This window comes from Nyctibius grandis, chromosome 2 (assembly GCF_013368605.1).
Source record: "Nyctibius grandis isolate bNycGra1 chromosome 2, bNycGra1.pri, whole genome shotgun sequence".
NCBI classification, from domain to species: Eukaryota; Metazoa; Chordata; class Aves; order Nyctibiiformes; family Nyctibiidae; genus Nyctibius; species Nyctibius grandis.
In genome coordinates, this window is record NC_090659.1 from 24,115,638 (window position 1) to 24,243,987 (window position 128,350).

At 43.6% G+C, this 128,350-nt stretch overlaps 2 protein-coding genes across 8 annotated transcripts; both read right to left on the reverse strand.

The window, feature by feature from the left end:
* Positions 1–22,483: 22,483 nt before the first annotated feature.
* Positions 22,484–69,814, reverse strand: PRDM15 (PR/SET domain 15). 5 transcript variants are annotated; one of them, XM_068425357.1, is made up of 25 exons: positions 69,750–69,814; positions 60,163–60,208; positions 56,669–56,762; positions 52,679–52,832; positions 51,589–51,841; positions 50,281–50,403; positions 46,765–46,863; positions 45,751–45,975; positions 44,932–45,067; positions 43,671–43,795; positions 42,923–43,017; positions 41,895–41,982; positions 40,294–40,461; positions 38,969–39,063; positions 37,720–37,851; positions 36,625–36,759; positions 34,661–34,824; positions 34,121–34,200; positions 33,400–33,519; positions 32,542–32,673; positions 31,950–32,033; positions 31,578–31,753; positions 30,315–30,395; positions 27,268–27,480; positions 22,484–26,761 (listed from the first exon to the last, which is right to left on the reverse strand). In XM_068425357.1, exons 2-25 carry the CDS (start codon positions 60,197–60,199, stop codon positions 26,282–26,284), a joined length of 3,489 nt encoding a protein of 1,162 aa, XP_068281458.1. In that variant the 5' UTR covers positions 60,200–60,208; positions 69,750–69,814; the 3' UTR covers positions 22,484–26,281. The 5 variants fall into 5 exon arrangements, with proteins under 5 accessions (XP_068281458.1, XP_068281456.1, XP_068281457.1 ...); XM_068425355.1 differs by having other exon boundaries at positions 43,671–43,849; XM_068425356.1 differs by having other exon boundaries at positions 31,578–31,750; positions 43,671–43,852.
* A 2,724-nt stretch (positions 69,815–72,538) lies between these two features.
* On the reverse strand, positions 72,539–117,389 carry C2CD2 (C2 calcium dependent domain containing 2). Of its 3 annotated transcripts, XM_068395241.1 has the most exons (15): positions 117,081–117,389; positions 114,810–114,908; positions 103,975–104,094; positions 103,456–103,557; positions 99,453–99,575; positions 99,033–99,153; positions 95,835–95,943; positions 92,665–92,726; positions 90,153–90,292; positions 89,693–89,864; positions 88,781–88,894; positions 84,107–84,234; positions 82,654–82,966; positions 80,824–80,860; positions 77,248–77,307 (listed from the first exon to the last, which is right to left on the reverse strand). In XM_068395241.1, the coding sequence occupies exons 1-14, from the start codon at positions 117,360–117,362 to the stop codon at positions 80,835–80,837; spliced, it is 1,911 nt and encodes a 636-aa protein (XP_068251342.1). In that variant the 5' UTR covers positions 117,363–117,389; the 3' UTR covers positions 77,248–77,307; positions 80,824–80,834. The 3 variants fall into 3 exon arrangements, with proteins under 3 accessions (XP_068251341.1, XP_068251340.1, XP_068251342.1); XM_068395240.1 differs by lacking the exon at positions 80,824–80,860 and having other exon boundaries at positions 72,539–77,307; positions 82,654–82,951; XM_068395239.1 differs by lacking the exon at positions 80,824–80,860 and having other exon boundaries at positions 72,539–77,307.
* Positions 117,390–128,350: the final 10,961 nt, after the last annotated feature.

Sequence of the window (128,350 nt, forward strand, 5' to 3'; positions counted from 1 at the left end):
TCCTTGGTTTAAGCATCTTTATGCTAGGTTTTTCATCATGATAGTGAAACCTAAGTAGTAAATTGTTTCACACTTGGAATGTTTAAAACTGAACCAAACTTAAGATAGCCTTTAATTAAATATCTGGATTTCTTAAACAAAACATTAAAAAAAGAACTTTACTATCTGAACAAGAATCAACTGGTAACATACCTGAAACGAGAATGACTGTGGAGTTTATGAGCTTTTCGAAGATGTAGGGTCAATGTGTAACTCCAGGAGAAACATTTCTGACAGATGTGGCATTTGTATTTCCGAATGCCATTACACTTGGAAAGACAGACTGTTAGACTCATTGAAGGCTTGGTGTATATATGACAAAAAATAATCCTTTGTTGAAAAAGGGGAAAACCACACTAACTAGCTGAAAACTGTCTTGACGTTAACTTCCTAAAATGTTAAAAATTTGTGGATTTTAGAACTTGTGTGATTAAGGAACCCCAGTGGACATGGAAATTCTCTGCATTGGCCATCAGTACTGCAGATACCTCCAATAGCAGTGTGACACATACCTTCCACTAAAATGTGTTCATTTTACAACACAGCAGTGATCCTAACTCAGAAAGTTGAAGAAACAGGCAACAAGGGTGCATAAACTACAGCAGCCAAAACTGTATTTTAATGTTGTGGACAGACTCATCCGATTAAAAGTGGTGTAAGCTTTACATACTTTATAGTTTCTCTATTTTCAGGTAACATATTAGTTCACGTACCAACATGAGGAGAAAGGTGACATTGACTTTTAATCCCTGAAACATTTTGCTGTTGAGATTAGGATTGGCATGTTCTTTTTTTTTTTTAAAAAAAAGGGGGGAGGGTGTTGGCCAGAGTTCAAGATTGTCACTATGCAACTGCATGCAACCTAAGGTAAGCACGCAAAATCTATAGGGAAGGATGAGTCAGGTATTTGCATAATATGTGCAAGAGTCCCAGAAATGTGTGCAAATAAATACTTGATGCAAAAATGAAACATTTCATTAATTCGCCAGAAACGAAACGCATGTAAATTTGAAACTTTAGTCTCATTTATAGCGTTATATTTTATTCTGCTATTTAATATACTCACCACATGCACTCTCTTGTAATGCTGTCTCAAGTTTGTAAAGTCCGTGAAGTAAAACCACATCCTTCAACATCACAGCTGTAGGCATCTGAATCATTGTGTGTTTCAACATGTTTATGCAGATCATACACGTTCTTAAAACTGAAAACAAGGTAAAACAAATAACAGATATAATAGTACAGAGGAGTAGTCTTGTGGTTAATGTTTAGGATTGGAAGGTAGTATTTTTTGGCTCTGACAATGACAAGTGAAAGCGGAATATGTGTAAATTGCTTCTGTACCTCATTTTTTCCACCTGTGAAAAGGCGATAGTACAGACATCTCTTTGATGTGCTCTGGATTTCATTTTCCATTCCCTCTTTCTTCTCACACATCCACACCATGCCCAAATCTGTGTAGTTTTTCCAGAACTGTGTTGCAAGGCATCACCTTCTCTTTCTGTTCACATAGAGAAAATTCTTGTCCAATATTGATTATTTCCTTCTGTCCACCCACAGTGTGAACACAAAAGTACTTAAATATTTGTTCACTTTATCCCAGTTCCGGCATACAAAGGCTAGACCTCTCATCTTCTCTAGCAAAATTACTTGTAATTTGCCAATGCTTTTATATGCAACTCAGTCTATCACATCACAATGCCACTTTTTTTTTTTTTTTTTTTTAATTTCACGGCTGTGTGGCATCATATGGTGAAAGCAGAAAAATGAGAGTGCAAGACAGCAGAAGGTATAGTAAGCCTGTGGCAGAAAAAACACTCAAAGGAGAAGACTGTGACTCTCCCAACAAACAGCCAGCAATAGTTTAGAATGGCAAACCCCACAGTTCAAGGCACTACTGCTACACATCTCAACTTGTCGTGATGACCATTTTGTAGTACACATAATCTTGCCAAGAAAATTCACCTTCTAACACATCAGTCCTGCTTGCACCAGAAGTTCATGAACTACAATGTCTCAGCAGCTGAAGGCAGATGAAGAGCAGATTAATCTATTAGATTTCTTCATTGAACAGTCAATTATTTTTGCCATTGAAAACTTTTCTTTCTTTACTAACTCCTATGTAAAACACCAACTTGGTTCTACAGTTCTGCTCACATAGCTACGAGCACCAAGTTTTCTCACCCGCTGTCACAGACGTGACAATGGAAAGGACGTTCATCACGGTGCCGGAATCTGATGTGTGCTTTCAGTGAGGAGACACTTGTGCATACCATATCACAAAGGGCACATGTAACATGATGAACTAGACAGGACAGTAGAAAGATAGATACTTTCAGTTCTGTATGACAACTCCATTGTCTGCTATGACATATTACAAGAAAAGTATTAAAATATCATATTAAAACTAACAGATTATAATACATTTGGGAATAAAATATACAGAGAAAAAAAGATAAAAGTGAAATGCAGATATGGTAAATAGAGAAGTAATGGTCAATCTTACAATGTTTCAAGTCACTTTCGAAAAATAGATGGTAAGGGAAAAGGATGTAGAGGATCATGTTTCACTCTCTAGGCTTTACAAAAAGGATGATTATCATCTTGCCCTTGGCACTTTGGGAGGATTTCTAAAAGGTGGATGTTGTCTGGAGGCCTTCTGACAGACAAGCCCTGGCAAATCTACTTTTAGTGTTTAAGGTATTACCACTCTTAAAAAGGTGGCAGAAAGAGTATGTGTCTGTCCTCCGCCTCCCCATTTCACATTCGGATTTTTTTGCTTAAGGCGTAATAATGCTAGGTGCTTGCTAAGCTGCCAGACTACGAACTGCAATGGGTGAGACACAGGTTTGTTCTGCCAACTCTGGAGCTGGGGAGAACCTCTGGCATGTTGGCAGGCAGGACTGTAACATCTTAAGCTGAACAAATGCTTGCTTTGCTGCATATGAATCAGCAACCTGATGAATCCGGTAGGAAGAGTCTCAGTAAAGAAGTTTTGGATTTAGACAAAATCTGTTATATTTACGACTTTGAAACAACGCATTATCTTATGATCAGTCCAGTGCTTTACAGGTGGCCACAGAAAAACATGCAGTTGAAGTGCTCATGTTTTCTCAAAAAACGAAGTAAATATAATGTACTATATTCTGGAATCACTCCCTGCATAGGCACTTTTCCTCATAGTTTGTCTTAAATGAGGAAAAACCAATTTTTTTTTCCCTCACTAAAATAAATAGCTGAATGTGGAAAACTAGTCTGGAATAACTTTATCTGCAAAACTGCATCAGTAAAGTTCAGCAGTCTCTAGAAATGGCAGTATCCAACAGTCTACTTAGTTGTCCGGCATGTGAGTGCATCCGTATAGGGAGCGATTTCAGAATACCTACAGCATTTGTTTTCACATCACAGCTTATTTCAGAATGATTTCTTATAGGTAGGCAAGCTCTTTAAAAGAAAATTTCAATATTTATCTATACAAGCAAGCTATTATGAAATCGCTGGGGTAAGAATCTGAAAATGTCATGTCTGCACTGGCAGTCTGCACTAACATGCAGACATGTATGCTGTCAGAATTTTTAAAGACAGCTGGATCACGAGCCAGGGAAATAACTGGCTCTAATATCTGAAAGGATTTAGGTTGTGCCTAAACAGTTGGACGCAGGAATGCCTCCCAGCTCCCTCAGCCAAGTTCACATTGCAGCTGGTTCGCTGTGGCTTACTGGGACGTGACACAAGTTCACGTCATCCTTGTTCCTAGGTCCAGCCACCTTGTGATTTTCCCTGGCTGTGCAAAGAGAACACAGTCTGAATTACCAGGGGACAAGGACAGCCAGGCACACTGTACAATTCACAAAGGTTTAAGTGCAGCCAGAGTGACCAAAAACAAATAGTTCAGTTAGCCGTTTGCTTTATTTAATATAGCAGATCTATCTTAATGTGTGTTATGCTTTAATTTTAAAAAAACAACAGCGTATTTAAACTGCTTCATTAGCTAATAAAAACAAAACCAAAAAAATATTAATCTGTGTTTATTTCCAATTTCTATCCAAAACCACCTCGAGAAAACGGAATAAAACTAATCTAGTAAACAAAAAAAAAAAATTCTCTATTTTCTAATATAAAATATAAAACTTAAGATAATTTAGTCAGATGCAGGTCAACTATAAAACCATTTAAATATGAACATGGTCAGTCCTGGTAACTCACAGTAAGCACCAAATCAAACGCATAGTTGTTAAGCATCAATGTGTTGACTGGCAGACAGTGAAAAAATCATGTTTCCTTAAGAATGCAACTAGAAAGTAGAATCTACCCTGACTGAGCAAGTCAGCACAAAGCTACTTATATGTTTATACAACCTAAATGACTGGTGCCCAGGTCTGGCTATATGGTTCAAATATTCCTATTCCCAAAGCAAAGACCCACCCACCTCTCAGCTTCTGCATTTCCTGTATGTCCAACAGCAATATCGCATGTTCCCTTGTGCTTAGATGCTGTAGGATTCTTTCCCAGCAAGTCATAGCTGTTGTAGTGTAACTTGTGGGAATAATTTGGGGACCTCAGGGAGATTGTGGTTAGGTCAGCGAAGGACTGCACCATTTGTGTGAGGCCGATTATGCTCTGCAAGGTGAGCAGAGTTGCAGCCCAAGCTGAAGCATAGCTTTGGCTTTAACCATGCTCCTAGTCACGAGAGCAAGTAAACAGAGATGCAAGAGAAGACTAAGCATCTGCATGGGAGCTACTGTAAAATAGAAAAGCCCCTTAAACTTTTTGATCAGAAGGCATGAAGAAGGGAATTGCCGTGCATCAGAGGGACTGGCAATGAAATTCCTACTTGCCAGCATTTGTGGCACAGGTGCCCTAGTTCCATACATTAATTTTCTTAGCTGATACAATGATACTTATAATAACTCTGTAGTTTATCAAAAGTGTTCTGTACAAGGTGACCTTGAGAAAAGTTTAGTTTATTTGAAAAAGCTCTGACTTACCATGTCCCCTCATGTGATCTCGTAGCAGCCTTTCATTGGCAAAATGTTTCTGACAGTTCTGGCAAACAAATACTTGTTCTGGATTTAAATAGAAATTATTTAGTGGCAATACAAATAACTTATGAAAGATTTATTAATTAATAACCTATAGGTGCCAGTTTCATGAATAAACTAACACAGCATTGAAACAGCTTCAATATTCTTTTTCATTACCAATACTCTTCAGAAGAAAATTTAGTTTAGGCTTAATGAAAAGGATTGTTTATCAGCAACTTAATTGTATCCTAAACAGAATAACAATCTGTTCAAAACACTAACAGTTTGAAATTTGAGCTCTTCTGACAGTAGAATCCACCTACCTATCCGTCACTAGAACATCCACAATTCAGAGAATCATATTCATTTCATAGAATGTAATTCCTAAATATATTCCAAGCACTTAAAAACAGAAAAAAAAAAAACCCTTCTCCTTACCTCTTTAATATGCAGGAAAGCATGCCAACTAATACATAGTTGGCTGAGGTAGGGTGTGTTCTAGTGAAGAAAATATTTACTGGAAAAGCAAAACTGAAGAGAAAAAAATTGCCTTTTGACCTGAAAGTAGTTAAATGGTCCTTGGGATTACTTGCAGAGATTTTGTAATCCAAGCCTGGCTCTTGTGGAGGTTCTCTCTTTGATAATCAGAAGTCTTTCCCATTCACAGGCAGTTTCCCAGTGTCAGTGGAACGTCCTGCTGTGCCACGGGCACCAATGGAAGAGCAGCAGTGTGATGCCACAGCTGCCAAGCGAACAGCTTTTCTGCTGAAACACAGATCTAAGGGTGTTCTGTTGCTCACTTTCATTACCCTAATTCATCAGACACGCAAAGTCAAGAGAACTTCTATGCTTTATGAAAACAACTGCCTTCCTGGTGTAGACCTGCTTACATACAATTGACTTATATGAAAAATAGAAATGTTTATGAAATGACACATGCACATTATCACAAAGCACTTTAAATGAAAATCTCTTAGACATATAAACAGAAGTAAGAGCATATCCACTTACTATCTTCTGAAAGTTGTCTCTTTGTATGATCAAAAAACTTAGTGTTATTAGAGAACATTCCTCCACAAGTAGGACATGTTACAACTATTTCTTGCGTGTGGGTTCTTAAATGATCCCATATCTTATACTTTCCTTTAAATACACCTAAACAATCTAAAACAAACAAACAGGAAAAAAAGCTGCACATGAGTACTGTACTCTTTCTTATGTAGAAACAGAATAGGCTATTACATACTTATGTCTTTGTCATATTTTTAGAAACACACAAAAAAACCTTATTCTAGGAAAAAAAATCAGACTGGTACTATTACAAACATCACATGACATTTAACCCTGCAAATACCCATGCCAAAGCCAGATTATTTGTCAGTAATCAGAATTCTTCAAGACATGTTTGGCACATGTCCCTCTTATGAAAATTTCAGTTTTGAATCAGCAGAGCATGCTGCTACACTTTCCACCCTCATGTGTCAAAGTTTTTGACTCCACCTGTATGCTGATACAGTAGAATAGAGCTAACATTCATTATTATTTCTGTTGCCCCCTCCCCATGACAGAATTCCAGCAATCTTCATGGTCTCTGGAGAACGAGGAGAACAAGATGGGGTAGTGAATACATGTCAATTGTACATCTCCAAGAACTCTGCTTACTGACCTCCTTTTTTTTTTATCTTCACATTTTCTATCTTTACATACACATTCACATAGTGGTTAACCGCAAGCAATCAGCTATCCCCCAAACAATCTGTGCATATAAATAGCTATGATGTCCTCAGATCTCTTGAGCTCAGGAACAGCCTGGTACTGCGGACACAGTGCAAGTTTTAACAGCACAACTAGAAAGCTCTGGCTATTGACATGTGACACACAAGGGGAAAAGCCCTAGTAGGTTAACATATTGGTGTAAATGGAGCTAGAGAACTACTTTCAGGAGAAAACTTCAGACAGATGTGAAGGAGTAGCCTACGCTATCACATAAGGAGAAGCAGCCACGAGTCTCTCTCATCTACCTAGCAAAGATAACAGCTATGCAAAAAGCTACCTTTTGAAAAAGGTGAAATAATAGCCTGGACCCAATCAAACACTCTTAAGAATCAAGAGGACTAAATTCAAGAGCAAGAGGTAGGGAAAGATAAAATATTCTTTTGTGGATGATGCGTGATAAGAGTAATCCAGTGAATCAAACTCAATGACAGGTTGGATACCTTTAGGTCTCAGAAATTAATACATAAATTTCATTTAACAAAAAGGATTTGCCTTCTTCATTTAACCAAGTAGGTGCATTGTGAGTTCCATTTCTACTATTCATTGGGACATTCTCTCAAGTAGAACAAGAATGTAGTAGCCTTGATAACAACCCATATCCACTCCAACAGGTAGAATATAGGCAACGTCCTGGAAAGGAGTTCTGAGCTCCAGATTAACATACTTAGTAAAGGGACAGAATCTAGACTCCTTATTAAAAGACAAAGGAAATCGTAAAACCTCACCTTGCCTACTGTGAAGAAACAGGATCATCAGTGTCTCTTTCATCTCTACTGTGTACAGGATACTTCTGATCAGGAGGGGCCATAAAGGACAAGCTCCCACATCTAGATCAGAAGCTGGAGGATCTACTGTTCTTCTAGTGCAACATGAAGATTTCTGTCCCTGTTTAACCCCAGATTCAAAATGTGATATACAGGACATCAGATTGAATCTCCCTCTTACATCCTTCCTCTGTGAACTCTGCCAGGGCCCTGAGTATACCAACAGCCTCTGGTTGCCCTGACCAGCCTGTAGCCATCTTTCTCTGTAACCCTCCTCTGCAGCCAATTCCACCCCACACATCGAAGAGATTAGTTGCCTGTGTTTGAGGTCTGCTCTAATATGGTGATGCTGTTCAAGCTTCAACCACACTTCTGTAAAAACAACTAAGTTGTGAGAAAGAGCAGGAGGAAGCCTCATCTGGGGCCTCCACTCACACACCCTGTGCTCCCTGGCTTGGGAGCTGCAGTTACGTACCCCGTAAGTAGGTATGCTGTGCAGTGCTTTGCACCTCACTGGCCCTGCCTCTGACTTGCTATCTGGACTTCCTGGCTTGACCTCAGACCTGTCTTGTCACAGTGGACTTGGCTGGTCGTCATTGGGCTGTGGCTGACCTTGGCTAGCACCACCAGACCTGCTCTGTTGTTCTTGTTCAGGTTTTGTGAGACTGCTCCCTGTCAGTGAGGTCCCTGCCTGCTTAACTGTCACCCTTACCTTCCCATTTGCCACCCCTTGCAGAGAAGCCCACTCTTGCTGTACCCTCACAACTTCAAACCAGTGCAGACCACCAGCTAGTACACTGAGGGTCCCTGGAAAAGACTGATCACTTCCTATCTGTTGTCCCAGTTCCATGACAACTGCTTCCTCACAGAGATGAGACCTTAGCGGCCTGTGCTTGCTTGTTAAGTTCGGGGATGTGAATGAAAAGTTGTCTTTCACTGCCTGGACTTTATGATTCTGCACGTCACTTTCAAATGTATACCATCACCCTGAATGTCAAGATCACAGACTACAACAGACCCTGTAAAACCCAGGACCTATTCTTTTGTTCCGAGGCAGGATCAATTATTAAGAGGGAAATGGAACAAAATGATGTTGCCTTGCATCCACTGATGAGATTTTTGTCATCATTGCAGTGAATAGCTAACCCAAAAAGTAACTTTAAGCCATAAATTGAAAAGACACATATCTGGGGGGTTCACCAAGAGGATTCCAATTAAACCTGGACTTCATTGACACATTGTACAAGACATAGCCAAATTGACAGGTTTGAAACAAGCACAGAATGATCTGCTCCAGGACCAGAGTCCCACAAATTGCCTCATTATTCTTCAGCAGAAAGCCTTTTCTTCTGGAGAGGTTCTGCTCATATGCTTTGTAGGTCTGAAGCTGAATGGCATGCACATCAAATGGCAGTCCATAGTTTAGCCCTTACTCAAACAATCAAGGCATCTGCTATGAAAGACCATCAATGGAATGTAGCTTCCCCAACAGAGCCAAGGGCAGAACATCAGCTTTGAAGCCATGACAGGAATCTTAACACAAGAGGTAGCCAGCAATACAGAGAATGCATTAAAAATGCTCTTTCTCACCACAGAGCTGAGAAAAAACTAGGATGGCAATAGGTGTGCTTCCCTTAATTTGAAGGGAACAGACAAGGGAAAGTAAAGAGTAAGCTCACCATGAAAGATTATTGTGAGGGAGACATCCTGATCCTGAGTGGCAGAATATAAGTGAAAATTCTGTTTGAATGGTATATGAACTATCAATCACAGGCAGAATTATGAGGAAACCCAACCCTGTTCTGTACTGGCAATTCTCAACTTAAACTTACTGGGAGTTGAGGGTGTTCAACCCCATGGATGATAGGAACTATTCTACTTAAATCATGGTGCCTATAAAATAGAAATGTTTCTGCAACTATTTAAGATAGATGAAAAAATATCTGAAGATCTCTCACAAGTTCATATGCAATATGTAGCACTAAGTGAATTTTATAAGAAACACTGCAGTGAAATATTTTCTGAAATAATTTTTTTTTTTATATGAACTACCTTTCCAGAGACAATAAACAGCTTTCTTCTGATCTGCTACAGTTTCTTCCTCAGTAGCATAGGCATGAATAGCAACATGTTGATAAAACCACACTGGGTTATTGAAGGTAACCTAAAAAAAAAATACAAGCATGGAGAAGACAAGATAGATTTGACAGGAAATCAACTGACAGGAACATAGAATTAAGTGTTTTTAGAAACCAAACAGACAACAGTAAATACTGCAGTAACATTTAATTAACTCACACAATCACATCCACTAGAAAAATGTAGAACATTCTGCAGTATCCACCACCCAAACCAGGTCCTGAATTTTCACCTACCATCTAGTAGCTGAGAAGTCTGTCTAGACTAATTGAGTGAATGCTACCCATTCTTTGGGGCAGGGATGTGTCTGTTAATGTATTTCTGTTTATTTATTTCTTTGGTATATTTTTACCTTCTCCCTTCCACCTGCCTCTACCCATGAGGAGACTATGAGGGCTGTGCAGGTAATTCCACCAGAAACGGGAAGGCTGAACAATGATTAAACTGAATTAGGTGTTATGGACACAGCACTCCATGAGTCAGTACTTATATGACAAGGGGGAACTAAACCTTAATTAGCCTCTGCCTCACTCCACAAAAATCCACACCTGAAGAGTGAAAGTAGACTGCGTATCGCATCTTCTTCAAGTAACACAGTGTGTCAATCAACTGCATACTGTCATCAGTTGCAATTCAAAGTATTCCTCTCAGTTCCCAATAATTTAACCCTTTAACCTCTCTCGTGTGCTAGCACAATTTTGTAAGGCTGCACATCGAACTGGAACAAGGAATTGCTTTGGGTTTCAGCCAAATTAAAACACTGAGGAGAGGAAATGGGAAACAAGTGAAACTCCTTAGGCTTATATTGCCACTGCAGATAATGTACGGTTGATTCAAATTTAAACAGCATTTCTTTTTAAAGAAAAATATATAGAAATGAAAGAAACTATTTATTATTATCTGGTTTTAATCATCCTAATCTTAGTAGGGTGGATTAAACTAAGCTGCTAGGCATTCTTTGTGCAGAACAGAGCATTCACACAAGGAGTTAATGCAGGCAAACTGCTGCATTTTGAATTCATACTCCAATGTATTTCACAACAGCTCCCTCGGGGAGACAAGCCCTTATTTCCTCTGAAGGGCTTGAAACATGATCTGAGAAATCCAGGGTCTTGTGTATATGAAAACATATAGGCATATGAAGGTGAATCAACTAGAAGTATTGAGCTAGACAGTGATCGAAAACCTCTTCACTTCTTAATCAGAGTAACCATATGGGGGTTAAACCCATTTTAATTTGTTGGCACCATCTCTTTAAGTGTTTAGCCAGAGCTCTCTTGAATATTCTTTATATGTAAATAGGAGAGGAGAGAAGTTTTTGGGGCTGTTGCCCGAGTCAGAAGCTTTACCTTTGAGGAAACTGAATCTGACACAGTAGGAGGCACCACAAGAGTCAGGGGAAGCTGTATGGGTGATTTTCAAAGGGAATTATATTCATAACTGTGGGAACATACTTGCAGGAGGGTGGGAAAAGTAAGCAGTTTTCCCTGCCCTCAAAGTTCTCCTCTTTCGCAGTGTGCCCTACCCCACCTCCTGGGTCTAGTCTAGCCTGCCTACTAAGTTGGGAAACATTCTTTTAATTAATAAAATTCACAACATAGTTTGAACTTGAAAAAACATGTATAAAAAGATTTAGCAAAATGCTACGGACTAAAGGATTCCATGAGCCAAAACTGCCCACTTACATAAATGAAAAATGGAACATGAAATCAATTAACGGGAAGATTTTCTCCTGTTTTTTAAGCATGCTTTTCAAGAGAGTGTGTGTCCTGGTTTGGCCTAAACCAGGCCAATTTTCCTTTCAATGATTTTTACTTTCGGCTAAGTCTCTTCTAAGTAACTGCACTTTCTGAAACTAACTGCACGTTTTGCAGACAGTGTCTGCTTCCAGGACTGATAACGCTCAAAGTCTGTAGTTATCACTGAGGCACCGGTAGGGATGTTATGCAGAAAGGCTCTTGCTGTACTTAGTCTCAGAGAAAGCAAGGTCACTGCTAAATTCCTCACCGCTTACGAGTGAAGAGCCGAAGGGGGGTCGCACCTGCAGGGACGAGCGGACAGGGCAGGTGACCCAAAATTGACCAACGAAGGTATTCCATCCCATACACGTCATTCTCAGTATAAAGCGGGGGGATCACGAGGGTCTGGCCCCTTCTTCTCCCCCTTCCGCCTGCTGGTTTTGGGTGCTGCTGCTGCTTCGGGCTGCTTCTGCGGCTTGAACCTTTGGCCAGTGTCCAAGAAGGACTCTGTCCTTTTTCCTGCTGCCCCTGATCCTAATCCGTGCATCCCTGAATCCAGCTCTCGACCGTCGCTGGGCCCAGCCTGGGCCTTCCCGGAGCCTGCCCTGCAGTGCCGGTGGTGACGTGGCCGACATCGGGGGAGCTCGATCTTGGTTTTGTATATATTTGTATATATTTGATTATTTCTATTGTTACTATTATACTCTTTTTGATTATTATAGTTTATTAAAACTGTTTTAACTTTCCAACCCATAAGTCTCTCTCCCTTTTCCCTTTCCCTTTGGGTGGGGGGGAGGGTTAACAGAGAGCGTCTGCCACAGGTTTAATAGCTGGCCCAGCTTTAAACCGTGACAGTGTGCTTACTGACAGATGCAGCAAAATCATATTCTGAGGGCTTTGGAGTTTTTCTGAACCTCTTAATTTTTAAAATAAATAGACCAATCACAGCAGTATGCGTGTAAAGACTGATTGGTATGTAGTAAAAAGCACTAATAACAAAAACTACTGTAAGAAATGGGATTCCTATAAGCTATGAGACATAATAGCAATAAGATTTGTTTGGAACAATAGTTTGTAATTAAACCATACAAACAATCCAAAAGTTGTAATAAACAATCCTCTGTATTACATGTTTAGCCTTGTAGCTTTAAAAAGAAGAGAATGGGGTACTTCCATGCTTAGTTCACGGGTAAATAAAAGCCTTTATTCCTTTATTTACAGAGATATAGTTTCTCACAGATTGATTCAACAACAGAATTACCTCTCTCTCTAAACTTCACTCTCAGATTTTTATGTCATTCCTTATTTCATGTAAAGAAAAACTGATGAAAAGAGAGGTACCAAAGCATTATACGAGTATAGATATTCTAAATTCAGAGCCAAAAGAGCCAAATGGATATTTCTAGACATTCTGTCCAGTAATAACATACAGATGAGGAGGCACTCACCTTTTATGTATGCTATGGCACAGTCTGTAAGCTGAAATGTTAAGAGGAGACTGGAAATAACTTTAGGCCTTATAAGGAGAAGGTTAACAAAGCAAAGCATGGGCTATAACCACCATCAGAAAACAAAAGTAATTTCACTCCATCACTGCAGTATATTTACTCAAACATCACACTTATTCTAATTCAACAATGTGATACATGTGAAGGATACAATAGCTATGTAAAGCACTACCAGTCTGACATTCCCTTGCACGGAAATGTTTTCATTCTCATTAGTGTTTGTTTATAACACCAAAAAGCATAGTTTACGTCATAAATTAATTTTATCACAACTTTGATATGAAAAAGTCATAGATAATAGAGAAGTAGGATTTAAGGATGATAATCCATGAATCACTGAAAGGCCTAGAGAGACATAACGAAAAAAGGATCAAAAGTCTTTGAAAAACATAAAAGTTTTTGTTTTGGTTTGTAGTTCAACATTACTGAATGTAGTAAACCTACATCAGATTTGCCCATATGAGGACTGCAAAATTGTTTAGTTTTACAGTTTTTCTGGTTTCCACAGTACAACTCATTTCAGTTGTTTCTTCTTCACCAATATTTTTTTTCAGTTATATCACTTAAATTAAACAAAAAACTCATACAACATGAAAAAATTAATGTAGACCAGATCAACAATTTTCCTGCACTACTTCTTTCTCGAAAAACTATCTTGCTCAATGGTTACACAAAGGAGATGGTAAGAAAATGTCATCTGCAAGGCATCACGCTTGTGGATGCAAAGGTAATGCTCACATAAATAACAGCTGAGGTTCAGAGGCCAATGGTGGTAGAGAAAGTGCTTCCTGATAATGTCTTATCAATATGGAGCCACTTTTTATCAGGAATGAACAGCTCCAAGAAGCAGAAAAAAAAATGTATATAGGCAGCGCTATTTATGTTCACATTGTCAAAAAAAGATAGCAACTGCTAATCATCTTGGTTTACTTGATACAGAAATAGCACAGTTGAAACTGAATGGATAATGATTTTATTTAATAGAGGACACCAAAAAGTGGTCAAGATACAAACCATTTTTAGTTGAAAGCAATCTTGGTCACCTTTGAACACCAGACTTATATGAACAGCCTCTTGCAAGTTCCAACAAAAAAAAATCCACAAGATTTCCAACTGACCAAGGAAACATCAGATAGTCTGTCACCTTTCTTCAAACAAGCAATAAACACTCTGAACTTCTCTACAAACTACCAAGTTCATTAATTTATCATTAAACTGGGTATATTAAAGTTTTACATATATGCTCTTAAAACACAAGAGAAGTTGCATCTTTGTCAAAAAGATCGTTTTAGACACCACAAAGAGAAAGAAAATCTTAATTTCAGGTCGCAGATGTTATGCAAATATGTTGTTTACATTTTTGTGAATGCTACCATAATAATTATCAAGTATTACTTACAAAGATAGTGGGAAACATTGTTCGGAGGTAAGATTGGGCAAAAATTCCCAACAGTGAGTCAAATCCAAAGAATGCTAAGGTAAAGTTAGGAAAGGAAAAACAAATGGCAGTATCTCAACATATTTCACTTACATCACAATTCTCCCAATGGCAAACAAACTCCTCCAAAGTCTCTGGTAACTGATGCCAGCTACGGCTGCTCTGCAAACACGCTGGCAAATTGTGGTGCAATGCCCATAGCTGAGAGCCTATGAATTTCAGCTTGGTGTGGTAACTGTGAAAATTGACATGTGTTATCAGCTCTCTGGGATCTTTCGCCCCAAATTCGCAATTTCGCCACCAACACCGGTACTGCTCTAAACACAAGAAAGAAGTCACATTTTACAGAACACGGCATGAACTGTACAGCCATGTGCCACAACAGTAAGAATGCCAACAGTACTTACATTTGTAACAACTTCATGATCTGTAAGTAACCTTAGCAGAGAAGCTGGTAATTGCTATCTGCCGACAACACAGTAGATAAAACTTGCAAATCTCCGTGGCAAACAGATTTTCCACTGTCTCACAACTGCAGCAATACTAGAGTGCTTTGTATCTTAAAACACAACTTTTTGCAGAAAGGCACTTCGTAGATTCAATAGGAAAATTTTGTAAAAGTAAGTATTTTCTTAGGTATATACTATGGCACTCTTCAGCTTAGGTCACAGAGACATTGTTAAGGTTGGTCCAATTCTACTTTTTTCACCTTTAATTAAAACTCATTCACCTTTAATTAAAATGTCTACACCTGTAATTACACTTGATTACAGTGTAAAGAATAAAGAGCAGGATACACAAGAGCCAAAATAGCTATATTAAAAAGTCTAGTATATTATAGCTATGACATCCAGAGGGACTGCCTATAATTTTCTGCAGAATTGGATTTTTCTGTTTTCCTTTTAAGTACATTTAATACTATTAAAAAGAGGTAAAATACAATACTCATCATAACACCAGTGAATGTATTCAAATAAGGCATATACCATACAAACAAGAGAAGTTTCCATTTTTCTATAAAGATTCATACAAGTGCTACTTTAAACTTATAATTCTTAAACACCAGGCAAGTTCCCTGAAAGGGCAGACCTTTACCATTCAAAAACAATTTGCTAAAATCTGTTTTAGACAATTGCACCTGCTGAAGCCCTAACCTTAGAAAAAAAAAATCCTCAGCAGTTGTTCTCATGACATCACATCTCCCATCTCTTTCCATTTTAGCAAAAGCTATCAATACAAACAAAAATCCAGGACAATCAGATACAAAGCAAAAAGCAGGTATAAGCCCTTATCTAAGGGCTTCATGCAGCGGGGCCTTAGAAAAGCTATGAGTATCTGTGGTACAGGTAAACTGAAGTCAGTAGTATTTTCTAGGCTAGGAATAATCCTCCACACTGCAAAGTAATCTGTGTGACAGACGGGACATAAATGACCTGCTGTTTCCAGGAAGTGCTGTAGGTACTCTTCCAGGTGTTCTGCAATATGATTACAGAATTCCTCCATGCATTTCCCTACAAAGGAGCATTCTTTCCATTCACATGGTAACATCAATTCAGCATTCTTAAATTTGCTTCCAGGGGCCATTGCCTAAAATTTTTAGAAGTACAGAGAAGTTTTAGTTGTCACACTACATTTCTGTAAATTTCTCTTGTAAAAATGGCAGTTAAGATTACATGCTCCTAGATAACATGAATTTTTTTTCTCCCTTTTTTTTTTTTTTTAATTACTGGATATGTTATTTTAAGAATCTAAGGCCATATTTTGCAAACATTTACACCTTGCCAGAAGCCACAAGTTGTAACATTTTCATTACAGCCATGCAGTAAGAGTCCTATGATCACCATACCAAACATCTGCTGAGGATGCCTTCATCGTAATTTAACTCCACGGCAGTACAAAGCCCCTTTCCACATAGAAAGCCAAAGTAACCATTACCGAGAGTGCAATTCCACAGTCACTTTAGCCTGACATCAGTGTGGGCTCCTGCTGAACAGGCCTGGTTCCATCTGCCCCTTCTTGTTCTTCTCAAAATCCAGCTCTGGAATTGGCACAGCCAGCCACTGAACTGATGAGAAAGCTAATTCTTGGGAGAAATGATAGGCAGATAGCTAAATCAGTTTTCTGCTCAACTGGATGCATGTTTGTATCAGTATAAAGAAAGCAACAGGAATATAAACCAAGCGAAACAGTTCCACTCTTTTTTCATGACTCTGAAGAGACATAACAATAGTAAACTTCATTAGAAACTACAGGCCTGTTCTCAGTGGTTTTCCCACCCCTCTACTCTTCCCTGTGTTACTACCTTCAAAGATCTGCCAGTTCAGCTGCTCAGAGGACCACTCCCTAACTTGCATTATTCCCAACAATCTGGATTAGTTTTAAGAGTCTAAATAGCCTCCAAGCAGATCAGCTGATGGATCTCAGTCAGCAGCAAACTTCGCAAGGAGGATGGTAACAAGCAGCTGGGAGGAGGTTCTTCATTTTCTCACCAACATGTACAGATCCTGAAGACAAACTCTGGCCAGTAGCCTGAAGCATCAGTATAAAAGTCTGACTGTGTCTTCCCTGATGCTCTTACTGATTCTATTGATTAAAAAAGTCAGGCACTGACATAATGCTGGGTTAAAAAAATAGCGTGCAAGTGGAAAAGTGTGCAGGAATCAGTACGCCAACTCAATGATGTTAAGCAGACACCATCAACATAACTAGCAGTACCTTTGTACTTCCCACTACTAAAAATACCAGTTTGGAAGCATTCCCTCACCAGCAAGTTAATTACCAGAAAGCTTCTGAGAGAACTGATCATCTTAGGTTGTAAGTGGGACTCTTCTCACATTGTAACAGTTTAATCTAACCTGCTACAACCAAGCCTTTTATTTCACCAATGCTCCATCTTGTCGACCTGCAGCAGGAGATGCTGGTGTCCCTAAAGCCACTCTGAAAGGTAGGAAGACTACGACTTATGCTACACATTAAATAATCCATTGTCAAGTACTTTATTGAAGTTATTCCAGACACAGTATTAATACTACTGGAACAAAATATTTCAGTTATAATTATTCTAATTGACCAATGCCGGTATCCACAACATCCCAACGAGCAGACTAGACTGGAGGCAAAAAACAACCAATGGGAAAACTCTGGGAGCGACCTTGAAATCCTCCCGTCCGTTAGGACACGGACCCTCAGCGCCTCCCCCCCCCGCTGCCCCTACACCCCACCTCAGCCGCGGGCGGCCGGGCAGGGGGCTCCCCCCACGCCTGACCAACGGCACTAACCGACCCCGGGGGCGCTGCAGGGCGAGACAGGGAAGAGCGCGCACCTGCGTCAGGCGCAGGGTGCGCATGCGCAGAAGCCGCACGCAACTGGGGGAGCGAGCGGGGCTCCCCCGTCCCGGCGAGGAGGGAGCGGGCGCGCTCGGGTCGCCGCCACCCTTCTCCTCCGAGCGAAGGTGGTGCGGTGGCCGAGCCGGGCCTTCGGCGCCTCTCGGCCTCCTTGCCGAGCGCCGCCCTTCCTTTCCGCGGGTGGAGCCGTGAGCTGCCCCGCGGTGCTAAAGCCCGTGTTTTCACCTGAGGCCGGAGTCAGCGCGCACGTGTGCGGCCCGCCGGGCGCTAAGGACCGCTGCGCCGTGCGGGGGCAGCCCCAGAGCTCTGCTTCCCTGTTTTTAGACTCTCCTCTGTTGAGATGTTCCCCAACCCCGAGGGGTGTCCGGTGCGGGGGGGTGGTGCGGGCGGCTGCACGTGCAGGTGTGTAGGTGTGGGTGGTGGGGCTGCACCTTCGCTGGACTCGATCCATTCCGCTTCGTTGGCGGTGCAGGCTAACGAGGGCTCACAGCTCACGGAGCACCCCCCGTTCCAGAGGGCCTCAGCGGTGAGAAGTGGCTTGTCTCGCAGGACCCCGGGGAGAGCCGTCAGGCTGCATCTGTGGTGCAGGCCCCCATTTCTCGGGCTAGAGCTGAGACTGAACTGCCAGCCCAAGAGCAGGACTGGGGGAGCTGCGGGTGGGAGGCGAACATCCAGAGAAGGGAAGCGGGCAATGGGCTGCAAAGGCGTCTAGTGTGGTTAAAACACAGCTTCCTATGACTGCTGTTGTAGCTACCACTGAACACCACTGCCTGCCCTCTAATTTTTCCATTTATAGTGCTGTTTTATTTTAAAAACCAACCATTTTCAATACCCTTCACATCAAACACAGGCACCTTTAAAGGTAAGACTGTATTAGCTGGCAATGCATGCTGCTGAGAGCTAGAAGTCTTTGCAGCCAAGTGTAGGAGACCACACACCTTCAGTTACTGCTTCCAGACTTCGATAAGTGTCCTGTGCAACCAGAATTTGTGATTTCTTGCAAGCATTAATTGATTACAGCAAGTTCTTGCTCTACTTGAATTACTTCTTGAACAACTCTTCATTTTGGTAAGATGCTTGCACTTCATTTCTAGACATTTTTTAAAGTAGGTAGGCTCAGAAATACTGGCTATACTGTGAGAAGACAAAGTAAAGTAAGAAGGAAATGTGTATGTAGTATAATTAGAATGACAGCTATCCCCTTACTAACTAGAAATGCTCTGAGGGGCGACTGGATTACTTTAAAACAACAGCAGTAAATAGAGCACTCTTTTCCAAGACTTTTCTGCCAGGAACACCTCGTATCTCTATTCAACCCACTTCTTAAATAACCACAGAAGTATATCATGCCTGGAGGAGAACTTTGTGCATGTTAGGATTTGCATGTATTTCATGGGAAAAAAAAGTAGTGGAAAAGGGAGGAGAGTGAATGAGAAGTAGGTGCATTTGCCTTCAGGATAAAGTTTCTCTTTTTTTCTCTTTGATTATGCAATCTAAGCTTTTCTCTTTTGCATCTTTAAAAACAGCGCTTTGTCACTGATTCCACTGCCTCTTCAGCAAAAATCTTCTGTTTGCATCAGTATGGACTTCACAAGGGTGCAATAAAGCAACTATTCTTTACTTGTTAAGACACACACACCCCCAATAATTACCTGCTCCTGCCCAAATACCCCCAAACTATGTACCCATATTGACTTTGAAAACCAATTGTGAATTCTGTATGACAACTAGGGCGCTTGGGCACAAATGCCATCTGTACCTCAGTCAGACAAAGGTATTTATTCCTTTGAAAGCTCAGACTAGGGTCTTAACACAGGCGTGGGTGTGGAGAGCACGGAAGGGGAGCTCACCCACGCAGTTTATTTTTTTTTTTTTACCTACCCACAACACAGCCAGTGTAACAGATTGGGAGACATTCTTTTTTATCTCCCCCTCCTTGGCACAGCATGGAGCTAGGGTTAGAGCTTCCCCACTCTTTCCTTTGATGAGCTGATTTAATTTTTTTTTGGTTTGGTTTTTGATTGTGAAACCCCCCTCTTTATTCCAGTGGCATCCCCTCGATGGCACTCCTGTGTCCAACTTGCATGCAGATATCACGTAGACAACCCAGCAGGTCTGTTCTGTGCGTGAGAAAGGACAGTCACTCTTGAGAAAACGCTGCCCACAGCCTCGCTTTCGCTCTTCCCAAAAGTGATGAAATGTGGATCTGCTTCATTCTCTTTATCATCTGGGCATCTAACCCTTTGGTTTCTGCATGTTGCTGCATATAACACACTGAGCATGTTTTACGTGTGAATTTAATTTATGGTAAACTGAACACACGCTAACACTTTCCCCAACACAAGTAACAGAATATAGATTCTGCTAGGAAAAAAGCATCTAAATGCAATAACTACTAATATTACTCAACAGCACTGCATCCACCACAACTTACCATACGGTTTGGTACAGCAGGCTAAGTATGTGCTCTCCCACATAGATTTTAGGTGTAGTTCCAATGTATTTCATTGCCTCTCAGCTCTCTCTTTCTCCCCAGTTTTGAATCTGTTTCTTGAAGTTCACTACACATGAGAGGTGCAAGTCTCAGAGACTCGTTCCTGTGAGCTCTGTGAAAACAGCCAGCTGTGTTGGGAAGAGATACTGAAACGAGCCTGTGGCTTGAGGAGAAGGCTGGCAGAACTTGGTTGGTATCTGCTCTCATTAACAGAACCTGGCGCATCAAGCCCTACACGAGTAGTTCTGGCAAACGAGCCAGAGCATGTGCCATCTCCTTCCTTGAGCTAGTGACACAGCTCAGACTCACATGGGTAGGAGAAGGGCGGAAATCTGTAGAAAATTATCATTAGTTTCTTCTAATTTTAACTCTTCATTCTGCCATTACTACATTTTTTTTTGTAGCCATTTAAATTTTTGGTACATTTACTGAACACTTCAAAAACTTTTTAGCATCAAAATCTGTAAGTAAACAGAAAAATAAAGCACTCAACTGACAACAAAAAGGCATTAGTACTTTAAAACTTTGCTTTAGATGAAATCTATCCCAAACTCAGTAATTTTAATTGCTTTTGACATCAGCTGCTCTAAGAGCCATTGCAACTAATAACCAGCTTTTCAAGAGTGTTAGCAACTGACCAGGCACTGTAAAGGGTCAGAACAGCCCATGGCTAAGGCAGACAGAGAACAGCATTACACAACAAATGGGGATGAAATCCTGACTCTAGGGGCGAGACAGAAGTCTCCCAGACAAGTCTCACCTTCCCTGCCACACTCAAAGGATACCCTCTCTGCCTCTTTCAGCTCAGCTGATGGGAATTTAAGTTTAGCAACAGTGAGCTTGGACTCTAGAAAAGCGATCCAATGTGTCAGCCGTCGGTAGCCGTACTGCAGGGGCTCGGTGTGCCGAATCCCAGTCTGAACTGAACAGTGCGCTTTGTAGCTGGCAGCAGTACACATGGGGAACAGCACTTCAGCACCCAGGAGGGAAAATAAATCCAGGACAGCTTTCTCAAAGCATTTCAGGGCAAGAAACAGATTTTCCAACCACGGTTATGCTGTATGGTGAAGTACCTGTGCCTTTCTACGGTGTTCCAACATTTTTAATGAAGAAAACGTAACAGCTTCTTGCCATATACAGTGCAAATATCACAGTAGCATCTCAGTACTGAAGAAGAGTTGATGACAAACATGACAGAAACACTTTTTTCCTTTCTCCTGCTGCCAACATGACACTTTGGATTTACTATAGGGCAAGAGCTTTTACGTGAATCCAAACTTTGGTAAATAATGTCACAGATTCAAGTCACTTGGCTGCACAGTCTGCCTCCAAAACTACTCCAAGCAGAGCTTTGCTGTGCATCGTGGTGTGGATCAGCAGCATCCTCCTCCAGTATGTTTCCTTCTCCCTTTACACCAGATGAGGCCAACACAGAACCACCATGAAAAGGCATGCCAAAATTACAAAGGGTTAAAGATTTTCCAACCAGTATGCCTGTATCAATAATAAATGTAAGGCCAAAAGGTAATTAGGAGGAGTGACATTATTATTACTTTAAATAGCACCGAGGAAATCTCATTACTGAACAAGAATTCACAAAGCAACACTAACAAAGCTATCCATTTTCATGTAGTACCTATAGTTTTTATATGATTGTCATTTGGATGTATGGTATTTTTTTCCGTTCCTAGTTTTCAAGGTGAGAAACTGCAGAACACTAGTAAATCACTCTGACAAAGTGTCAGAAAATTAATTTCTAGAAATAAATTCAACTGTTACCTGGCTGTTAACTTCAAACAATTTCTGGAACAGTAAAAAGGTACAGAAATGTAGCTGGTTAGACTGATAGGAGACTGACTGGTAGGTTTCTGCAAAAATACTCACTTTTTATACTGACACATCTAAAAAGAAAATTTCAATTTTAGAGAGTGTAATAGCACTTAATACTGTAGGTTTTCCTGATAGACTCATCACAGACCATAGCCAAGAAGGATTCAATCTCCTCTGCTTTCTGTTATTGCCCAGTAACAAGCTATAGAATAAATATTTTAGAATGCTACCCCATGTTTCTGTATATTGTGGGATGTACAAAGTTCTATGAGATAACGATTAAGCTTACTGCTTTTGAAGCAAGTCTATGTGATTTGAAGAAAAAAAATGTTTGATGCATTAATTAAGAAACAGAAAAGAATAACACTGGTAGAGCAAGGGTTCTGTACCTTGAAGCTCCTTTACTTCAGAGCCCATGTGCCACAGACAGCATTCAATTAAATAATAGTCTTAGCAATCAACAGTGACAATACACAGAACACTACACAACATCACTCCTTTGGCTCAAAGTAATTCCAGTTTGTTACTGAACAGTTGTTATGCAAAGTCTCCAACACACGGCTGAAAACGACAACCTTCACACTCTACAGCTGAAAAGGCGAGTAACAAATTGGCAAAGGGAATTTAGATTGCACATCCCTTACACAGTTTTATTTCTTGTGCAGTTTGAAACAGCATCAGTATAACTTTGGTATTCATCTGAAAAAGGCATAGTTGGGAGAGCAGCTGGCAGTCACTATTTGTCCAAGGTAAGCTCTGTTTGAAAGGCATCAATTTCCAACATCTCGAAACAAAACACTTTGTTTGAAACAAAACCAAACACAATAATTTGTTTTGAAATTTTTCATGTTGCAGCACACCCAAGATACAGTTGTGTTCTCATAGGGATGTTAATAACAGTAGTAATAATAAAATGACACTCAGAGATGATGAGGTACCATAGCAACGGTTGCAGGGAAAAGTCACGATCATTTCTAAAAGGGGTGCTCTGCGAAGATTAGCTTTTAGAGAACTTCCTATTGCCTGGCCTAGTCAAAGCCCTTCCAGTGGTTATATTTCTCCCTCCTCAAGCAGAATATTATGTAAGATAATTTTTACAGTAAGAATAATCATCCACTGGAACAACCTCCCCGGGACATGGTGGACTCCTTGTCACTAGAGGTTTTAAAAATGCAGTTGGACAGGGTGCTAGATAGATCCTATGAAAGGTGGGATCAGATGATCTTTTGAGGCCCCTTCCAACCTGGGCTGTTTCACGATTCTGATTTTGGGGATACTGAGAGACTGAAGAGAGACATTGCTTTTCTACGTGACCACCAACATGCAAGCATTTACGGTGTGATCATTCCTTTTTAAATGAGCTAGAATCAATCATTATCAGAAAGGTAAGATGCTATCTTGCCTGGATGAGATTTTGCAGGCTAGTTAGCACAGGAGGGATGCTAGGCAGCGTAAAAGTGCAGAATACCAGAGGATCACATTAGGATAAAGAGGTTTTGCGAAGTCAGAGAGGTCTCTGTAATGGCTGATTACCTCCATATGCAATTCTTATCAAATAGGCAATTACATGTTAAAATCACTCAGGTTGATTCAATGCATCATGAATGCTACTATCAGTAGTATTAACATTGAGCAAATGTACTCACTCTGCAGCTAAGGCAAAAAACCTTCCCCACTTAAAAGCTTAATCACCATTTACATATGTCTAAACAAACCCCTGATCTTCTAGAAACTCTACATACAGCACTATAACCCTCCATGTGTGTGTGTATACATATGTATTTTTTTAGATGTTAGCCATTGTTTTATTTACCATAACAACTTGACCTAGGACCTCTACTTTTGCTTTCCTTCCCCCCCCTTTTTTTTTCCTCCAAAGTACCCTGCCAAAAGATAATGTGCCTTTACCAATTAGTCACAGAAAAACACAGGAAAAAAAAAGTTTCAAGTACATAAACAACATATTTCATAAATAAAACCTAGCTTCCTCTTGACTAGGGGGTTTGGTGTGAAGGGGCAGCATTTGTGGACAGGACAGCTGAGAAGAAACTTAACTGGCTCAAGCCAGTGGTGAAATAATCCAAGTGCTAGAGGGGCATAAAACTGTACTTGGGATATTGGGAGGCTAATAAAATTTACAGGATCTCATGGTATCGTGTGAAAAGGATCTGAGGAAGACAGAAGGAGCTAGGGAATGACAATTTCTCTTTCCCACACCGGTAAAAGATATTTTCTCTTTCTGATATGTGTCCTTGTCCCTCCTATGCAAACATTTTATAGGCTTGTTGATATTTACAGAAAAGTAGTTCTGCTCCTCTGACACACAAAATCTGTCACCAAAAACCCGCTTCCTATACATGTCCTGTTGCAACTGAGCTTTACACAGAGCCTAGCACAGCAAGTCTCTGGGCTCTTCTATGGCACCAAGAAAACCACTGGAGGTTAACTTTAATATCCAGACATTTATACTTTGTAAGAATTTGTTGTAGCGATTATAAGGCATCCTGTAGGGGTCAAATAGTCCATGTTAATGCAGCTGTCAAGGCTGAAGTCATTCCTACTCCTATTTTTGCTCATACATAGAACATTTTCATAAATACGATAGGCACAGACAAGATTTTTACAACCATTAATCTATCTTCACTGTCAAACACAGCAGTTGCTTTATCCTCAGCAAAAACCTTTAGCATGGTTCTGTGGCTCAGTCTGCTGCCCCAAAGGACCTTGTTCTTCAGCCATAGCTGGAAGGACAGATTCGCCTTTCAGGATTCCAGGCAGCAACATTTCCTTTTTTTAGTTTATTCCTTTTTGATATCAGCTGCTTTTTCTCTGTGGGAAAGATACAATCTTGACATGCAAAAGTCCAGACTGCACATCGATGTGTGGAAAATGGAATGCAAGTGTAGTAACAGAGATGATGAATTTGACCCAACCCACTATTTATAGCCCCAACAGCCATGCAAATCTTGCCCATTATCCACTAGGGCACACTGCCTCCCTGTGACAGGTTATGCTTCAGACATTCTTTTTTTCTTGCATTTCACACAGTCTCAAGAGTGTGGCTATGAATTTTGGAAATACTTTTGGAAAGAGAAGGAATAGAATCTATACATTATTTTGATGGGAAAGGGCAATATGGGGATGAAAAAATTAATGAATCGTATTGATAACAGTGTTTTTCACACATGTACTCACCAGGAACACACAGTAAAGTACAAAGGCTATATATATCTCTCTCTCTATATATATGTATAAAAAGAAGGCTTTCTCAAATGTTTATTACACCATGAAAGAAGATTAATTGAAAAAAATTCACATCCTGAAGTTGATCAAAGGGGACTGATTGCTCTTCAGACCTGTTAGCTAAAAGCAAGATTGAAAGAGCAGTTTTGAAAAATTACATAAAACTGTATCACATTCTTTTTTTCAGTTCATAACTGGTTTGATTCAAACTTGACTAGAAGACCAAAGAAGTTGCTTTAGCATTAGACCAGCTATCTGACTCAAGTAGCACTAACACTGTGTTATGGGTACAGGGTTTTTCCCATGACTAAAATGGAAATAATTCGTGAAATTGTTATATTTTCTTCCACTCCACACTCATCCCCACCCCAAAGCCCCAACCTCCACCTACTTTACCAATGTTGTTAGATACAAGACCCAAAGAAGATAAAACCCAACACAATTACTGTTTTGCCCATTTGTGTCTTTACATTTCAGTCTCTACCAGCTGACCACAAGTGCATTCCACCTCACTGTGAACAAGGTCTTCATGTGTAATTTCCAGACTGGAAAGAAGTGACATGGTATGGCTGAAAAGGTTTTGTACATCACCAGTGCTGTCGTATTTAGGATTTCCCTGCTTTGGTTAAGATGTATTATGATGCTCCTGTCAAATCGCAATTTTACTGCACAAAATACACAGTGCAAGGGGGTGCTAAATTTATGGTGAGATTTCTTTCGTTTTTCCTTTTTTTTTAAGACAGTGCAAGGTCTAAAGACAGCGTGAGAATCTCAAGATTAGGGTGTTGCAGGGTGCTATTCCAATTTTAGCTTACATTTCATTGTATAAACATTTTCCTATCCCTGTTTGGTATCCAGCAAACAATCCTATTAGAAATTTTCCAAAAGTCTGTGTGTTTTTGTCTCTAAGTACTGTCCATTTCAAAACTTTTCAAAGTATAAATTAGTAGCTATACATTTGTTGTTGTTGTTGCTCTGTTTGAACCTGTTGCTGTCCTGACTGCTGTTGCGTTGGCTGTGCCTGGGGCTGCAAGACATCAGTCTGAGGCACTGACCTCCACGTCAGAGGATGCTGTTCTGGTATCTGGTTCCCTAGAGGAGCAATGGAGTTCACTAAGGTGGTCAGGTTTATAAAATGGGCCACAGACTGAGGATTGGCTGCCTCTGGCTGCGGCTGGATCTGAATGTCATTTTGGCGGTTGTGCAGCATGGCAGAACCGCTGACGGTGTCAAATGTCACGGTGAGAATTGAGTTGTCCAGCTGTAACTGGCGTTCAGGTGCGGTCAGGTGGCCCACAGCCACTGGCTGGAGGTTTGTGAATTGGGTTCCAGCTGCTGTCATAATGGGGGTAACAGTGATATTTGTCAGCCCGACAGAACTGGAAGGGGCTGTGACATTTGGGTCACCAAGAGTCACCACCACCTAAGGAAAAACAGAAAGGTAACCTCAACCTTTTATCTTGCAGCTGACTACCAAATATCAAATATTAAGAAAGATCACCTGAGTGCTGAAGGGCTCACATGTTGCTACTGTCAGCAAGAGAAGTCATACTCACAGAAGGGAACATAGAAAGCTTGGAATATAACAACTTCCGAGCATAGAAATAAGAAGGTAATGGGAGGGAGGCATAAGCAACATTCAAAACAAGCAGCCAAATTAACTTTCACACTTGTAGTCACAACTTCAGGCAGTTAGCAGTATCTGCCAAACAAGGAGATGGTAACACCCAAGGAAGTGAAAACAAACACGAGGAGCTTATTGGTCCAACTCCTTGTTTTTTTAAAGTCTTTATTCATCTTTGTATTACCACAATTTATCAAATTAGCCCTAAACGTTCCAATCACTCTTTTGTGTTTGGTATTAGGAAAAAAGAAGGGTTATCCCTCTAAGCAATGCCTGCTGCCCATCACCCTGCTACTGGAGCTCACCTGCTGGATGCTCTGTACAGCCGAATTAGTCTCATCTCCAACGTTCCCTGTGAATTCACGTTCCTTCTCTGTGTATTCATTGAAGGTGGGGTGCTCAGGCACTTGAGCTTCCTCCTCCTCACCTGACTTTTGTTTTCGTTTCTGGCCACGTTTAGGAGCTTTCATATGCTGTTTCCCTTCTGGTAATTCTCCCTGTTCCAAGGCTAATTCTGGCTGGAGCAACACATTTCCAAACAAGAAATCAAGTCATTTTGCTTAGTGAAGTTCCAAGTAAGAGACTATCACCTGAAGTTGGTTTACTGTCGATTCTCAAGTGAAGAAACAAACTTTAGCAAAAACCTGATTTCAGGGAATGAGACCTCACCCTGTAATTACCTCTGTTTTACCAGCACCCATAGAATCATAGAATGGCTTGAGTTGGAAGGGACCTTAAAGATCATCTAGTTCTCATCCCCTTGCCATGGGCAGGGACACATTCCACTAGACCAGGCTGCTCAAAGCCCCATCCAACCTGGCCTTGAACACTGCCAGGGAGGGGGCAGCCACAGCTTCTCTGGGCAACCTGTTCTAGTGTCTCACCACCCTCACAGGAAAGAATTTCTTCCTAAGATCTAATCTAAATCTACCCTCTTTCAGTTTAAAACCATTCCCCCTCGTCCTATCACTACATGTCCTTGTAAAAAGTCCCTCTCCAGCTTTCCTGTAGGCCCCCTTCAGGTACTAGAAGGCTGTTAGAAGGTCTCCCCAGAGCCTTCTCTTCTTCAGGCTGAAGAGCCCCAACTCTCTGAGCCTGTCTTCATAGGAGAGGTGCTCCAGCCCTCTGATCATCTTTGTGGCCCTCCTCTGGACTCGCTCCAACAGCTCCATGTCCTTCTTATGTTAGGGGCCCCAGAGCTGGATGCAGTACTGCAGGTGGGGTCTCACGAGAGCAGAGTAGAGGGGGAAAATAACCTCCCTCGACCTGCTGGCCACACTGCTTTTGATGCAGCCCGGGATACGCTTGGCTTCCTGGGCTGCAAGCGCACATTGCCGGCTCATGTTGAGCTTCTCATCAACCATCACCCCCAAGTCCTTCTCCTCAGGGCTGCTCTCAATCCATTCTCCACCCAGCCTGTATTGATGCTTGAGATTGCCCTGACCCACATGCAAGACCTTACACTTGGCCTTGCTGAACTTCGTGCAGTGCGCATGGGCCCATCTCTCAAGCCTGTCAAGGTCCCTCTGGATGGCATCCCTTCCCTCCAGCGTGTCGACCACACCACACAGCTTGGTGTCGTTGGCAAACTGGCTGAGGGTGCACTCAATCCCACTGTCCACGTCGCTGACAAAGATCTTAAACAGGACCGGTCCCAATACCGACCCCTGAGGAACGCCACTTGTCACTGGTCTCTACTTGGACATCGAGCTGTTGACCACAACTCTTTGAGTGTGACCACCCAGCCAATTCCTTATCTACCGAGTGGTCCATCCATCAAGTCCGTGCCTCTCCAATTTAGAGACAAGGATGTCGTGCAGGACAGTGTCAAATGCTTTGCACAAGTCCAGGTAGGTGACATCAGTCACTCTTACCCTATGCACCAAGGCTGTAACCCTGTCATAGAAGGCCACCAAATTCGTCAGGCACAATTTGCCCTTAGTGAAGCCATGTTGGCTGTCACCAATCACCTCACTGTTTTCCATGTGCCTTAGCATAGTTTCCAGGAGGATCTGCTCCATGATCTTGCCGGGCACAGAGGTGAGACTGACTGGCCTGGAGTTCCCTGGGACTTCCTTTTTTCCCTTTTTAAAAATGGGGGTTATATTTCCCCTTTTCCAGTCAGTGGGAACTTCACCAGACTGCCACAACTTCTCAAAAATGATGGATAGCAGCTTAGCAACTTCATCTGCCAGTTCCCTCACAACCCGCGGGTGCACCTCATCCGGTCCCATGGACTTGTGTACCTTCAGGTTCCATAGATGGTCTTGAACCTGATCTCCTACAGTGGGTGGTTCTTCATTCTCCCAGTCCCTGCCTTTGCCTTCTGCTACTTGGGTGGTGAGGCTTGAGCACTTGCCGGTGAAGACTGAGGCAAAAAAGTCATTGCGTACCTCAGCCTTCTCCATATCCTGGGTAACCAGGTCTCTCGTTTCCTTCCAGAGAGGGCCCACATTTTCCCTAGTCTTCCTTTTATCACCGATGTATCTATAGAAGCTTTTCTTGTTGTCCTTGACATCCCTGGCCAGATTCAATTTTATCAGGGCTTTAGCTTTCCTAACCTGATCCCTGTCTGCTCGGACAATTTCTCTGTATTCCTCCCAGGCTACCTGCCCTTGCTTCCACCCTCTGTAGGCTTCCTCCTTCTGTCTGAGTTTGCCCATGAGCCCCTTGTTCATCCATGTGGGCCTCCTGGCGTTTTTGCCTGCCTTCCTCTTTGTCGGGATGCATCGCTCCTGAGCTTGGAGGAGGTGATCCTTGAATAATTAACCAGCTTTCTTGGTTCCTCTTCCCTCCAGGGCTTTATCCCATGGCACTCTACCAAGGAGGTCCCTGAAGAGGCCAAAGTCTGCTCTCCTGAAGTCCAGGGTAGTGAGCTTGCTGTGTGTCCTCGTCACTGACCTAAAGATCTTGAACTCCACCATTTCATGGTCACAGCAGCCAAGGCTGCCCTTGAGCGTCACATTCCCCACCAGCCCCTCCTTGTCGGTGAGAACGATGTCCAGCATAGCACCTCCCCTAGTTGGCTCCTCTATCACTTGCAGAAGGAAGTTATCATCAATGCATTCCAGGAACTTCCTGGATTGCTTATGCCCTGCTGTGTTGTCCCTCCAACAGGTATCAGGGTGACTGAAGTCCCCCATGAGGACCAGGGCTTGTGAACATGAACACAGATCAACAGCTTGGATCTGCTTATACATGTTAATCTGTGACTGACTCTCTAAAAAAGCACATTCCTTGCCCATCAGCCTACGCCCAGCTATGACAAGTACCAAAAAAGTCATGTCCCCACCTCACCCTCCAGTAGGCCTGGAACCTAGCTGCCACCAGAATTCTGCAATGGCAAATTTACCTGAACAATCCCAATTGAGGAGGCATCAATGGTAGTCGTCTCTGGCAGCTGCTCTAAATCACCAATCCTCACGGAAAGAATCTGTGGACAAAGAGGTATCAGCTGGTGAACTGCAACAGTGCATACCACAGCCAAACAATACAGCATTGCCCTAATAAATCCTGTCACAAAGCAGAAATGATGTAATCTAACGTTTTACACGTATCATTTAATACAAGGGATTTAACCATGGCTTTTTTTTTTTAAATAACCTTTTGGCATATAATCTTTTCCTTCTTGCTGAAAACCAGCAAAGTTTAAAGACAACAATAGAAGAATATGTTTATTTTCACATTCTAGACAGAACACAAGCCACTGGGAAGTGAGGAATTCTACAGAAAACAAACAATGTGTTTGAAAAAAAAATTATTATTTTAGCTTTTCTATTTTAAACCTATCAACTGTGTCCTACTCCATTATTTTCAGCTGAATCTATACATCTCAGCTTATCAAACAACAGAGACATATTGCCCTCTGGATTGCAGATATGTAGCTGCATTTTTAATCCAAAAATCAATAAACAAAGCTTTTTGTTGACTTCTTTCCCAGTCATCATGATAAAAAAAATGTTCACGGCAAAGTAATACTAATGGTAAATTGGTAGTAGGGAAAAAAAAAGCCTCAAAGAGAACAGACAAGCCTTAATCAACCTAAACAAGAAAAGCTGAGGGAAACACAATAGCTATTCAGAAATTTAGACCACAGAAAAAGCCCCGTTGGGGTCAGACAAAACATCCCTCTAATCCAGATTCTCTGCAGTCAGCATTCACCTTTAATACTAAGAAATTTTGTATCATCAGCAGATGCTGCCATCACCTCTCTATTCACCACTTCTTTCAGATCACTTCTGAATAGAGAACACAATGGGGAAAAAAAGTCAATTATACTCACTAATGGATGAAGACAAAACATGAAAAAAATATACATTTAAGCTTAGGCAGAAAATGAAGAGAGATTTAAATAATCAGAAGAACTTCATTTTTAGCAGACTGACAATCAGATGTGTTTACTACTGAAACATAACATAATGAAAGGGCTGATTCAGTTAAGTGGATGCTTAACAGACACTACCTAAAACTGGCCCCAAAAGAACAAAGAGAGAGAAAAAAAGAAGTAATTCCTTTCAAGTCACTGAAGGCCATAAATTTTCTTTAAAAAAAAAAAAAGTAAAAAGTAAAAAACCCCACCAAACCACCCCACAACGTACCTGCCAAACTCACTCACCTCTGGATGTTTACGTCTCATATGTCGACTCATGGATGCTCTGGTAGAAACCTTTGTCCCACACAGGTGACAGCTCTGGGCTTCTACCTTATCATGAGTGAGCTGGATGTGCTTCTGTAGCATGTAATCAGTGACATACTTCTTATCACAGACTGAACATGTCCACTGTTTTCCTACTGGTGGCAGAGGGAAGGAAACGCTGTTAACAACAGCCCCCAGAGATGAGTATCATATTGTCAGCATCTCAACAAAAGGAACAATTTTATTTTGGTAACAGGATGTGTAACACTAGTTCCAAGACTGGCAAGTCTAAAGCAAGCCTAGAACAAAATTAAGATATTGTCTTTGGATACTGTTTTTCAGAGGATTTACCTGTATGAATCAACTTATGAGTCTCCATTGTATTTCTCTCACTAAACGTCTTGCCACAGAGCTCACACATGAAATCTTTGATTCCTGCATGAAGAGCACATTTAGCATCAGACTGAAAACAGTCTAAGGTATCTGGGACAATTCCGAGTCTCGTATTACTAAAAAAAAATAAATAAATCACAGCCAAACAAGTAGAAGCAGCCCAGCTTCACCAGCTGTTTTTATCTAAGCCATGCCACTATACCTGGCAGAAAATGGAACCAAGAGAAATTGATGTGGGAGGTAAAATTCTGTTTGGGGAAATGAGAACCTGAAGACTGACTTAAAACAAAACAAACACTCCAGACCTACACTAGACCAAAACAACCTCCCTTAAAAAAAGCAAAACATGAAACCAACTAAACTATATATCTTAATTGTCTAACAGGTGGTCTTGGCTGACCCGAGGACAAAACCTCACTTTTCAAAAAGCACAATATGCATATTTTTTTTATTAGTGATCCTCATACTCTGTGACTGTTCTAGATAAGAGTTCTCTCAGGAAGCATTTAACAGATTCAGTGCAACTTTTGTACATCTTTAGAGACCTCACCCGTGTGTCTTTTGTAATGCTTCAGCATGTTGACTTTCTGTGCAAATTTTCGGTGACATTCCTTGCATTCATATTCCTTAATCCCTTTGTGAAGTTTCATGTGGTGACGAAGTGCATGTTTTGTCTTCATTCCTGTGAGACAAAAGGTACAGCATGACAATTAGTCCATTGCTCCCACCTTCAGAGGAGAACTCAGGATGATCATGTGGTTAGCCAAGAGCTCTAAGATTCTATTTGCTGTGTGTCCACAATTGCATATTTTTAATTGTTTAGGTAGCAGTGCACATTGTCATTATTATTTTAATTCCAGGCAAAAGCTCTGGAAAACATCTGAGTAACCACTGAGGAAGAAGCAAAATAGCAGGGACAAGCAAAGACAAAACACCATTAAAGATGTCAGACTGGCTTACTGCCTCCCACTAAAATACCAGTTCAGATTTGTTCAAGTTGTAACGTGAACAAAAGTCAAAGCAACTTTGACTCGTAAGGCTCTTACAGACAGGAATTATTCTATTTCTTAAGCCTGAAAATAGCCTAGAATGAAAAAATTAATTTGTATTCACTTTTGTGCTGCAAATGCATTGGAACTCAGTCAGGTAAGAACACCTCATCCTGACAGAAGCAAATTTTATTAAAATCACTTTTGTCTTACAGGCCATGAAACTCAATTGTATAAAATTAGAGGTAGTTTATGTATCCATAAGGCTCCTGATTAATACAGTTTCTACCTCTCAAAAATGCAGGATTTATAGCACCCTGAGGACCTTCCCAATATTCTAAGAACGGAAGTAGTTTTAAATCAGATATTCACCTGCTATTCAGTATCACAATTAATGGAAAACAAGGCATTAGACATACCTTTGCCACATTCTGCACACAAGTATTCTCGGATATTATCATGGACTCGCATATGTTCTTTTAACATGTCTTTTCTAGCAAATGATTTGCCACATTGCTCACAAGCATGACTTTTTACACCTTAAAAATAAATTTAAAAGACAACATGAACAAAAAAAAATGTTAATGAAAAATGTGCATCTCCTAAAAACTGACTAAACTGGTGAATTAGATGGCAACAGTCCACCTGTGTTGTCAATCACATCTTTCATGCCTATTGTAGCCCAAACTAAATTAGAAGACTTTGGAGAGAGAGAAAACCTGGCTTTTTGTGTGAGATCTGAAAAAAAAAGGTAAAGCCTAAGGTAGGAAAATAGTGAATAGCATGAAATAATAATGAGCTGTTAAAAATGATTTTGCAATAGCAGTTTTCAGCCTGTGTAATGGTGAGAAGGTGGCATGGATAAGAATTTGGGGAAGAACAGGATACAGCATTAGGATTTTTAGCAGGTGAATCCTGCATCATATTAACTAGGAATCCGGATTGTGTGCCAAGATCAAACATCTTCATTAATACTACCTGCTTTAGAAAACTGGTCTACCTTAAAAGCATAAATATAACATTTATCTTATTGTAACTTACAGTAAAAACCTATAACTTATTTCCTCCTGAAAAAAATAAGGCAGGCACTGGCAACAGAAATTTCTTTTTCATATTGATAAAGAAACACAACATTTTTACCTGTATGTATAAGCTTATGTCTTTCCAGATTTCCTATACTGTTAAAAATCCTTCCACAGATTTCACATGGATGGATGTATCTGAAACCAGAGACCAAAAACCTTCATTCTTTTCTTGAGGGAGAGGTGGTTTTCAGGCATCTCTGTCAGTAACTGTATTTCATTTGGTAATACCAATTACTATAAAAGCTCCTTGAAACATAAATGCATTTTTAAAATGAGCCTTAAGAAACCTGTAAGTTCACTGCAAGCTTGGAGCAGTCTGGCATTGCTATATCCTCAAATCATAGTTTTTAAAAAAATATTTACCAAAATCATAGATTTATACTTTACAAAGCCCAAACTGGGAGGCTGTTGACTAATCATCTATATGAGGTGAATCATTAGGGATCTATATTTCAAGCTTTTAATAAACATTTTAACACCCATTATACAGTTTCAGATGTTTTAGTACAGCCCAATTCTCTGAAAGCATCAGGTGGCAAAGCCACTGTAACTTCAAAAAGATAGCTCCTCTTATCGGTCCAACACGTCATCTTACTTCTGCACGTTAGGATCAGGCAGGTTCTCCCGATGAATGACCATATGTGCATGGTAAGTTGCCTTCAAGGCAAAACGTCGGTTACAAATGCTACAGCCATAGCCTTTCTCCTTGTGCACGTCCATTATATGCTTCAGGTACTCCTTCCCTCTGCCGAAAGACAACTGTGGAATGAACCAATAGTGAATGAAAGAGGAAAAAAGTCCTCGGGAACAGCAATGATCTAGTAACACATTACTGGGATCTAGAGTCAGAGCTAGTAGACATAAATATCCTGTGCATCACTAGATGAAAAATCTGCGAAAGCTGGATTTAGGCCTGAACGTCTTTGGCCATTACAAGCACATTGCTACAGGACATCAGTTAACTCACTTGGAAAACTAGCTTGAGATGGTATTTCTGCTTCTTAAGCTGCACAAGTAGAGGACCTCTACTTATTTGTGCACTGAGGAACAGTCTTGAAGAGAACTGTGTCTAACCTCCACTAGCTGTCAAAGCGAGGATGCCAGAGATGGAGAAAATGTCTTTTGGGCTCTAGGGGCATGGTAAGCCCTAGTCTGCATAGTAAGCTTTGGCACTAGCTCCAGAAGAGTTAGAATTTCTAGGCATTGCAGGGCAGTGATTCTGGCTCAGCTCCCGGAAGTGCTACAACTACGACAGACAGGAGCTCCACTACTCAGCTCCCTGGGCTACGTAACCCTGCATACGCATATATGCTCCAACATATCAGGGCAAAGTGCCATAATGACATGATCTTTTGCTCCAATTTTCGAACTAGTCAGGGTTTTTCTGACAGCACTGCACAGCTTGGTGAAGGTACACTTTGGGATGAGAAAAAAATAGAGAGATTCTTAAGAGCTCAGAAGTCACTAAGACTCATTTGTATGTTGTTCTCCCTTAGGAATGCATGAACAGATAATTTTCAGCCAAAAAGAGCCTCCCCATCTCATCACAGGTAACACTCATTTTCCACAGCTATTGCCTTACACAACTGTTTACTTCACAAACACCTGCAAAATCGCTAAAAACCTCAGCTTCCAAAAACAACTTTCTAAGTTGAATAGCACGATTGCCCTCATTTGGAAGCATACAACTTTATATAGTTTTTGTATATGTTTATGTTTATGTATATATGTAATACATAGTTTAAGCATCAGGCGTTAAAATTACCACACTGAAAGCAAGCATGTGATTAATTGCTGTGATACCACATCTTCTTATCCTTAGTAACATAAGCGTAAAATCAGTTTGCACTTAAAACCAGTTCACACATAAGAACAGAAAACTGAAGAATTATTATCTCCATGTCTTTAAAATGAAGACAAGCTAAGCACTTTCACCACATTAAGTGTAGACTGTGAAATAAGCTCTGATTTCCAGAGGCCAGGTCAGTGGCTTAACTACCAAAATTCCCCTGTCCCTATGTCAGTTTGTCCAGTTTTGCTGTTCTCACTGATTGCTTTTGCATCCCACCCACCCCAGCACAGCGTGCTTGCTCAGTAAGGGCACAGAATCCAGATGGGCCTTAAGGACCCCATTCTTCCCCATTACTTCTTTACAAAATGGCAAAAGCCATACAGTAAGAGGTTTAATAAGTCTCCTGCAGAAATGCTATAGCAATTTTAATTTGCATGTAATTAAAACGTAGTGTAAGATTTGTATGTTCCTTTACTGTTTCTTCCTCCAGTTTGGCTTGCTCGCTTCCTTGCACACAGGTAAGAGTACATATATGTATTTATCTTCTTTAAGCGTTTAGCATTCACCTTACAGAACACTACCTAAAGTCTTATGGAATAGCATCACTTCATAGAAGAGATAACAAGCACTGCAGAAGAGAGCAGACCTGTGGACTGGTCTTCTCTTCGTGAACCCTTAATGTTATTTAAAATTCTGAATTATTTATAGACATCTCCTCTCCCTCCCCGCATCCCAAAACAAATTAATTTGGAAGTATTTAAAGCTACCTGGCACCTTTTGCAGCTATACTTGTGAGGCTCAGAATCTGCACTTTCATCAGAGTTGTCATCGTTTTCCTCTGATGAGATTCCAATTTTACCAATGAACTCTTCCCTCTGGTGATCATCCATTAGCGCTATGTCCTGTGTAGGGTGGGAAAGAATATTCTGTTTTAATAAATTAAACTTCTATTTCAAAAGGTAACACCTAGTCAGCTCTTCTTGCCATGTAGACTGCCTTGCGTTAACAATTGCTGTAACATTATTTATGTAAAATATCCTCCTGCTTCATTCAGTTCAGGTACACAAACTTCCTCTGTCCATGACTAAACAAGGAACAACTGTTTATCCAAACAGGTAATACTCCATTTTTTGTGTATAAAAAGAACTTCAGTGTAAGCAAGAGACTCAATTGGTACAGTATTACATCCATCTTTATGAGCACCACTGAGTGACACAATTCAATTCAATTCCTTACATTCAGTGTTAACCAAGTTACGTCAAAATAATCTGTGTCCGATTAAGCACTGTTAATAGGGTTGTTTTTGTGATATGGAACATTTTGGCAAAAGCAGGTGAGGAACTCAACACGCAGGCAGTTACGCTGGCACATACAAGAGAATCACTGGCATGGAAACGGCAGGAACAATTGGTTTTCTCATTTGTTTTTTTTTCCATGGAAAGAGAGGGGATGACAGTAACCCCTCAGCCCAACCAAACTATGGCTGGAACAATACATGTTTGCAGCCCTCCTGTTAAATTATTCTCCCTGATTTAAACTGAGTAACCTCTGTGATTGACCCAAGATCACAGGTGTTTTTTCCATAATGTTCAGAACAGTGTTCTGCAGTGGTTGCTGAAATACCTTTAAATATGATAGTCCACATATTCTGTAGCAATCCAGATGTGGAAACACAGAGCCATGGGTAAATCAGAGCACAACCCCTGTTAGGCTGCTGTAGAAACATCACTGCACAGAGTATATAATCACTGTTGTGTTGCCAGCATGAACATGTGGCCATAACAGTCTCAATATATTTATTAATATGTTTAATAATGTCTGCTAAATAGCATGCCTTTTGTAATAAATTCTTAACACAATACCTTAAAATGGACATGAATATGATCTCTCAACACATCCACCCTGAAAAATTTACGTCCACAGATTTCACAAGTGTATTTCTTGTCTCCATGTGTTAAAAGGTGTTTGTTCATATTGCTCCTACATGAAAACACCTAAAAGAAGAAGGAAGGAAGGGTTTTTAAATTATATCCATCAGGGCTACAATTCTTTGCAAGTTATCCAATGGATAGTACAGAAAATATTTGCTGTGCTATTTTATTCATTCTGGCCAGAAACATGTAGAAGCTCCTGTTATGCAGCCAGCACACTACCTCAGAAACTGCTGGCACAGCAAAATACATGTATACAGTTCCAAGGAACTGACTGAAATTGGCCATTCATCAGAGGTGGACTTCCACAAAAGCTGCAGCAGAATTATATAGGGTAGATTTAGAAATATTTATATCTTTTTTATCAAGAATGTTGCATCTGTCTATAAAAAGACACATCCACAAAATCTACTTTCATTGATATATAACATATTCAAAGCATCAAAACCAAAGGTGTACACACCAACTTAAGAGTTGCTTGAGCAGATCTTGCACTATGAATCACTAAACTTTCATAAAATCACTAGTTAAACCCACAATCTTCATACCAGTGATAACAGCAGCTTCCAGATCATGAGCTTTAAGCACCCAACATGGCAACAGTGCCATGACTACACAATGAATTCACTTTGAATTCTAATAGGAAATGATTCCCAATGCACACAGTCTGCCAGCTGTTTACATTCTGGCAGAAAAACTTCACTCTAAATAACATAAGCCATGAGATTTCACCAATAGACACAGTGGCCATGTTACACTCTACAATGTGTTACATGTCCTGAAAATCTAGTCTGAACTTCAGTTTTGTTCTTACGTTTCCCTTAACAGCTCCCACCATCCATGGCCACAGGGGGCTTGGATATATAATGGACCCAAGGCAGTTTAAAGAGTAACATCTTGGCTGGGTGGGAGGGCTCACTGGTAACTGACCACATGCCTGTCCGAGCTGTGAGGTAATCTGACTTGGCGCGTACCTCAGCGTGAGTCATTTACCTCAACCTTTTGGCAGGCTGTGTGCCTATTCAGGTAGGCTGTTATTGTGGTTTAATACACGGGCGGTAACTTCTTGTGCCACGGTAACTCATTTGGAGGCTCTGGGCTGAGGTGCACAGTACCCCTGGAGTATCCTTGGAGCTACAGTGCAGAACTTCACATGGCACACGGTGGCAAAGACGCCTACCTTCCCACACACGGGGCATCCCGAAGGCTCCTTCTTGTAGCGAACCATGTTTTCTGTGCTGTGCTCAAAGTCTTCTCTTTTCACGCGCCTCACCCCTTAACAGAACAGTCCCCATCAAAAAAACAAAACAAAAAAATAAAACATGGTTTTCTACTCCAATCTGCATGCTCTTTCAGGTGAATACTGTAAAGAAGAGTGAAACACTGGGAAGAGCCTCAATGCAGAACTTAATTGCTAACAAAAGGATAATTTCTAAATTAAAATGGTGTCTTAAGAATATAAAAGCAGTCCGCCACGGTGATGTATTGTGGCCCAATGGTTATTACACCAACTGTAATGTGTCTGAAAACAGACATTTATTGTCAACACCAGGAAACAGGCAGATCTAGTAGGCCTTGGCACTTGGATCAGGTATCTGGCCCAGGAATTCCCCCTCACAGTCTCTAAGGAGAGAGGGAACCCATCCTCTTTCAGGAGGGAAGAAGGCTGCTGCTGTTCTATGACAGCTAAAATTGAGACACCTTGCCATTGCCATTCAGCCCCTCGTCCTCTCGCTGCCCTCTAGTTCATGACACAAAGGTCTGAATCACAAGAGCAGCCAGCAGCGGTCAGCTACACCCAAAGCACTGAGGTGGACAATCTGTCTGCTTTTTATAAAATCACATTTGGTCTTATCATCTAGATCACTAGAGGAATTTTAATATATATACTTCAGCAATCTACCATCACTCAAGTTTTTCCAGAGTCTTTGAGTACCTGTAACCTCCTTAGGTGTTTGAGATTTTGAACTGTAAATTCTTATAATCTCATTCTCTTATATTCTCAAGATTTTGAAAGATAATATCACACAGCATTCCATTTATACTATATTTACACAGTAGTCACTTTCAGTCATATATTGCAAGTTAATTCTCTGCTCTCAAATTTTCAAGTTACCACACATTTTTTTAAAAAAGAAATAACAGAATTCAAAGAGAGAAAAAGATACCATTAAAATCCACTAGTCTAAACTACTGCATAATAAGCCGAGCAAATTTCACATGACTGTTAGTAGCAGTGGATGCAATCACGTGAGGCTGAAAAAAAAAGGTAGGTGCACCTCCTAGAAAGTTTTTCATAGAATTAGACAACTCCCCTCCAGGATTCATTACTATTATTTTTAATAAATGTCACATTTTGCTGAAACCTGCTACTCCAGATCAGGTAACTGACAAAAAAAAGACAGCTACCATCCAGAAGAATCTAGTGTGCAATCATTTCCTTAACTTTCCCACTTCTACTGCCATTTGAAGAGCAATAATTAGGTTCATCTGCAGTATACTTACCTTCCAAGTGTCGTCTTTGATGGTCTAGCATGACATCCTTCCGGTAGAACATCTTATTGCAGATTTCACAAGCAAACTTCTTATCCCCATGCTTTTTCTTGTGTTTTGAAAGATTACTGTTCGTAGAAAAGAATCTGAAACACATCTCACACTGGAATGTCTTGTCATCTGTAAGCAAGAGAAACCATGCAGCTCTTTACAGATGAAAAACAGATTTTGTACGTTTGTGAGACAGGTAGTTCTTTTGTTAGACCTGAGTTTTAACATGTAATCCATCATTATATGGATTGAGGAGGGAAATGCAAAAGCATGTATTTTTCTTTTACTTTACAGTTTGTCTTTACATTAAAAAGATAATAAACATCAAACAACCTATTGAGTTTATTTTTGCTGCCTATGAGATTAAATATCACTGGAATGCACTGGAGGACATTTCTTCAAAGGCAGTAAATATATATGCTGCTAACTTGAACATGGAATCTAGCACTGTAACTTTCTCACATGGGCTGTTTCCATTGTGGTCTAGCATACATTGAAATTATATTTGGAGTGGATTCTGTTACAGTTGATTCAAGCTTTTAATGTTGGTAAAATCACTGCACATACAGCAATACAGCATCATGCAAACAGCTGCGTTTAAGCACCGCACTACTTCTGCCAGCACTGGTTCCTAATACCAGCCAGTAAAGAATACTCCAGGAGAAAGTATAAAATCTAAAAAATAGACCATTACATGATAATAGGCCTATGGGGAAATTGTTTTGCATTCAGAAGTTGAGACTTTCATTGAAACATGAAAGTACAGTCCTGTAGATGGAATCTGTCAATGCTACGGCAATCACAAAGAAGTAATAGTTTGATGCATTAAAGAGTAGAGCAAAAGCTGCTGCTCATTTTGGTAACAGTCAGTTTGGAGAGAAAATGAGCTGCTGTCTTTGAATAAACAGAATACTGAAGTTACTTGGCATTACTTTCGATTCTTCATACGGCTGAGTTTTTATACAAGCTGTACCCTCTGAAAGGAAAATCTACTTTGAATGGTGCTGTAAGGGGCAACTACTCAAGTGATTCTGGACTGTCAGTTATAACGGGTCCATAAAAGTAATCAGGATATGATTGAAAGAAACACCTAAAGAAACTACTGCAGGTATAAAGAAAGCATAAGAAAGCAGAAGAAAACTGTAATCCTAGAAAACTACCAACTATCGACAGTACTGGCCCCTTTTCCAGTTCCTGTATTTCAGAGAAATGAGGTGAAACTTAGTTTCAGGAAAGAAAGTTAAAGAGAGATGGTGACAGGGTATCTGTGAACATACAAATGAAATACCAGTGAGGATATTAGACAGGTGAGCAGGAAATACTAAAAAAAGCAATATATAAGAGGATGTGTTGCTCTACAGATTACTGGCTATGCTTTTCTTATCACAACAACAGGATTTTTGAGGGAAGGGAGGAAGAAGAGGGGAGGTTGCTTATTGTGATGACGACAAAAATCTAAATGCCTACTCCCCCTTTGTAGTTACTATGCTGAGATGGATTTGTGGACATCCCCACAAAATGGAGTAGAGATGACAGGAAGCAGGACGGTTAGCCATTCTCACCTGTCCTGCAGTTATGGAATTCCAATGCACTCTCTATCCGAAAGGCCTTTTCACACGTGGTGCACTTGTATCTGTACTCACTGTCAACCTGAGGATTGCAAACAGTAAGTTTTTACGAGAGGAAAAAGACAAGTCACATCGACAGAGAAATTCTAAATCTCAACTACTTTTTCTGTCTTCTGTCTTTTCCAAGTTTTCTTCCTTCAACAGGACATTTAAATACACATTGATGAAAAATTCTGATGCTATATCATCCTGCCATCCATGTTCCCACATCTGAGCTCGAATATTTTCTATAAAAAAAAAAATGGTAGACTATGCACCTGTGTGCATGTAACAGTCTTCCTAATAACTCCTGGTCCAACATAGAGACAGAATTTTTGAGAAGCAAGATGTAATCTGACTCATCCTCCAGCTCCAGAACAGACGCCAGCAATTGGAGAGCTTAGGACCTTGATGCCCAGCAGCAACGGAAATATTCACTGATAAGGCCCCACCACAGGTATGTTTAATATTTACAGGGCAGCAGCACTGAAAGGCCCTCATCAACAGGCATGGTGCTGCTACTGTAAGCACTATAGGTTTACACATGTGTGCACAGCCCGTAATGACACAGCATTTACCCAGAGAGTTCACACATTAAATGATGCTATAGGTGGGGTTAAATTAAACAGGACAAGCAAAAGACTGGAACAATCCTATTTAGTACCATAAAGTGAAGTCAGATCTCACCTCCAGATCACGCAAGTCCAGCTAACTCCAGCTTGTCTTGCTGTAACTGATGCCTGAAAACAACTTTGTATAGGAAATTCAGACACGAAAAAGGACTTGTATGCTCAAAAGCATGTCCACACTTAGCAAATTCATCAACTGTTCTAACAGAAGATGTTACGTCTCCGTCAGTCTTGTCTCACTCATTCACATGGATATCTGCTCAAATATAATTGACCCAAGCTCCCCAGCTAGCACCTGGAAGTTCACTGTACATTCCTACCCTTAGGAAGAGCCCGCTAGTCATTTCCACTCACTTCGTTCCTGCTGTGCTTGTATGAAACATGCTGCTTCAAGCTCTCTTTACGGCTGAACAGCTTTGCGCATTCCTCACATTTAAATAGTTTGTCACCTGAGGGGATCAATCAAGATAAAATAAAAAAAAGAAAGTAGTCAGTGTGATAATAATCAACTCCAGGCAAGACAGGGGAAACCAAAGCACAAGCAACTGCAAACAAACAGGCTAGTGATGAGAAGCTTTAGTAATTCAGGAGATCCAAACAGTGGATTTTAACCTTTTCCAACAATTTTGACAACAATTTTGTTTGGTTCCCCCACACTTCTTCAGTGATTATTTTTCACAGAATCCTTAGAAGTAGGTCATGGACCCCTGGAACTGCAGATCACAAGCTAAAAAGCACTCAGCTGACATTTACACAGCAATGTTACCCATGTGCCTGTGAAGGTGGGGGGCGACATAAATGTATATATTTAAAGGGAAGAGTAGTTTTGGAAGAACCACCACATCCTCGCTCCTGTCTAAAATATGTACCTAAATTCAAATTTTAAATACTCTAATTTCAACTTTCAACTACTACCTTCTCATGCTTTGGTCTGCATAACTAAAAGAGTTTCCTAGAGAGAGTTTAAAAAAAAGAAAAAAAGAAAAAAGAGCTCTCTTAAAATTTTTTATCCCAATATCTAAAAATAGCCTAGCTCTTTTACTCAAAAGTGGAACCAACAAGAGACAAAATCAATATGCAAGCAAGGCAAAAGCAAACCCACCGTGAGAACGGATGTGCCTGCTGAGGTTGCTGCTGTTCTGGAAGATCTTACTGCAGATACTGCATTGATAGACTCGCTTGTGCTCCCCAAGTTGTTTTATCAGCTTCCGCCGTATACCATGTCTACTGGAGAGAATTAAACTTCTTTTGAGGGACATGGTGTTTTGGTGATGAGCAAACCTACTGGATTAGAGAAAGAAAAGCCGGGACTGAAAGGTATCCCACAGGTTGCAAGAAAGAGTCCCACCAGCTGGCAAAAGCTAGAGGAGTGTTATGCTCAGCTTCTGGCAGGAGAGGGAGGCCTGGAGCGTCCTTATTGCCAAGGTGCCCTCCCGGCCACCCCCTGGAAGCAGCAGATGTCAGAGCGCAGCTCACTGCAAATTTTCTTCACTCAGCACAAATGAAGAAAAAAAGCAGCAGCAGCAGCCAGCCTCAGAGATGCTCTCTGCAGGCCCCTCAGAGGAACATAAAGGATCTGTTCTGCTTATCCTCTGAAAACATTAGCACTACTTCAGCTCAGAAAGACTGGCAGTTCGCATGCAAAAGGTGTATGTGGTAAGAGGGCAGCAGGGCGCTAAGAAGAAGTACTGCTCTATTTCCCAGCATTTCTGATGGCTCTGTGTCTGCTAAGGACTTCAATATATAGCATTACTAGCTAATTTTGAAACATCAAGTGCTTTATTATACAAAAAATAATTCAAAAAGGCAATTTTACCGAGATAAAAAGACATAAAAGAATCTAAATTAATCAAATTATATTTAAGAGTCTCCCTGAGGTTTATACTGAAGACTTCCCCTCCCACTGCTCTAAATCTGAAGTATCACACGCACAAATCAACATGAAGTCATTCATGAGTTAAGATGACAAGCAAGACTGAATAATAACGGTTAGCAGAATTTTTTGAGCAAAAATCTCTTTGCCTGTTTTATCACCAACAGTTAACAGGAGTAATATTTCACCTTGCAGCTGCAGGAGGCTTTTGAAAACACTCTGAATAAAAGCAGTAACATGATGGAAAACGAAATTCTCATGGTTTATGCTCCAAAATTCTACCACAAATATCTCACCATCTGTGCACCACCCTCCAGTGCACAAGCCATCTTTGTGGCACTCAAAGTCAGCTACTGTAGCAGCGGCAGCATCACACAACTTTATGCTATTAAAAAAGAGCATCTGGGGACCCAGAAGTTAAGCAGAGCTGCTACATGCTATGTAATCTTAACTAAGCCTAAGAGGAAATTCTGCATCCCAGAGCACTTACTTTGTCACTGAACTGATGCTATTTGTGGTGCTAGGCATCTTTCCTAAAACCAGTTCCATAATTCTCTCTTCTGCAGGTGAAGGCATGGCTGCTTCTTCCGGTGGAACCTCATTTACAACGTCAGCTACATGTTCCGCTGCAAACACATCATGAAAATACAGTGTTAATGTGGACAGCTAGAAATAAAACCTCAAATGCAGAAATTTGCTTTTGTAATGAGATGTGGCACTGAATGTATTATTTGTCCACGACAAATAATGGATTGCAAATGAGTAGGTAGCACTTGCAAGATAGAGAAAGTGGCTACTGAATGACAAGAAAGATGTAGCCAACATCTCTTATGGAAGCATAATTTCTTACCTTTCAACCTATTACCAAGGGGTCAGTTGACTACGCATCATGAAATTTCCTACTAGAACTTCCCTAAAGGAAGGTAAGGCCCTGAAAAAGGCCCCTTTCAAGAATAAACCTTAAGGTAGAGAGAAGAAGGTATCTTCTCTTAAGAGGGTGGATGCTTTCTCTCCTGTTCCTTCTTGCAGAAAGATAGGCAGGTCGCTCATAACCACTATCCTGTGTTTCTCTGGGCCTCTCTATTACTAAAACCATCACAGGAGAATGCAGGTAATCTAAGTGTAGGTGCTGAAACATTTAGTGTAGACAAGGACCTCAGAGATCATTAACAAAGTCTGTAAATCATCTGCTTCAGTGATCTAACTAAAAACCTCTGTCTTGCCTCTGTGCTACTTTTTAGGCCCTTCTGAGAAGGCATTAATACAGACATATAAGGGGATATGTGCTTAGCATTACGTTTTGTTTTACCTGCAGAATCTTCCTCTTCAATAACGATAAGAGGTGTTTCTGCCTTTGCTGTTTTGGGCTTTCTTCCCCGCCTGGCCTTCCTCCTTGAGTCTGTACTGGCACTGGCTGCATCACAAATCACTGGCTGATCCGTGGGGGGAGTCTCTGCTACTTTCTCTGCAACAGCCTCATTTTGGCTGGTTTGGGGGGCACCTTTAGCTTGTTCCAGATGACTCAGCAAGTGCTCTGGGTGGATGGGAAAGAACAAGAGAGTAAGGAGGAAAGAAACTGCCATGAAATACTCCAAGGGGTAGATCCAGCTGAAGCCTATCTATTAGGTTAACCTCACTTAGCAGAGACTCACTTCAAATTATTTCAAAAGCAGGCACAATACCTTCCTAAATAAAATCACACAGTCTATTAAACACTGAAATGATTACTCACAGGGACTGAATTTTTTTTAAGAGATTTGTTAGATATCACTGGAAAAAGGTTGCACCTCCTGATAATGGGTACAGTTTTCCAAATGCCCAAGTTATTTAGCAGCCTAAGTCCCTTTTTCAAAAATGATTCATCAAGTGGTCAGAGCTCTTAAATATTCTTTTGAAAACTGCATAAAATAGCTGCAAATGAAATGCAAAAAAAAAGAAGTATTTTCTTACCCTCACTAAATCTATGCCATAAATACCACACAGACAATTTCACTAAGTATAAGCTGGCATCACTGACCTTATACACTGCTCGTGCAGTTCCCCGTCCTTGATATTCCTAACATTCACATGTCATCTGCTAGACAACAGTTTTATTTCTTCTGGATTCAACATCACAGTTGTTTGCTCAGAGACTGACCATTGCCATATCCAAAATATCACTGTTTTACCTTCCCTGCTACCCTTTTTCTTAAAGGAACAAAAAAATTAAAACCTTTGTCTTACTGCATCATGGACAGGGTATGGCTTCACAGTGTCCTGCTCTGGAAGGGCAAAATTCTCCTGATGCTTCTCAGTACTCTCATGAATTTCTAGCACTTCTTACCTGTCAGCAGCTGAGGCTCCTGGAAAGCAGATGAACACACTTTACATGTCCACTGGCTGGACTCTGCTTCTGCAGCTCCATTGCCTTCTGGAGTGTTAACTAAATCACAACAAGAAGAAATACCGAAACCTTTTGCCCCTACGACATAAACCCTTCCCATGTATTACCGTCACGCCCGGTGTCTTATAAAACCAGCCATTATCAAAGAACCCAAAGCCCTGCCTGTAGCACCAGTCTCGTAGCCAGGCATTTATAGAGAGAATCCTACTATTCCATCCCACGTCATCACCCGAAAATGGAAGGAGGGAGGAGAAAACAACTTGTGCCCCAGACTCTTTCACCAACCGTCCTAGGGCCTTGTAGTCTTTCTTCATCCCCCTCAGACTACGGGATGCAGCTTCTTCCCCACCTCTCTGGAAGATCAGCAGGGGGTAGTAGTCTGTGGCCTTCACCAGGTTGGGGAGTTTCCTGGTGATATCCCTGATTCGGGCTCGAAGCAGACTGCAGACCTCCCTGTGATGGGGGTCAGCTCTGCATATTGGGCCCTCAGTTCCCTTTAGGAAGGAGTCTCCAACCACTAAAACTCTTCTCTTCTTCCTTGTGGAGGAGGTAGCTATACGCCTGTCAGGTTTTTCTGACTGTGGTGGGTCCTCTGATATAGGTTGCCTCTCCACCACATCCCCATTGGACCGGCTGTATTCCACTAGGGCTTCATATCTATTGCTCAGAGGCACCTGTGGAGGCAAGGTAGGCAAGGAGGGCACTCGCCTTTTGCCACGGCCATAGACTTGTCTTCACTCACTCTTCTCCTCTAGGTTATTGTTTTCCACCTGAGAGGGGCAGAGTACAGGGGTCCCTCGATCCTGGGAGCTCTCCGGCAGGTGCTCCCATTTTTGTTGCAGGGAGGGCAGAGCCTGGCTCCACCAGTCTATCTCCATTTCAGCCTCCCGAATGCTCCTAAGCCTTTCTACTTCGGCTTGAAGCCTTTCAACCGGTAAGAAGAAATACCGAAAAGCTTTGAAAATGGGAAGGTGGTAAATCCCTGTAGCTTTGTTTATCTTGCAATAACTCCCTGAGTATCACAAGTTACGATTTAAGCAGTAAGAGGCCCACAGGGGCAGCTGGGACCACTTCAGGATTTTCCAAACACGAACGCTTGAAACATCAGAACAGATGCAAAGTCAGAGCAGAAACGAAATGATGCCAGAAGAGAGTATCAGTTCTTTTGCAAAGTCTTGAGGGTCCCTTTATCACTTTCTAAAGAACTGTGATTATCAAAAGCAATTTTTAGCACCTCTAAAACTGGGGTTACCAGTCCTCTTCTGGGTCAGCTGAGGACAGAAGTTCTCTGTGAAGAGCATTGCAGAGTAAGAACATTTGGATTAATGCAAGTAAGAGTGAGGACAATGAAAACCTGGTTTTGAGCAGTTCATTAATTAGATGTTCTATGAAGCCACCATATTTATGTTTTAATTAACATATCAGCTCATGCCAGATAAAGAAAATACAGAAGAAGTTAGGGAAAAAATGGAACTGGAATGAAAAAAAGATAAAAGAGGAAAATGGTTACTCTGTTCACAGTTCATTGTCTTTTAAGTCCTTGGATGGTATGTCTGAATTTGTCAAGAGGATCTGATAAATCCAGACTGGTTCAGAGGTTTTTCTGGTACACACAAAGCTGAATACTCCATAGTCTATAAGACTCCCCTAGAAGAGGAGGATGACACTGAAATTAGGTTAAGTGAATGGCAGTGCAGGAGATTCAAACTGCACCTCAGTTTCTGCCACAGATTTCCTGTATGATCGTTAGCAAGTCAGTTAATCTCTCTCTGCCTGAAGGACCCCATCTGTAATGGGACGATAAACCTACTTCCTCCTCTTCACTGTTGGCTCTTAAACCAAAATAAAAGATTCTCTGAGGCAGAGGTTGTTCCCTGCTACAAGTTACGTTCAACGTTCTGCACTACAGAGATGTGATCTCATCCATGCTGTAATAAATAAGTAAAAAATGACTAGACAATTCAGCAACAGAAATTCCTTCTTCACAGGCTACATAAAGAACTTCTTATCTTGAGAGCTCTGTCTGGGAAGCCAAAACCAGCAAACCTAAACCCCAAGATTCTGCATAACTTTAAAAAAAAAAAAGATTGTTAAGCAACATGTAAGCTACTGTATCTGTCTCATGAAGTTGCAGGCTAGTAAAACTGAAAAAGTACGATCTGCAAAACTTCAGTCTGTCTTGGAAAATTGTCCCTGACTCTGCACTTTCCTTGCTCCTTAGCTGCCTCAAGCAGTACACCTAGAAACCCTAGCTGTGCACTGGTTTGCCAGGAAGAGTCAGGTCCTGTTTAGGTTCCCACTTCCTCAGGCTTCCAGGGTGGCTGCAGGGCAACTCAGTTTACTTGGAAGCACAGATCTGTCAGCTGGCAACAGCTTTGTACAACTCGAGGCAAATAGTCAGAATCAAGAGAGGCCCTATTTTGTCTTGGAAACACCAAAACACTACATCAGTGGGAACACTTTAAGGTTCCCAAAGTATAATAGGTAGTAGCGTGAAGGATGTAGAAGGGGACTTTCAAATTCTTCATCAGTTTTTTCTCCCCAGAAAAAATCAATGATGCCAAACTGAAAGACAACTCCCCAGTCAACTTCACATTTTAGCTATGACAGTATCCAAGTTAAATGAATGGATCTTCTGATGAATTGCTTGGTACACAACTGCAACAACTCTCCTCCTCCTGGCTCCTTTAGTAGGCAAAATTTAGCAAAGTAACCTTTTCAAAGAACAGACTCAGAATGGTTGTCTTCGATCCTGACCTCCACACTACGTACTCCGAATTTAGTTTTAGACATGGCAATTTGTGTTAATCAGGTTCTTAATGTCATTGTTTCACTTATCAGAGATTACAGGGTGTGGGGGCATTGCTTCATAATGAACCTTGGGGACTGAGTTCCTATGACACCACTAGTTATTTCCTGAGACATATGTTCTTTCCCAGGAGTATCTGTATTGCTTTTAAGTTTATCTAAATTTGAATTCCATTAATGAAGTACAGACTGAATTCTAATAGGCTTCTGGTATTATTGTAATTTGGGGATGGCCAGTGTTCTCATCATTTCCAGACAGCACTGTTCTTACATTCACTCACAGTCTCATGTTTTCTTCTAGAAACTGATCATTTGAACTATTACACTTTGCACAGAAAGGCTAAAGATTTTCTTTGGAATGGCTCCCACCCTAACACTAACCACCTCCAAACTCAGAAGCAGTTGTGGTTTTCATGAAAATCATCTGCCTAAAGGTTTATCGGCCCCTCTGTCACTTTTTAGCCTGCATACATATTTTAAGCACCGTACCTATGAAAATAAAAAGAAAAATCCAGACTTTCAAATTCTAAATTAATATTTGCTGAAAGTTACATAATCATAATATCTGCATAGAATTGGTACACCTAACAGCTCTTTAGATCTATATCTGTCCCGTGTCTCCCTTAAAAATACCGTAATTTTGCATACCTGCTGGATCAGCTGCTGGTATGCTGGATTTCTTCGTTTTCTTATGGGGAAAGACAGCAGACGAATGTTTTGAAGAGATTTTATTCCCCTCTTTATCAGAGTCCATCACTACCAAGCACACATCTGTGAAGAGGAAAAATAGTTCCTTTTCTTTACTTTCCAGACCCTTTGATTCTCTTGCTCTGTGCTGAGGGCAGTAACCATAGTCAGAAAGTTTTGCCCTATAGCAGACCTTCAAAAAACATTCTCATGTAAAATCCTAACTAGGACATTCTTATGCCTGAATCTCATACAATGTGCCTTTCTTATTCTTGAGCGTATAGTGAAAGTGCTGAACAGAGAAAGCAGGACATACCTAAACAAAATTTTTAAATACCCATATGTACACAAAAACACATGAACAGGTTAAACTAAAGAGGAAAAGATGAAACCTCTCAGTTAATACCAAATGGAAACATCTTAGAATTCAGAAACCTGTTAACTGCATTGATTCAGCTGTAGCACTTAGGACTGTGCTTACCATCAAGATCAGCCATACAGCATGCTGATGGCAATGGCCTCTCCCCAAGCCATTTGTCACCCCAAATTATACTCCGCATAGAAGTAATAGCATTTGGGGAGTACTCCCAATTCATGATCAGTAAGAAAATGCCCTTGCAATGCTAAAGGATCATGCCTTTTAGCTGCAGAAATGCAAAAGTAGAAGAAAAGAAAGGGGCAGATGAACAAAAGATTTCTGGCAATTCTAATCCAGATTCTAAAAAATCTGTTGTCTTTCTTTGCCAATGCACAAGCAACTATGTGGAATGGCAGTTCACTGTTGAGCTTATCTTATTCTAGTGGGTCCCATGTAAGGCTGCATAAGATAAAAGTTTTTTAGAACTGTGTAACAGTTCTGAGCAAAACCAAAACATTTTGATTACAACTGAAAAAGAAAGGCTTCCTTAGCAAATCTGCATATAAGTTTAGACTAATGCTGACACTTGGGTTCCTTTGCTCTTCTACCCAGAAATGTTTCTGATGCAGCCACCAGTTCTTTAGTTAAGAACTATTTATCCAGTTTGTTCACTCTGAAGAGGCTGGATCAACTAGGCCATCCATTTTCAAAAACTCAGATATATCATGGTGAAGAATCTATGCTTTCTTCTTGTAGGGCAACCATGTGTGCAGGTTAGCCTGACTCTAAAGGCTAACAAATTCAGGGTTAGAGCCTATTTGATAACCAGCACTGTAAACTACAACAGTAAGGGACTATCAGTCCCTATCAGGACTGGGCCCTTAGGAAGGAAAAAAGGCCCCCACACATACCATTGGCAATACTAGTGACCTGCTTCAGCACTGGCTTTTCCATTTTTTTGGCGTAAAAAGCTGCATACCACACTCGCAGCTCAGTTCCTGGTGGGATGTCCCGGGAGGTGGTGAAGTAAATATCATTGTCATGCTGGAAGGCAGTTAAGTTTTGATGCTCATATTTGGTGGCTGGTCGCACCATCATCATCCAGTTGCAATCATCTTCATTTGAGGAGTCAAAATATACCAGGGGCCCATCCTTTTGGAACACCTGCCAAGCAAAGTATGCATATAATAAAACCCTAACAAATAATACCACGTTAAGAAGACTTTTTATTTTCTGCTTTTGCAATGGCTTCCATTTCGTACATCAGATACAAAGCAAGCCTCAACACTCGCACGAAGCATGTTTCATGTATCAGTCACATCTTCAGATGAGTAAATCTGAGACAGACTACCAGGGGCAGGATGGGAACAAACTGAACTTCCATCCTAAGAATTCTTGCTATAGCCACCAGTTTCTCACAAAATCTGAATGACTGAATACAGGAGAACGGAAGGGAATCCAAACAGCATGCTGTGAAACACCCATCAGCCCAAGGCACATTTCTAAATCTTTACTCCTGAGTTAGGTATTGCTGAAAATGTAAGACTGAATTCAATTTTTACTGTAGCATTTTTCCTACCAAAAATTGTCAAGAGAAGAATAAAACAAATGCATGTTCCATAAACCTCATGTGTATGTCGCTCATTAAGCAAATACAATCAAATTGAAGAGACTCATTATAACAACTGAAATGAACTGCCATAGTCATTGTCCCTCTTGTATCATCACGTGCAGAAGGTGAAAGACAAGCAGTTTTGCTGACTGCATCCTAGCCCTATCTCCTATAAGGATGTTCACTGCAAACATGCAGAACGAGCCTTTAGTTTGGTTCTTCTGTATCTTGCCCAGAGAATGCCTGTTTAGATAGTCCGTTATAAGGCATGACTAAAAGATGTCCCAAGTAACCCCCCTACACACATTTTTTTCCCATAGTGGTAGACAGCATAAAACCATCACGGGTAAAACTGACTCTCTTATTGCTTTTCATGTGCCATGTCTTACCTTCAGGGGAAAAACAGATTCTTTTTCCAGCTTGGCAACTCTCTTTGATTCAAATGGGCCAAACTGGGTACGTTTCACTAGCTGAGTCAGAGCAAATACTCCTTCAGACCCATCTTCCAATTGTCTTATCTCCAAATTAGAAGGCAGAGATGATCTAAGAATTGAAGAGAGAATTGAGAAAAAAACAATTACACATGGGACAAAACTGCAGGAATCCATGGAAGAAAGAAGTCAGCATCTATTTCTCCAGTCTCCAGTGACAGAAAACTTTTTTTCTGATTTCTATGAGGATTATAAATAAACAGAGGAGAACAACTACCAGCACTGGAAGAGGGCTGAGCCAGTGATTACTTGAGAGAGCTGAACACATGTAAGTCCAGGGACCTGACAGGCTGCACCTGAGGGTGCTGACAGAGCAGTCCAATACCATAGTGAGACTACTCTCTATCATCTTGGAAAGATCACGGACAGCAGGGGAGGTGTCTGATGACTGGAGAAAGACAAATGTTGCAGCCATCTTCAAAAAGCCAAAAGGATGATCCAAGAAACTACAGGTTGGCTGGCCTCACTTCAGTCCCTGGGAAAATCATGGAACAAGACCTTTTGGGAGGCACTTATGGGCGCGAGGTGAAGGTGACTAGAAACAATCATCACGGATTGATTAAGGGCAACTCATGCCTGACAAACAATTTGCCTTCCAGGATAAAGTGACCAGGTTTGTGGATGATGGAAGAGCAGTGGATGTCATTTCCCTTGACTTTAGCAAGGCTTTCAACACTATCTCTGACAACATTCTTTTATCCAAGTTGGGACGTTATAGTCTGCATGGGTACACAACTACTAGAGTAAATAACTTGTTGGGTGGTCAGGCTTAGAGAGTCATGGTCAATGGTTCTTACTTTACCTGGAGGCCAGTAACAACTGGGGTGCAGCAGAGGTCTATGCTGGTACCTGTCCTGTTTAACACCGTTATCAACAATCTAGAAGGGGCAATGGAGTGCACTCTCATCCAGTTTGCAGATCATGCTAACTAAGGGGCACAGTCAATACATCTGAGGACAGGGCTGCCATCCAGAGGGACCTGGATAGCCTGGAGAGATACAACAACAGGAACCATATGAAATTCCAAGGACAAATGCAAAGTCCTGCACCTGTGAAGGAAGAAGTCCTGGTGATGTTACTGGCTGGAGGAAAGACCCTAGGGGTGGTGGTAGGCAGCAAGATGGACATCAGGCCATAGCATGTCCCAGCAGCAAAGAGGGCCAAACACATCCTGAATGGTATGAACAGGAGCAGCCAACAGATTGAGGCAAGTGATTGTCCCCCTCTGCTCTGCACTTCCTAGATCTCATCTACCTATTGCCTCCTGTTTTGGGCCCCCGATATGAGAAAGACATCGACAAACTGGAGCAAGCTCAGGGGAGGACCACGAGGATGTTCAGGGGCTAGAGCAGCTACCCTGTGAGGAGAGGCTGTGGACGCAGGGGCTTGATCAGCCTGGGGAAGAGATGGCTGTGGAGGCCCAAACAGCCACCCATGCACACCTATGGGGGTGTCATTGAGACGAAGGAGTCAGGCTCTTTGCAGGGGTGCATGGTAAGAGCAGAAGAGGCAATATGCATAAAAATTAAAAATTAACAGTTCAGCCTGGATATTAGTTCTAACTGGAATATCTTGAGACCTCTTCCAAATGAATTATCCTATGACTCTACAGAACTTTGGTTTTGATCATGCTTATTTTAAAAAATTAGCTATATTCCTCCTCAGATTTTGAAACCTTACATACTTATGCAGATCATAGCCCTTAAGATGAAAGCCCTGTAGGTTCCCTTTCTGTCTTCTAGCCTCCTTATTACAAACACTAATCCCAAGTGCTTCTGTGCTCCCCGCCTCTCTCATTTACCAAACAAGCTTCTGAGAAGAACTATATGTAGTAAATATTGTTACTACATATAATACACAGAGAATCTTCCAAAATGACTGGAACAACCATATTGGTTTTACAGACACCAAACACAACCCTGTTTTTTCAGCTCTGTGCTAACAGATGAAAAGCTAAAAATAATCAGACAGGCTACTGACTACTCTGTAGAAACTGACACTGGCAAATCCATTTTCCTGTCTAGATGAAGAGAAATACAAAAAGATTGCAATCTTAGTGATAAGCAAATGAATTGAAAAAATGCTTTCAGTTTTAATAACAGAATATGCAATGTTAGAGACAGTGAAGTTCAGGAAACGTTTCTTAACACTTCTTTTCCAACCATAAAGCATCCATTTTATCTTTTCAGTAGGACAGAGGAAACGACGATCATGTGATTAAGCAACTAGACTGGTTTTTAAAAGATTCATATCCAGTTTTGTGGTTAAACCTGCCCTCAACCTCAGACAACTCACTCTCTCAGCTACTGTTCCCCAGATGTAAAATAAAGGCTGCAATTATTTCTTTCCCTTTCTTATCTTACCTGTTTTCAGCTGTAAACTCTCCAGGAAAATAAATACATTTTTCTGTAACATGGCCATTTTTAAACTCTGCTTTCAAATCCACTATCCAGCAGCCAACACTTCCACTAGGGAACACTTAAGCATCTGCATGTCAAAAAAGGCTGACAACCAGTGCATGCACCATATTTACAAACATTCACAGTTGGAACATCTGGACACTATGGTAATTCTCCACGGTACAAATAAACAAGAGCGTTAAATTGCAAGGCCAAAAAAGAAAAAAAAAAAGACAAAAGGTAACAAATAATAGTTTAACTTGTCATTGAATCTGCTTAGTATGGGCTAGAGACTTACTGCACTGCCCCGTTTCCGTATATAAGAAAAGCACCTCCATCACCAGTTTCTATTACTCCTATGGGCATTTTGAAGTTACTCTCAAGATCAAAGCACCTCTAGCGTCAGGGCTGTTAAGACAGTATTCCCCACTAACACTTGCTGCAGGAGTTCGTCCGTGGCAGGTTTCCAGACACAGTAAGGTGGTGCCTGGCAGGAGCTGCAGGGAGCTTCCTTTCCTGGCAAGGCCCAGAAAAACGGCTATGGCTCATGCACACGTGCAGCCAACGTGCACTGTGGGACACCAGGAGCATCCTGCCCAGGTAGAGAAGGGTCATGGCACCCCCGTGGCACACCCAGCACATTCAATATTTGTTACAAAATGATCCTGGGAATACACAGTATGGCCTACATAGCCGGCATGTGTCAGACTTGCTGCCCACATTTTCTATCCGTGACTTCCCAAGAAGAAATATGGAAGCCCAAAGCACATTATATAATACATGAAGCCACTTGAACTTTCTTCCTTTTTTGGATTTGTACTGCATCTTCACAATAGATGTTTCTTTTCCTTAGCCTTACAATTTACACCTTCATATGAATTTTGCTGACAATACCTGATTGCCTTTCTCTGTAAAAATCACTACTCAGTGTTGTTTTCTCCTACGTAGATTTAGTCTATTTGTTTCTTTTGGCAACACAAATGTTTCTGCTGTGCTGTCACAGATTTTCTGACAGAAGCATTACCCCATATCATTTGTAAAGACTCACAATAATAACACCTTGTTTTGCTTCTCAGTGGAGGAACTACAGAGGTTATGCCAAGCAGGAGGACACAACCGTTCATACGAATAAGAAATCCTAACACATTTTTCTGAAAATAATACAGTACATCTGAGGAGGGGAAAAAGTTGCAGGTACTTGACCAAGACAGAAGTCATCAGCCCATCTGGCACTATCTGACTTTTTGCCAGAAACCTCAGCAAAGAAGCCAAGTCCTGATGAGCAGCAAGTTATTTTTTTGGCTTCAATTCAGTAGAGCACTTAAGTGTGTGCATCAATTTTTCTATTTAATCAAGGCCACGTGCTTTCCATAGACCGGGACTTCACTTTTCAGCTGTTAGCGTGACACCCATTAAACAGCAAATATGCTTCAAAGAACTAACATGGGTGTTGGGTCAGTGAGAACATACATACACAAATGTTCCTTACCTTGCCCTGCTCAATACAAAGGAGTCTTTGACTGTCACCACTGGGCCCAGTTCAGGACACTCTGAGTCGTGGTACTGCCCACAGTCCTCGCACCCTGCAAGGAAGCAGACAGCATACAGAAAGGTTGATGGAAAACACTTTTGTAAGACAGCTGCCTCCTTCTTTCAAGAGCCAAATCTAGCTAGCACCATGCAAAATACATACGTACATGGCAGATGTTTATTTATATTGCTTAAAAGAACATGTATAATTGAACACCAAGTTGATAGCTGGCACCTGTGTAGGTAAGATAACACACGCAGTGATCAGTACTATCAGAAGACAATTGTTTAAATTCTCTCTCAAAGGAAAATAACTGCCTTACATGCACAGTAAATATTCTGTTTAAAGATGGCATTATTCTTCAGATAAAGTGCCATAACATCTAGCAGCTAAAGAGAACCACATTACTACCTTCACAAGAACCCAGGCTTTTAGAAACAGCTTGGGTAGTGTGGTCTTTTTAGCGACAGAAGGCATATGCCCAGAACCAGGAGCAGAACAGTCACGGGCCTCAGCGGGCCACGAGTGTGCCATGGGGGCCCAGCTCTGCCTGGAGCCACGCCTGGCCTGCTCACAATCCTCACCCACGGTGCAGGGAGAGATACCTCCAAGATACCTCCTGGTGCCTTTCCAAACGAGTCAGCTGGCTGCGCAATATACTTTGGCCACTTCTTAATTCACTGTCATCTTACCTAAATTAACTTCTAGTTTAAGTGGCTGTAAATTACCCAGAACTGAATGGTTCCTAAGAAACAATTTTCAGACCAGGATAATTTGAGGGTTTCTAAAATAAGCCGACTTAACAGGATTTCAAACGCATATACATTGCTTCACTGCAAAAAATAGCTGTCAAACTGCCCTGCCTGGTCAGCTGCTGACACAGCTTAAGAAGACATCATCGCACAGGGGTTATATTCCTATAGGCAATTTCCATCTGAGCTCCACGCTCACAAGGGCAAGCCAGGTAACCCCATAAGGATGCAAAGTAGAGGGTGGTTACACCTTGTTTGGGAAGAGAACAAGGCAAAAGCCGTGTCATTCCAGGGTATGTCCCCTCTGCTAAAGCTACTCCTAACTGGAAACCTCTCCCTCCCAGTACTTGTCCCAGTGATCTAACAAAAGGATTTCTTCTGAGACATGGAAAAGAGATCCCAAACTATAATAACACGCCTCCACATTGGTTTTTCTTCTGGCAACAAAAACAGCTTAGCAGTGAAAACCCACATACATTTGACAAACGCCAGTACCAGCTCGTGCAACCCCCAAGCCTGGCCGCTGCTTCCTGTACAGCTGTTTGTGCTGCCTTCTGGTGAACCAAGGAAAGAAACAACCACCTTTTCCCATCAGTTTATTTTACACCTGAATGAATTTCCCAGTCCAGTTTGCTGTACAGCACCAGACAGCTGTATCAGAGGAAAGGATCAGCAGGCAAGTGCTATCTATGTAGCACCAGCATCAAAACTAAGCCTACAGCCAAATGGCCTCCCCTGTCCTGTGCTGTTTACCATACCACCACCTCCCTTAGGTGTGCCTGTAGCTCACACTGCGCTTAATATTACTGGAACAATCTGGGCTAAATGTAAGTTTCCAAAACCAGAGAGGGCAGAGGAGCCACAGAGGAATGTGTAAACCAGACCACTGGAAAGAACTGGATCATCATTCACAAAGGGCTGTCATAACCAATGGGGACAGGAAGGAATAGTCGGAGCAATGGCTTCTTAAGCTGACTTTGCTGCCAAAGGAAACGAAGCACTTTTAGTCATTCCCCGTATCTTTTGACTGCACCTAGGCACCCCTCACTTCTGCAAAGACAGCCACTGCACAGGTTCAAGGTGCAGAGAGCACTGTCCGAACCTACATGCAGGAATAAGCTATGCATTTCTCTCACTCCTTTAAGGATGAATGATCAAAGCAGGGGGAATATGATACTGACATTGTGTAGCATCTTTCTCAAAATCTAAGGAATGCCTTACAGCAGACATTCCCCAAGGCTGTTACACTTACCATATGCGACACTTTCAAAAGATTATGGCCACGGAAGAAATATGAAACTAAGCATGGGGATAAATGGTAAAATAACCTGGGGGGAGTATATTCACAGACTTCTATAAAAAATATTCCAAAACTCTTTTATAAAAGTCTATGAAATATGTATTCAATGATGTTAACTATGGGATTGCACAATATCATTTATTACAACTCATTTTTTCAGAACATAAGCAGTCCCCATATCACATGGGAAAAACTTACAGAGAGCACAAGCAAGCTCAAGAAATTCAATGACCACAGCCTCCACTGGAAGGGGAGAAATCATGTTGTGTGACACCTTCTGTCTGTGCAGTTAGAGAATGGTATCACATCCCCATCCTTGTTGCTATCCACCAGAGTCTTTTTATGAAGGGGAAGGTAAGGTAACTAACTTCACTACTGGTATCTGCAACTCAATAAAAACGCCTGTTGAGTCAACGCTATTTTTGAAGGAACCCTGGTAAATCTGTGGTGGAGGGAAAAGTGCAACTTTCTTTCCAATACAGTTGCCATAAGTTTAATGTGCAGCTGTGGAGCCATCAGGGGTAAAAGACTGTGGATCCGTACCACTAAAGACATATGCTCCATTCTGCTCTTCCCAGATCATATCCACAATATCTGGGCCCTCTCTGCTCACACAAGTAGGTAAGTGGACTCTATGTCTCTTAGCTTTTTTCCACTGTAACCCTAGATCCTGCATGGCCAGGCTGGTGACAATGGAGAGGCTGCCGGGCTAGTATGCCACTGGGAAAAAAGCCTACTAGCCAAGCTTCATCAAGCATGGGACACTGCCCACCACACTCCCTGGGCACACCACCACTGCAGCCTCTCTTCATGCGCCATGGCCCCACGAGTCCAGACCCCAGGTCACGGAGCCCAGTCTGGCACACAGGGTTACGGAGAAGGCCTATCACGAAGCCGAGCTGCATGAAGTGCAGGCATAACTGCAGGGGCACAAGAAAACGCAGTGAATGCCATGAGTGAGACTTGTCAGGGCAGCTGGTGCATCTCCAACTGGGTTTGTCCAGAAAGAACAACAAGCCTGCATCCTCCTGAAGGTGCAGATCATCAGCTCAAGCTAGAGGTCAGAGTTCTGTGCAGACACCCCTGGCTGCTAAAGCTGGCTATACAAATGAAGGGCTTAGACTAGTGTTAGGCCTTCAGTCTCACTTACTTCAACCATGAAAAAGCTGTTCTGCTAACTCACATTCAGAGGTCCCTTTGTGTGTTTGCCAACGAAACCAGGAGAATGTGTACGGTTAAAATGAGCAGCCTTCTCTCTACTCCTCCATAAGCTGTTTGAGCTTCCTTTATATAAATACTTTTCTAAATAAAAACTTAGCATTTTTAGTCTTTAATTTCAAACATTCTGGGTAGAGAAGTCACATGATGTGAAGCAGATCATTTTCCTTTCCAATACTTACAAATAAATACAATCTCATCACTGCCATCTTCAGCCATTTTTTAAACCTGCCAAAATACAAAAGAGGAAGTTAGTTCTGAATGTCTTTTACTTTCCATATTATTGAAACATCCCTTCATGGAGTAATGATGCTGACTGACCCAGAGGATACCCAAACACATTACTGTCCCTGCAGGAGTATCAATGGAAAGTTAAAGACATTAAAGTTGCTAAAAATGCCCCAGTGACTGCTGTATCATCACATGTGTTGCTTAAATCACTACCAAGAAGTGTAAATGTCTGTAGACAGGTATTTCTTCCTGAGGCAATGCTGTCTCATGCAGTTCCCCATCCCTCCTCCTGCCAACCTCCAGCCACTCCTGTGTGTCTCTGCACCCCCTGCTATAGGATCCTTTGGAGCCTCAGAACAAGTAGAGCTAGAGGACTAATCCAGACCAGCAACAACCACTGCAGAAACAAGGTCCATCTGGTTCAGTGCAACATTTTATTGAACAATAGCTTAAAAATTAACTCTGAAGGGCGGATTACTTATTTAATAAACACAATAATCTTAAGAACCTAAAAACTGCAGATAGGATCACAGATTTGTTCCAAAGGCAAAGGTATACTGTGGTAACAACCATCAGAAAACCTGGGAAAACAAATCCCATCTCTGTCACTGACCTTCCATGAAACAGTAACTCGCCAATTTGCTTTCATCAGTAAAATAAGGATAATCATATTCACTTTTATAAATCAGTTTTGGCAGTATGTATTCAAAACTTGCATAAACACTATCTATTGCTCCTCAATGATGTCTATACAATCTAAATTATGGTTGGCAAGTAGTCTGTGGTTATGTATGGCTAAGATCACGACACAAGTAGGACCTAGAAGTTAGTTTTCCCTCTTCTAACCATAAAAAGGCCTTCCTCTTCAAATAAGCAATTTTCCCAATGCCTCAGTGAGAGGCAAAGCAACACGAAGATCATGATCCAAGTCTAAGAGAGAATGAGGCTGCAGAAACAGCAAGCACATTGGTGAAGAACAGGAAGGAGTAAGAGACTGAACCTGTTAGAGGGAGTAGGACAGGAGAGGAAACATGACCAAAGACACACCAAGCTAGCAGAGCCCTTTTTGAAAAAAGATAAAGCATTTGCCACTACAACAACAAAAGCCAAGTCAAAGATATGCAGAAGTGCAGCTGTTACTCAGGATCAGCATAGGAGCAGGAGTCCTCGTTACGAGTGTACTCTTGAACACTGATGCTTCATATGATCTGTCTGTCTCGGCTGTGAAAATGCACCTCAGGCTGGAGCCCAGCGCAGCAGCTGCTTCTGTACAGGTACCAGCTCTACTGACTTCTCAGCATGAGTGAAGTCCCTGTCCCACACAACCCCTTTCACTGTTTCAGGAAGGACTCCATGCTTGCGCCAAGTCTGCTGCTAATGCCACGACAGCACCTGGGCATGCCAGGGCGCCATGTCTGATATGCAGCTGCCAACAAGGACAGGGAACTGCTAGAGAGAGTCCAGCGCAGAGCCACGAAGATGATTAAGGGAGTGGAACATCTCCCTTATGAGGAGAGGCTGAGGGAGCTGGGTCTCTTTAGCTTAGAGAAGAGGAGACTGAGGGGTGACCTCATTAATGTTTATAAATATGTAAAGGGCAAGTGTCAAGAGGATGGAGCCAGGCTCTTCTCAGTGACATCCCTTGACAGGACAAGGGGCAATGGGTGCAAGCTGGAACACAGGAGGTTCCACATAAATATGAGGAAAAACTTCTTTACAGTGAGGGTGACTGAACACTGGAACAGGCTGCCCAGAGAGGTTGTGGAGTCTCCTTCTCTGGAGACATTCAAAACCCGCCTGGACGCGTTCCTGTGTGATATGGTCTAGGTAATCCTGCTCCGGCAGGGGGATTGGACTAGATGATCTTTTGAGGTCCCTTGCAATCCCTAACATTCTGTGATTCTGTGAACTGCACCCATGTTCTGCTCCACCTCAAACCTTCACCAGAAGCAGCAAACAAGTTCCTCCACCAATCCGTAGGCTACGCACAATTAGCAAAGGACAGTCCGTCGCCACATGGAGATGCGCTGGGTGGAAAGTCAGCTCGTCAACTGATAGGCATACAAAGGGACACCTGGTCGCTGCGGCTCCTGGTTGTAGCAGGAGGGATCCTGCTGCTCAGTTATCTGGGCAACAGCCTAAAAAGGATTTTGGTCACTGAGTCAGGGCACCCTGGCATTCCCCCACAGCCTGTCCCATGCACTGCCCTCCCCAAATCCACCAAATGTCACCAGCATTATCCCTCCCGACACCTGCTTCACCAGTGAGGGGCCAGCACTGCCCATCTGTGGCACGAGCCAGGCCTTCCTTGGCTACAGCTTTTGGGGACTAAACTCATATAATAAAAACACACTTGAACGTTTATACAAAAGACCAATGCTGAGCACAAGCAGCAATTCAGGGAATTTCCCAAATGCTGTTTCCCTAAAAGCACTGTAAACAATGCAACAGGTATTTAGGGAAACCCAGAGTATAACGGTGCAAAACAAGCCACAGAAAGCAATTTGTAGGTTGATGTCAAAAACTGTTTCTTTTGCTTTTTAACCAAGATGTTTTGTGGATGCTCTGTGCTATTTCAAGAGGGGTGCGTCCAGTTATTTTTAGAGAGTTTCTGTCCTGACAAGACTTTAATCCTAAATATGGCTGAATTAACAAATACTCTTCTTGGTCAATGGTTCAGATATGCAGAGGACACAGTGCAGCAGGACCAGCAATACTGCTGTGTGACCTGCTCGTCAAACGCATTTTCTTTCTAGGACCTTCCTGTGTTGCACTCTTCACAAACAGCAGACTGATGACACGTAGCGTTACAGAAGCAGCGTCAGTCTTGTTCTAGGGGCCGTCAGATGAGAATAGCAACAAAGGGGCTGAGAAATCATAGTAGCATAAACGTGTGTTCAAGGTGACGGGGAGAAACTGGAAAAACTGCTTTTTGTAGCAAGTACTTTCACTTTCCACATTACAAAATTTCTGATTCGTCATCCATGTTTCCTATGCTCAGCACAATGACCTGCTACTCTCTGAAACAGGAACAGGTATTATGGATCAAATAAACTCATACCTCACCACGCAGGTGCCAAAAAGTGGAGTACCTTGCATTAGTATTTGCACCTTGTCACAAATTCCTGCGTGGTCTTTTTTCCCCGCCTCCTGCTTTACAGAAATCGTAGGAAAGAAAGAACTGCACCAAAGTGGGTTTAACAATTCTGCTTTGCAAACACTTCTCACCCATAGACTGTAAAACTCCTCACAAATGTCAACTGTATTTCCCAAGAGTTTTTTGAAATAAATGACATTATGCCACCCGCTCCAGCTGGTAAACTGAGTCACGAAGTGCCACGCTAGCTCACATGATGGCACTGAACAAAAGACTTCAGAGTTTTTACCCTCATCTGCTGTTGCTCTAGGCCATGTCTGATTTTTTTCCTTCTCAAGCATTTGCATCAGAAAAATATTCCATTAAGTCACTCATCCTACTGCACATAATTATGTTCTTCTCTTGCAGAGATAATCAAAGCTTCTGGGAATTCCAGATATTTTTATATAAAACAGAGAGCAATCATTAAGCAGTGAATAATCAGGTGAAAAGCTACACAGAAGAAATTAGACCACAGGTACAAGGTCTAATTCTGACCACAGTAAAAGAGCAGAAAACTAGAATTTTCTGCTTGTGTAATTAACTTGAGCAATTTTGTACCTGAGAGTAGAGCATGAAGCTAAGCACACAAACTCCAGCTGCAACACCAGCCTCTGAGCACTCTGAAACTCGAGGGAACCCAAATGAAGACACTGTGGGGCTGCAAAGTCACAGGTATCTGCTTGCGGAACATGACATGTAGCGTTAGTGTCAGGGAACCATTCAAGCCATAAGCTATTAAAAAATGTAAGACCTGGTGCAAAACCATACTTTCCCCTAGTAAACTGCTGAAGAAAGAAATCAGGCTCCTGTAGTAAATTGAGTAATTCTGATCACAGAATCACAGAATCACAGAAACACAGAAACACAGAATGTTAGGGATTGGAAGGGACCTCGAAAGATCATCTAGTCCAATCCCCCTGCCAGGGCAGGATTGCCTAGACCATATCACACAGGAACGCGTCCAGGCGGGTTTTGAATGTCTCTAGAGAAGGAGACTCCACAACCTCTCTGGGCAGCCTGTTCCAGTGTTCAGTCACCCTTACAGTAAAGAAGTTTTTCCTCAAATTTAAGTGGAACCTCCTGTGCTCCAGCTTGCACCCATTGCCCCTTGTCCTGTCAAGGGATGTCACTGAGAAGAGCCTGGCTCCATCCTCTTGACACTTGCCCTTTACATATTTATAAACATTAATGAGGTCACCCCTCAGTCTCCTCTTCTCTAAGCTAAAGAGACCCAGCTCCCTCAGCCTCTCCTCATAAGGGAGATGTTCCACTCCCTTAATCATCTTCGTGGCTCTGCGCTGGACTCTCTCTAGCAGTTCCCTGTCCTTCTTGAACTGAGGGGCCCAGAACTGGACACAATACTCCAGATGCGGCCTCACCAGGGCAGAGTAGAGGGGGAGGAGAACCTCTCTCGACCTGCTGACCACACCCCTTCTAATACACCCCAGGATGCCATTGGCCTTCTTGGCCACAAGGGCACACTGCTGGCTCATGGTCATCCTGTTGTCCACTAGGACCCCCAGGTCCCTTTCCCCTACGCTGGTCTCCAACAGCTCTGTCCCCAACTTGTACTGGTACATGGGGTTGTTCTTGCCCAGATGCAGGACTCTACACTTGCCCTTGTTATATTTCATTAGATTTCTCCCCGCCCAACTCTCCAGCCTGTCCAGGTCTCTCTGAATGGCTGCGCAGCCTTCCGGCATCTCAGCCACTCCTCCCAGTTTTGTGTCATCAGCGAACTTGCTGACAGCGCACTCTAATCCCTCATCCAAGTCATTAATGAATATATTGAATAGAACTGGTCCCAGAACCGACCCTTGCGGAACTCCGCTAGACACAGGCCTCCAACTGGACTCTGTCCCACTGACCACTACTCTCTGGCTTCTTTCCTTCAGCCAGTTCACAATCCACCTCACTACCCGATCATCCAGACCACACTTCCTCAGTTTAGCTGCGAGGATGCTGTGGGAGACCGTGTCAAACGCTTTACTGAAATCGAGATAGACCACATCCACAGCTTTACCATCATCTATCCACCGGGTAACATCCTCATAAAAGGCTATCAAGTTGGTTGAGCATGACTTCCCGTTGGTGAAGCCATGTTGACTGCCCCTAATGATCCCCCTATCCTTGATGTGCCTAGAGACAGCACCAAGAACAAGTTGCTCCATCACCTTTCCGGGGATGGAGGTGAGGCTGACCGGTCTATAGTTACCCGGGTCCTCCTTCCTGCCCTTTTTGAAGACTGGAGTGACATTCGCTTTCCTCCAGTCCTCAGGCACCTCTCCCGTTGCCCACGACTTAGCAAAGATGATGGAGAGTGGCCTAGCAATGACTTCCGCCAGCTCCCTCAGCACCCGCGGGTGCATCCCATCAGGGCCCATGGATTTATGGACGTCCAGGTTGCTTAATTGGTCCCTGACCCAGCCCTCATCTACCAAGACAGATTCCTCCTCTATCCTGACTTCTTCTGAGGCCTCAGGGGTCCGGGGCTCCTCAGGACAGCCTCCAGCAGTATAGACAGAGGCAAAGAAGGCATTCAGTAACTCCGCCTTCTTTTTATCCTCTGTCTCCAGGACCCCCACCTCATTCATCAGTGGGCCTACATTGCCTCTAGTGTTGGCTTTACCTGCAATGTATTTGAAGAAGCCCTTTCTGTTGTCCTTGACCTCTCTTGCAAGGTTTAATTCCAAGGAGGCCTTAGCTTTCCTAGTTGCCTCCCTACATCCTCTGACAACAGACTTATATTCTTCCCAAGTGGCCAGCCCCTCCTTCCACAATCTGTACACCTTCTTCTTCCACTTGAGTTTGCCCAGCAGTTCCCTGTTCAACCATGCAGGTCTCCTGGTACCCTTCCTTGACTTCCTACCTGTTGGGATGCTCTGATCTTGAGCTCGGAAGAAGCAGTCCTTGAACGCTAACCAACTATCTTGGGCCCCCTTACCTTCTAGTACCCTGTCCCATGGGATTTCCCCTAGCAATTGCTTGAAAAGGCCAAAGTTGGCCCTCCTGAAGTTCAGGGTTGTGATTCTGCTAGCTATTCTGTTCCTGCCACATGAGATCCTGAACTCTACCATCTCATGGTCGCTACAACCAAGGCTGCCCTCAACCTTCACCTCTTCAACCAGACCCTCCTTGTTAGTGAGGATCAGATCCAGCAGCGCTCCTCTCCTAGTTGGCTCATCCACCATTTGCATCAGAAAGTTATCATCAGTGCACTGGAGGAACCTCCTGGACTGAGGATGGCTGGCTGAGTAGGCCTCCCAGCAAATATCAGGGTAGTTGAAATCCCCCATGACAACCAGGCCCTGTAATTGCGAGACTGCTCTCAGCTGCCTGTAGAAGGCCTCATCACCCTCCTCATCCTGATCCGGTGGCCTGTAATAGACACCCACAACAGTATCACCCCTGCCAGCCTGCCCCTTAATTCGCACCCACAAACTCTCAACTCGCTCCTGATCCGCCCCTGGACAGAACTCAATACATTCTAGCTGCTCACTCACATAAAGAGCAACTCCACCACCTCTCCTTAGCGGCCTGTCTTTCCTGAACAGGACATAGCCATCCATGACCACATTCCAGTCATGCGAGGCGTCCCACCAAGTCTCTGTAATTGGCACTAGATCATAGCCCCCCGACCGAACACGGATTTCTAACTCCTCCTGCTTATTCCCCATGCTGCGTGCATTGGTGTACAGGCATTTCAGGGAGCGAGCTGGGCACACCGATTTCATCCCAGATTCACCCCCTGATTTCACCCCAGGGGGATGGGGGGCCTCCTGGTCTACCTCAACACTAGAGCATTGCCCCAGTGGTGCAAGCCCAGCTACCACCCCATCCCCCTTCGAATCTAGTTTAAAGCTCTCCGAATGAGCCCTGCTAATTCCTGTCCCAGAACCCTTTTGCCCCTACGACATAAACCCTTCCCATGTATTACCGTCACGCCCGGTGTCTTATAAAACCAGCCATTATCAAAGAACCCAAAGCCCTGCCTGTAGCACCAGTCTCGTAGCCAGGCGTTAATAGAGAGAATCCTACTATTCCATCCCACGTCATCACCTGAAAATGGAAGGAGGGAGGAGAAAACAACTTGTGCCCCAGACTCTTTCACCAACCGTCCTAGGGCCTTGTAGTCTTTCTTCATCCCCCTCAGACTACGGGATGCAGCTTCTTCCCCACCTGTCTGGAAGATCAGCAGGGGGTAGTAGTCTGTGGCCTTCACCAGGTTGGGGAGTTTCCTGGTGATATCCCTGATTCGGGCTCCAGGCAGGCTGCAGACCTCCCTGTGATGGGGGTCAGCTCTGCATATTGGGCCCTCAGATCCCTTTAGAAAGGAGTCTCCAACCACTAAAACTCTTCTCTTCTTCCTTGTGGAGGAGGTAGCTATACGCCTGTCAGGTTTTTCTGACTGTGGTGGGTCCTCTGATATAGGTTGCCTCTCCACCACATCCCCATTGGACCGGCTGTATTCCACTAGGGCTTCATATCTATTGCTCAGAGGCACCTGTGGAGGCAAGGTAGGCAAGGAGGGCACTCGCCTTTTGCCACGGCCATAGACTTGTCTTCACTCACTCTTCTCCTCTAGGTTATTGTTTTCCACCTGAGAGGGGCAGAGTACAGGGGTCCCTCGATCCTGGGAGCTCTCCGGCAGGTGCTCCCATTTTTGTTGCAGGGAGGGCAGAGCCTGGCTCCACCAGTCTATCTCCATTTCAGCCTCCCGAATCTTGCAAATGGATTTAAAAAATAGGTAAGAATTTAAAAAATAAACCAAATCAACCTGTATTTGAATTTAATGACCAACAAAGTAAAATTAAAGTTTCCCTTTCTTCTTTCTTCAGTTTTCCATTAAAATTCTACAATGCGCTTCTACTAGTGTGAATAAGTAACTTGAACACATAAGCGGATGGCTACTGGAAATACACGTGTACAAGCAGAATGCACTTGAAAATACCCTTTATTTTCTTCATGATGTAAGTCTAATTTGTTCACACTACTGCTCAAAGTAATCGGAAACTATCTGGCAGAATATCTGGCAAGGCCACATACAGTGAGGCCTTGTATTTCTAAGTCATTATGACTGTTCTATCAGTTACTGTTGAGAAGGGGAACAATTTCAGTACCAGTTAGAGGGGGCACAGATTAATAAGTGGGCCACCTGCCCTTTCCAACGCTTCTATGATCACGTTCGCCCTGCCCAGGGTGAATGAAGTATCTGCAAAGCGTGTTTAATGAACATCAGCGGAAAACGAGCGTACTGCAGAAGAACTGTGTGTATAAGGCACCGCAGACCGGGGCTTTCCTCCTTTCGCCTTGCAATCAACACACGCCAGCACCTTCTTCCAGAAGGCACGCACCCAGGGAGCCGGGCCAGGGGAAGGGCAGAGCCGCCAGCCAGCGGGCCAGCCCTCTGCCCTGTCGCCGGTAAGGGCCGGTTCCCATACGGGGGTACCAGACCTGCCTTCTCCCCCCACCCCTTTCTACCTGGATCCCGCCCTCACACCTGGAAGCAGCGCCTGCCCCCCGCCCTCCCCGCCCCGAGCCGCTCCTCGCTCCCGCAGCCAGCGGCTCCGCAACTGCCGGCGCGATCGCAGCGCCTCGCCCCGGCTACCGGCGGGGAAACGCCGCTGCCGGCGGCACCGGCCCCAACGGGGCCGCCTCCCTCACAGGGCCCGCGCCCTCCCCTGTCCGACGGCTTCACAGGCCGAGCCCCGCCTGTGGGGACAGCCCCCCCCGCCCCGCCGTTACACAGCCCCAGCGGATCGCCCCCGAGCCGCCGCCACCACCCGCGCCCCGCGGGGGCCTGACACACCGCCCCGGCGGGGCCGGCGCCCGGCAGCGCGGCGAGGCGCAGCCCGGTGGCGGGGCCGGAGCCTCCCGGCGCCGCGGGGTGTGTGTGTGTGGGGGGGGGGGGGGGGGGGGATGGGATAGGGGTGAGGCCTCGGCGCGGCCCCGCGCCCGCCGCGGGCACGGCTGTCGCTGAGCGGCGGGACGGCACCGCAGCCGCGAGGAGCCCGGCGGGCGGCGGGGCCCGGCCCGGGATCCGGGAGCGGCTCCGCCGGGTTTTGCCTCGGATCCGCCTCGCCCCCCCCCCGCTCCCTACTGCCCTCCCTCCGCGCGCCGCGGCGCGGCCGCTGTAACAAAGAACAGGCGGCATGGAGGAGGAGGCGGCGGCGGAGGAGGAGGCAGCGGGGCCGGGTCCGTAGCCGCCGCCGCCGCCCCCGCCTCGGCCCCACGCACCCTCAGGAGCGGCGGGGCGGCGGGAGGAGGCGCGGCGGGCCGGGCCGCGCGGGGCGGGCGTGGGGCGGCGGGGCGGGGGTCCCGCGCGGAGGGTCCCGCGCATCGGCGGGGGGGGGGGGGGGGAGGGGCGCGGCGGGCGGGATCGCGGGGAACCGGCGTTACCTGCCTGGGGAAGGGCCAGACCCGGATCGGATCCGGACTCCGGGTTCCGATCCGCTCCGGAAACCACGCACCACCGGAAGCCGGCGCGGCCGGCCGCAAAGCACGGCGGGAAGTGTAGTCCGCCGGCGGCGGGGAAGGGCCGCGCGGCCCGGGGCCCGGCTGCGGGTGGGGAGAGGGCGGGCGGCGGCGGCGGCGGTGCCCCTCGCCCGGCGCCCTCATCGCCCCGGCTCGCCCCTGTCAGGGCAGCGGTCTGCCCGGCGGCGGGCGGACCTGCAGCACGGCGTGGCGGAGGGGTCCCCCCCGCGGGGCCCGTTCTCGGGCGGGGACAGCACCTGTGCGAGGGGCAGCCACCCCCTCCCGGCCGGCTCCCCTGTGCCGCCCCCCCGCACGGCCGGCGCGGCGCTTCGGCCCTGCCCTGGAGGCGGAGGGTGGCTGCCATCGAACTTGGCTTAGCACACGGGTTGCACAACCCGGGTTTTTCCCTGCTCCTGCTGGACAGCGTCCGACGCCCGGCGGGAGTCCCCCGGGCGGGCTGTCAGGCGGCGGTGAGGGTGCGTAGAAACGCCGGCATCAGGCACACAGCAGGCCCTAGGCCCTAGGATGCTTCCCCGGTTAATCCCTGAACAAGTACCTGAGTGCCCGTCTCCTCCGTACCCCAGCCTCGTTGAGGCTAACAAGTTCAGCGCTCCAAAGTCTCGTCAGTCTGGCGTTACCAGGATGTTATCAGGGCCCAGCCCTGCTTTGCTTGATAGCAAAGAGCACGGCCACGCGCGCCATTCAGGAACAACCAGCGATGCCTATTTTTTTTATACAATGGGCTACTGCTGAGACCCAGTGCCCGGGAAACAAAGGACATGGACTTGGTGCCCTCCTCAGCTCAAGGGGTTTTAAACCTCCAGTTTGGGTTACTGCAGTGCTCGCCCTTCTTCCAGCTGAAACATGTGCTGTGCAGCCAAGAACACCCCTTCAGAGGCAGAGGCCAGGGCCAAGAAGTACCTATGCTTTATGTGTTCAAGCAAGATGCCCCGACTTTTACCTCTGGTAAGAAGCGTCACCTACAATGGAGTCCCCTCAAAGCTGTATGTAGTGCTCCCTGCTGCTGTGGTGTGACCAGCCAGTCTTCCCAGTAAGAGCACCACTGAAGATTCGAAGATGACGGAAAGCAGGCTGCAGCTCTGTCCTCTCCAGAGGATGTGCTCTTCTCATGGATATGTCTTTAACAGTTGGCTAAGGCCAGGCCCTTTCTCAGTTCTCACCCATCCCACATCCCCTTCTGCACAAGTACCCAGTTTCAAGAGGAAGGTGTAAAGACTAACCCACCCTCCTCTTTTTAAAAACTTGGGTAAACTGAAACAATGTAGCATCTGAATTTTGAAAATGTTGCTTCTTGGTGAAACAATGTTAACTCACGAGGGGGAACAGTTTATTCTTTAAAAATGACTCACCAGAACTTTTCAGCCCGCACAGGAGTAGTAAGAGAAATTTTTTAAGGATCTAACTGTATGTACCGGTCATTTGTTGTTTCAAAGACCCAAGGCAACTGGCCTTTAGTTTCGTATAGTCTGCTTTTACTTATTTTTCCTGTACATCTCAGTGCATATTCACATTCACAGTGCTGTCTTTGGGCCCTGGCCTAGGTTTCTCCAGCACCCAGTGCGCAAGGGTGGTTATCCTACTTGCAGTGCATTCACTTTGTCAGAGTAAGTATTAATTAATTCAGAATAGTTATCTGTATGTTTCCTGGCTGAACAGTCTGGACTTACAATGCGCGCAAGTCTGGATTCTGCAGCTCCAAAATGATTTCTGTATTTTTTTTTGTTCCGTATTCCTATCTTTCTGCAGAATTAACATCAGACTGTGAACTTGAATCTTACACCAGGCTCACTGGGGTAAAGAGAGAAAAAAATGAAGATGCCTTCCTTTCATTGTTTAAGAATGATGAACTAGAGGAAAGAGTATGGTGCCAGACTTAGTGCTACATCTGTTCCCGCTCTTGCTCCGACAGGTCTTGTCACTTTTGCTAGCGTACACAAATGACATCACACAAATGAAAAAACTTCAGCCAAGATTAGAGCAGGAAGGAAAAGTAAGAAGGTTTGTTGGGAGACTACTAGGAAATTTCAGCTAAGCACTTCAAGAATATGAAATAAACAGGCAAGGAAATGTGGGCAGTAACTCCCAGTAAGGTAACACACAATGTCCTTGCAAAAGAAGGAGCAGAACTCACTTTGGGAAGGGAAATAAAAACTCTATCAAGGGCATTTTCATGTGAATGACGCTAATTTTGGTGGTTTTTTTTGTTTTTTTTTCCCCTCAGTCTTGTAGGGCTTTGTGGCAGCATTAATTTAGAACATAACTTTTTCAGTAAAATGATCACAACAGAACCTTATTCAGCCTGTGTTCACTTTAGTACTGGTGTCTTCTATATAGGATCTAGGCCCTAACACTCCCCCCCTCTGCCCTCAAAATTACAAATGGTTTCAGGATAATACAACATAACTGAGAGAAAAAATAATGAGTAACTACAATGAGTTCCACAATTCCTTCTTCCATTAGATTCCTACCGAGTCCATGTTTCAGGCGATTTCTCAGGGAACAAGAAGGGGCTACCTGATATGGCCGGGGTTATCAGAAACAACCCACAGTGTCAGCACAGCGTAGGCGGAGAACTCTGCTCCTGAATAAACAGGTAAATGGACTGTGTTAAGCAACAGGTCAAATTAGTGAAGGAGAGTAGAAATCCATCTGTTAACGCTTCACTGACTAGGAATGTAGGACAGCACACTACACAGAGACAATTGGCTTTTATTGTATGTACAGCAGTAGTTATTTCTTTAAAAAATCCTCTTCTCAGGCTTTTTAGTGATATAATAAATCTGTACATCATAGACTTCTTAACTGCACCAACTTAAATTTTGTGTACACACAGAAAAAAAGAAAAAAAAGCCCACCACAGAAGAAGTGACTATTACAGTTGAATGCTAGAAAAAAAATGTTTTACCCCACCTGGGATATCAGAGCATAATACATTATTGGGAAATACAGAGTTATAGTATTGAAAGACCTCAGACCCATCCTTCCCAGCTCTTTTCACACCATGCCAGCACCTTGCATAGTAACAGTTTGGATATCCTGAGTGAAATTATATTATTCACCCTTAACTTAATCACCCTTGTTATATAGTTAATCTTGAGTTGTTTGTCACCAATGCTGTGGCTTAGCAATGTACAGAAGCATATGCTGACTTTAAACACACAAATAAATCCACTTAAGCCCTGTGGAGGTCAAAGCATGAGGTCAGCTGTTCCCACTCACAATAGGAATGTCTTAGCCTGGAGCTACAGTGTACTTAATTCTGTATCAGGGTAAGCACTTATCTCAAACTTCAGCTCTACAATTCAAAAACGGCAGTAAACTAAAATGAAAAAGCCTCGTGGCTCCCACCTTGTATAGAGCTCTTACTCCTTCTAACACCTAGAGCTACCAGAGCTGAAAAAAATGTAAAAACAAGAGCAAGACTCTTATTTTGCTTCCCCATACACACTTGGTAGCATCTTACGTAGTCGACTTTGCTTTTTCCTATGATACTTTGCATATCAAGAACACCAAACTTTACAAGAAACACACAGCAGAAAGCTTTCACTTGAAAACCACCTAGAACCAGCGAGGAGATGCAGTACCAGGAAATGCTGTAAAATTTCACTGATCTATAGGTCTGTATGACCTGGAGCCGCAACATCTCTCCCTAAGAAAGAACAGGGGAAAAAGAAAATCTAACAGAAAGCATAAGAATAAAGCCCAGTATTTATGCCTGCACAGTTTATGACCTGTCCATTAAGTTGAATAAGCTTGCCAAAGGTATTTTGCTTTTTAAATAAACATGAACTTCTTTCCACTATGGCATTCCGTCTCCTTTCTGCCATCTAAGATTCACAAGTTTCATACACAGTTAGGAGTGAAATGACTGGCATTTCTTCCTGGGGCAGATATGAAATACCAGTGACCTAGGGATAAATGACTCCCTCGTCTTTAAAGTGACTTTTAAAGTGATCTCAGTCACTTTAAGAAAGTTACCTAGCTTGTATTCACACTTGAGATATTAGGTAGTTTTATTGCTTTAATCTACAATGAGAAATTTAATTCTTGTACTACCTACTTGGTCAAAATCCACACTAAAGCCAAGGCAAATCTTGGTTAGGTAAGGATGCAGGTTGTCTCCATCAAGGCAAATGAAAAGCTAAAATCCCATAAAGCAAAACAAACCACAAACACAAAGATTAAGAAGGTTCAATTATGGGCAGAAAAATTCTTTAGAAAGAAAAAGCAAGCCTTCATTTCTTAGTCCTCATAAAATACATACCATGCCTTCTTTGCTGTACACAACATCCAGCATCACAAAGATGTAAGAAAAGGAGCAAAAAGGAAGAAAGATTTCACAATTGTTTCCAAACTATTGTTCTGAAGTAATTAAATTGGAAGATAGAAAACAAGAAGTTTTCAGTGTAATATCATGCAGAGATTTGTTCTACTCTTCAAATGTGCAGTATTACAATTATGAAGATTGCAAAACATAAAAGAGCAAAATTTCTGGCATCCTTCACACAACTGCACCAGAAACATGATGCAGCACCTGACAGGAGACGCCGCAGTGTCAGTTATGCCAGTTTACAAATCCAGTCCTCCCTACCCAAACCTGTAGCATCGCTCCCGCTGGTTGTCAGGACCCAACTCACACTGACCTAAATACTAGTACACAAAAAATTTGTGTACTCAGATCTCCTGATCTTAAGTGACAACCTCATCGTCTCTGAAGGTGGGAATGAGATTCAATATTATGGGCCTTTGGGGTTGTCACGACTGAGCAACTCAATTGTCACTTTGTGTTTAGTACTTTAGCTTGTTTTTACAACAGGACATAAATTATTTGTAGGGGAGTGGGAAGACGTGAGGAGCACACCAGCCAGATATGGAGGTCAAATATCAAACCAAACGATGTTTATTTTCCTGAGGAGTGAAGGCAATTAAAAAACAAGATTCCCTTTTTACCCCAAATGCCTTGCTTTCCTCATCTTAATAATTCTCTCTCAATATATGCAACCCCAAACCTTCACACAGTTTGCAGCATAGAATGTTCTCAGTTCCCACCATCAAGACACGAATTTAGGCAATCACCGAGACTTTAAGAAAGAGGAACCAAAAAACCACTTCTTCAGTGTGTGTCTGTTCTTTGGGGTAGGCTACACACAAACCCTCCTTCTGTATTCTGCAAGTTATTCAGTGTTATTTCCACCCCACTCTACAGTGCATGACAAAGTTTCTGTACATTAAAATCCCAGTTTAGTAATTTAAGTAGACTTCAAGTAGTGTTACATGCCCAATTCCACAGCTCTTTGCTTTTAGTGTAAGGGGGTGCTACCCACAGAGCTCAGTCTCACTTTGATTTCTTGAACTCAGTGAGAAGTATTCAAGCACATTCAAGCTGGACAAACCTGTATTACTGAACTGGGATTTCTAAGCACGTTACAGCTCTAGAAGACTCATTTGTAACAAAAAAACAAAATACAGAATATTAAAATGTCTTCAAGTGTTTTCATAATAAGCAGCATGCTTAAATGTACAACTATTCGATAGTCTGGACTGCTGTACTACCACAGTGATTTTAGGAGGTCATACATAAACAGTATTTTTAAACAGTAGGCTCAGTTAAAAGACTTTGACAGTTCTTTTCTTCTAATATTTTCTTGGGAAAAAAGAAACCAAATCCCCACTACTTTTACATTCTTTGCAAAAGTTTTTACCAAGGAATCTAGAGTCCACCAGAAGTTCTGAAATGTGTTTCTGTTCTTCAGTGACCTTTCATTTTTGAAGAACAGTTTAAGTTGAAAGCCCAAATACCTGCCAAAGTGTTGGATGCCTTAAGGGGAGGAACGGTGGGAGGAAATCACTGTTGGCAAAGCAGGCACAAATCTGTCATCCATTCATGTCAGTAATTTAGATGGAATGGATGTTTTTCTTGGCTAAAGAGAACGGGCTTGGTCCTTTGTCCTCAGTAGGAATGTAGATGATGGAAAAGTACAGGTATGCACAAAAGATGGTACCTGTGAAATACTGACAGACATTTTACTTTTCTTAACAGTCAAAACAAGAACTATGCCTTTACCTTGATCAGTTTTTCGTTTTAATTTAAAGGAGCCAGCTGCAATATTAAATGAGGAAAAAAAGTACAAAAAACCTCACCCAACCAATCACTCACCCCAGGAGAATGCTGGTAGATCTAGAAACTGAAAGACAACTAAGGGAATTGTTACTATTATTTTTTTAAAAGCTCTCTTCACAACTGTGTTTTCTAAGATCTCAGTAAGTGTTTGGCAAGCAAAACCAGCTGTCTAATGAAAAGCATTATAGGGTTAAATACGCTCTATTCATCACTTTATTGCTCCTAGCTTTGCATTTGATATGACGGTTAATACACTTGTCTAACAAGTACTTGGGAGAAGGAATTAGAGCCCCTAAGATAGGTTTTTGCGTTAGCAACACAGCTTCTCACGCAGGGAAGAACAGCTACATATAAGAATTTGTAAATGTTTTGTTTGCAAGTAGACTCAAGTAGACTTTAAGAAATGTTCTGGTTTTTTAGGCATAACTTATGCACAGAACATTAAACAATATGCTAGTATAAGATTTGCATAATTTATTGATTTATGGCTAATATCAAAGGCATCTCTCCACCTACATGGACTGAGCAGTTATTACAGCAGGCTACAGTTATTACAGTAGGCTATCTGAATCAGCATTTTAGTTCTGCTTCTGAAAACTTACCCATTTCCAAATCCCAATACAAACTGGATCTGGGTCTCTCGTTTCCCTTTCAGCCTGACTAGAAAAAGAAGTTGAGACTTGCGTTGCTACTATTCCAGGCTGCAGTAAGGAAGCACAGTGGTATCTTCTCTCTTTATAGCGGTTCAGTCATACAGAAGGTATGATGTTTCAGTTCTTAGCTCCCTGTTAATGTAAACTAGGTGCTTACACGCAGGTCTTCCCCACCTGCACCATTCCCCATCCTCCTTCATCTTCTACAGTAAACCCCATGGTCCTCCAAAAGCCATCATGATACAAGCAGCGCTACTTGTATTTGAAGGAGCAACTTTATAATCAGAGAGAAAAAGTGTTCTGGAAAAATAAACAAAGATGACAAGCTTTCTGTTTATTCCCGGACCACTGTATTAGTGAACATCATTTTATGCACGTCATCAGCCGTATTTGTATTCTCTAGTACTGCTCTGTAAACAAATGGTCAACTGATGTGCAAGTGTCCCATCAGAGAGCGTTCGGTCCTACAATGGTTCTGCCGAAGCACCATTCAGTTTGTTCTTGCTTTTGTTTTTGGAAAGGAGCTTTCTGCTCAGAATACGTGAAAGCGTGCCTCCCTTCTTGCGCGCCTCCTCTGACAGTGGCTGCTGCAGGTAGACAAGATCGTTGTGTGATTGACTCATTCCTGGATCCTTCTGATGATGTCGCCGGCGGAAAAACAGCTTCGCGCTTTTTTTCAAAATCCCACCTGCAGAAGCAAAAAGCAGAGGTGCAGGACACTTTAGACAGAACAGGCTGCTTTCCTCTTGGAGCTCAGCTTTAACTGTAACTGCAGCACTACTGAAAAAAGCCTCGGTCTTAATATTTCCAGTTTAAGCATCACCCTGGTAACTATTCAAGCAATGTTAGAAAGCTAAGAACGTGGTGAATCTAAAGCAAGAATATTGATGGTTTGTAACCTAGAGGCCATACAACAGTACAAGTTCCACCTTGGAACAAGTGATTTCAGATACTGGCAAACACGAGCAATTGTCGTGCTTTCAGCCAGAGGCACACATACATACACTACATGCTACTGAATCCTCCTTGCCCCACTGTTGATCCAGCTGTCTCCCAGCTGAACACCACCGAGAAATTCAGACTCCGTGGAAGTACGTATTTCTCTGCTTCTCCTCATTCCATGCAAGTACCATGCAAACTGAATCATGACAGACTGTGGTAGTTCTAGATATATGCATACATACACACTAAATGTTCAGGAGAGAAGAGCTCACATACATTGCTAGAGGAGCACTAAAGAAAAAAGGAATTCTCCTTCAGTTCTTTCAGAAATGATGCTGTTGAAAAGGAAGGAAAGCTACTGTGAAACATGCCTATGAGGATTCAAATCTTAATCCTCTGATTTCAGCTTCCAAAGTCAATCCACAGATCTCGTAGAAGTCTCCTTCCTTACACTTCATTTCAAATGCTCTTCTGAAAGCTACGTTGGTGGTCATACACATGCACAGCATTTGGTGTGGGTTGTACACTGGGTTCTCACGTGTCAAACAGGCGTATCCAATCTTTCCAATACAATGAAAGTACACAGTGTTTTATAAAAGGAATGAAATAGAGGAAGTAATGTTACTGTTTGTTGTTTCAGAGATCAAAGGAGCTGAAAAGGAAAGATTAGCCTGTGATGCACAACATGAAGGTGTCATTTTAATTTGAGGCAAAGGACACTGTTGGTGCAGGAGAACAGTACCCGGCAGTCAACCTGCATGCAGTAGGCCCATACAAGCCAGACAGCATGTATTCTATACGAATTCGGTAGCACCACCCAGAGTAACAATCACGAAGCATTTGCTATTTTAAAATCCTGTTAGGAATAGCAATTCACTACAAGCAGATGGAAAATAATATTACATCTGCTTCCAACAGGTTCAGACATTTGCTCAAATCCCTTCTGCAGTAAATTAAGTTGCTTTATTTTGTTGTATTCCTTCCCTTGATCCCATGTCAAACCTATTATGCAGACAAGGCAATTGCAGCTATCATCTCACCGGGGACTCGGGACTCACATTGCCAACACCAGCCACCAGTACTCTTCTCTCTTTGCAAGCTCGGGTTGTTCTTGCAGCCACCGTTCTGCAAAATTCCACCTTTCCTTTCCATGTGTGCACGTGCGCCTGATGTGTAAGGCAGCTTGGCTGAAGGTGGCAGGGACACCACTCCGAGCTACCACCAACACTCAGCCTGGTGTCAGTACATCAGCCCCATGTTAAAATAGCAGCAGTTTTGTGCAGAATCAGGCAGTGTTGTTGTTCAAGCAGCACGAGCCAATTTGAACGAAGGAGGACCCAGGTAGCAAGCCAACACAGGAGCCTTCTGGCAGTCAGACTAGTACATGAGGACAGCCATCTCCCTGGCAAAGCTTCCACACCTTGTTCCCACACCGCTATCAGGTTTCTGGATTCTTTCTCAGTTCAGCTATTAATTCCTGTGACCGCAGCACGGTCTTGAGTCTGCTTTTCCTCCCATTGCAAATAGATACAAAAAGCAACACACAGACTAATTGTTTCGAGCGCTACTGTGCAACAGCTAGAATTACGTATTTGTCCCCCAAGGACTTGACACAGGCTGCGTGTCATTTTGCACAGCAACAGCTGCAGAATAGGTATTTCATGGCAGATCCGTTGCACGCAGCCAGATGCTTCTTTGTTCAGACCAGAGCAGTTACAAACATGTGCTTGGGTTTATTACTTTCTATTTTAAGGACTAAACACTCAGCACCTGGGAGGATATTGCAGCATTTTTTGTCTTGCTGCTGCTCAGACTCTTCTCACAGGGCATGATGGGATGGAAGTAGAAGTCAGCTGAAAGCAACTGGAACTCATGGATTTGAATCTTGACTGCTTTCCCATCACCCTCTGATTGATCTTTTTGGCAAGGCAGTACCACTTCAAGCTGTTGTCAACAGCATAAAAGAAACAGCGTTCAGCCCCATGATACTGACAGTTGTTAATATGCAAAGGCTGGGGGGGATTGACGAGGCCTTGCTGCTGTGCAGCTTTTGTTTTAGCAGTCAGCTGTTCTGCCCAGCAGTCTTCGCAGCTGCAGCTGAAGCTGTGCCAACAGAAGCAGCAGGACAGAAGGGTTTATCCATAAGCAGCTGTTTAGTCCTATCCATTCAGACTGATCTCCTACACTAGGAAACAGAACCGAACGAAGAATGCTGCAAAAATTGTGCCGGTAGCCTGGCACAACTCGCTGTAGCTGAGAAACAGCAGGCAGTGCTTCCCTGGGAGCAGCACAGGCTCAGCACAAGCAGCAGCCTCCCAACATGAAAGCTCCCTGGGTTTTCAGAGGTACTGAGGTCATTGCTACCTGGAAGCTTGCCACATCCCCGCTGCCACCCATCAGTCTCTAACCAGTTTGGTACGTGCTGCCTGACAGTGGCTCCAGCTGCTATGGAAGCATGCACCCCTGCTAAGAAGGCAGGGTTGGGCAAATCACAAGCTTGGCAATGCTCGCGCTATTTGCATGCTTACTTCTCGAGTACAACAGGATCCATATGCCAACTCTGCCCCTAACACCAGGAGATAAGCAGAGAGCATGTCAAGCATGCTGTACAGACTGACTGGTCTTCATAGGCTCCTCTGCACTAGTTTAGAATGTTCTGAAAATGCCTGTGGGGCTAGGATCACTTCTGAATCTCGTTTTTGTTAATGAAGGAAGACTTCCTTCCACATCTACAAGGATATGAACAGAGATCACTTCTTTCCATTCCTTCCCAACTTCCAAAACAGTTTGTATGCAGGTGGTTTTGTAAACACCTGCTGAAGTCCTTGTAGCTCTACAAGTTAGGCTAGAAAAGAGATCTAGAAAACTGTAAGCAGCAGGTTTTAAAATAATCTTTCTGCATATGCATATCCAGTTATGGCGTCACACATGGTTCGCATAAGCAGATTTTGATTGATAACCAGATACTACAGGAATGGGCATGATGGAGAGAGATCAGGAATGTAGAGCACCCCTCCAGGCCTTCCCTGATGTCCATTCTGCATGATCCATCTGGACAGCACGACCACCAGAAGAATGATTTGTTACAGCAGACTCGTCTGCTAAGACACCTGAGCATGGGAAGGTAATTTTGGAAGGAGGAAAGAAATGGATGGGGGGAAGAAAAAGGGTGCCAAACTATGTCTTCCTTCAGTTTTCACAATGAGTGTACCATTGTAAAGCTACATTTTCTTAAAAAAAAAAAAAGACAAAAATAACTTACTGTGTAGGTAATTAATTCTGGTTGGCATAGTAGTCCTCTTAAGTTTATAAAAGGGAATGGGTAAGAAAGAGGAAGTCAGAAAGGTAAAAAACCAAAAATACGCAAGCATTAAAAAAAAAGTACTAACTTTAAGACATTAATACATACACAACGCTTTTTAAAGCAGAAGGGGTTTTGTTTGCTTTGTTTGAGTTTTGTTTGGGCTTTTTGTTCTTGTGTTTGTTTTTGTGGGTTTTTTTTTTAAAGAGAAATCATTTGACAAAACAGAAACCTTGAACTATTCAGAGCTAACTGAAGGCAGGGGGCTTGAAATGTTTTCCTGTCTCACCCCATAAAAGCTACTCAGCTGTGACAAAGCAGAGATTCAAGACTTCCACGAAGAGATCTCTGTATAAAGAAAGGGATTTGAGACAGTTTTTTAAAAATATTTTTTCAAGATGAGACAACTCTCTAATATTAGAGATACTTTGTGCTTTTTAGCAGTCCTATACTACATCGTGTAAACAGGATCTTTAGAAGCCTGATCTCTTTGCAACATACTGCACAGGGAAAACCAAAACTAGACAACAGCTCACATACAAACTTCCACTTGTTTGTTTCAGAATAACATGTTAAAGAAGAGTCCAGAGGTTTTGCAAAATCTCATTCAGCTTCCTAAACTTTTCCAGGCTCCACATAAGACAAATCCCATCACTACTAACCCTCTACCCCCCACCCCAAACACACCCAAAACTTTCCAATGCCTGACCATCTATGTCAAATTGATTGTTGCTGCACCATCCTGATCTATCAGGTGGAGCAATACAGCTGTGAGAAGGCCAGAAAACCTTGATGCTCTAAGGGAGAGTCTTGGCAAAGAGGTCCAGTGTATGCCTTATGTGAGGGGGATTATGATAATCTAGTAATATACTGAGGTTTTGTAGTAAGCAGTTTTACAGTATCTTTGGGTAAGGAAGGAATAGAAAATAATAAAACAAAAGAGGGATGGATATGGGTGAGAAGTACAACAATTTTTGCAACTTCAGCACGCAGCCCATGAGACTGGTGTGCCACCTGTTCAGGGCACAGTCCACTGTACTGGCTCTTGAGTCAGACTTCCTAACAGCCTGTGTTTACCACGTAGTCACAAACCAGTGCTACAGCCTCAGAGGTTAATGGGTTTATAAAGGAAACACAAAGAATCCTAAGACATTTTCAAACTGCAGCTATCCAGGTGTGTAACTACATAAGCAAAATGATCTGACCCCTTATTTACTTGTTAAATTACCTTTTATTCCATTCTCTTTAGCAAGCTACGTATTAATGAAATCAGTGAAAAGGGAGAAACTGTTCACAAGGCAGTTAAGAGAGAGTGTACTGGGGTGCTTCCTGAACACACGCTTTAGTGAGGACAGAGCCTTGTGCTCAGAGATGTGAAGGAGAAGGAACATCTCAGAAAGCAACCGTGGAACCCTGCCGTTTTCAGGTTAGTAATGGGGCTGCTAATATAGCACAAATCCTTGTTTACAAGAACACAGTTTTCACTGAGGAACTGACAACGTGGCTAGTTATTTCTCTCCCAGATAACTGAGTTGGGCTTAGTGAGCTGCCCTTCAACTTCTAAGGGTGAGCCCTTTGGCTCCTGATGGAAGGCAGCGTAAGAGGGCCTGACCTGGCTCAGAAAGCCAGAGGATACACTCTTTAGGGCTGCTAGTAAGACAGCTTCAAATACCACCACAATCACAAGGAGTTTAAGGACAAAAAACAGTAAGAAAGGATGAACTACTACAGTGTTCATCCATTATGTAGAGAAAGTAGTCATTCATTAAAGCAGAGGTAAGGATCACATACCTTTAGACTTTTTCATGCTCCCAGTTTCTGAAACACTTAATGAGCTCCCAGATATTTCTTCACAGGTCTGGTCTAAGAGCATGTTGGTGTCCCACTGTTGGCTGCCGTTCTCCAAACGCCAAGCCTTATGGACGCTTTGCTGTGGATCAGTACCAGGTACTGTTTCTGAAGCACCTAATGATAGCTTTTCATCAGAGGTGACTTTTGCAACAGCTTCCTCCACAGTGGGTGGATCTACTTCTTTGCAGGAGCTCTCCATGGCTGCAGCATAGTCCATCATCAGTGCAGCTTCACTGTCCTGAGATAGAGAGGTCTGCCAGTGAAAATAAGAGACAACACTGACACAAGTCACTCTGCTGGAAAAAAACAAGCTTCCCTGCAAAAATTCTGTTCTTTTCTCTTCTTTACAATTTTATTTATATTGCTCAGGGCTATCAGAAAGCCACTTGAAGCTCCCTTAGCTCTACTAAAGGAGGGGAGCATATAGCCAAGTTTTAATCATGTTGTTAAAGCCAAATTACTGAAAAAAAAATTAAGTACATGCCTCCCACCTATCCCCGGCCTCACTGCAAATAATGGGACTCTTTCCTACATGTGCTGCTGTAATGAAGTATCAGCATGCATGGACTATCGTTTGCGGTCTTTTTAAGAAAACAAACATCAAAGCATTTCATCTTGTAGAAGGACTTCTTGGCAGCTGTATCAGCTAAACACAAATCCATGCAGGCCCAGTGCCCCCATTTCCCACGCAGATGCATCCGGCACTGTGGCAGCCGATCGTCATTCCCCCCGCCCAGCACAACACAGTGATGATGAGGGAGATCTGTGCCCACTGACTCGGCTTTTCCTCAGAGCTCTTTAAGCAACCTGTGCATAACAGCAAAACCTGACAGCAAATGTCCACACAGCAGCCTGCAGGCAGGCACCAAGCAGCAGATGGGAGACTGGGACTGGGTGGATGAAGAAAGTCTGGAGGAATGCTATACCCCATGGGAGAAACAGTCTTCTGTTTGCCCTCCCTCTGCAACAGAGCCCAGAGGTTTTTCAGGAGGTTTTTCAGAGGATTTTTTTTAAACAACTTTGAAAAAAATAGAGAAATCTTTCATACTTTTTCTGTGCATTTGCCCTCCATGGGTAAAACACAGAGAAGGATTAATTATCCTCTGTTCTCACCTAAACTGGTTTTCCCAAATCCCTAATTATCCCACTCCCATCCAAGGACACCATGCATTTTTAGTCAGGCTGTCAAATCTAACAATCTAACACTCTCCCCAACAAACCCACTCTGATTTGGCTTAACTTGAAACAGTTATTGAAACAAACTGCCACACAGACCTAGATCCTGCAGAGACTGCTGAATGAGAGGCAGCAGAACACATGTTACCATCGCACTCAGTGGAGCAAAGACTTTACAGTACTAAGCATTAAATATAAGTGTTGTTTTCTGCTCTACCTTGGACACCCCTGATATGATAATGGTGCTTTTCTTTCTAGGAGACTTCACCTTCTGCTTTGCAGACTCACTTAACTGCCGAATGGCTGCTTCTGCAACAGGATCAGTGCCATTCAGTACCAGCAGTTCTGAAAAGAGAGCAGTATTTCAGAGGGAAGAAAGAAAACCAGGAAAAAACAGAGCAAAGAGAGGCAGAGCTTGTTCTTGACTTAAAATTCAAAGAAATTAGCAGAAATGGCATAAACACCAGGCACAGCAAAACATCTTCCAGTTCACTACCCAGCTATTGAGTCCTGTCTTCCCATTCTGTTATCCACTGTTTTGAGAAAAGGTACCTAAGCTGCACTTACAAAGCCTTGCCCTGAGCACACAGGAGATTTTGGAAGCCCAGCCAAAACATCCTATTATTTCAATGCATTGCTGCACTGCGGTGAGTATAACCCAGAAGCGGTGGGTAGAGCGTCAGGTATCAGAGTCATGAAGAGCCATATTTATAACATGGTATAAAGCTGGCATGTGCTACTACTTCTTCAGGTAGCTATTTTTCTCTTTTTCCAGACATCCTTGCTCAGCATTTCCAGATTTGCTATGGCACTATGATAGGATGGGGAAGGCAAAGTGGCAGTCACTCTGCTCTTTATCGGCTGCCTCCAAGCCTGTAAAGTGCACCTCCTTTTCGCCTCCAAACACTGCACAGGAGTACAAAATCTTCTTTATAAAATGCTCTTTAGTGACAAACACAAGTTTATTTTTAAGCACGGCCATTTCTGGCATCTAGTACGAAAGTACTTTGGGCACAGCAAATACATGCTAATCAAATGTGTCAAGCTTAGGGACAAACAAGGCTAAGAAAGTTAACAAAACAAAAATCTCCATATTTAATTGTCTGAGGTGGGCTTTTCTAATAAGAGTTTTAACAACAAAAGAATACAGGCAGGAGCAGCACCAGTGTTAATTAAATTGAGCAGTGTCTTTTGTTACTGTGACATTAACGCAATGAAAGACAAGGCCTGAATAATTACGCTGCACCAAGTATCTCTCATACTTCTGGAACTTATGAGTATGAGCGCACAAGGGGTATGCATGCCCACGCATCTCTGCACACTCATTATAAACACCTACTTTTCCATTCCCCTAGCCACTGCAAAGCCCCCAGGAACAGCTGAGAGCATCCAGGACAGCATCAATGGCACTTGCTAATTCTTATTGTTGTCATCACTTAGACCTATAGCAAGGCCACAGCATCTTTTCCACAGCGCTTGTTGCTATTTTAGCATGATGCTTGTAATAACTACTGCCTAAGTTACTGCCATACCAAATGCTCCTTTGTATGTCTTTCATTTGGCTTAAACTTTTGTTCTAATGAGTAATTCTTCCTGCTGTATCATATAAACATTTCACAGAAATTCCCCTGCACTCCCATAAAAAGAAAAACTGTCCATATCAATGTGCTCTAAGTTGCCTTCAGATGAGTTTTCCAGTAAGTGCTTTGTTATCTTTAATATCATAAACAGTTAGGACAGGTAACTCAGAAGTCTAGCACTAACTTAACATTTCCCAGATTGGCTTAATAATACCATCCTGCTTCATGTCATCGGAGTATTTCTTAGTCTAGAGGTAGGGAAAGATTCAAGTGCTATTACAGCTATTCACAGTTATTGGTTCATCCTCTTCCTCAGATTTCTGTCTTTTGGCCAACACATTTCTCTCTCTCAGCAAGCCTTCTGACTAGGAGCAGCCTAGATCATCTCCAGTTTGTCCCATCTGCACTCAAATCTGTACAAAGAAAGCTGAACTCCACATCATCAGATCTGATAGCAGAACTTCTACCTTGGACTTCCGGAAGGCAGACTTTGGCCTGTTCAGAAGCCTGGTTGACAGGGTCCCTTGGGAGGCAGTCCTGAAGGGCAAAGGAGTCCAGGAAGGCTGGACACTCTTCAAGAAAGAAATCTTAAAGGCGTAGGAGCAGGCCATCCCCATGTGCCAGAAGACGAGTTGGCGGGGAAGAAGACCGGCCTGGCTGAACAGAGAGCTTTGGCTGGAACTCGGGAAAAAAAGGAGAGTGTATGAGCTTTGGAAGAGGGGGCAGGCCACTCAGAACGACTATAAGGATGTTGTGAGGCTATGCAGAGAAAAAATTAGAAGGGCCAAAGCCCAGCTAGAACTTAATCTGGCCACTGCCGTAAAAGGCAATAAAAATGTTTCCACAAATACATTAGCCGCAAGAGGAGGGCCAAGGAGAATCTCCATCCTTTACTGGATGTGGGAGGAAACATGGTGACAAAGGATGAGGAAAAGGCTGAGGTGCTTAATGCCTTCTTTGCCTCAGTCTTTACTAGTAAGGTGAGTTGTTGTCCGGGTACCCAGCCTCATGAGCTGGAGGACAGGGATGGGGAGCAGAGTGAAGCTCCCATAATCCACGGGGAAATGGTTAGCGACCTGCTACACCACTTAGACACACCCAGGGGTACTGAGGGGAGCTGGCAGAAGTGTTCACCAAGCCACTTTCCATCATTTTTCAGCAGTCCTGGCTAACCAGGGAAGTCCCAGATGACTGGAAATTAGCAAATGTGACACCCATCTACAAGAAGGGCCGGAAGGAGGATACAGGGAACTACAGGCCTGTCAGCCTGACCTCGGTGACAGGGAACATTATGGAGCAGATCATCTTGAGTGCCATCACGTGGCACGTACAGGATAACCAGGCGATCAGGCCCAATCAGCATGGGTTTATGAAAGGCACGTCCTGCTTGACTAACCTGATCTTCTTCTATGACAAGATGACCCGCTTAGTGGATGAGGGAAATGCTGTGGATGTTGTCTACCTGGACTTTAGTAAAGCCTTTGACACCGTCTCCCACAGCATTCTCATGGAGAAACTGGCTGCTCATGGCTTGGACGGGTGTACGCTTCGCTGGGTAAAAAACTGGCTGGATGACAGGGCCCAAAGAGTTGTGGTGAATGGAGTTAAATCCAGTTGGCGTCCAACAACAAGTGGTGTTCCCCAGGGCTCAGTGTTGGGGTCAGTTCTCTTTAATATCTTTATCAATGATCTGGACCAGGGGACCAAGTGAACCCTCAGTAAGTTTGCAGATGACACCAAGTTGGGCGGGAGTGTTGATCTGCTTGAGGGTAGGAAGGCTCTGCAGAGGGATATGGACAAGCTGGATGGATGGGCCGAGGCCAACTGTATGAGGTTCAACAAGGCCAAGTGCCGGGTCCTGCACTTGGAGCACAACCATCCCATGCACCGCTACAGGCTTGGGGAAGAGTGGATGGAAAGCTGCCTGGCGGAAAAGGACCTGGTGGTGTTGATCGATGGACAGCTGAATATGAGCCAGCAGTGTGCCCAGGTGGCCAAGAAGGCCAACAGCATCCTGGCTTGTATCAGAAATAGTGTGGCCAGCAGGGCAAGGGAAGTGATTGTCCCCCTGTACTCAGCACCGGTGAGGCCGCACGTCGAATACTGTGTTTGGTTTTGGGCCCCTCACTACAAGAAAGACATTGAGGTGTTGGAGTGAGTCCAAAGAAGGGCAACGAAGCTGGTGAAGGGTCTGGAGAACAAGTCTTATGAGGAGTGGCTGAAGGAACTGGGGTTGTTTAGTCTGGAGAAAAGGAGGCTGAGGGGAGACCTTATTGCTCTCTACAACTACCTGAAAGGAGGTTGTAGCGAGGAGGTTGTCAGTCTCTTCTCCCAGGTAACGAGTGACAGGAAAAGAGGAAACGGCCTCAAGTTGTGCCAGGGGAGGTTTAGATTGGCTATCAGGAAAAATTTCTTCACAGAAAGGGTTATCAAGCATTGGAACAGGCTGCCCAGGGAAGAGGTGGAGTCATCATCCCTGGAGGTATTTAAAAGACGAGTAGATGTGGTGCTTAGGGATATTGTTTAGCGGTTGACTTGGTAGTGTTAGGTTAATGGTTGGACTTGATGATCTTAAAGGTCCTTTCCAACCAAAACGATTCTGTGATTCTGTGATCATGTGCCATTTGCAGCTAGACTGGGTCACATTTTTCGTTACTGTTGCCTACAGAGCTACAGAAAGATTGAATGGCAACCACACACAGGACTGAAAAATATGCTGAAGAGTCAGAGTTGCAACTCGAAAAGGCAAAATGCCCCAGAGTCAAAATCAGGTTTAATACAGTCAAAGTGAATTTATAATTAAAGTTATTATCAATGCCACTTCAGCTGTATGCCAGGTGACTTGGGAAGGTGGACAAACAGGCACAGCAAGATTGTGTATTTGCATTAGCACAAAGAAGCCCAGTGGCAGGGCTAGGAAGAGAGTTCAGTCTTCCTTACATCAGTCCAGCCTTGTGCCTCACAGGGTTTTCATTTCATGCAGTGTCCCCCCCATGCCTTTATGAAGGAGGAATCTTTCATTCAAAAGTAAGAGAAAAGAGAGCCTGGCTTTTCTGCAGCCACCTCCCCCCTCCAAACCACAGCTCATTGTTATTTATTCAAAACTAGTAATTTAAAGCACCAATTAAAAACAGACTTCTGTTGAAAGACTGCTATATCCCTAACCACAGTACTTGCTAACGTAAACATCTCAGTGTCTGTTGAAAGGCAGTAGCCATATGGGTTTGCTGTTATTTTAACAAGATTACATTAATCCCATGTGCAGCAGAGAGAGACGTAGTCTCATTAGCGGCTTTGAACATTTCTATTACCTGTATCTGAGGACGATAAGGTTTTGCTGACTGGAGCACCATGAGAACGGATAGCTTGAACAGAGAAATCCTTTTCAATCACCTTTACTTTAACTGGAGTTTTCACAGGAGAATCTGAGGACCAAGTTTTTTGGTTATTTAAACTATTCAAGACATTTATTATGAAAATAATAAGAATTTATTATACCAATGTTAAAGCCTGTTCGAATCATAACCGTTTGAGAAAGTTGTTTAATACAAATTCTCAATGCATGCTCTCTATGGTAACCTGACCCCAAAAGACCTGTGAAGCGTAGGAATTTATCGTTTTTAAACATTTTACTGTAATATGATAGACAACACCCACTTAAGTAAAATATCTGCTTTAACAAATTAAAAGAATGCCGCTCTTTGTGAGACTTCACACAAAGACTGCTTAGCGGTTCTACTTTCATACTTATCCCAAGAAGAATCAGAGAATCTACTCCTGAAAGACATGCTGAAAAAAACCAACTTTGTCACAAGGTGACACCAGTCCTCACTAGAGATTATAATACAGATCAAGGTTAGAAGGCACAGGGTAGTCTGTCATCAGCAAACACCTAAGAGTCTGATACTTTTGTCATGTGGAAAACCATCTACCAAAAAGAAGCTCTTCTGCATTACCACTCTACCACGATGGTTTACAGTGTGTATTAAATGGAGCATTAACCACTCCTCTTGTAAGAACAAGGTTTCATGAAAATTAAAAACCTGATTCTGAAGAACACAAACTGCCTTCCCCAACACATCAGAGAAGTCTGAACAACAGTGCCTTTTCTTACATCCCACTCCGCTGCCCTCAGCTTCTCCTGGTCCTTTCCCTACATCCTGCCCACCCAACTTCTCCACAGATAACCCTAAGAGTGAACACAAAGAAGTGGACTTCCTCACCTGTGCTCAGGGGAGATGATCTCCCTTCTAGACGAGGTTTGGTTTTCACAGCAGTTACAGTAGTGACCACAGTCCCACAAGGCATCACAGTTCGATCCTTTTCTATCTTAGGGGCTGGCACTGGAGAAGGGACTTGCCACGTCTTTAATTCATTGGGTTCTATAAAAGAGAACTAGGAAGACAAAAAAAAGTCACCTTAGAAGCACAGTCAAGCAAGGACACTAACGTTTCCAGCTAGTACTCCTTTAACATTTTCACTAACGTTCAAGAGCCAAACAGCTCATTCTTTTGACAGACACAAATACCCTGTGAAGTGTTACCACGCAATCTGAATGCGTTACTCTAACTCATCCACAAATGGCACTGCGCTGCAAGCGACAGTCCATAGCACAGGCTTAGCCTTCGCAAGCACTTCCTGAAGTAAACGATCCACTGTAAAACCACCCAAACGCAGTAGTACCTCTGCACTTATGGATCCCAGCCCGGGCCCCGGCTCTGAGCTGCTCTCACTGGTCCTGCTGTTCAGTGTAAAGCTTTGCTGGCCAGAAGGTTGTTTCCTGAACAGGTCTAGAAGTACAGTCACCTTTGCGGACAAAGGTCCTAGAAGAAATAAAATCAACAAAATCAGCGCACATCTGAGCTGTCAGTACGTTTAACGGTGAGAAGATGGGAAAGGAGGAGGAAGAACACAGGCAGCTAATTGCAAGAACTGGTTCTGCACCACGGGGCAGCAATATGGCAGTTTTCACACCTTTTTCCATTTTACAACTGTTCCTCACCTGGCCTAATACTGTGCAACAGGGAAGAATGGAGACTTGAAACATTACTTATCTGCCACTATTTCTGGCCATTATTTTTCCCTGTATAAGCAGAATGTTTAGGGGAAAAGAAAACACCTAATGTTTCATTTCAGAGAATACTCTGGATTCCTGGTAAACTGGTGCATCGTTAATAATATTTTTTCTTAATTTGATCTTCAGTGCAAGTTCACCAGTTCTCTTGTTCCTCCCCTTACTTTATTAGCTACACTAGACTGGAGTAAACTGTCAGTAAAATTACTGCACAATTTCAGGGATGAAATCCTAGTTTTCTGCAGAATTCAAACACAAATAGAGATCTATATTATATTCACATTACTCAGCTCTCTCCTTACTAATATGATTCTACTTTGAGTTTTCTATTCACATTTCTGGAAAAAGAACAGCTAAGATGGTATAGGGGGGAAGAAAGATGATTGACAGTGCAATCAATTGGGACTTTTTTCTTCAAGAAATCAGGTTGGTAGTTACACTCTCAGTAGGACGTGGAATGTTACCGGTATTGTTTGAAAGACCCACTACTAAAAATGCGCAAGTACAGGCAAGACTAAACTTTATGCAAGAAACAATATACATTTGCTGACTGTATATAGATCCCATTTTTTTTTGTCAAAAATAAAAACCAGCATCCACATCAGAGAATTTTTTTAAAACATTTGCCTAAATTTGGCTTCCCAATCCCTCAAATAACCGCAGATCATATGCAAGGTATTGCACGACTTTGTATATCTAGATTTAAAAATAAAAATAAACGCAGTAACCCAAAAACAAAAATCAAACACAGTTCACTTGGCTGTACTACTTATTAACTGTGGCTTAGATAAAATATTATTACTTAATAAATTATTGGCCAAAGACATCATGAATAAAAGCACATTTTTTTTTAATCACTGGGTATGAACAGCTTTGGCCAATACTTAACAACTTTTTCCTGAACTAAGTTGAATATAACTGACAGTACTCAAACACAGAGAAATAGCTGTGTGCCAAAAAGTAATGCTTGTTTTTTGTTTGTTTTACACCTGAAACCTGACATAAGAAGGAAAAAGCAAATGGATCCCAGAAGTGAAACACAGTTACTATTTCTAGCTACAGCAAAACTCTGTATCAGCAAAAGAACATGCAATGTATAGGAGAAGAATTTATGATGTCGTGTCATCACTTCAATAACGCCCAAGCAATGAAGTACTTGGAGCAAGTTTACAAAGCTCACGCAAACACCTCAACATGCTTTCTGGTCTCAGCACCCACCCGCCCCTTACACCCCACTAGGAAGGTAACGATTCTCTCCAAATAAACCAAATGCAGTAGTTCAATCGAAGGGTTTTCTTGCCGCTGAAGGCTACTTGCAAACTGCAACAACAGAATCAAGCAGTAAAAAAGTTTCAGCCCCCATGTTTTATATTTAATCCAATATAATCAGAATCGGTGTGTTTTATACCTGATAATTGCCAGGCAGCCTCTGGGGCTTGAAAAGGAAGGATTTAGGATTAACACCCATGATTCCCCTTCAGCCACAGAAAGACCTGGAAAGCTTAACTTGAAACCAAAATTGCTCACAGTGGATCTGTTAAAAGTTTAGAAGGCTGAAAAATGAGGCTATCAGCAGATGGAAGACTCAGGGCATTGACAGTCTAGAAAGAAACTCAAGGCTTCTCTGTAACCTTAACTCTGTGGAGGACAGAGACACGTGAACAGTGTATTCTCTCTTCTGTCCATGATTACTGATGGAAGTAACAGCGTACATAGACAGCACTTAACCCAGGTCAATCAGTGTTGCCCAAGTACTCCGTGATTTTCCACAGATTTCAACTCTAGGACATAAATTTAAGGGCAGGCTTATGGAGTTTAAAAACACAAAACTTACAAATTTTCCCTAAGCTGCCCGTTTTGTACAAATTTGGCTGGCTATTTGCAGCTGATTCCCTTCCACAGCTGTTCTTCCCCCCGCACTGCCTAGAGCCATGTTTGAGGCATACCCGATTTCAGTACCAGGACAAGTCAGCATGAGACATCTACGCTTTAACGCAGGTTCAGGAATCTGAGAGTTTCTTATATGGCTATACAGCTGGGTAGAACTAAAAGAGGACCTATGTCAACATTTAGCCATGCTCACGAGCTGATCATACAAAATAATTCAGGTTTAATACTTACTATCCAACTTTCCATCTTCTACTATTTGCAGTTGCAATGCTTTTGATTTGGCACTTAGTTCACTGTGAAGTAAATGAAACTGTGTTAGGTCTTCGCAGGTGAGCAGATTTTCCATCCCACTGAGGTTTTCCCCTTTCCCTTTCTGGTTGCCAACACCCTAACTTTTCTTGGCCTGCACTAAGCCAAGCAGTACAACTTGCTAACTGAGGCAGGCAGCACTACACAGCACTACACAGCACTACACAGTGACTGCCATGTCACTCGGTACGCTGCACCTGTAGTGTCTTTTTGACCTCAGGTAAAACTGACTAAAGGGATCACAGCCAGAAAAACCTGGCTTGCTTCTCTCCAGCACTGTTGCAGAAGTTTGCTCGCCTAAAATTTCAGAGGCTTTTCTTCTCCGCAGTAGTTGACAAACACTACCCTTCAAGCTGATGTTAGTCCCTAGTCTGACTGGTACATCACAGCACTAAGAAGCTCGTTTTTCCTGGCAGGATCAAATCTGTAAGTCAAGATGCTGGAACAGGTCCAATCAACAACCCATTCAAAGCTGTGGGGTATCCTGTCAAAGTAGGAAAGTGTCCTGCAAAAGCAGGATAGATGCAAGTAAATAAAAGTAGTTACAGTCTTATGTAGAGAAGAGGCAGTATTACTTTTTCAAAATAAGACTCAAGGATGTTGCAAGATAACAAGAACTAGTTTCTGTGTGACAGAACCGACATGAACTATTAGCAGAATTACTGGCATATGCGGTACTTCGTAAGATGGACTAGACAATAGATACAAAACCTTTCCTCTTATTGAGATAGTGAAGCAAACTGGGTACCTACTGAGGAACCTTCCAATAAAACATATTTTATAACCTTCTCAGCAGGTGTTCTGCCAAAAACCTTAAGGGCATGCATAGATCTATTTTATTTTTGTATGTCTCTGTTTCAGGATGGTGTGATCTCAGTTGCAGGCACTCCACCCCCATTAGATGCTGTGGGACATCATCTATGCAACAGGTTTTAAGCTTTTCCCTGCCACTCCCATGCCCTCCAGCATCTCCAAAACTTGAAAGGAAGTACCTTGATGGTACTATTGCTGCTCTTCCCATGAAGCTAAAGCAGAGCCTGACACGGTGGTCTTCAGATTGGTGGGTATTTTCATTTTTGAAGAAAGAAAAGGTGGGGGGTGAAGGGATGTGAACTTGAAAGAAGGTATGCAGCCAAATCCTCATCACTCATCTATAAAAGTCCCTAAGCTTACCTCATGCACTTCTGAAAAGCAGCCAACGTTGTGGAAAACCCAGCATTATCCCTAGTGTCAAGGCCAAATTCCAGTCAACTTAATCACATCCTGCCTGCCCTCTCTCTGCACTCTCAGTTGGAGAGGGTATTACTCTGACAAATTTCCTGTCCAAAATTGCTGGGAACATGTCTGCTCTGCAACACCAAGCATGGATGCTGTTCTACCAACAGATGGCTGAAGTGATTCACAGACCCAGTGGCTGAAGCACTTTGAGACACTCTAGAATAGAAACTGCTGCAGAAGTGCATTTTTCCCCCCTCTTATTGTGAAGAAGAAATAGCACGTTAATCCTTAAGTGTTGATGGCAACGCAGCACACTGTCACAGAAGAATGTTGTCTGATTTGTGGCTTTCCACAAAAACTGTAGGTCCTCATAACTAAAATCAGACTTTAAAAGTCGTTGGACTGTGTGTGTCTGAAGGAACGGCACTTCCTATTTGGTTTTCCACTTGACAGCAGGATGAAAAGCAGTTGCACACACCTCCATCAGACCACATAAAAAGGTGAGGCCTTTCAGTGTTGTTCTACAACATCAAATTTTCTTTGCTGACTATAGTGACTTCTAACCATCTCCACCCCCTGCACACCTGCAGACGGGTCCAGTGTTCTCCAAGTCCTGCACAACTTGTGATGACTGAACCTGGCACCTTCCTTCAGATCAAGCAGCCTCTCTCATTTTCCCCTGAGCTCTCCTGTTTCTGCAGTGCACACTCCATAACAATCACAGGTGCAATCCAGCAGACTGAGGAGGCAGAAAAAGATCTGTACACTGCACGCTCACTCCCGCTTCAAGTTGAGGAGCAGCATGCAGACGTTCAAACCACTCCTTGATGAAAAGAGCTCTTGGCACAGACAGGTACAGGTCTGAATACATGCTCAGTTCCTTTTAAGCTAAGCCTCTGCTTTGCAAGAGGAGGAACAGATACAGTGGATGCCAGGCTGTGACTAAACAGTGAAGAAAAACGTCACATGAAAACAAGCAGCCTTACTCTCTGAAATATATATTTTTAGAGAGACAGAGACAGAAATGGAACTGAGACGGAAGAAGAACTACAGAAAGAACTACAGAGACTCCACTGCGCATGAAGTGTCTCTCATATTAATAATCTGATAGAAAAAAAAGTATCTGCAGTATGTTGCATGGCAGCATCTCTGTGCCATTCCCCTGGGAAGCTGCTTCTGCCTGCCTGTGCAAGTGTTTAAACTCACTAGAGAAACATCCCTCTGACCCACCTTGCCATCAGTGACTCCCCCTTCCTCAACTCATACAATACAGAAGCTACCAGATATTTTTTGCTCTGCTGCTAGAAAGTAGAAATGAAAACAGTTTTAGAACTGCTCACTTTTGGCCGTATTTACAGAAGCTGTGTGAATCACAGAATACCATGCAGGCTGCCCAAAAGTCCCATTTTTGTTCTACAGAAAAAAAATCTAGTTAGTTTTACACTCCCTTTTCAATCATAGTCATCATTCTTTTAGATGGTCAATTTTTTTTGCACATTTATATTTCCCACTCAGGGGAGGGAATGGAGAGACATTAGATTTCCTCAAATGCAGTTTTCAAGGTAAAGTGACTTCAAAACCTTGCTAACACTTTTTTTGGCACTGTATGAAAGCAGAGGGTGATTTATTATGCCTGTTACTGCTGTTATTTACTAGAATCAGGTATCTACCAGGGAAGATCTAGAGACCTATTTGATCTCATATCCATGCAGAGGGTAATTAGATATCCCGAAGTCCCTACCAGCTCCAGATTTCTCTGAGGCCACCTGACTGGACATATTTCAAAATGCCATTCTTCACTCAAAAACCTCACATAGTTTAAGTAAAAAAAGATGCTTTACTATAAAAGTATTCTCAGTAGGTAAGTTACTTACAAGATAAACTCTTCCTTCCAAAAGGGATTTGCAGCTTTTTTGGCTACAGAGCTGGAAAACTTCTGCATAGGGTCATTCAACTGAACTATACATGCGAGGTTTGTGCTGCCTGTAAGGGCAAGAAAAATCAATATCCAGTTATTAATATTCCATCCCCAGGAAGCACACTTACACAAAAGAAAGCGAAGAACCCCCTTCCTTACATACTGTGCTTTCGAATAGACTATTGGACACACTTCCTCATCTGCCCGCAGAATAAATTTCTTCCCTCCCCTCAGTTTGTGTACCATGTACATTAATGGTGATGGTCAAGATTGGGTCATCATTGTCTTATGCACTGTTCTATGTAGTATGAAGCATGATGACCTGATTTAAATGCTGGCATGAAGCAAAGAAGTGCAGGCATAAAAAGATCAAAAAGGATGAGGAGCCAGAATGAACAGCGAGGCGGTGGAGGTGTGGGTGAGAGGGGAGAGAGGAGTGAAGTTGCTTTCAGCTGCTTTAAAAATACCAGAAGTTTTCAAGGTTCCTACTGGCTGCACTCACAGAGGTTTCTTTGGACATCAAAGCAAGATGCTTCTGCTAGCAAGTGAATGATGACAGTGGTGTTAATTAATGACGGCTTTGTGGACTGTGGTTTTAACAAGTTCATGGCATTTTAGAGTACTGGTGCAGAATTATCTCCACCTTGATCTTGGAATTTGATAACATGGCAAACTGGCATATTATAGTAGTTATATTGCTTCTCCAAGGGGAAATAGTTTGCACAACTTGTTACCCTTAAAACAATTTCTTTTGTATGGCTTTCAAGCATCAGAAATCATTTCAGTCCCAGGGTTCTAAAATATCAAGGAAAGAGGCAAAAGGCTCAGTACTGGCCGTGTGAAAAGCAAACAATGTATGCTGCCTCCAGTTCCCCAGAAGAATCTAGGTTTATATTTACTATCATCAACTCTCAGTTGTCCTCTGGTTGTGCATCGGGGCTGTGGATGAGCCCTGTCTGAGGCACAGAAGCAGCTTGGGCCCGGCAAGGTTATTCGAGGAGACAAAGCACTATGTACACGCAGCTTATTTGGGATCCAAGCTAACCCTGGAGTAAGTAGGTTATAGCTGCTTTCACAGCACGCTGAGCCTGAGAGTTAAGGAACCTGGGGTGGTTTTCTGTTAACCCAGCCATATGTCTCTGCAGCCTGCTCTTGCTGCCAGCAGTGCTCGGCAGCCCGGCGCAGAAACACCTGTATAGCTCTGCCTGAAACTACACCGGAGCCACTGACCGACTGATACCAAACAGAGTATTTCAGCGTTGCTGCCCCGCACACCCTGGTGTACACAACTAACAATTTTTTCCTTAACAGCAGAAATCACTTTTGCCCTAGATGACACACTGTGGACCACATAGTACTAAATCTAAGATAATCTTTGTTTACATACAGAAACTAAGGAGATAAAAAAGGGCACAGCCCACAAGCCGAGGCCAGGTCTGCTTCTGGTTATTCACCAATTGAACTAACATATCTACAGGAAAGCCACAAGCTCCTATAAACCATGTTAGCACCCATGGTTTGTAGGATGATAATGATCAAAACAGATAAACCAGCCCCCCAACCCTCTATGTATCTATGAAGGTTAGCCTATGAAGGTTGCACACTCTTCTTGCGTCTCTGAGTTGCAACAGGATAATTAATTATTGCTGCAAGACAAGGCCAGGAAAAGGGAAGGGAACAATAACTAAAAGGCAGCAAGCTATGTCCAGAAGCTAGCATCTTCCCAGCTGTGCAATGCTTCCACTGGATTTCAGGTGTACCAGCTAAACCCCACAAGCTTTATTTCTCATACTCAGTTACAAAGCATTTACACTCCCAGAGTTGCTAAGGAACCAGCAAAATTCCCTCCATCTCCTTTGAGAAGAGCAAATGGTGATTTTGCCTCTCAGTATCTGGGTTCCCAAAGTAGAGCACATCAATTGTCCCCTCTTCCTCTCATTTTCAGAGAGGGAGCAGAGAGGCTTCCCCTAAGATGAATCCTCTCTTGCATGCACTGTATGCACATAGAGGTACCTCATCTCATGAGTTTTAAAGGCAGCCAAAATTATCTGCTCTTTTGAAAAGCTTAGTTTGCACTACAAAATTGTAGAGTAATAACAAATTCTGAATTAGGTTTTCCTGCAATCTACAGTTTCCAGCACAGTTTTATTTATATAGGACATTTCACTGCAAAGAGTTCCAGAACTGCTATAAAAATAATTTGTTTTTAAAAAACAGTCTGCAGAAAGTTACAGGGGAATCGCTTCCAACCAGGATGAGCAAAGCAGCATTATGCAAGAGTCTGGGGCAGAAACCTATTACATCTAACTGAAAAAAGGAATATAGCAAGTAGGATATATTTATCCAAAACTAGTGCCTTGCCCAATTTAGCAGCCACAAGCTTCCATTTAAAAGAATGTTATGGAATTGTTAGTGACCTCAAATTTGTATTTCCACTGACAAAATCTGAAATATGCTTGCTTGTGCCTCAGTGATGGAGGCGCGCTTGCACTCGAAGAAGTCTGAATACTTGCTGGGCAGGCTTGGTGCTTCTTTCCAAAACCAACACTGCAACTTCACTAGGCAGTGACCCCCTTTTTGGCTTCATTCTCCACTTGCAAGAGCTACTCCCGCCTCTACCCACAGAGGTACTTTATTAGGGGGAAAAAATCCCTGACAACAAAACACCACCTTTGAAGAGAGTTTACACAGAGGAGAAGAGTTTTAGATAAATCAGCAAATTGCTTGAAAGTAAACAAAAGCAGCTGTAAAAATAAGGTAATACTGAACCAAACCAATGTTGTTGCTAACAGTTGATGGAGAGTTGGTTTTGAGCCCCTCATCTCAGGTACACCCAAAGTGATAACTTTTAGAAATTAAAACTAAAATCCAGAAAATAATTAACTAACTTCATAAATATGCTCATTTCAAATTGTTTTCAACAATGATGTGTTTGTTTACAAGAAGATCAAGATGTTTAAATACTCAAATAAACCAAAACATACACAGTTTTGTACAAGCCTGACTAAGTCAGTTTTTTGGATTTCAGAAATTTCTTACATCATCTTTTCAGAGAAGGTTGTAACCCGGAACTTCCAAATTATTTCAGCCAAAAGGAAAAAAAAAAAAACCCAGCCCTGCATGAAAATGAGCAATATCGCACGGGCTACATTACCTGCAGCACTGTGATCAGTTAGGTTTACCGCGATGTTCTTTACCAGCAGTTTGAGTTCATGAGCCCTTGGAGGTTTAGGCGGACTAGTGCCCTGAGGCAGAAGGCTTACGCTCTGTACATTCTGTGAAAAGCAAGCAGAACAAGAGGGATTGTGCATACGCAAATACCAATTACTTTTAACTTCTGTCACATCGATACAGGGAAGCAGACGTGCGATGGGGTGTAACATCAACAAATAGCCACACGGGAGTTACGATCACAAAGCCTTCACTGCTAAAGGCTATGTTGTTTTAAAGAATGTATTCCAGTTGTTTCTGATCACTGAACAGTGTCAAACTTCCTCATCTGTGAATCATGAGTAAGTAATATAAACACTATGCAGGAGACTTCTCAAAAGATTTAGGTAGGAAACAGACTTACCTGAACCTCCTTTATATCTGTAGGCCTTGTACTCAACACTACAGATGGAGAAACTAAGCTAAAGAGGTTCTTCAAAACATCTCTGAGCGTTTCAGGTATTGCACATGTCCCTGCTGTCTGTCCCTAAGAGGAAACAAACAATCATGTTTCTCAAAACTCAGAAGAAAGAAGTTAAGGCAAAAATTAATTTGGTATATCTAAACCATCAAAGCTATAGAAAATTAACTTTGTCCTAGAAAGACACGGTTCCTGTTGCCAACAACAAAACATACCAAGAGATCATGCGAACAATTACTTAAATTTCCATATTAAGCATTGAATGAAAACTAGAAATATACACTAAAAAAGTCACATGTTGTTCTGAGAGTTAGGAAGGCACAGCTATTAGCCACAAAACCAGAAGTTTCATTAACAGTTTATATCCCATGATGGTGTTTTAAAGTTTTTGTACTGCTTTGCAACCCACTGAGAGAGCACATCAGGCCATCAGATAAGCAGATGGGCACTGTTCCACTGATTTAATGGGAGTTCTGCTAGCTTGCAACAGACGAGAACGAGCTAATCCTGTGCTGCAGTGAAAAAAAAATTATACCATCTCTTGGAGGCCTTCAAGTGCACTGTAAGGACAGATCGTCATGCTGCTCTGGGGGACTGCCTTGTACGTTTGTCCATTCAAAAATCTCACGGCAATCTGCGCTTAACACCACTATCTCTGAGGGATCAGAACAGATCACAGGTTTTGCTTACACATGTAGCCTCATACAATTAATTGTAAGGTGTATGAAAACGGTGAACTGCCCCTGCCCTCCCTGTGCTCCTGGAAAAGCCTGCTTCCCATGCCACACTGCTCAGAATGTCTCTTCTGCTCAGTTACCTACAGGGAGTGGATTTTTAAATTAAGCCATCACAGAAAGGGAAGTTTGACACCCAACTGCTCTGAAGGCAGCCCAGGAGAAATTTCAGTGAGATTTCTTCTCTAAAGAAGAGATTGAAGTAGGAAACAAAGATCTGACCTGAACAACAGAGGACTCATCTGTCTTGTCTCACCTGATATCACACCTGAGAGACTTTACTATTACAGAACAAGGCTTTAAAAGAAAGGGAACGGATTTACAGATGTAGGTACAGAATAGCTGGACAATGCAATAATCACACAATGCAGAAAAAAGGTACCCTTCTGCATGCTGCTGTCTGACAGGAGCAGGCCTACAACCGGCATGCCATGGCCAACAAACAAGGCTCTGCTGCAAAGACAAGGCACACTGATGACAAGGACACCTGATTTGCACCAGCAGGGAGATCAAGGCAGGGGCTGAAGCCCTAACCCTGGTCGATTGCTTTGATGACATTGCGGCTGCGCACCACCAGCTTGCAGCACTACCTGACCCATGCTGGTGCAGCCACGCGGCACAACAAAGCCACCAGGCAGTACCAGCTCAAGTCTCAACTGCATCTCTACGAACACGGCAGAGCACAGGCTTTGCTCTGCCACCCTGGACATCCTGCACCATGCTCCTCCATCACAGAGAGGTCTCGGCACGAGAGGCAATCTGTTGTTTCAAAAGCCTCGGTCCTTTCTTAGGTGTAGGAGAATGATCGTGCGAAGACTTCTGCACTCCTGAAGGTATGCTTGCAGCTTGCACAACAGGTCAAGCAGAATTGGAGTAACAGCCCTTTCCCAATTACTCAAGTGTTACAGAAACACACAGGGTGTTTCATAAAAATCCCAGGAATGTTGTGTACAGCAATCCTGTTTCACTGCCTCCTGAGCTAACCGCCCTTTGATGACAGGTCGCTACAGTTCAAAACGTGCAACAACATCGACCAGTCCCACAGAAACTCTGCTTTGTTCACACCTCGTTCCCTCAAACAGCTCCCAAGGAAAGAGGCAGTGGCACATTTCTGCAACTTGCAGATAGTATTCTTTTACTTTAAAAAATATTAAAGTAAACTAGGCTGTCTAAAGCTTCAATTTCAGTAATTTCATTATTTATGTGATTTAAATAAGCAGATAAATCATGGTTAGTTTTCACTATTTTGGAGGTAATTTCCCTGCCCTGCCCTTACCTAAACACCGCTTGATAAAGAATGGTGTCAACTGGTAAAATATCAGCCAACTGTATCTTTGCCACCAACATAATCTGACATGTTATTCAATGGTAACAACAGCAACAATAGTCATTGGGCTTTTACTCATGGGCATTTTCTGATGTTTCCATAGTTATTCGGAAAGCATTTTGGTTAAAGAGCCTCCTGGCAGCTCAACTTCATTTTTAGCCATCCTTATTTGGAAAGGAATGCTCCATCACACCACCCTCTACAAGGCAAGCCATAACGGCTTAAATGCCAACCAAAAAAGCTTAGGACGACACATTTTACGTTGGGTTTGACACGGGCTAGGGGTGTACAGTCAGCTACCGTGGCTAGCTTGGGGCACACCAGCACATAAAGTCTCAGTAGCACAACCGCATGCAAACCGAAGCCCTGCAAGTCAGCCAGGTTGCCAAACACAACTCAGGTTCACCCAGCTATTATCAACAGAAAATAGGTTATTATATCCACCTTGTTTGACTGATGACAAAACCACTGTGTAGATAATCACAAGCAATTAAAGGCATTTATTTGTACACACAATATTGCTTCTGAAAGAGGAAAAAACAAGACACAAAAGCTGACATTTAAGTTTAGAAGCTGAAGCAATTTCCGAGGTGTAGGTTGCTCACAGGTTTTAGCTCTTTGTTTATTGCCTCCCTCTTCCCTAAGTGCTAACAGAAACTTCAAAGTGAAAATAAAGCCCTTAACTATTAAGAACTTAACAGGCTCATTTTAAGAACACAAGCAAAGCACAGCAAGCTACAACTCCTTGCAACTCTGGACTCAGGCATCTCCCAAAAAGCTGGTTGTGAAGTCCAGTGACTGTACCAGAGTCATCTGCATTTACCAGTAAGTACTTAATGACTGTTCAATATGTGGATTATCAGCACGCCACCCCGACACGTGAAGGTCATTTACACTGCTATGCATGCACAGTAAAATCTACCTTAAAACACACTTCAAAAGACTTGTCTGTCTTTAGCTATGAGTTTCACATTTTTGTGTACAAAAACTGTGGTAATAAATTATTATGATTCTAGGTCACTCAGTACAGGACTTTAGAAAGCAGCTCTACAATAAAGCTATTTTTTAATGAGGCCTTCAGTCAGAAAACCAACTTCACAAAGCACAAGCAAGTGTTCACCCACTGTTGTAAGAAAGGCTTAAGTCATCATGTTTGTGCCAAAAAAAAAATTGTGAACGGTCAAAGGCAGAACAGAGTCTTAATCATGAAGAAACTCTTTCAGGGGATGTCCCAGTAAAAAAAGCCCAATGAATCAGTGTTTATATGCTAAGATAAGGCACAATTCCAAAAGCATCAAGTTATTTTTAGATCACCCATCATTTCCTTAAATAATTGTGTTTTTTCAGAGCTGTTTCTGAACTATTGTTGCCAGATCTCAAAATTGATTTAAGTTAAGGGAGGGGAAACTTTGTAGTTCCTTTGATGGGAATATGGTTACAATTGTTTGGGGTTTTTTTGTTATTTTAGAAGTGCTCCGAGAAATGGTATTTAGGAACAGACATTTTCCACACCTTTGAATTTGGACGGAAAAATGTTTGCCAAGTCATTAGTCTGTCAAATACAGACTTGATTTATCTTCAATGCTTCAGTAATCTTGAGGAATGCTCCTAGATTTCAGAGATGCAGGGTTTTGATGGATAAGCCATGGCAGATGTCACTGAAGCAGTTCAAGGTGGCACTGCTCACAGCTAACTGCTGCACACTTTTACGGAAGGCAACCAGCAAAAACGAACAGGCATTTTTGCTTCAGCTCTTCCAGCCTCACTTGATACCTTAGCTCTAGACACTTCTACTGCTAACCTAAAGCATTACACTGGGTTTTGCACCGAAGAGATGGAAACCCATCTCCTCTACCATTACAACAAATAAAACTTGCTGACTGACCTCCTGTACTGTTGGCTGGATTTCAAAGTTGGTTTCATCAGCGTTAATGAGGAACCACTCAACTTTGACATCTTCTCCTTTGTCTTTCACATAGAGCTGAAGCTGTGGATAGGAAAACAGTTATTGGAGAGCGTTCTGGTTTCCTGTAAAAAAATTGTAGGTCAAGCTCCACACTAAGGCTCGCCAAAGGAAGAATGATACCAGTTTCTGGGTAAGTAAATTCAAAGTCACATTCTAAGAAGGCAGAAGTTACTTAAGCTTTGAGAGTGCCTGCCAGTCAAAAAAGGGTATTGGTTTCTATACATCTGAGTAGTCTACCCAATGTGTTATTTATCCACAGTCTCCTAAAGAGACAGCTTAATTTATGAATTTATCACTTGCCCCAGAGGGAAACTGTAATATTATTAAACGTTTTACCAAGTTAACATGAGTTTGTACACATTTTGCAAACAGGAGGTTCAGCTCAGCAGCGGGATGAGCTGTAACAAAAGGGAGAGAGAACAACACTTAACACTCTACCTGCAAGTGAAGCGGAGAGAGTTTCACAGTGTACGACTGATCTTCTGCAGCTGTGGGTGAAGTATGTGAGACAGTGACAACAAATTTAACAGAATCTCCCACAACATTGCAAGAAACCACCTAAAGAAATGAAAGGGGTGGGGGGAGACAAAGGAAGGGAAAACCAAATTAGTCTTCAGAAGAAGGCTTGGTGAAGGCAAGAAAGGAACTAAGAAAACGAAGGACTTTAAGCTACTAGAATTATGCTAAATTCCGTAGGTGGGAGACTTCTAAGCAACTTCATTAACATCCTTACCTCCTTCTCTACATTCGCTTCTAAAAATCGTAGTTCAAGTGTTTGCTTTTGCACATGGAATTTAATACCTGGAAATTCTGGTATTTTCCAAAATTTCTTTTGTATTGTTATCCAATACAAAAGTAACTCTTCAGCTGACAAAGACTCCTTTGTGATTCACATATCTATATATTAAAAGCTCAAAGATCACAATTTAGCATAAGGAAGACAAAGAAGTTTGTTCTTCCTCTTCTGCTCCGAACTAAGTAGCCTACTATCTGTTTTAGTGGTATCCTATAAATGTGAAGCTTGGCATAACCCTGCTGCTGCAGAAGAGGATTTTGTCTGAGTAATTCCAGTTCCCAGTGGGGTGGGAAGGGGCAGGAGCCTCTAAAAGTTTATTCAAGTCTTTGACCAAACCAAGAAAGGTCCTGAAATTTGGTGATGAAGCTAAATGTCTGGGAAGAGTCTGTATGCCACTTGACTGCAATAGACTTTGTTGAGTACACTCTCTTACTTTTATGAGCAGTAATTTAACTTGTTATGACAGCAGGTTTACAAAGACTGAATAGTTTTTCCTCCCTCTCCTCTGCAAACCACCTGAGGTGCCAGAGCTGCTGTGCAAAATTCCTGGAGTGTGCAAAAAGCGCCTGGCAGCACACGAAAGCCCCAGGTAAATAAGTCAGAAATCATTCATTATGCCAGGGACAGAAGCTCACTTTGCAAACAGCTCTGCTGGTTGAAGACAGCTGCTTGTCACTGTCCGTCTGTGGTTACTGTCCCCAGAGCTCCACCGTTAGAAAGGATAGCTGAGCCCTCCTTAGAGCTGAGCCCTCCTTAGTTAACCAGGTTAATGCAATGCGCAGGCAAATAATTTGCTGCAAGATCTGTTTGATGTAAACTCTGCACGTATGCTATTAAATGATGTTTGCGTACTTATTGCTTCACTTATGGGCACTGGAATTGAAGGTGAAGGCTTTAAAATGAATCATGTACCTTCTGGAAGACCCTTATCAGTCTCTCCTTAAATACATTTTATCTCCCAGGGCTCTATAACATACACTTTAAGAAGCACCAGAGCATTACCAAGGGCTTCAGAGCACATCCATTAAGGTAGAGACTTAATTACAAAGGAGCAGAGAGAGGGGGTGGACATGACAAATGAAAATCCCAACCACAAGCAACAAGATTTGCCTTTTCAGGTTTATCTTCCGCAAACTATAGTTTAGAACTGGACAAATTTAGACTAGATATAAGGAAGACATTTTTTACTATGACGGTGGTGAAACACTGGAACAGGTTGCCCAGAGAGGTGGTAGATGCCCCGTGCCTGGAAATATTCAAGGTCAGGTTGGACGGGGCTCTGAGCAACCTGATCTAGTTGAAGATGTTCCTGCTCATTGCAGAGGTGTTGGACTAGATGACCTTTAAAGGTCCCTCCAACCCAAGCTATTCTATGAAATCAGACTCCCTTACCTCTCCCCTTCCCCAAAGCCTAAATTCCTTCCGAACTGATTTCTGACCCTTAATCCCATGTAACCAACAAAAACACCCACTATTATGACAGAACATAAAGGATTTTTAAGCATTTTTAATAGCTAACAAGACCGAAGAGCATAACTGCTTATTTTACTTATAGCTGAGTTAAAACACAGAATCACTCATTTCATTCACAATGAGGATGGATTGGCATGGTGGCTCTTCAAAGACTTAAGAACCGGACAGGTTCTTCCCTCTTTTTGGAGGGCAGAGGAGGGAAAAGGGCAGGTCTGATGCAAAAACTGCTGACACTGCATGTCCTAAATGCAGAGGTTTATCATCCATACACATTTCATCCACACATGCATAAGAAGTTCAGTGCATTTAGAACAAGTTGGACTTGCTGCACATGTGATGCGGAGCCATTTGTCTGGAATTTCTGGATGTCTAAGAGCCAAGATTGCCAGGTACACAGTAATCATGGTTCATGTGCCACTTTTTTGTTAAACATGTTTACTTCTAAGTAAAGGATGGAAACAGACACTGCATGCGGTAGAACTTTCACTCTTCTTTCTACACCTTGGCAAGAGATGATAAATAATTTTTTTTATATGTGTACCTTTAGTTTTGGAGCCCAAACCCTGGTTTGGGCTTTTAGTCTCCTTGATTAATTCATTTTCTGCGAAAGACATCTACCAAGTCCTAGCCCCCTTTTCCCCTCACTTTTAAAAAAATAACTGTGGTCTTCAGGTACAGAGGTCTCTTAATTTTTAATCCAATCACAAAAAGGAGCGGTTCCACATTTGTTAATGGAAAATAATATGTCTTTATATCAGGTGAATCCCTTTGTTCTGTGAGCAGGAAGGATTATGGAGTCAGAATACCGAGAGAAGTAGAATTCTGGGCTAGAATTTGAAGAGAAAGCGATCCTGTTTTCATCTAATATGCTGCCACAAGTGGTGAGAAGTTGATTAAAGAGACCGCAACTGCCACTTCCCTTTTTAAGTGACATTCCTTTAGAAGTGTAGCGGATGATTTTGATAGACCGGAGCAGAAATATGTAGGCCATTTTCCCCAGAAGTCACATGAAGAAAAATACTGAAGCTTCCTGTGCTATGCTCCTCTTTCTCCACGCCCCCATCCAACCTGCCTCCTCAAAGTCATTTTCTTTGCACAGGTGAAGAGCAGGAGAAGTGGGGCTTTGGCAAACCACCCCTTTCTGGTCGACAGGGGAGAAAAAGAGGAAGGATAGATGTTCATGAGAAAGCAGGAGCATCTGGACTGATGGGAAGGGAGTCACTCTTTAACTACATTTATCTTCCTCATCTCTCTCTCTCCCACCCCTCCATACCAGGGATACCCCCACACATCAACACTTTGTGTTTTAGAGTCTAGAAAACCTGTCATTTCTATGACAAACCACTCTTTAAAAATCAAGCTCTTGCACCACTGCACAGCAGCTGTGGCTGGCTAATTCTGGAGTCCCAGAGGGGTCATGCCCCAACTCTCCTTTGCCGTCTTCCACCTAGACAAGCAATACCTCCTTCATTAGGAGAAATAGGGTGAGGTGAAATAGCAGCACAAAGAAACCAGGATCTTCCACCAGCAAGACCAAGGTGTTTTCTCCCTCCATCACCTCTGTAGCTCTAGCCTTCCCCCAGCACAAACACCCCATCACCATCCAAGCAGTCTCTCCATGCACTTTGGGGACCTACCATGGAAGGGGTTCCCAGCCCTTCCTCTGGTGCCTTTGCTGGCAAGGCTATGCTCCCGCACCTCCTCAGCCCTCTGCCATCCCTCCCCACACTCAGCTGGCTCCTGGCACTTGCTCACTCCCGTGGCAGGGTTATTATTGCTGTCTGCTCAACACCCTCCTGCCGCTGTCCCTGACCACACCAGCCCACCATGTGGGTGAGCTGCCATGGCAAAACTCCCCGACCTGGCTGGGTTCTGCTTCCCATCTGCTTGACACCAGTACTCACCTCCGATGAGCTGCTGTAACACTTCCACACACCTTGCTTATATGTCTCTAAAATTGTTACTGCAATTATCCTAAAATATTCTGTTTCAGATAAACAACTGCAGGAACGAAGAGGACTGAAAAAGCACTACACTTGGAGTAAGACAAATACTTTTCTAAGAAAGTCAAGTGTCCAAACTTGTGTACCCACAGCTATTAAAGCCCTTCCCCCTGCTTTGCTCTCCCCCTCTATCTCTTGACTTTTTCCCTTTGTGGCTCCTCTGGACAGAACTGCAGAATTTCAGTTTCTTTCCTTGCTGAAGTAGCAGTGGAAGCTGCTTCATCTCAAGAAGTGCTAGAGTGCCTCTGCTCCTCACACATGGTGTCCTCTTGCCTTGAGAGGCTTCACTTTTGGCACTGGCACCCCACCAACTCGTGCGTTACACACAGCCTCTTTGTTACTTCTCCCTCCCCTCTCCATGTGTAGCAGCAGGAACCTCCTGCGGCCAAGGGAGGGTGAAGGGCCATGACTTCAGAGGGAAGTTCTAACAGCCCTGTTGAGGAAGGTCTTCTTCACCTTCCCCAGGCCCTGACCACATCACCTGTGCATGTAAACCCCTCAGTATTACAGGCCTTGATCGCTTTTTTTTCTGTAAAGAAATCAGTTTTACTGCATTTGGTGTTTATTTCCAGAAAGAGCAGGTTATTTATTAGTATGTAAGCAATACAAATCTTTAACATTTTAACAAGAAAATGAGTATACACCATGAGGCAGCCACACAGTGAAAGCTGCCTTCATGTCCACTGTAGGGACCAGTACACTATTAGATTTAGGACACCCACCATTTCCCACATTTGTTTTGGAGTACTACTCCGAGGAGAAGGCTCTTCTTTTTGGCACAGAAAACTTATCTTGTTGTCCTGGTTTTGTGGGGATGAAATTTATAGAATCACTTTTCTGTTACGCTTTGTTTCAGTTTGTGGCCAGCTGTGGTATGGTGATCAAGGCCATTAGCAGTTAAATCCAGGGCAGCTGACCCAGGCTGGCCCACAGGTGTATTCTATAACACTAACGTCAGGTTCACGATAAATTGGGAAGCTTGGCGGGGATGGGAGGGGCTCTTTGCTCTGCTCTCTTCTCCCTCTTTCTCCTTCTCCTCACTGGTGGTGAACCCTGGAGGAATTTGCCACCACTCTATGGGCTGAGTATAACTTTGTGTCTTTTGTATTAGTACTGATATCGGTTTTCTTATTTTATTAAATGTTTAAGTTTCAACCCATGAGTCTCCCTCCTCTTCCCAATTCCCTTTCTCGGCTGGGGAGGGGTCTTGGGTGATAGAACAACTGGTTATTGTTTAGCCCTGGATGAGGGCTAAACAGAGACACTTGTCAATAACCAAACAGGCAGTTTGTGTACTCAGCTTAAAACCTCACCATAAGAAAATTTCCAGTCAGAAACTTCTGCCTTCTCAGCCATAACGCTCAGCTGTTCAGAAGAAGAATTACACCATCTTCCTTGGTTACTAGAGCCTATGCATTAACTTCTGGAGGGGGTTTCTGTAGCTTCTTCACCATTCCCTCCCTACCCAAGTGGTTTAGCGAATGACACAGCCAAATTGAAGGATAGAAAACAAATGCAACGTCTAACCCAGGCACAGCTAGAGGCAGATTTTTGGAAGCCGGTATCAAAGCGAGTTTGCCTGCAAATATGAGACAACCCCGGACCAGTTTTCCAAAATGATGATAAACACCAGGGTGAAGGCAGGGTGAGTGATGGAATGAGTGCATGAGAGTGAGTTACCACGTACAACTTATTTAGCCAAGTGTGTTGGGTTTGCGTGGCAAGGTTTTGGTAGTGTGGGGGTTACAGGGGTGGCTTCTGTGAGAAGCTTCTAGAAGCTTCCCCATTCTGATAAAGCCTATGTCAGCTGGCTCCAAGACAGACCTGTCACTGGCCAAGACCGAGCCCATCAGCGACGGTAGTAGTGCCTCTGGGATAACATATTTAAGAAGGGGAAAAAGTTGCTGCGCAACTGCAGCTGAAGAGAGGAGTGAGAGCATGTGAGAGAAACAACCCTGCAGACACCAAGGTCAGCGAAGGAGTGGGAGGAGGTGCTCCAGGCACCAGAGCAGAGATTCCCCTGCAGCCCATGGTGAAGACCATGGTGAGGCAGGCTGTGCCCCTGCAGCCCACAGAGGTTAACGGTGGAGCAGATATCCACCTGCAGCCCATGGAGGACCCTACACTGGAGCAGGTGGATGTTCCTGAAGAAGGCTATGACCCTGTGGGAAGCCCACTCTGGAGGAGGCCGCTGGCAGGATCTGTAGACCCTTGGAGAGAGGAGCTCGTGCTGGAGCAGGTTTGCTGGCAGGACTTGTGACCCTGTGGGGGACCCACGCTGGAAAAGTCTGTTCCTGAAGGACTGCACCCCGTGGAAGGGTCCCACACTGGAGCAGTTCGTGAAGAACTGCAGCCTGTGGGAAGGACTCACATTGGAGAAGTTTGTGGAGGACTGTCTCCCATGGGAGGGACCCCACACTGGAGCAGAGGAAGAGTGTGAGGAGTCCTCCCCGTGAGGAGGAAGGAGTGGCAGAGACAACATGTGATGAACTGACCGCAACCCCCATTCCCTGTCCCCCTGCACCGCTGGTGGGGAGAAGGTAGAGAACTCAGGAGTGAAGTTGAGCCCATGAAGAGGGAAGGAGTGGGGGGAACGTGTTTTTAAGATTTGGGTTTATTTCTCATTTTCCTACTCTGATTTAATTGGTAATAAACTAATTTCCCCAAGTCGAGTCTGTTTTGCGCATGACTCTAATTGGTCAGTGATCTGTCCCTGTCCTTATCTCAACCCATGAGCCTTTCATTGTATTTTCTCTCTCCTGTCCAGCTGAGGAGGGGAGCAACAGAGCTGCTTTGGTGGGCACCTGGTGTCCAGCCATGGACAACCCACTGCGCCAAGGTAAAAAAAGGCTAGAAGGAAATATTCTTTCACAATGTATTTACTGACAGCAAGCACCAGGGAAGAAAAGTAAATACACTAATGATATGGGATTATATTAGTACATAGACTAAAAAACAAGAAAAAGAGCAAAAAAGCTGCATGGGCCATGATTCCACTTAGGCTTGTAAAAAGCCCCAGTCATTAAAGCAGCAAAGCTCTGGGACAGCTTTTCAGGCAAAGCAGGGAGTTAAAGGACAAAAGGAAGTGCACATGATGGTCAGGGCAGTTCACCCCACCAAAAGTAATCAGTAATAAACACACGTACGTAACTAAGAATGAGACCCAGTTAGTACTGTCGTGGTGATGACAAGAAACCAATCTTTCCCAGAGCAGAAAGCAGCCTTTGCTACACAATGTCTCTACCTGCTTCAGAGCAAGTGAAACTGGAAGCCTCAACACCCCAGAGCAGCATGAACACAGGCTGCCAGATCACAGCAGCATAGCTGCAAACAAAGCGATACCAAGATGAAGCTACAACAGCCACGTGGGTAAATAAGACCTTTTTGGGCATGCTGCACAGCTCATGGGAAAACAGGACCTCTCACGAGCCTGAAAAACAGTTCTCTCTTCTCTCCACCATCTCCCCCAGCAAGATTCATCACACAAAAATTAACATGAAGCTTCCATATTTGCTGTTGCCTGTTGTGATCCAAGACAGTCATTCCTTGTATAGCAACTTACTATCACTCATTAAAGGAACAGCACTCTGAGTGCATTTTACCCCTTTCTATTTAAGCATGAAACAGGAAAAGAAGGGAGACTTCTGTTGTAGCCTGCTCCATCCAAACCCTCTGTGCCAAGTTCCCAACAACAGAACCATCTTTTTTGTTGCCTTTTTTGTTGTTGCTGTTGTGAAGTTCAAAGCCTCTGGAAATAGACTGCAGTAATGGAAAGGTTGGCAGCATTAGCTAAGAATATTGCTAATGTTTAATTTATTAAAACAAAACAACCAACACCACACAATGAAAACTTGCCACTTCATTCTATATATTTAGGCTCTGGCCCAAAATTGGAGTGAAGGCGACACATAAATAGAGGCTTTGTCAAGAAGCAGTGTGGTGTAACCTTCAGCCACAGAGCAGCTCTGTCCCTATCACAACTACTTTGGCCAAGCTCACAACCAGCAGGTTCACCAACCATGTCTGCAGCACTGCACTGTGGAGCATACACCAGTTCTACAACTTTCAGCTTCTTTAAGGCAAGGACAGTATGTATATATCTACTGAGTGCATGTGTCAGTGTGTGTCCTGGCCATAAACAGGGCTGTCAGCAGTAATATAACAATTACAGTCTGGCTGGCAATCCCGTATTGTTTTGGAGCAAGATGGCATGTGAGCCTTCCCAGGCAGCAGGCTCACTCCCAGTACCAGGCAGGCTCATCACCTGGCTATGCTCCATGGCCCAGCATTCAATAGGACAGAGGACCACCCACCACAAAAGACATACCACAGGGCTCTATCAGCATACAGCTGTGTTAAAGTATTACATATCCAATGTTTACTGCTATTTTGATCTCTCACCCTCAATCCTCCATTTCCGTGGATGACCACAACGTCTCTGATGCAAGGTCAAATACATATTAGAAATGACCTGCAATGAATCAAGCCCTGGCTGCTGAGCCAAGGCACCTATACGCTCTTGCCATACAGGTTGCAAGTAAAGTAGCATGTTGAACCGGTTGCAGGAAAACAGTCTTATACCAGCTGATGCTTCAGGCAAGTTTAGAGCTCTGTGGGATGCTACAACATTGATAAACATGCAGCATATAGTCACAAACCACAATTCAGGGTCAGTCACACCAGTAGTGAGTTACAAACACGTATCAGAATTTTGAGTTTGGACAAGCTGCAGAGAGAGATTTCAATTTCGTATGCAAAGACTAAGACTTTGAAGAGCAGGGGCAAGGAGGAAGAAAACATCACAAAAACAACCCCTTTGGACCCTTGGTATTACCTGAGGAATATGAAAGGGAGAAAATGACTGTATGAGAGAACTCCTGAGGTGTTAAGGTAAAGGTATGCATTTAAGTAAGGAGGGAAAGTAGCTACCAGAGTGCCACTCTAAGGTTATTATACACTGAAATCCAAATAAATATTCAGGTTGTACCTTAACTGAACAAGCAAGAATAATTCAGAGAAATTTTTCCAGCAGCCATGCACAAGATTATGGAAATCGCTTTTGGGACAGTTCAGAACAACCCAGTTTATGTAAGCAAACCTGTTTTAATCCAATACATTTTTAAATGTGCTTATATTGGTTTAAGCTGCTGCAAAACCATATTAGATTGCTGGCTGCAGTATAACAGCTCGATTAACTTAGTGAAATGGCTCAACACAAGGTCAGACAAGGACCAGAGGCTGCACAAGGCAGGGTGCCGGACTGCAAAGCCACAGGTAAAGGAGGGCATGAGAACAGCCCTACAGCAGCCAGCAGTTCCTCAGGCATTGGGTGCTACGGAGCCAGAACTCGCTACCTTCTGCTGCCCAAGCTCAACCACAGCAGGTTAAGGTGCCCACAGGGCACTGTGGGCACTAACTTACCTCACTGCTATGCCAGTCAGAATCTACATTTAAACAACACAGAAGTTAACTGAGGACTGCAGCAGAGGTGTTCCTAGTGGTACAATGGGACTTCAGGGAAATCCAGGACTGCAGTGTCGTGCCTTGGTTGTGGCACGCAGGCAAGACCAAAACGGGTTTTAGCCTTGAGACGTTGCTCTCATTGTGGTCAAGCCACGGGCATAGTACTCTGAGCACAGAGCAGGCCCCAACACCCCTGCTGAGCTTTGACACGGGCCAAGAGTAGCCATCAGACCCAAACCTCCTGGCCATCTCCCATGCAAACACATTTGCAGCACTACCCGTCTTTCAGCAACATTTTAGACACTGCACTTCAAGACACCTGTTTTTTGTACCGTTTGTCACTAGCTTTTATTTGTAGCAGATCTCCCTCAGTTGCTGGCTTCACACATCATACAGCACACCACTTTTAGACCTAGCAGTCACCTCTCCTTAATATTTCCCATTGTGGTGTCTTCCGGTGGCACGGAGTAACACTAGTGCCAACTCTACAGCCCTATCAACTCCAGTCTCTCTAGCCCCACTGCTGGGGCAAAGACCACTGGTAGGGGGAAAGAAAAAAAGAAAAAAGAAAAAAAAAAAAAAGAGGTGAGAGAACAAGTGCACAAAGAACTTTACATGTTGGCAATCCCCAGCTGCCACCAATCAGGGTGTGCCTATATGTATCAGGCAGATAAGCATGCATAGTTTTCAAAGGAATCATAGTAGAGCTGCTTAACATCTAAATCAGACAGGCAAACCAAAATAACAAAGCAAAACAAGAAGCAAAGCATTAGGCTAATTTGATGCAGGTGCCTAAAGCTGAGCAGCAGTTCAGATGTGACTAGTAGTTACAGTCACTAGGACGAAAATGCAGAAGCTATCATTGCTAATAAGCATACATATATTTTTACCCTGTTCTAAGAGCCAAATTCTGCCTTATTTTAATGTCACGTGCACTAAGCATGGGGAAAACCACTTCCCAGTATATGGGGTTGGGGTGGGAAAGGAAGAAAGAGACCATTCGCTCCTCACTGACTACAGGATTCAGTAGAGTCAAGACTTCACCCTCAGGACTTTGCAGCTATTGCACTGATCCTTACCCGGCTCTGACTTATGCAGCAAACCCGTAATCAGCCACACAAACAGCAAGAGTCAGACAAAGATGTTTTCCTCTCCCAGAGGAGGTGTCCCCTCCCTTCTTCATGAATTCCCCACCCACGCTTCAGCAGTAGGATGGGGAACCATCGTACCGACGACGGGGGTGGGGGGAGAGGGTTGCTGTACAAGTTATTGAAGGCGTACCTATAAACTTGGCGTAACCCTAGTTATTGCTCATGTGGTGGAAGCCCTGGAGCACACTCCGCTCATGACTTGCAAAAGGAGTGAACTAATGTGAAGAGTTTGCACAGGTTCATTAGAGAGGCAGCCTCTTATAAGCCTTGACAAACTTAGGTCAAGGGTACAGAAGTATGACAAATAAAACTCCCACTATCACTAACAAGAACAATTAACATTTCCTGCTCAAAAGTACACTGAAACAAAACAAAACTGAAGTTTACCTTCTCTTGAGCTGACTTCACAACACTAACAACTTGTTTAACTGCTAGCTCAAGTGGTTCTGGTGGGTCATCTTCCTCAAACGTAAGTGACTGTGAATCCTAAGAAGAAAAAAAGAAGCATCATTAGGTGACGAACCCATCGCTTGAAAACGAGTGATAAAAATGCATTGCCAGTGAAGCTCCTGGAAGAACCAGAACCAGAACTGCAAATGTATGTCAAAATTAATATGTATTAATTACACGACACCTTGCTATGTAACACAGGGTAGAGTCTGAAAACCTGTACTACTTAGGACATAACCATGGGCCTAATCATAACTCATCTTTCTTTGTAGCAGAATGTCAAGGTACACAGCACAGCACTGAGTGAAGCCTGTGAGCAGGGACAGAGTTCAGTGAAACCACTCTACTTGAGGAAGGATTAATCAGTGCTGTAGTTTTAAAAGGTGTTCTTGGTTCGGCCTAATAATACGGCTGCACTAGGCTATGCTGAAACTAAGAAAGCCCAAGTATCATCTTGCAGAGGTGAGGAAAGAAGCCTTTCCCTCCCCAGTCCTTCCCCATTTGTGATGGCAGGCAGTGATGACAGCTACTCTATCTTCACACAGCAAGGAAAAGACAGCATCTATCTGTTTTGGCAGTGAGGTCATACTTTCAGAGACATCAGCACTCGCATTCTCCACCTGCTACCCACACCGAGCGGTCAGCGTCGCTTCCCTCATCATCCGAGGCTGTTTTGCACACAGGAATTTCATTAGCAGTGCGCCGCTGACATTGTTTTGGGAGGCTGACAGCGGGAGCTGGGCCACGCTGCAGTGCCAGGCAGTGAACTCATGGCAAGAGACGGCTCCAGCTGTTTTCCCAGGCAGGGAGGGTGTGCGTGCCCCTGTCAAAGTGGCTTTGGTCTCTGGCCAGGGACAGGAAGCTGCTGCTTGTTTCTAGTTAGTTTCAGTTCCTAGCACCTGTGCCCAGGCTGTCTGGGCTCTCTTCTTCCACAAGCACAAGGGAAACCTTCGCTTACTTAGTACAACCCGTGCTTTTCTCAACCGTAATTTGAGAGGGGCAGACAAAGTATTCCCTTGCTGCTGCCCTAACTTACAGTGATGTCTGGAAAGTGTTAAACTGCTTTCCTTATCTTTCACACGCACCCGTTGCCCCCCTCTTCCTTCTCCCCCAGTCTGTCCCTGACATGTAAGAAAAAACATGCTGGGGACACCAGGATATTAACCTCCTAGACCCAGGGAAAGGGCTGCACACAAATTCGGAGATCTCGGTGCATGCCGCTTCCTAGATAGTTTAGCCTTAGCATTTTCCACTGATAAGGCAAGGGTTCAGTCCGCAGGACCAGGGAATTAGGTTGCCACAGCCTCACCTAACCTCATCGCCTCTTAAGACTCAGCCATACCACAGCAAACCACCGAGCAGGATGTCACACTGTGCCCTTTGCAAGAAGGGTAGGATGGGATGGGAAAGGGGTGCCACGTTTTGTGCATTTCTTACCTGACCTGGGCTAAAAGTGAACTGACCAAAACCTGAGAAGCCCACCATCCCACAGCTGTCTGGAGGACGCGAGCCCGCAGCGTCCCATGTGGGCCCACAGCTAGCCCACAGCATTACACTGACACGCGCATAGGTTCAGCATGGTCCAAGACAACACGAAGGAAGCCCAGCTCTGGGAGTTGTTTGCTGAAGGACCAGCTGCAGGCCCCGTGCTGGCGCCCAGGCCAGGAAGTTTCCATTGTTTCCTCCACCCCACGCCCAAACAATCTTATCGGCGGTGCAAGCCCCTGCCAGAGGCGCGGGGGTCACGGCTCTCCTCCCCGGCCTTCCCTGCGCCCACTCTGCACCTCTGGCCGGCTCTTTCCTGCAAGTTCCTGCCAAGCAGCCACCGAATATATATATACGCATACACAAACATACACACACACACACATATATACACATGCATGCATATTTACACACACACATGGAAGGGCAGTAACCGGCAGGCACTGTCAGCACTATGCTGACCGCACCCCGATATGTCTTTGGAGCAAGTCCCCACGTACCTACAGCCGCTCCTCGCCCCACGCGGCGAGAGCCCCCGCCAGCACTGAAGCACACGCTGCCCTCGCCCGCTCCGCCCCGGCGAGTCGCCCCACGGTCGGGAGGCCCCCGGCCACAGCCCAGCAGGCGCAGGGGAGCTGCTGGCGGCGCCGCCCGGAGCTTCCCGGCCGGGCGGCCACGTCTCCCCGCCCGCCCGCCGCCCCTCACCTGCGTCCTGGCACTCACCGCCCGCGCCGCCGCCTCGGCGCTGAGCGCCGCCACCCAGGCCCGCCGCCACTGCCGCCGCCAGCTGCCCAGCGACAGCGCCCAGGCCAGCACCGAGCCGCCCTCCTCCAGCAGCTCGTCCCGCGGCGGAGGCGGCAGCGGTGGAGGCGGTGGCCGGACCCGCCGCAGGGCCAGCAGCGCGTACTGCACGAAGTAAACGGCCACGGTGGCCAGCGCCGCCACGAAGAGGACGACCAGCCCGCACCAGCGCAGCTCGTCCAGCCCGCCCGCCAGCCACGCCATGGCTGACCATAATGGGAGCCGCGCTACCGGCCGCCACCAAGGCGCGCACGGCGGCGGGGCCGGGCAGCGGCAGCCCGCGCAGGGCCCGAGCCGGCAGCGGCGGCACGGCGTCCGGCCGCCTGCCCGGGGACGCGCCGCGCCGCACCGCACCGCCCGCCCACGGCGCAGTCACCGCCCGGCCCGCCCCTGCCGGCGGGGCGGCGAGGGGAGGCGCGGCCCTGGCCCCAGCCCCGGCCCCAGCCCCAGCCCCAGCCCCGACCCCGGCCGCGGCCGCGGCCCCTGCCCAGCGCTGCCGGCGTGGGCGGCGGCGGGGCGGCCCATGAGCGCGGCGGGGGGCTGGCGCGCTGCCGGCCGGGCCGGGCCGCGCCGCGCCGCGCCGCGCATCGCCCGGCGGCACGGGACGCTCGGCCCGGGGCTCCCCCGGCGTCCCGCAGCAGAGCGGGTGAGGGCGCGCCTGGTGCCCCGGGCGGCGGCCGGGGGTGGGCTGCAGCGGGAAGGTGTGGGGGTCGGGGTGGGTGCCTGGGGCGCAGGCTGCGGCCGGCACAGCTGCGGCCGGGCGGCTTCGTGTGCGCCTTGGGCCGGCGCTGCTCGGGGAAACCATTTGCCGTATCGGGCGGTGCTGTGGGCAGGACGGGACGAGAAGAGCGCTGCCAAGGGTAGACGCAAAGGGGGAATTTCCATAGAGACACCGGGACAGGAGGGGCTTTCAGAGGCCCGGTAAAGACGCAAGTGTAAAGCTAATTTCATTATTTTTCATATAGCAAAAGGTTTCCCTGTACATCAGTGTTATTTAGTGATGTCGTTTGCACACTAAGAAATAACCACGAATGAGAAATCATGTGAACAGATCCTCTCATCTTTGCACACAATAGATGAACCTGTTAACGCGTGGCTTGGGAGCTGGTTACAAAACAGGCCTGACATTTTCCCCAAAAAAGAAAGATCATATAACCTTTGTGTTCAAGAGGCTGAGGCGTACGCGCTTCGTTTATTTCAGAATTACAAAGCCCAATGGATAAAATTTCCACGCTGCCCCTCAGTAGCAAGTGAGCATCTCGTGAAGGCACCTCTTCCCCTAACAGGGTTACACTTGCGGGTCCGTGCTCGGCCTTCCTGCTCGCCCCTGCGCAGCACTGCGGGAACAGCTGCGGGGATGAGGAGACATTTTATTCTTCCCTCTGCTTCCTATCAAAGGGCAAATGCAAGCTTCCCTTCCTGGTGCCTCAGCATCTCCTCTGCCGAGGAGGCCAGACTCACTCACCAGAAGGGGGAAAAAACAATTCTGTATTTCATTGTGATCTGTGGCCTGGAGCGTGAATTCAGAACTAAGTACTTTCTGCAAACCATGGTGAATGAGCGTTGTTATCAGTAAGAGCTTTGCGATAAAGGGGAGGAAATTGTCTTTTGATAGTAAATAAAAGTTTCATAATTCTTTATTTCTGTCACATTAATTTTTAGTAAGTTCCTGTTTGGTTTTCCGAGTGCTACCTTATCAGCTCATCGCTATTTGCGTCCTCATTTTTCTTCTGCTTTTCTTTGCCTGCTCTGTTTCTTTCATAGTGACTTTCCTTACCCGTGGCAGCTCCCAGCCGATGAACTTCACTTCTATTTTTTGCCCAATCCACACACTAAAACAACCAGTGATTAAATCATTGAGGTTGGTAGTGAAATGTCATTGTAAGTTCTTGCTCCATTCGGGTTTAGGCTATTGCCGCTGTAGCCTTAAAGGGCAGAAACATCTTTTCCTTGCTGAAAACTGGAATGCCAGACCATTGGAGTGTGTGCCATGGATCCAAGAGGGGAATTACCGTGGATCCTGTGGTGCCTGGCTCTGGTGTATGTCCTGAGGGAGCCGTGCAGAGGCACAGAAAGATGTGGGCTCACAGACCAGACAGCAAATGCTTGTTTGCTGGACATTTTCAAGCACGTTCACGGCTAGAAGCGGAGGTAAAAAGAAAAGGGAAGTGAGTGCATTACAGAATCACAGAGTGGTTGAAGTCGGAAGGGACCTCTGGAGGTCACCTGGTCTAACACCCCTACTCAAGCAGGGCCACCTAGAGCTGGTCGCTCAGGACCATGTCCAGATAGATGGCTTTTGAGTATCTCCAAGGACCCCACAACTTCTCTGGGCAACCTGTTCTAGTGCTTGGTCATCCTCGCAGTGAAGAAGTATTTTTCCTTATGTTCAGAGGGAACCTCCTGTGTTCAGTCTCTTCCCATTGCCTCTTGTCCTCTCGCTTGGCCACCACCAGAAAAAGCCTGGCTCCATCTTCTTTGCACGCTCCCTTCAGGCATTTGTATACACTGATAAGATCCCCCCTGAGCCTTCTCTATCCTTCCTCCCCCAGTTGTCTCAGTCTTTCCTCATGTGAGAGATGCTCCAGCCCCTTAATCATCTTAGTGGCCTTTCACTGGGCTCTCTCCAGTGGAGACACAGCACTCCAGGTGTGGCCTCACCGTGGCTGAGGGGAAGGATCACTCAGCCTGCTGGCAACACTCCTCCCAATGCAGTCCATGATGCCATTAGCCTTCTTTGCTGTAATGGCATGTTGTTGGCTCATGTTCAATTTGCTGTCCACCAGGATGCCCAGGTCCTTTCTGCAAAGCTGCTTTCCAGCTGGTTGGCCCCCAGCATGTATTGGTGCCTGGAGCTGTTCCTCCCCGGATGCAGGACTTTGCACTTCCCCTTGCTGAACTTCTCGAGGTTCCTGTCAGCCCATTTCTCCAGCCTGTCAAGGTCCCTCTGGATGGCAGCATGACCCTCTGGTGTATCAGCCACTCCTCCCAGTTTTGTGTCATCTGCAGACTTGCAGAGTGTACACTCTGCCCCACCATCCAGATCATTACTGAAGCTGTTGAACAGGACTGGACCCAGTAGTGACCCTTGCTGTACACCATCAGTTACTGGCCTCCAACTAGACTTTGTTCCGCTGACCACCAGTCCAGGTGCAGTCGTTCAGCCTGTTTTCAATCCACCTCACTGTCTGCTCATCCAGCCCACACTTCATCAGCTTCTCTATGAGGATCTTATGGGAGACAGTTTCAAAAGTCAAGGTAGACAATGTCCACTGCTCTCCCCTCATCTACCAAGCCAGTAGTTTCATCATAGGAGTTTATCAAGTTGGTCAAGCATGACTTTGCCCTGGTGAATCCATGATGACTACTCCTGATGACTTTGTTGTTCTTCATGTGTCTGGAAATGGTGTCCAGGATTAGCTGCTCCACAACCTTCCCAGGGATCGAGGTGAGGCTGACTGGCCTGTAGGTACCAGGGTCCTCTGTCCTGCCTTTCTTGAAGTTAGGAGCAGCGTTTGCTTTCCTCCAGTCCTCAGGCACTTCTCCCAACCACCATGATCATTCAAAGATGATCAAGAGTGGCCTTGCAATGACATCTGTCAGCTTCCTCACCACTTGTAGGTGAATCCCATGAGGGCCCATGGACTTAATGTATGTCCAGATTGCTTAAGTATTCCCTGACCTGATCCTTTTCCACTAAGGGTATGTCTACTTTGCTCCAAACTTTCACCTTCATCTGTGCGGCCTGGGATTCCTGAAGAGCTGTTACATCAACATTTAATACAGTATTTATGAATGCGGGGGCTAGGCCTCTCGGAGGAGGAACAGGTTGTGGCCTGAGAAGCAATTTGATCATTTTGTGTTGTAAACACATTGTCCACATTTGCACCTATAAGCTGCAAACTTGACAGGGCCAGAACATGGTTTTATCTGCTGTAGTTAGTTTACTGTATGGGCATACGAAGAATGGGCTACTCAGAGGTCAAAGTACTTGCCTGGGACACAGGGAAATCCAGTGCTCCATTCCTGGAGTCAGGCAGGTGATTTAGAGAACACCCACATGGAACCACGAAGTAAGCTGCTGAGATCTCCGGAGATCCACAGCCAGAGCTATATTGCTATGTTAGCACAGCACTGTACATAGGTTAATTAACTCTGCTGAGAGACCAGGTTTATTAGCAAGGCACATTCATTTTAAGATGCAAACCAGTATCTTTCCTCAGTATTGCACGGTGCTATTCCAGCTTGTCTGCAGATACCTCAGGGATTTCTAATACAGCGCTGCACTGTGGCAAACAAACCTGCTCTTAGCTTGTCACATGTTCCAGTTCCCCACATATGCCATGTAGACAATTTTCTTTAACTGGCAGGAATTTTGTGAGTCTACTTAGTGAACATGAAATGACAAGAATGAGTGAAAGATTACATTGAGATATTAAGAACAGTTTTCCTGTACTGAACTTTATCAGCTTTTTACTAGAAATATTTTACATTTTTACATTTGAAGTATAGCAAAAATATGTGGCAGCTAATATTTCATTATTTTCCTTTTTTTGTGCACCTGTGAATTTGGAATAGCCCTCTCTGAACATTCAGGAGCTTACCCATCAAAGCATAGCTCTGGGGATGTGATTAGTAAAGTAATTAGTTTTTCATAATTCTGTGTACTTTGAAGCTGGGAACCGTGATTCTGACTTGCTCGTAGTCTCTGCTATGTGCTGTGTTTCCGTTAAGTAACTTCTGTATTTCCCAAATCACAGCTTTTCTTTTAATTAGTCAGTATGTTTCTCTGTCAGTGATGGTTGCACAGCAAGTTTAGAAAATGTAAAGTGAGTGAGATGATTGATAGTGTTGATTTTACAAGGGTTCTGGAACAAGAGTGTTATAAATGCATCATTCATCATGGTTACCTCACATGTCCTGTTTTGGTCCTCTGAAGTATGAATTTTGTTAACCTTTGCACTCTCTGTGTGGCAAAGGTGAGAAGAAAACTGCAGACCTGTAGCTTGCTCTGACCTAGTCTACACTAGAATGTTTTGCTGGTAGAGCTACCCTAGGCACATGAACTAGTTAACACCGTTAACAAGCGCTGCTGGGTTCATCATACATCTGAGTTTCCATAGATGCTCTTTTTCAGCCCCCAGACAAAATGTGGGCAGAATTTTAGGACATTAACTATTTGTTTGAAATTTCTAGATTTGTTGGAGGTGGGTGGAATGGTGGCATGGACTTGGCGCAGGCAAATGTGGGAATGGTGTATGCTGGCGCTCTGTCCTGCCTTAGGGTGGGGCACAGAAAGTGCTAGATCTGAGACTACCCCGAGCCTCATGGTATAAATATAAGTAAAGGCAGCAGGATGAGATCATAGTTATTGAATCAATCTAATTTTTAAAGCTGTAAGCAGAACAACAACAAAGAAGCAGTGGGTTCAATCACTGCAATTAAATGATCACTTGTACAATTACAATGCACAGAGATAAAATCAATCCGAACCTTTCCCACTAATTCTTTGCCTCTGAGCACCAGCGTATTTTTTTACACACATGAAAGAAAGAGAGGGTCCGCAAGAGGCCATACATGCAGTCTCACATGAAGTCTGAAACAAGTGCTTTGTCAGGATACTACAAGTGTAAGAGGTGCCTATTTTGGCCAAACTGCACTTTGGCCAGCAGAGGTTTTTCCAGTCTCCCACGACTCTGTGTGACGCCACCTTTACCTGTGAGGTGGCTATAACCATGTCTTCATTATAAGATTTTGCTAGCATAACTGTCAGCCTGAGATGATACCACTGCACACTCTTAATTGACAGCTGTGCTGGCAGAAGTAGACCTGCCAATCTTCACACCTGAAATGTGACTCCTCAGCACGTTCCTTCCCCTGTAAAAGAGGACCATTTCCCCTTTCACATGTAGCATTTCAGCCTCTCTCCCACTCTTTTACCTGCTGTGCCAGAGACAGGTAACAGGCATGGCCTTCTACCTGCTGATCCTGGCAAGTCTGCTCAGGCGTTGTGGGACAAGGAGAGGCACAATGCTAAAGCCAGAAGGTGAGATCCTCCGTTTGGTCCTGCCCTTACGTGTACTCTGCAGTCTGTGTTCTGTAGCCCCTTTCAAGGTGAGATTCAGCACGTGACCCATCTTGTCTCACGTCACTCGACATACCAGCAACGCTGTCCCCTGTTTGGTGACAGCTGTCTGAGAAAGAGGGTGATGAGTGTGCAAAGGGCTGGAACACGGGCTGGGTGGGATGCCCAGAGAAGCCTTGTTGGAAGGCAGTCAGCAGTCTGGCACCAAGGAGGTGCCACTAAGCAAGCTTTCATAACTAGGAGCTAGCGGGGAGCATGGAGGCTAGCACTGGGCTGGCTCTTGACCTGGAATAACTCCCCCCAGTTCGTGTCTTCCACAGATCATCCTCTTCTTAATGGAGTCTTGCTCCATACAAAAAAAGGGTCCGATATGATGACATCATTAGACATTCAGTTTGACTAATTACTCTTATTTTTGGTACTTTTGCAAAATCTGCAGATATCTGATCTATCCAAGCACAAATCTATTGAAAAAAAAGTAATGTGTCCACCGTGACCTCACAGTAGAAAAACTTCAATTCATTTAGGTCACTTCTAGTTCTTCTTTGCCCAAATGCCTACATCTCTTAAGTGCTCAGAGAAGGCATACTGCCAGGAGCGGAGTTTTTCATTAGATCAGAAAACTGCTTTTGTAGCTTTGTTGTTATATATGTTATTAATATATATGCATGGTACTAAAAAAAAATCTTGAAAAAACAACCATGTCCCATAAATGTAAGTGTTGACAAATTGGCTAAGTTTCAAAACAAATGAGTCACAAAGTTTTATTTTGACTAATCATAATTTCAAATTTTGTATTCAGATATAAAGAAAAACTGCAAAGCCATGTTTCAATCCTATTAGAACAACGATGGACCCAACTTGGTACATCTTGGATACTTGTACTCTCTTTTGAAGCCATTCATGCACCAAAAATACAGCCTATCAAGATAAAAAAAACACCAACATGAGAAAGCACGCAAATAATGGCACCATGGTGTTTATATTCATCGTAGCACATCAGTATTTCACCCATTAATTTTAGAAGTGTCTTACAGTTTTGTCATATTATAACTATTTTGCTTTTCTCTGTAGGATCACACTTTTCCAACTCTCCAATATCTGCGTAAATAATCTATTCGTAACTGGTCACAACTTTGCAAAAGGTACAAAGGCTAAACCAGACATTTTGTCTGGAATTGCCGATCATTTCTTTTACTACTTGTATCTGGCACTGCAATGGAAGAAGGAAAAACATTTTTGAGAGTATTATTTTTTCTATGATGATGACTCTTCAAAAACATATTTACTAGAATTCAGTAAAATACTGTGAGTTTTTAGAAACTAAAACACGACAAACAAGCTGCTTTTATTTTCTTCTTTCTTTTCAACTGCTGGAGCCAGTTACATTCTCTCCACCAGGGAGCGCAAGTATCACCAGAGCTGATGGTGCTGGGATGGAGATTGCTGTGCTCTAAGCAGCGCTGTGAGCTGCCTTCCTCAGGGACGGCACTCTAGGCATGATGAGTGATTCCAGGTCCATGAAGTTTCTTGCCTATGGGTTAATTTAAGCTCAGAGTTAATATTGTGCCCAAATGGTTAAGGCTTCCCATGTCCAAGATTGAGCTGAAGAATCTCCTGACAAAGAACCACTGGAGAGATTCCTGCCTCTCCTTCTGAATCTTGGGCTCCAGCCCAGGAGATGCTGACTTCCCAGGGATGTGTGCGTCTCCGATGCAGTACAAACACTCATATGCCCCTCAGACACATGCTCGAGGATATTAAGACCAACTGGCTTTGGGAATGATGAGCATCAGAAAGAAGAAAGGATTTCGTAAGTAGTAAAAGAGATCTTCAAGTTTTAGACTGAGAGCAAACATTTCAAGCAATGTTGCAGGAAATTAATAGCAAAAGTATGAAATAAAATAAAGGCTTTTCAAAAATCTCAGAACACACACCTTCCTCTAGAAGAACAGTGAAAATGCTCCAACTCAGCCAGACAGCTAAGAAAATCCAAGGGCATGTACCAGTTTTGTCTTGCAGGTCACCCAGAGCACACCCCCACGGGTACTGCACTAAGGCTAAGACACTCTGAGTCTGGAGTGCATGGGTACAGGCTCACTCACAATACAGCTATGCAAATCCTGCCAGTTACTTGAAGGAGAATGCAATGTGTTATGGCACAGGCAAAGGGTAAAAGGCTTTTAACTCCTCAGTCATGAGTTCACATTATGTTCAAGTGTTTTGACTGTATGTTACCATAATCGGTGTTAAGCTACAACTAATCCTCTTGCATTTTCTTAAGACAACTGTCTGCACTGCAGAAACCATTGGGATAAACTGGCATCCTCTTTGGCAGTCCCAACAGGGAGCCAAGGACTGAAGAGTCTGGAGATGCACCTCATCTCTCCACTCCCAGCTGTCAAGTTAGGCAGAAACCACGCTGCTTAGTGAAGGAAATACTGGAGGAGAAGACAGCTTTTAGACAAAAGCGTATTATAATATGCCTTTGACCTAACAGGGAATTTTCTCCAAACTCAGCAATTGCTGTGTAACAGAGCCATATTTAAACACACTCACATGCATTTTCATATACATACATACATACATACATAGAGGGGTTCACTTCTGGTTTGACACTTTCAAGCGTAGCTCTTCAGGTGGATGTCATGGTGCAGTCTTTTGTTTCTAGCTCCTCCTAGCACCTGCACACAGTGTTAGAGGTACATAATAGATTATAGGATCATCTCCATAAAACAAAGGTTCTATGTGGTTCTCCCCCTCTTGAGCCTTGTAGTAATACTTGCTAAAAGACTACCCAATTTCAAATGTCATTTTGAAAATCTGTGATTCTCCTCCAGACTTATTCAGAGTGAGAGTTTGGTATTTTTACAGTGTTTTTTTTTCTCACGCTTTTAAAAAATGCATTTACATGCCTTTACACGCCTCAGTCAAATTTCTCCTGAAACAAGTAATCCAAATGCAAGCTCACAAAGCTTGTTTCCTTCTTGTGGCATTTGGCTGTTCAGTTGATTGATGAGTGAAGAAGAGGCAGCAGCAAATAGCAGCTGCCTTGTTAATCACAGCCCTGGGCTGCTGGGCAGAGAGGAAGTCTTTACCTTTCCTCCCTGCGTGGGAACAGATGTGTCTGTTCTGGCATTAATTGGACTCCACAAAGTGTGCCCCACAGAGCGACAGATGTGCATGAAGCCAAGGACTAGCCAGCTGTGGAAGGAGTAAGTAGGATGGTGGTCAATAGAGCTGTATTTACTGTTCTATAGATTTTCCTCTGGTTTTAGATCCCCCTCTTTTTGGGAACCACAGGTGCAAGTGGCGAGGTGGAGAAACTGTGAATGTATCTCCACAGGTATAGTTGCCATACCTGGTGAAGCCCTCAGGACGTGCAGTTTTCAAAGCCTGTTCCAAGAGGACCCAAACTTCCCCCGATGCAATACTATACTGTAGGGGAAATATTAAACAATCTTTTGGGAAGTTTTTCTTCCCTTAAACTCTTTCATAGACTTTATAGCATAGAGGAATGGATGCAGTTTCTTGTCAGCCAAAAAGGGTTAGAAGATGTCAAACCCCAGGGACTCCTAGCTGTTCATTAGGGAAGAAAGGAAAAACCGGGAACCAAAGAGCAGTATTCATCACAAAGGACACCTTAAAACAGAGGTTGATTTTTTTTTTCTTGTTTTTGGCAGGGCCACAGCGTGCTCTCTTCTATATCTTACGTTCTTCTGCTGTCGTCATCCTACTCTCTTCCACCTCTTCTTCTGGCTCGTTGCCCTTTGTTCCTCCAGACACCTGCCTGCAGAGCCTGCAAATCTCAGCATGGTCTCTTCCTTCCAGTAGAAGCATCCCTGGATGCTAGTAATCCCAGCAGGTCATGCTGCTTCATCACTGCCTCATTTGTAACACCAGTGCATTTCATTGGAGAGATACATGTTGCTGGATGAGAGCCTGTGCCTTAAAACATCAGCTTAGGCTAATGACTACCAGGAGGGCTCCATGGCATCAAAGAACGAACTGTATCCATCCTAGGTCCTAGACTGACCAGACATTAAGAAATTGTTAAGGGTTGTATCAAAAGTGCAGAGGCAATTTAAAGCAAATCCTTTGTTAAGAGAAACTGGCTTTGCATTCAGTGGACTCTTTCAACACACATGAAATGAAGGGGAAATAAAAGTTGTGTATGTTGCTTCATTGCAGCCAATACCTTGAAAATTTCTATTGCCAGAGTATTTCAGGACTGGAAATAGAAATATTACCTATGTAGGTCTAATAGTAAAAATTATCCTGTTAGTGTTTGTGTATTAAAAAAAGAATAACTGGTAACATCCTACGAACAGAAAAGTAAAAGTTACTGGATTTGTTTGCAGAGCAACTGTCTTAGAAGCGGATGGCTGGAATTAGAAAAAATAAGCATGAAAATAGGTGTAATGCTCATGGTGTTATGAGTAACTTCTTACCATTTTGGTTTGCTTCTGGACTTTTATGTCAAATATAGGTTGCATGGTCTCTAGAGCAGACATTTTCTGTGAAGCATTTAAGCAGATGCTAAACTGCTCTGAAACAGTAACAGAGAGGACTGTATGTAGATCTTAACTGGGTGCAGAAAGAGCTGGGAGGAATTCCTTACACTGAAAGGAGAAAGAGGGAGCCAAACCTTAGGTGATTTACGACTCTGTGAACAAGTCAGAGAGCAGCTCTCCATCCTCTCTTTGCCTTTTCCACAGCTCACCTAACTTCTGATGTGCAGGGATACTCCACGGAGGGACAGGCCAGGAGCCCTTTGTCCCCGTTTTCAAAGAGATTTAAGGAGCATCAAAGGTGCAAGTCCTCTTGAGCTTGGAGTGCCCTTTCAACCCTTGATTCTGACCATTTGGCAGACCTGTTTCTTCAGCTCTGCTGTATGTTTCACCTAACCTATTGCCCTGCTTACTCTGACAAGACAGTACACATGCACACAGTGACTAGTGCTGGGGTAAAAAGCACAGAAAACTGTTCAGTAACATGCTCTCGCTGCAAATCTTATCCTTCCCACTAAGACCATTCTTTGCTAGCCAGTCAATGATTTTTATGAAACTTGTTGATTAACTCCTGAGACCTTGTCTCCTCTACGAAA

Bases quoted from the DNA above. Each gene is read 5' to 3' on its own strand.
- C2CD2 (XM_068395239.1), bottom strand. From the start codon at position 117,362: ATGGCGTGGCTGGCGGGCGGGCTGGACGAGCTGCGCTGGTGCGGGCTG. The intron at 99,154-99,452 runs GTAAGTCTGTTT...TGCTTTTCACAG, and splicing joins CAGATATAAAGGAGGTTCAG to AATGTACAGAGCGTAAGCCT. The intron at 89,865-90,152 runs GTACTACTGCGT...TTGTCTTCCTAG, and splicing joins TGGGATCCATAAGTGCAGAG to TTCTCTTTTATAGAACCCAA.
- PRDM15 (XM_068425354.1), bottom strand. From the start codon at position 60,199: ATGGCTGAAGATGGCAGTGATGAGATTGTATTTATTT. The intron at 43,018-43,670 runs GTGGGTTTGCTT...TGATCCCCTCAG, and splicing joins CAGGCACATCCGTTCTCACG to GTGACAAACTATTTAAATGT. The intron at 26,762-27,267 runs GTGAGCTCCAGT...GTTTTTCCTTAG, and splicing joins CTGTACAGAGCATCCAGCAG to GTGGTGGTGACTCTTGGTGA.